At 42.0% G+C, this 144,179-nt stretch overlaps 3 protein-coding genes and 2 long non-coding RNA genes across 14 annotated transcripts; 4 read left to right on the top strand and 1 right to left on the bottom strand.

Moving 5' to 3' along the window:
• Positions 1-24,566: 24,566 nt before the first annotated feature.
• On the top strand, positions 24,567-75,689 carry LOC110496051 (protein PRRC2A). Of its 4 annotated transcripts, none has more exons than XM_021571698.3 (16): positions 24,567-24,709; positions 35,986-36,137; positions 48,748-48,925; positions 49,337-49,433; positions 49,528-49,621; positions 49,742-49,885; positions 50,274-50,527; positions 54,051-54,291; positions 57,744-57,867; positions 58,120-58,324; positions 58,477-58,575; positions 59,287-59,899; positions 64,866-65,125; positions 68,443-68,764; positions 69,044-69,260; positions 69,709-75,689. In XM_021571698.3, exons 2-16 carry the CDS (start codon positions 36,023-36,025, stop codon positions 72,773-72,775), a joined length of 6,030 nt encoding a protein of 2,009 aa, XP_021427373.3. In that variant the 5' UTR covers positions 24,567-24,709; positions 35,986-36,022; the 3' UTR covers positions 72,776-75,689. The 4 variants fall into 4 exon arrangements, with proteins under 4 accessions (XP_021427373.3, XP_090064563.1, XP_021427372.3 ...); XM_021571697.3 differs by having other exon boundaries at positions 24,582-24,935; XM_090208437.1 differs by lacking the exon at positions 58,477-58,575.
• Positions 75,690-76,903: 1,214 nt separating this feature from the next.
• Positions 76,904-82,615, top strand: LOC110496050 (casein kinase II subunit beta). 6 transcript variants are annotated; one of them, XM_036952530.2, is made up of 7 exons: positions 76,904-77,012; positions 77,622-77,702; positions 77,970-78,072; positions 78,443-78,558; positions 78,677-78,752; positions 79,133-79,322; positions 79,555-82,615. In XM_036952530.2, the coding sequence occupies exons 2-7, from the start codon at positions 77,631-77,633 to the stop codon at positions 79,643-79,645; spliced, it is 648 nt and encodes a 215-aa protein (XP_036808425.1). In that variant the 5' UTR covers positions 76,904-77,012; positions 77,622-77,630; the 3' UTR covers positions 79,646-82,615. The 6 variants fall into 6 exon arrangements, with proteins under 6 accessions (XP_036808425.1, XP_036808423.1, XP_021427371.1 ...); XM_036952528.2 differs by having other exon boundaries at positions 77,970-78,111; XM_021571696.3 differs by having other exon boundaries at positions 76,938-77,088.
• Positions 82,616-88,879: 6,264 nt separating this feature from the next.
• LOC149975508 (uncharacterized) lies at positions 88,880-141,135 on the bottom strand. Its single transcript, XR_016488478.1, has 3 exons — positions 140,716-141,135; positions 93,017-93,083; positions 88,880-92,212 (listed from the first exon to the last, which is right to left on the bottom strand). It is a non-coding gene; the product is annotated as an uncharacterized LOC149975508 (long non-coding RNA).
• LOC110496049 (sperm acrosome membrane-associated protein 4) lies at positions 101,510-118,312 on the top strand. The gene is made up of 3 exons (XM_036952526.2): positions 101,510-101,814; positions 116,302-116,409; positions 116,871-118,312. Exons 1-3 carry the CDS (start codon positions 101,763-101,765, stop codon positions 117,086-117,088), a joined length of 378 nt encoding a protein of 125 aa, XP_036808421.2. The 5' UTR covers positions 101,510-101,762; the 3' UTR covers positions 117,089-118,312.
• On the top strand, positions 123,239-134,657 carry LOC110496928 (uncharacterized). Of its 2 annotated transcripts, none has more exons than XR_002469622.3 (3): positions 123,239-123,591; positions 127,310-127,466; positions 127,620-134,657. It is a non-coding gene; the product is annotated as an uncharacterized LOC110496928 (long non-coding RNA). The 2 variants fall into 2 exon arrangements; XR_016488477.1 differs by having other exon boundaries at positions 123,249-123,591; positions 127,310-127,418.
• Positions 141,136-144,179: the final 3,044 nt, after the last annotated feature.

The raw sequence follows: 144,179 nt of genomic DNA, 5'->3' as shown, positions 1-144,179 counted from the left end.
CCTGAAATTTAGGCCAGGCTTAATTTTGGGCCACATTTTTTTGCACAGTTGCTACGGTCAGATCGAGCAAGCTACGATCAAGTAGGGCGTCTCTCGGCACGGCCTAGAGATTATGGTGATGCCATTGCAGGCTCTGTGTGTCTTTAAGCCCCACACTGTGTCACTCCATCCTAGCTGTGTGTGTGTGAGTTTTTTCTTGGACATCTGTTGGGAGAAATGGCTGATTTACAGTTCATAAGGGTTTCCTAATCACACATATGAAGTTTTAGAAAGATGTGACCTTTTTAATCCTTCGAAACAGCCCCTATGACCCCAATGTAAGGCACTTTCAGTTGGCACAGGAAGCTTAACGTGAACACATCCTCATTGGGTTAGTTTCTTACAGACTCCTGAGTTTTAAGTTTTTACGTTAAGAACTGACTGATTTACAGAGGGTTGAATGCAGTGTTTTTCACAAACTGCAGGTTGGGTACATCAAAACATTTTTAGGGTGAACTTAACCACTTCCGTTTGCTCCAGGAAGCTTAGCATCAACGCAGGTAGTCCTCATAGTGGCCTGATGGACTGTCATCGAAGACAGTTTGATATGACATTCATAACCCACATAGGCTTCAGGTTGAAGTTAGGGGAGCAGGCAATGTATTCCAATGGGGAGAGATGTCATTGTAAACTGTCAGAAGAAAACACCCTGTTTTCACTGTTAAGGGTTAATGCCACACGGTCAAAGTTAGGCTTGCACAGATCGGGAGGACCTTAGGAACGTTCCTGTGGTTAAATTGTCCATCTAACCCTAACGGTTCTGCCGCTGTCACCCAAAAGCACCTGAAATTTAGACCAGGCTTCATTTTGGCCTACTCTTTTGCACGGTCGCTGCGGTCAGGCAGAGCAAGTTTCGGTCAAGTGGGGCATCTCCTTGAACCCGGCACGGCCTAGAGACTATAGTGATGCCATTTTCCAACACTTTTAGTGTTGATTTCAGTCTGTCATTTTGGTAATGGTTCATCACTGTTTAAACAGCCAGCAAGTCAGAGTCCATCAGTAAATAACATATCATTCTGACACCAAACTGACACCAAACCCACTTTGTCCAACTCGTTTAGAAGCCAACTATCACATATTTCGGAGCAGGCCCAAAATTTTTACTGGATCTGTAACTTTTTTGAAAAAGAAAACCATCATCGTTTGTACATTGTACGATTTCTCGTAAATTACGATAGATAAATGGCTGTTTTTTTTTTCCTGACACCGTAGGTTCATATACTTGACTTGAAGCGGTCAAATTAGCACTCTATTTTAGTTTCTGACTTCTTACGGCTGAGATCCCGTTAACGGGATCGATATGACAACAGCCAGTGAAAGTGCAGGGCGCCAAATTCAAACAACAGAAATCTCATAATTAAAATTCCTCAAACATACAAGTATTTTACATCATTTTAAAGAAAAACTGTTGTTAATCCCACCACAGTGTCCGATTTCAAAAAGGCTTTACGACAAAAGCACACTATCTGATTATGTTAGGTCAGTACCTAGTCACAGAAAAAAACAGCCATTTTTCCAGCCAAAGAGAGGAGTCACAAAAAGCAGAAATATAGATCAAATTAATGACTAACCTTTGATGATCTTCATTAGATGACACTCATAGGACTTCATGTTACACAATACATGTATGTTTTGTTCGATAAAGTTCATATTTATATTAAAAAATCTGTTTACATTGTTGCGAATTACAAATTCATACTCATGTCATAATGTTTTGTCAGCCATCTTTGCTGAAGAAAGTCACCAGGGACAGGTGGCTCGTGTCAAATTCGTCATTGGAACCACTCGATATGATTGGTCATATAGAAACCTTGGGACCCAAATGCATAATGAGTGCTCTAACTCCCCCTTGCGTTGGTCTGGAGAAATCAAACTTGATGGACATCAGAAATAGAGGAAGGCCAGGACTAAAAATAAACAAAATATAACTATTGTAAAATAGATTGTCTGTAAAATGTGTATAGTATGTATAAGCTGGAAGTAGAAGCCTAAGTGTTGTTATTGTGGTGGTAGGGTTTGCGGTGAATAATAAAGGAAGGTATATTCTAAAAACAAGTGTGTATGTATATAGGTATGAATGTTTACACTACTGATCAAAAGTTTGGGTCATTTAGAAATGTCTTTGTTTTTGAAAGAAAAGCACTTTTTTTTGTCCATTTAAAATAACAAAATGTATCAGAAATACAGTGTAGACATTGTTAATGTTGTAAATGACTAGTAGCTGGAAACGGCTGATCTGTACTTCAAAGCACATATGGTGTGCATTATAAAGAAAGAGGAGGTGGGGAGAGAGATGTTGAAGACAGAAAAGGAAAGAGGTAAAACAGGAGCAGGGAAGACAGCATATGACTAATGAATTACAGTGCTACCCTAATATTATCTCAGTTCATCACAATTACATATGGTCTCTAGCGGTGCCTCTTAACCAGCCTTGGGCTCCCAGTCGGCCCAAAGGTTATCGTAAGAGCGGGTGAGGTGGCGATGACGGGACTGGCTTCCTTTCTCACGTCAAAACATACCTGCAGACGAGAGACAGATGGATAGAGAGAGAGCATGATTAAGCTTTTTTTTTTCTTTTTCTAACACGGTCAGTCATAATCATCAGGAGGTGAAATGCAAAACTGAACTTGGATCCTTAACTCTGGGACTACTACATCTATCTGTATTTCAATGTATAGCATCTCTTTAATATAACTTCCTGTATAATATAAGTATAATATCCCTTATAACAAATCATGATAACATTGGATGGATGGATAGATAGATAGATAGATAGATAGATAGATAGATACATGTGCAGCGTGTGACAATAACAGGATCATATCAAGGATAGCATCACAAATGAATACATACAGTGCCTTGCGAAAGTATTCGGCCCCCTTGAACTTTGCGACCTTTTGCCACATTTCAAGCTTCAAACATAAAGATATAAAACTGTATTTTTTTGTGAAGAATCAACAACAAGTGGGACACAATCATGAAGTGGAACCACATTTATTGGATATTTCAAACTTTTTTAACAAATCAAAAACTGAAAAATTGGGCATGCAAAATTATTCAGCCCCTTTACTTTCAGTGCAGCAAACTCTCTCCAGAAGTTCAGTGAGGATCTCTGAATGATCCAATGTTGACCTAAATGACTAATGATGATAAATACAATCCACCTGTGTGTAATCAAGTCTCTGTATAAATGCACCTGCACTGTGATGGTCTCAGAGGTCCGTTAAAAGCGCAGAGAGCATCATGAAGAACAAGGAACACACCAGGCAGGTCCGAGATACTGTTGTGAAGAAGTTTAAAGCCGGATTTGGATACAAAAAGATTTCCCAAGCTTTAAACATCCCAAGGAGCACTGTGCAAGCGATAATATTGAAATGGAAGGAGTATCAGACCACTGCAAATCTACCAAGACCTGGCCGTCCCTCTAAACTTTCAGCTCATACAAGGAGAAGACTGATCAGAGATGCAGCCAAGAGGCCCATGATCACTCTAGATGAACTGCAGAGATCTACAGCTGAGGTGGGAGACTCTGTCCATAGGACAACAATCAGTCGTATATTGCACAAATCTGGCCTTTATGGAAGAGTGGCAAGAAGAAAGCCATTTCTTAAAGATATCCATAAAAAGTGTCGTTTAAGGTTTGCCACAAGCCACCTGGGAGACACACCAAACATGTGGAAGAAGGTGCTCTGGTCAGATGAAACCAAAATTGAACTTTTTGGCCACAATGCAAAACGTTATGTTTGGCGTAAAAGCAATACAGCTCATCACCCTGAACACACCATCCCCACTGTCAAACATGGTGGTGGCAGCATCATGGTTTGGGCCTGCTTTTCTTCAGCAGGGACAGGGAAGATGGTTAAAATTGATGGGAAGATGGATGGAGCCAAATATAGGACCATTCTGGAAGAGAACCTGATGGAGTCTGCAAAATACCTGAGACTGGGACGGAGATTTGTCTTCCAACAAGACAATGATCCAAAACATAAAGCAAAATCTACAATGGAATGGTTCAAAAATAAACATATCCAGGTGTTAGAATGGCCAAGTCAAAGTCCAGACCTGAATCCAATCGAGAATCTGTGGAAAGAACTGAAAACTGCTGTTCACAAATGCTCTCCATCCAACCTCACTGAGCTCGAGCTGTTTTGCAAGGAGGAATGGGAAAAAATGTCAGTCTCTCGATGTGCAAAACTGATAGAGACATACCCCAAGCGACTTACAGCTGTAATCACAGCAAAAGGTGGCGCTACAAAGTATTAACTTAAGGGGGCTGAATAATTTTGCACGCACAATTTTTCAGTTTTTGATTTGTTAAAAAAGTTTGAAATATCCAATAAATGTCATTCCACTTCATGATTGTGTCCCACTTGTTGTTGATTCTTCACAAAAAAATACAGTTTTATATCTTTATGTTTGAAGCCTGAAATGTGGCAAAAGGTCACAAAGTTCAAGGAGACCGAATACTTTCGCAAGGCACTGTAAATACCACTTGAAGCTTGATGATGAGTTGAGCATTTGAATCAGCAGTGCAGTGCTAAGGCAAAAACTAAAATGTGCACCCCTTTGAGCCCCCAGAACCAGGACTGGGAACCGCTGCTTTTATTGGGACCTCTTAATCTGCAGACAGGCTTTAACAGCTCTCTACATCTGAGGACAGAAAACCTCACAAGAAATAGACTACTGCTCTATCCAGAATAGCCTACTCTCTCTTTGACAGCTGGGCCTGCTATCTTTTCACCTTCCTCCAAAAAAAATCAAAATTGTTGCCATTATCAAGAGTGGAACTGGGGCTAAAACAACATCCTACATAGTGTGGCAGGACTGCGCCTAAAAAGGCTGGAGATGCATAAATAATCGAAGAGCATGCATGTATATGTCTTCACCAAAGGATGAGGAGTCAGTGGTAGTGTTCACTTGATGTTGCAGCACAGTAAGATTCTCAGTGGACATGGGATGTCAGGAACAACGACCCCACTGTCAGAATGTACAGATTATCCTCCCGATAAAGCATGTCCTCCACCTGTTGTAGTACTGACATATCACAGCACTCCAAACATCTCTCCATAAGCTTTCCACTCTAACAGAGAGAAAGAAAAGGTTTTGTGGGGGGGGGGGGGGGCTCATCTCTGTGGTCCTGCTCTGAGGTGGGTCAGAGGTTAAAGAAATGCAAGTTGTATGTGCCTCTGTGAGTGGTTACTAACTGTATGTGACGCAGACACCTATTGGAGTGTACCTGAAACATTTAAATATAGAGGGCTATGTGTCTCACCACTTGGTTATTGCAAGGCTAACCTCCAAGGAAATCATGACTTGGCAGCAACAGGCTTGACAGTCCAGTGAAAATGGCTGAGTGTTTATGTGGTGTACATTTTTTAATTAGCAGCTGACATCTGAAGTTTTTTTTAATTGATGCATGTTTGACATGTTCCATGTACAACAAGACAGGCAGAGAGGAAGATAGACAGAGAACAGTTTAATTACCTCTGGTTATGGACACTTTTGCCAGCAATAAAGCATCCACGGCCTGGTCCTCAGACAGTGAACATCTGGCAAAATCTACATTTTCGACCCTTGATCAGCTCGCACTCTGAAAGTAAATAAAATAGCTTATTTTTTGTAGATATGAAAACAATAACTGAGATATGGCCGTTCAATCTAAAGCAGCAGATGTTATTTTCAGGATACGTCAGTAAAGCACAGAAAGCAATCTTACGAGGTTTGATGAGGAAGATGTCAAGGGTTTTTATACAGAAAGTAACTCCTCACAAAATGTTACAATATGCATAATACAAGTGTATATTTTTTTCATTCTACTGTAACAATATTTACCTTGAAATTCATTCATTTCTGCCGACTCCATCTATAAAGTACCCAAAAGCAGTTGCTGCTTTGTTATTGGTCGCAGTGTCCAGATAGGACATCTATACAAGAGGTAGCCTACGATTCACACCAGGCTGGTATTGTGCTTGTTCATTAGGTGATGGGAAATGGGAAATATGCAATATGCATACAAAATAATATACTTACCTTCCTTGAAAATCCATCTATACCGCCAAAGATGACAATGTTGTGTCTTTAAAAAAAGCATTGGAATTTAGAGTGAAATGTTAAACCTATTAATCTGCTTCATTATTTATGTATTACCAGTTGATGAAGAACAATATCAATTTCATACATAATTGAACATTTGTCTTTGAATAAGTAATAATAAAAACGTTTAAATAACTTCTTAGATTTGATGGAGACATTATACATCTTAGTACCTTATCAATTTATGATTTGTATCAATGTGGACTAGAGACAGCGGAGCAGGAACAGAGCATCTTTGCCTAGCAATGCAACGAAGCTGGATCACTATGGCAATGATACCCGTACCATCTACACCAGGGCTGCCCAACCCTCTTCCTGGAGAACTACCGTTCTGTGGATTTTCAGTCCAACCCTAATTTAACACCTGATTCTACTAATTAGCTGCTCAATAAGACCTTAACTAGCTGAATCAGAATTGCTAAATTAGGGTTGGACTGAAAACCTACAGGACCGTAGATCTCCAGGAAGAGGGTAGGGCAGCCCTGATCTACACGCTGCAAAGACTCCCTAACTCTTCGCCATTGTACACGATGGTCCATTGCTTGGAGACTTCCTTTGATCATTCTAAAGCCCGCATGGGGCATCCTTGCCTTAATGGCCCTGACTTTCAGCTGACATATCAGAATTGCATTCCCTGACAGACATATTGTGTTCTTTCATCTTTCTGTAAAAAAATATCTAACCTTTACACTGTCATGAAACAAATAGGACATGGCCTGCTTATGAGCTGCCATGAAAGAAAGTTTGATGAATTTAACTGAAACTGGCGAGAACAGGTGTTCATAGCTAAATGTTTTTTGGTTAGCTTGAGAATAATAATTGCATGATTTATCATTCTACGGTATGTATGTATGTAATATAGTAGAATGTTATGAACCGACACTGAGCTAACTACTAGCTAACTACTAGATATGTAAAAGTTGGACGGAAGAACGCAGAGTGCTGCTTACCTGAGATGCCATCATCACACAGTCCTTCGTAGGTGTCCGCTATGACTTCCTTTTTGTTGGAAAGAAAGACAGAACAGAATTTTAGTTGTAACCATACTGACACTCCAAAATTATTTTTCAAATACATTTTTTGATCTCTAAATATTTGGGGGGAATAAAATGCATAGTTTGCCCTCTATTACAAAATATTTGATATAAAAATATATGTTACTTTGAAGCCTCGTTTTTGCTTTCAGAATAGTTATTTTTGATTGAAAGGAAAAAGTTGCTTTCGCTAAATTATTTTTTATTTTATTTTTATTTTTATTATTTTTTTGAATTTTACCCCTTTTTCTCCCCAATTTCGTGGTATCCAATTGTTGTAGTAGCTACTATCTTGTCTCATCGCTACAACTCCCGTACGGGCTCGGGAGAGACGAAGGTTGAAAGTCATGCGTCCTCCGATGCACAACCCAACCAAGCCGCACTGCTTCTTCTGTGAGGACGGCGGTAGCAACAGCAGATGCAATGAGGGTTAGGAAGGAACAGACAGAGTAGCCCGTCTACCACACAACGACGTTACTACAACGTATCCAACTGACAACCAGAGACATTCTTTAAAGGACTCGGTTGGGCAACAAGGCCTTCCATCTACCACCAACCTACCGAAGTGCAGCTCAGAGTAAATATTTATTGCTTTTTCCTTTATCAAATGGGCAGTAATTTAGAATGCATAAGGTACTGTATTTACGATAGCACAGCTTCGCCTTTGTTCCTGTCTTCCTGCTCATTCACTCAAACCCAGCCCCTTTTCTTTTGTGTAACAAGCTGTCATATCTGTTCCGCCCGCTAGGGACGTTTTCCTCTATGACGTAATTTGTAATCAAGTTATGATTTAAATATGTGTATGTGTAATTCTGTGTGATTTAGTTAGGTATTTAGTAAATAAATAATTAAACACAATTTAGTATTGCTGATTCAAATTGTTAGCCAGGGTTCGTTGAGATAACCAAGAATTTACAACTTTCAGATGAGACTGAAGTAGATGACGATTGATATTGACTGCTATTGATGTAAAATATTACTAGGTCTTTAAGAGTTTATTCGGAAGATAACAGCTCTATAAATATTATTTTGTGGTGCCCGACTCTCTAGTTAATTACATTTACATGATTAGCTCAATCAGGTGATATTAATTACGGAGAAATTATTTTCTAGAATAGCATGTCATATCACTTAATCCGGCATAGCCAAAGACACGACACACCTTGTCAAAACATAATTGATTGGCTCAAACGCATTAATAAGAAGGAAATTATTTTTTTTACCAAGGCACACCTTAATTGAAATGCATTCCAGGTGACTACCACATGAAGCTGGTTGAGAGAATGCCAAGAGTGTCTAAAGCTGTCATCAAGGCAAAGGATGTTTATTTTGAAGAATCTCACATATAGAATATATTTAGATTTTTTTTAACACTTGTTTAGTTACTACATGATTTCATGTGTTATTTCATAGCTTTGATGTCTTCACTATTATTTTACAATGTAGAAAATAGTACAAAATAAAGAAAATGCTTTGAATGAGTAGATGTGTCCAAACTTTTGACAGGTACTGAAGTCTTATTAATCACTTACACATGTAATAATGATCTCTTGGCCTCCCGGGTGGCGCAGTGGTTAAGGGCGCTGTACTGCAGCGCCAGCTGTGCCATCAGAGCCCCTGGGTTCGTGCCCAGGCTCTGTCGTAACCGGCCGCGACCGGGAGGTCCGTGGGGCGACGCACAATTGGCCTAGCGTCGTCCGGGTTAGGGAGGGCTTGGTCGGTAGGGATGTCCTTGTCTCATCGCGCACCAGCGACTCCTGTGGCGGGCCGGGCACAGTGCGCGCTAACCAAGGGTGCACGGTGTAGCCTCCAACACATTGGTGCGGCTTCCGGGTTGGATGGCGCTGTGTTAAGAAGCAGTGCGGCTGGTTGGGTTGTGTATCGGAGGACGCATGACTTTCAACCTTCGTCTCTCCCGAGCCCGTACGGGAGTTGTAGCGATGAGACAAGATAGTATTGACTGGGATGCTACTTTTCGTTTTAACCTCCCCCAGAACTTTTTGGGGCATCTAAAGCTAATTTCCTGTATTTTTACACAATCCAATTTGCAGTCGCTATTTAGAAAAAAAGTATGCAAAAATGACCACAGTCATCAAACGATCATTATTATTATTATTTTTGTATTTATTTATTTTTTGAATATTTACCCCTTTTTCTCCCCAATTGTAGTACTACAACCACAACCGGAGAAAAAGGGGTAAAAAATTCAAAAAATAAATTAGATGCCCCAAAAAGTTCTGGGGGAGGACCCCAGGTTATGTCCCCCCCACTTCTAAAACTAAAAGTAGCATCCCTGGCTGGTTCTCTGCTACATAATTTAAAGTAAATATTTTACGGTTGAAAATCCCAAATTATATCCCTATTCAGTTCTCTACTACTTTTAGGTAGAAATTACCTCAAATGTTATTTTGTAACATGATAATGACAAAATGATTGAGAACTGTGTTTAAAATGTTTAACTTTAAAACACAAAACATTGTCTCCAGTCATTTAGAAATATATTTTAAAAGGTTGAAATTCTCATATTCAGCCTGCTATGGCCGTAAAGTATGGAATGAGAGTTGGATAGACTATTTAACACGGTTTATTAACCACAGGATGGTTGTGCTAACGTAGGCTAAATCACCAATCAGGATATTAACTTTATTAAAAACGTATTGATAAGGGGGCTGGTCACAATATACACACAAAAGTGAATAGAATGAGAGCCCACTGAGTGGAGTGATTATATAACCCAGAGGCTCACTCAGGATAGGTGCAACCTCAGAGATGACGTCCAATGGTTCCAAACACTAACCCCACAAAACCTGTGCCAGCAATTTTTCCAGTACAAATAACTTGTTGTTTTGTTCAGTACTAAGAACATAAAATGACATCTTTCGTTACTTAGTCTTTTGGGGACTGTAATGACTCTCGTGTTCAGATCTGAAGGATAAGGTTACAGTGGGTTCGCTCTACAGCACCCTCTCTCACCCGTAGAGAGTTGGCCATTTTGACGGTCATAAATTCCTTGCAGAAACTCATCACTGCCATGGAGAATTGAGGGGAAAGAGAACCTATTGAGAACAAACACATTCTTTCCACCAAAACTCCATCATCCAAAAGTGAGGAATGAAACAATATTTCTGTATATCCAAGCGGTTGGAGTGGTCTGTGGGTACTCAAAGAACAATTATGTCAGATCAGTTGTGTTTTGGGATCTCTTGAAGGACAGTAGAACAACATAAGTGTATCTCTGAATGTGTATAATTCTCAGTGATCAGATTCACATCCAAATGTTGGGGAACTGATATGATTAAATATTAAACTATTTGTGAGAAGATAAAATGTAATGTTAGCCTTCTACATGAGAAAGTTATTTTTCATATGAAGTCCTAACCATGTCAGTGGCCACGTCCACGTGAGCACAGACATTACGGCAAAAGGAGGGAATGCACCTTTTTCCCTGAGTGCTTAAATAGCACTCATGACAAAATTGTCATTTAGTCAAGAAAATGCAGGGATGGGAGTCCCCACGTTGAAATGGCTACTACTCTATAGAACAGAGAGCATGGAGCTGTAGCTACATGTTGAAATGGTTGGCAATTTAAATACAGACCAGAGGACGCAGTCCATACTTATGAAATGGTTAAGAAAACTACAAGACTATACATTCACAGTCTTCAGCTGTATATGTAAAATAGTCTAGTAAACTCGACCGAAGACAAGAGAACACTTCCCTATTGTTAGGAGAATTTTGTTATCAATGTTCATAAACTTCAATTCATCTACTCAGTCTGCAACCCAGAGTTTGTAAGATTCTGGTTGAATGAAACAGACGAGTCCCAGCTTACAAAAATCAGAGTGTTTATTCACGAGAACGTTCTAACATCAAAAATGCAAACCCAGTCTTAACACACACAAACAAGTTCAAATCTTAAACTACGCCTTGCTTAGACAGTCTGTGTTTTTCCACTACACAGATACATGTTTCATCTGCAACATGTTTCATCTGCAACATGTTTCATAATTTTCTGCAAACCTAACAGTTTCTCCCCTCCACGGGTGGAGACAGAATGTCCTGTAAGGAACACAGTAGTCCAGCTTGTCTGTCGATAGCTCCTCTTATCATTTGTCAGTGGCCACGTCCACGTGAGCACAGACATTACGGCAAAAGGAGGGAATGCACCTTTTTCCCTGAGTGCTTAAATAGCACTCATGACAAAATTGTCATTTAGTCAAGAAAATGCAGGGATGGGAGTCCCCACGTTGAAATGGCTACTACTCTATAGAACAGAGAGCATGGAGCTGTAGCTACATGTTGAAATGGTTGGCAATTTAAATACAGACCAGAGGACGCAGTCCATACTTATGAAATGGTTAAGAAAACTACAAGACTATACATTCACAGTCTTCAGCTGTATATGTAAAATAGTCTAGTAAACTCGACCGAAGACAAGAGAACACTTCCCTATTGTTAGGAGAATTTTGTTATCAATGTTCATAAACTTCAATTCATCTACTCAGTCTGCAACCCAGAGTTTGTAAGATTCTGGTTGAATGAAACAGACGAGTCCCAGCTTACAAAAATCAGAGTGTTTATTCACGAGAACGTTCTAACATCAAAAATGCAAACCCAGTCTTAACACACACAAACAAGTTCAAATCTTAAACTACGCCTTGCTTAGACAGTCTGTGTTTTTCCACTACACAGATACATGTTTCATCTGCAACATGTTTCATCTGCAACATGTTTCATAATTTTCTGCAAACCTAACAGTTTCTCCCCTCCACGGGTGGAGACAGAATGTCCTGTAAGGAACACAGTAGTCCAGCTTGTCTGTCGATAGCTCCTCTTATCATTTGTTTCACACTTGCACCCTGCTTACATACTAAAAAGGAACAAAAGGATCTTGTTATAATTCTGACTAAAACTACACATCATCAGATTATGGTTTTATGATTCCAATAAATTTCATACAATTATATGGTTTCAGAGTGGAATTATTTAATCATTATCTTTAGACATATAAATTATTTTATCAAACCACCCTTAAGGACTAAATAATACACACTGATATATCAAACACTACATGGAAACATAAATGTTATACAAGAATAAACCAAACCAAATCCTGTATTTACATTCGATACTCATCAATGACTGTCCTAGGCCTATATCCAATTATGACCCTTCTTATCAGGATTTTCATCATAATTTTCATGAAAGGAACAGTCTGTCTAAACATTGAAGATAGTCTCATCTAACATTGGCTCCTCGTGGTTAAAAGAAACGGAGCCATCTCCTAGGCCTGGAGGCCTGTATTCGTCATCCCACTGGTCGGAGCTCGGAATCGGTCCGTATCTCACCATCTGTAGCGTCATCGATCTCTCTAGAGTTCTTGTGATCAAACCTCTCACACATGGGACCAAACAGCATCCACACAAAAACCAAAACACACTCTTACAGGTGAAAGTTGTCCACAACACAGTGATTATGAAATTTTTCCATTTCCCAAACATACTGTCGAACTAATTTGTTAGAGAATTATCCACCACAGAGTTGTCTGCTAATTCGTGAGCGAATGTGGTTAAACCAGCCAGGGCCTTGGCCACTGATCCGTCTGGAGCTGTGCTATTAAAAAAATAAACGTACAGCAATGAATCTCACTCATTCTACATACCCCGCCCTTTTCTGCCAATAACATATCGAGAGTCAGTCTATTTTACCAGGTCATGAGGGAGGTGGCAGATAATTGGTCAGAGAACCCCTTTACTGCATCCCCGGTTTCATTCATGGATCTTTGTTAATTATAATAGTTGTAATTAATCTAATCCCCATTTTTATGTATTGTCAACCACCAAAATAAGGTAGTGGTAAAGCCTTCACCTATTTGATTCTTCTGGAACTTCCCTGAGGATTCCAATAGCATCCATCTAGACTCCCATCCTGGTCAAAACCTCCGCCTGTGCCTATTTTAGCCTCCTATACCTAGCCTGTGATGACTAACTCGAACTGGTTGGACCAATAGCCTCGGGGCGCAAGTTCCTAACCACCCTTTTTGGTAGTTTCTGTCATATGCGTCCTCTGCTGGTACGAGCCCACCCTACATCAGTTATAGGTACTGTGAGGTTAAGAATTGTCTCCTGTACTTCCAAACCTAAGTCAGTCACATTACCGATTACCTTTCAGCCATTAAAATCATCTAAGTTCTCGGTGCCATTCTTGTATCTATAACACTGGTACTCATCAGGAGTTAAAGTGAACCGAGGTGGGTTGGCCGAGTACCTCAATCTGGCCCACCCAATCCCTGTAAAGTTATTTGCCTTCCTAGGGAATTGTTTAATGTTTACCTTAAATCCTACGTCTTGATCTTGTTTGACGCCTTATTCTGTAAGACACTCATCAGTGTATTATGTAGTTTATCTATTACTTCTTACTTCTTAACAATGACAATGGCGTCATATAATTAGTACCAGAAGGTGGTGGATCTGGATGTATCAGAAAGGTTACCACGACTATCATGCAGCTCAGAGCCCCTACTCTTCCCAAAAACCGCCAACCCTCTCCTGCCCTTAGTCGGTCTGCTAGGTACCACCCCATACTCACACTTCTAAGATCACCCACAGTGATGAACGGTCGGGATAGGAAATCTTTGTTAATTAAGGAGGTAACCCCCGGACCCTGTTGGTACTCGGTTCTTTTCCTAACTCTGTGTGTGATCAGCCGTGCTCATATGCGTACATACCTTCTTGCAGTGGGTAACGTGGACCCAAGTGACTCTCAGCTATTCGAATGGCAAAGGTGGTTTAAAATGGCAAAGGGGCTGCTTCCAGTCTGTTCTCCTCAGGAACTGGATCCACACCCAGTCTCCTGGTTGGATTGAGTGAATCACCTTCTCATGTAATTCACCTGTTGGACACAAAATCTTGGATATACTGGTTTGGTTAACAAACCGTTTTCTCTCGTGTTCTGCTAGAATATCTTCAACTTCTATGTCTATCTGTTCTGGTCTTCCTAACTCTGGCATTCTATTTGTTCTACCTGATTAGCTCAAATGTCATCCATTATTTAAAGAAATAGATCCTAGTAAACCAACTCTAGGGATAATATCTTGACCTAATATTTTACCTACCATAATCGTGTCTGCCAAGTAAGTTGGGAATGCATCTACCCCTTTAATATACTTATATAGTATTGTTAAACACCCCTTATTTCCCTCACTTCTGAATAGTTCAATGAAGTCCATTTCCAAATGTTGGACTGGATATTCTACAAAAACATTTTTTACATTTTTTAAAAGTAATTATCCTCTAGGCCATTAAGTAGTTATCCTCTAGGCCACTACTCTTTCCTAACCTGCAGTGTTTCCTCACCTGCTCTACCATCCTTCCTCTAACCTGCAGTGTCTCCTAACCTGCTCTACCATCCTTCCTCCCTCTTGATTCCTGGCTCTGCCCATGTGTCAATATTGCTGCATATCTAAACAATGACTTAGGTAGTATGGGCAACTTACCCTTTTACCAAATCTCTTCTGAATCCCCCTATTCCTGTCTTAGGATGTGCGACTCCTTCTCTTGCCCTGGCTACATCCCTCTGTGTTCATGCCCTATAGACTTCTATCATGCCTGGTTATGTTCCGTCCCCAGCTCTGGGGTTGGGTAAGGTTATGAGTGGGAATTGGGGTATCTTCTCGTTGTCATCTAACTATTCTGTGTCACTTCTATCTTCTCTCAATCCCGGTATCCTGCTCCTCACTCCCTGTCTCTCCCTCTCATTCTCCTCAAATTCCTTCTTGCTCACTTCCTGCCCCCCCCCCCCCCTCCCCCCCCTCCCCTCCTAATACTCCCAAACCATCAATGTCACCTCAGGGCCCAGCAAAGGGCGGGGGAGCCCTTCTCCTTCTGCCTCTTCTACTATCTGTCTGTCACACTTTCTTATAACGGTCAGTATCAAATATGCGTTGTTTCCAAATATTGACTAAATGTCTCACTGTCTCCGTGTCTGCACTCATGGATTTTTTGAAAAATCAACATGTCTATGGTAGTAATCTCTAAGATTATTACCTGGTTGATAAGGTTTATCTTGATTACTCTCAATGATCCTGAATCACCACAGATGTCATATATCCCTGTCCTGTTGGCTTAGAATATGTTCTAAATACTTAAATACTTTTCTTGGCGCTAACTATCCCGTTAGCGGGATAATTGTCATCAACAACCGCTGAATTGCAGAGCGCCACATTCAAATAATATTTCTAAAAATATTTATATTCATGATATCACAAGTGCAATATAGCAAAACACAGTTTAGCATTTTGTTAATCCACCTGTCGAGTCAGATTTGGAAAATATGCTTTACAGCGAAAGCAATCCAAGCGTTTGTGTAAGTTTATCGATCACTGGACAAAACATTATGAACACCTAGCATCAAAGTAGCTTGGTCACGAAAATCAGAAAAGCAATAAAATGAATCGCTTACCTTTGATGATCTTCGGTATGTTTTCATTCACGAGACTCCCAGTTACCCAATAAATGTTCCTTTTGTTCCATAAAGATTATTTTTACATCCAAAATATCTCTGTTTGTTTGGCGCGTTATGTTCAGAAATCCACAGGCTCGAGCGGTCACGACAACGCAGACGAAAATTCCAAATAGTATCCGAAATGTCCACAGAAACATGTCAAACGTTTTTTATAATCAATCCTCAGGTTGTTTTTAAAATATATAATCGATAATATATCAACCGGCACTGTCTTTTTCAGTAGGAGAGGGAGAGACGATGGCTGCCCAAGCTCTGTTGCGCAAGCAAGACTAATGCGAACACCTGACGCGATGTTATCTTTCGCGCTCATTTTTCAAAATAAAAGCCTGAAACTATGTCTAAAGACTGTTGACACCTTGAGGAAGCGATAAGAAAAGGAATCTGGTTGATATCCCTTTAAATGGAGCGAAGGCTATGGAACATGGAGCTTTCAAAATGGAAGCCACTTCCTGGTTTGATTTTCCTCAGGTTTCGGCTGCAATATCAGTTCTGTTATACTCACAGACAATATTTTGACAGTTTTGGAAACTTTAGAGTGTTTTCTATCTTAATCTAATTATATATAATCAATTATATGCATATTCTAGCATATGGGCCTGAGAAATAGGCCGTTTACATTGGGAACGTTATTTTTCCAAACATAAAAATAGTGCCCCCTAGCTGAAAGAGTTTAAACTTATTCTTGCTAACTTTATAACCTTGTTCAACAACAAAATATAATCATACTATTATATCAATTTTTTCTTACACTGCATACAACAACAGCTGATTACCTAAGGGAAAATAAAACTTTGCTAGATTACTAACCCTGTCACGTTCTGACCTCTATTTCCTTTGTTTTTGTATTTATTTAGTATGGTCAGGGCGTGAGTTGGGTGGGCAGTCTGTTTGTTTTTCTATGTTTTGGTCTAGTTCTATGTTCGGCCTGATATGGTTCTCAATCAGAGGCAGGTGTTCGTCATTGTCTCTGATTGGGAACCATATTTAGGTAGCCTGGGTTTCACTGTGTGTTTGTGGGTGATTGTTCCTGTTTTTGTGTTTGCACCAGACAGGGCTGTTTTGAGTTCTCACGTTTCTTGTTTTTTCGTTAGTTTGTTCATGTATAGTTTCGGCAATAAAATACAATGAACAACCACCACGCTGCGCTTTGGTCCGCCTCCACTTCACAACAAGAGAACCGTTACAGAATCACCCACCACAACAGGACCAAGCGGTGTGGTAATGGGCAAAGGAGAAAGCAGCAGCAGGAGCAGCGCGAGGAGGTATGGACATGGGAGGACGAATTAGACGGTAAAGGACCTTGGGCTCAGCCAGGAGAATATCGCCGCCCCAAGGAAGAACGGGAGGCGGCGAAAGCGGAGAGGCGCTGGTACGAGGAGGCAGCGCGGCGTCGTGGATGGAAGCCCGGGAGTCAGCCCCAAAAATTTCTTGGGGGGGGGCTAACAGGGAGTATGGCTACGCCAGGTAGGAGACCTGAGCCAACTTCCTGTGGTTACCGGGGGGCTAGAGAGACCGGGCAGGCACCGTGTTATGCTGTGGAGCGCACAGTGTCCCCAGTGCGGGTGCACAGCCCGGTGCGGTACATTCCAGCTCCGCGTATCGGCCGGGCTAGAGTGGGCATCGAGCCAAGTGCCATGAAGCCGGCTCTACGCATCTGGTCTCCAGTGCGTCTCCTTGGGCCGGCTTACATGGCACCAGCCTTGCGCACGGTGTCCCCGGTTCGCCTGCATAGCCCAGTGCGGGCTATTCCACCTCGCCGCACTGGCAGGGCGACCGGGACCATTCAACCGGGTAAGGTTGGGCAGGCTCGGTGCTCAAGAGCTCCAGTGCGCCTGCACGGCCCGGTCTATCCGTCACCACCTCCACACCCCAGCCCTCCGGTGGCAGCTCCCCGTACCAGGCTGTCTCTCCGGCCCATCCGTCCAGAGCCTTCCTCCTCTCCAGCTCTGCCGGAGCCTCCCGCCTGTCCGGCGCCTCTGCCGGAGCCTCCCGCCTGTCCGGCGCCTCTGCCGGAGCCTCCCGCCTGTCCGGCGCCTCTGCCGGAGCCTCCCGCCTGTCCGGCGCCGCTGCCGGAGCCTCCCGCCTGTCCGGCGCCGCTGCCGGAGCCTCCCGCCTGTCCGGCGCCTCTGCCGGAGCCTCCCGCCTGTCCGGCGCCTCTGCCGGAGCCTCCCGCCTGTCCGGCGCCTCTGCCGGAGCCTCCCGCCTGTCCGGCGCCTCTGCCGGAGCCTCCCGCCTGTCCGGCGCCTCTGCCGGAGCTTCCCGTCGGCCCGGCGCCTCTGCCAGAGCTTCGCGTCTGCCCGGCGCCATCGGAGCTTCCCGTCTGCCCAGCGCCGCCAGCGCCGCCCGTCTGCCCAGCGCCGCCAGCGCCGCCCGTCTGCCCAGCGCCGCCAGTGCCGCCCGTCTGCCCAGCGCCGCCAGTGCCGCCCGTCTGCCCAGCGCCGCCAGTGCCGCCCGTCTGCCCAGCGCCGCCAGTGCCGCCCGTCTGCCAGGAGCCGCCAATGCCGCCCGTCAGCCAGGGGCCGCCAGTGCCGCCAGTCAGCCAGGGGCCGCCAGTGCCGCCAGTCAACCAGGGGCCACCAGTGCCGCTAGTCAGCCCAGCGCCAGCGCCGCCAGTCAACCAGGGGCCGCCAGTGCCGCCAGTCAGCCAGGGGCCGCCAGTCAGCCAGGGGCCGCCAGTGCCGCCAGTCAGCCAGGGGCCGCTAGAGCCCCTCCGCCCGGAGCAGCTGTCCCTCCGCCCGGAGCAGCTGTCCCTCTGTCCCGAGCAGCTGTCCCTCTGTCCCGAGCAGCTGTCCCTCTGTCCCGAGCAGCTGTCCCTCTGTCCCGAGCAGCTGTCCCTCTGTCCCGAGCAGCTGTCCCTCTGTCCCGAGAAGCTGCCCCTCTGTCCCAAGCAGCCCCTCTGTCCAGTGGGGTCATTGAGAGGGGTGGGCATGGTGAGTAAGCCACGGAGGCGGACAATAAGGCGGACTGAGACAATGGCGAAGTGGGGTCCGCGTCCCGCGCCAGAGCCGCCACCGCGGACAGACGCCCACCCAGACCCTCCCCTATAGGTCAAGGTTTTGCGGCCGGAGTCCGCACCTTTGGGGGGGGGGTACTGTCACGTTCTGACCTCTATTTCCATTGTTTTTGTATTTATTTAGTATGGTCAGGGCGTGAGTTGGGTGGGCAGTCTGTTTGTTTTTCTATGTTTTGGTCTAGTTCTATGTTCGGCCTGATATGGTTCTCAATCAGAGGCAGGTGTTCGTCATTGTCTCTGATTGGGAACCATATTTAGGTAGCCTGGGTTTCACTGTGTGTTTGTGGGTGATTGTTCCTGTTTTTGTGTTTGCACCAGACAGGGCTGTTTTGAGTTCTCACGTTTCTTGTTTTTTCGTTAGTTTGTTCATGTATAGTTTCGTCAATAAAATACAATGAACAACCACCACGCTGCGCTTTGGTCCGCCTCCACTTCACAACAAGAGAACCGTTACAAACCCTTACTTAAGCCAAAATAGTGGGGGTTTCAAAATAACCTTTTGACAGTTTTTTTATAAACCCACCTTCACCCCTTTTTTATCCCATAATTCTCCATGAGAGTATTGTAAAAAAAATACTACTACTGGTCAAAAGATAAAACAAAGTTTCAAATAACATAATCAGATCAAAATCACTACTCTGAAACCCTCCACAAAGAAAAATTAATGTACCCTTATGGCCATAGGAAGAGAGACTTAAGGAAGTCTACCCTTAGTCAAAGGTTATGCTCTTTCTTTGTTCGTAATGGTTCAAATTACAAATATATCAAAGAACTATAAACTCCATCATATTTATCAATTACACAAATTACCTTAAAATTAGTATCACAAATGACCTCAAATTCATTATCCAGATGGCTCTCCCATGAGGCTGATCAGACCACAAAGGAAAGCCATGATAGAGGTCAAAAGTCATACCACCCCTTCAAAGAAGTGTTTCTTATTCGAACCTCTGGCTGTGGTCTTCCCAGTTTCTCCTCTGGCCCCTCCTCATCGGTGGATCTCAGCCTCTTTTGTTGCCATGGTCACCTGGAAGGGTCCCATCCATCTTGGCTGGTTCCATTTTCTTTTATGGACTCGTAGTTTCATCCAGTCTCCAATGTTCATGGGAAGCTCGTCAGGGTCTTCACCTGGGGGAACCTTGTTTGCTTTCCTAGTCTAAGAGTGGAGAAAACTTAAAACAGAGGTTAGCTCTATCATGTACTCAAGATGGTCACACTGTGTCTCAGTTATTTCTATCTGTCGATCAGTAATAGGTCTCCCCCCTGGGGTGTTCATTGGTTGTCTTGTTACCATCTCATAAGGTGTACACCCAATATCTTTGTTAAGGCTGCTGCGCATTTTCATGAGGACAAGGGGCAAGCATTCCACCCAGCTAATTTTTGTGGAATGGCAGGCTTTTGCAAGCCCCCCTTTGATAATTTAATTAGCCCTCTCTGTAATCCCGTTACTCCACGGGTGATAGATGGACACAAACTTCTGGTCAACACCCATCATTTTGGCCACTTGGGCAATCACATCCCTTATGAGATGGATCCCACTGTCTGCAGACAAAACCTCAGGCACTCCGAACCTGGGTATAATTTCCCTGACTAGCAATTTTGCAACTGTTCACGCATCACAGTGGGTGGTGGGAAATGCTTCCACCCACCTGGTGAACCTGTCAATTATGACCAGGCAGTATCTTTTTCTTTCTTTTCGCTCTACCATGTCTATGAAATCCATAGCAAGGTGGACAAAAGGTCCTTTTGGAGTGGGGAACTTCCCTGGTTGCAGTGGAGTGGGGAACTTCCCTGGTTACAGTTGAGTGGGAAACTTCCCTGGTTGCAGTGGAGTTCACTTGTCTATGTTATATTATAAACATGTTGCGCAATGATAAATGAACTGTTTCACGTGCTGATTCAAATTTGGGCAAAACCATTGGGCTGAAATCTTCTCCACCATATCCCCCTTTGACGAATGGCTCACCCCATGAGCCAATCAGCAAATAGTAGAGATCATGGTTGATGCTAAACAGGGCATGCCAGACAAAAGATGTAGCCATAAGCCAGACCTATTAGTAAACCCTCTTGCTCTCCAAACCCCACTAGCATATGCTGAGTCTGAGTAGACAGTAAGGGCCTTCCATTACTTAATGTACACAATCTGTTTTCTTTCTAGATGATACTGAAAACAAAATGCACGGCGAATCGGGAGCTGTGAACTGGGTATGTAGTCTACTGTGTAATGCTGAAGGCTTGATGCATGGCAAGATATAATAGTTGTGATGACTTGTTGAGTAGTTATAGATATCACTGAAAACCCCCTTTAGGAATAGTGGCTTTTGTTTGCATGGTGGTATTGTGAAAGTGGGGTGTAATTTGTCTTGATCCCCCAATGAGGCACTACTCTCAGTATTTATTCTTCCTTTTTCTTCAAGGAAGCAGATGTTCTTCTAAGGGACACCCTAGAGGCAGCAAGGTGGTGCGAACGTCAAACATTTAAAGGCACTGTTTCCCTCCCTAGTGTAATTGGGATGGACAGGGAAGACCGCATTACAACCCTTATTTGTAATGCGGCCTTATTTAACCAGATAGGCCAGTTGAGAACATGTTCTCATTTACAACTGCGACTTGGCCAAGATAAAGCAAAGCAGTGCGACACAAACAACACAGAGTTACACATGGGATAAACAAACGTACAGTCAATAACACAATAGAGAAGTATATGTACAGTGTGTGCAAATGTAGTAAGATTAGGGAGGTAAGGCAATAAATAGGCCATACTGGTGAAATAATTACAATTTAGCAATTCAACAAGGGACTGATAGTTGTACAGAAGATGAATGTGCAAGTAGAGTTACTGGGGTGCAAAGGAGCAAAAAGGAGGAGTTGGCTTTGGGGATGACCAGTGAAATATACCTGCTGGAGCGCGTGCTACGGGCGGGTGCTGCTAATGGTGATCAGTGATCTGAGAAAAGGCGGGGCTTTACCTAGCAAAGACTTATATATGACCTGGAGCCAGTGGGTTTGGCGACGAATATGAAGCGAGGGCCAGCCAACGGGAGCATACAGGTCACCGTGGTGGGTAGTATATGGGGCTTTGGTGGCAAAACGGGTGGCACTGTGATAGACTACATCCAATTTGCTGTGTAGAGTGTTGGAGGCTATTTTGTAAATGACATCGCCGAAGTCAAGGATCGGTAGGATAGTCAGTTTTACGAGGGTATATTTGGCAGCATGAGTGAAGGATGCTTTGTTGCGAAATAGGAAGCCGATTCTAGATTTAATTTTGGATTGGTGATGCTTAAAGAACTACGGTTGTATGGTGTCCTGGATGAAGAGGAAAATATTCTCAAGGAACCCTTCATGTTCCAGCTACAGAGAGATTACCAGATGTTCTACATTGAGGCAGTTGACAACAAGAACATTACTGTCTGTCTCTTTTGAGTGAAGCCATTTTTGAAGAGGGGTCAAACCTTGTTTTTGTCTGCTGGGTTAAATGTTTCAATTGTTTAGTAAAGATGACATAGAAGTCACCCGAATCTCTGATCTCTGTACTGGAGCTGGTATAACTTAATGTAAAAGCACATTCAGCTTGTCACTGTGGTATAGTCTGTCTCCATTTTCATGAGGAAAGTAAATAGCAGTATAAATCAGGACAGGTAGCAACTGTGTGTGTGTATATATATGCTCAATTAAATAATATAATTACAAAGTTATAACATTTATCAACACAATTTTAAGAGTACATGACTTACACAACAAGTATGTTCACTGCAACAATATCAGTAGCTTGTCTCAAAATATAGCATGAAGCAAAAAGTGTTACAACACATCTGCCGTGTACTCCGTGTGTAACTGTCAAACCTCAGATGGACAAAAAAAAAGTGGGTGGGGTCAAACGTGGGACTCCACCCACATTGAGCCAGGCCCCGAATTGCACACTGCAGTCAGGGGTATTTTGGGTTCGGCAGCAGCTTGAAGTCCGGCAACGCCGAATGCCTGAGCTGGACAGGAGGGGGAGCCAAAGCGAATGTTGGTGTGACACTAATGATTAACTTTAGCTGTTTTAATGACCAAACTCAAGGTTGATTTGTTTTCTATCCAAACAAATTCTCTTTCAAGATCAATGTCTCGATTGACATTGATTACTGTGTGTTTATGTTACATAGAGCTAGTTAATGCAACAACAACAAAAACAACTTAATGGACAATTCATAAAATAAATACTTTAATTAAGCGTTGACACTGAAAAAAAAATACAAAAATTACCCCACTTGAAAGCTACTCTATCATCTGTATATGTTTTCGTAATCTTCATGAATAGGTCTACTGTCCATCTTGACATACTGAAACTGTTCATGCATGGGAAATAGAGAGAACTCACAGAACATTAAATTATTTTATTTTATGCTAATCAAAGTCAGAAGTGGAAAGAGTACTGAAATATCCTACTCAATTAGAAGTTCTGTTACTTTAATTACATTTTATTCAAGAAGAAGAAAAATGACGTTTAAAAAAAACTACTCAAGTAAGTCAAAAGTACCTCAATTAAAAAGTACTTAGAGTAAAAGTAATTGAGTTACTTAAAAAAAAAACATTGACCTTGATAATTAAGGTTACCTGAATGTTGCTACACATGATATTTTCCATGCATTAAATTAAAAAAGGAAGAGAGGAAATTGTTACTTGACATCTTAGACCTTCCATCAAAATACATGTTTCGCATTTTAAAAGCATTCTCGAAAAGCTTCACATCTATTTGGTATTTTATTAGGATCCCCATTAGCTGTTGCAAAAGCAGCAGCTACTCTTCCTGGGGTCCACACAAAATATGAAACAATACAGAATGACATAATACGGAATATCAATAGACAAGAACAGCTCAAGGACAAAACTACATACATAAAAAAAAGGCACATGTAGCCTGCATATCAATGCATACACACAAACTATCTAGGTCAAAATTCCAATATTGAGATGCTGTCTCAAAGCGTTGAAGAATGGGAATAGTTTCAGTATTTCATCCACAAGTTATAATCAACAATTAAAAATGTTTTGTTATGGATACAGCCCCTGTGCTGCATCAGGATAGTGCTGCCTGTCTATAGTCAACAATTAATTAATTAATGAAATTACTAATATATTCATGAATAATTGAATGAATGAATTACTAATAAATGAATGAATTACTAATATTATTGACAGTTTTTTTAAGGGGAAGTTCGCCCATTTCACGTGGCCTTATTTTCACTGTTTCTGTGCTTGTAGTTGATCCCCCAAACTGTATTTTGTTTATTTTTTGTTTGGTCAGAGAAAATTGGTTGTCACTTTTTGAGTCATCACTTGCCATTGACTACAATGCACTATGAAAATGTGTCTAAAGCATGTTTAGAAAAAGCTCCAAAAACACTCCAAAATCAGAATCACATTCTGAATGTCTCTGCATTCGCAAAAAAAAATTGTGCTCAAAATAAAAATAATAAAATATATTAAAATGTTAAAACAGTTTTGGGGGATCAACTACAAGCACAGAGAGAGTGAAATTAAGGCCACGTAAAAATGAGTGAACTTCCCCTTTAACGCTTTGGTCATGCATGAGATCTGATCAAGAGGTGTAAAACATAAACTATTGAATTGCATTATATTGTGAGTGAAAAACACACATTTGATTTTGTTTTGGTGTTGATAAATAGCAACCAGACAGTGAAACGAAATAAACTCAGTACACGGTTCGCTGATCAGAGCGCTGTAAAATACATTATTTGGCTACTCGACCTGACAATGTAGGATAGGGCGTGAAATCCATGCAAAATGTTGAAATAATCCGAAATGTTAGATCTGATAGGACAACATGCTGATTCAGAATTCATTATGTTAATCTGACCCCGCCCTCTTTGTGTGCTCTCCGCCCCCTCTGCACTACCGTCTCTAGTAGCCGTTGACGGCTCTTGTAGTGACGGATTAAGCTCTCCTGTAATATTTTTCTTTTTCATTGGTTTTGTGGAAAAAGAAAAAGGAGTACAAGTAAGCCGCTTTACACACATCAATCTCCAATATCCCCTCTCTTATTTTATAACGTTAATTAATTTGTAGTTTGAGCTAGCAGAGTGGTAATTTTGCTAGCAAGCTAGGGTAAACGTTACTTGCCAGCGACAGCGTGAGCAATAAACTAGCTAACGTTAGTTAGTAGAGGGCTAACGTGATTACATTATTCTGCGATACAACTCGAGACAAGTCGGGACAAGACCAGGTTAGTACTTACATCTTGTATTTCCTGATGTAAAATATTAGCTAGCTAGCTAACTATATTATAGTTGAAATGTAACGATGGCAACCGCTAGAGATGTGTGCTAATGAGGTAACATTAGTTAACTAACGTTAGCATCGGCTAACAGTCACTCGCTAGCGACAATAGTGTTGGTTAGCTAGCTATTAGCTGGCTGGTTTGGTTCATAGCAGGGCGAGATGTAGAGAGATCTATTACAGATGGCTAGGTTACTAATTTAGATATATTGGTTCTACTGTATAGTTAGTTATACAATCTTGTGGAACAACATCCATGCCCATGTGTATCACGGCGTGGGTCATAGCTACATGCAATGTTTGCATCGTATAGTTAGCTAGCTTAATTGCTAACCGGTTTGTTATAATGCAGATGGCCTACCCGCACCGCCATTTTGTTTTGTTCTCTTCATAAAATAATTTGCCAAATCGCATAGTTCCTAGAAATTGGGATTTATACAATCTATACTAAAGCATTAAAAACTGAGTTGATTGACGTATTCACTGTGATTCAACGAGGAATGTAAACGAAACTAATTTCACCACCGCAATTTATCTGGGTATGCATTACGAAACATCGCAGTCCCCCTCCCAACGTGAATATGGAGGCCGTATTATATTGCTGTTCAGAGTTAACTATGGCTACAGACAATGTGATGTTTATGCTAGCAACTATTTTTGGTGAAGTGGTATACTTGGACTGTGTTGTGCTGACCCTTGCCTTTGAGTGTGCTGTTATGATGGCATGCTGTGGCTGGCCCTGAACTCCTTTTTGCGTTACAAGGCCTTTTCCTGGTGTATTACATTGATGGCTTGCTTATCTGCCCTCTTAATCCCTGAACAACATGTTATTTGCCGGCCATCCCACGACCTAATTTTCTAATCTCATCGGGGTATTGAGGCACACAAGGTGTGCTGCTATTTGGCAGTGTTTGGGACAATAGCACGACTAAAAGTACATTTATCCCATTAAAGCAACTCATATCTTTACGTCATACAAATGTGCATTGAACACATCCTTTATTTATCATGTAGTGTATTTAATGGTGGGTGCCTGCTGGTCTCTAATAATATTGTTGCAGTCTTTTAAATGGGTCAAGTTATCTTGTCAGTTGCTCTTGTGGTTTGCAGTGCACTATTACAAGGCTTCTCAAACTTCTTGAGGTCGGGGAACCCTTATATGATGACAAAGTAATAAGGTACCCCTCATAATTGAGTGAGATACAAATAAAATACAAGGTGTTTTACCATGACTTGATGTCTCGGGCTCCGGGAAGGAACATTTTAATGGTCCGCCTCTTGGTATTGGAGAGAGAATATTACCGTTTCCAAGCTTTCTTGCAATTCTACACATTTTGTTATGGGGCAGCAAAAATTGTCACAGCTTTAAAGCTAATATCCTACAGGGCGCTGAGGGGATTTTTTTTAACAACTATTTGACCAACTGCAGTAAAATTATTTAAATTACGTTTAATTTGTTTTACTGTGATCTCAATACGCACCTTGCGCTGCAGTTTCTTGAGATAAATCCGATCATGTCGAACTGTGCGATGCAGTAAGGTGTTGTAGTTTCCAACAGGCCAATTTTCTACATAGTTTAGTGCAGAAAGCGTGATGATTAACTACGATGACCATATTCTATTGTGGCGGCTACTTGTCCGGTCTGTAATGTGAATAACTGATGGTTAATAAGTGATAATCTATCATGACACTTGTTTTATTCTGCGCTACAGCATTCAACCAACAATGCATAGTGCATTTAATGTTTAAAAAATATTATTGAAATCGAAAATCTTTCTATTGTTAATAATAATAATAACTGAAACCGAACCGACCTCAAAAGGCACTAATCGCTCAGCACCAATCCTGCAATTCTACACATTTTTCCATGAGGCAGAGTGAGAACTTTGCCATATTAAAGCTTATAGTACTCTCCAGTGTAATTCTATGAAATATAACCTAGAATTAATTACAATATGAGAGTTTTTCCCACAAAAAAATTGTGGTCATGCATGTTTAAAAGCAGCCTTTTCTGTGTTGGAATAGTGTGTGGACGTACCCCAACAACAGAATGGTGTGGGCGTTTACCGGTCAATATTCATGCGAGTAGACCGCTGATTGGTCAGCTCATCCTCGGGAGGATGACATAATCTTCAAGGAAACAAGCATTTTTTTAGTTTGAGTTGGGTTTTTTAACTTCTGGGATATGTGAGATGGTAGTGTACCACTTGGCCAAAAGCCAGAGAAAATGCACAACGCCAAATTCAAATAAATTCCTATAAAAATAAACTTCCATGAAATCACACATGTAAGATACCAAATTAAAGCTATACGTGTTGTGAATCCAGCCAACATGTCAGATTTCAAAAAGGATTTTCGGCGAAAGCAAACGGTGCTATTATCTGAGGATAGCACTTCCATAAACAAAAGAGAACATTTCAACCCTGCAGGCGCGACACAAAACGCAGAACTAAAAATATAAATCATGCCTTACCTTTGACGAGCTTCTTCTGTTGGCACTCCAATATGCCCCATAAACATCACAAATGGTCATTTTTTCCATTTAATTCCGTCCGTATATATCCAGAATGTCCATTTATTTGGCGCGTTTGATCCAGAAAAACGCCCATTCCAACTTGCGCAACGTGACTACAAAATATCTCAAAAGTTACCTGTAAACCTTGCCAAAACATTTCAAAATACTTTTGTAATACAACTTTAGGTATTTTTTAAAGGTAAATAATTTATAAAATTCAAGACGGGATGATCTGTGTTCAATACAGGAAGAAAACAAACTCAAGCATGCTTTCTGGTCATGCGCCTCTATCAAATAGTACACATGAAGTGAACCTGGTTCAAGATGGCAGTACTTCTTCATTACAGAAAGGAATAACCCCAACCAATTTCTAAATACTGGTGACATCCAGTGGAAGCGGTAGGAACTGCAAGCAAGTCCCTTAGAAATCTGTATTCCCAATGAAATCCCATTGAAAAGAGGGTGACCTCAAAAAAAAGAATCTGAATGGTTTGTCCTCGGGGTTTCGCCTGCTACATAAGTTATATTATACTCACAAACATGATTCAAACAGTTTTAGAAACTTCAGAGTGTTTTCAATTCCAAATCTACTAATAATATGCATATCTTATCTTCTGGGGATGAGTAGCAGGCAGTTGAATTTGGGCATGCTTTTCATCCAAAATTCCAAGTGCTGCCTAGAGAAGTTAAGCTTTTTTTAAAATCCAATTTATGCATTGGCCACAGCTACACAGCTATAAGATCAGTCAACAACTTTATTTGGTATGAGTTAAGAATATGAACATTTTAAAAGTGAGATTTTCAATGGACAGTTACTTTAAATTACAGAGCATTTATGTAAAGAAATATTGAGTTGAACAATTTATAATTGGCAGAGTACTGTGCATACCAATATCACTGTGAGCCCCGCAGACCCATTTTGTGCAGGGCAAAAAAATAAATACAATGTAATAGTATTCCTCTAAAATGTATTACACCCCCTAAATGTATTCCTTTGGCCAAAATTAATTGCATCTGTAAACATACAGTAATCAAACCCAAATCAAATGTTATTTGTCACATGTGCCGAATACAACCGGTGTAGACCTTACAGTGAAATGCTTACTTACAAGCCCTTAACCAACCATGCAGTTTTAAGAAAATACCTAAGAAATCAAAATTCAGAAAAAAGTAAGAGATAAGAAAAACTAATAATTAAAGAGCAGCAGTGAATAACAAAAGGGGGGCCATATACAGGGGGTACCAGTACAGAGTCATTGTGCGGGGACACCGGTGTCGAGGTAATTGAGATAATTGTGTACATGCAGGTAGGGGTGTTAAAGTGGCCATGCATAGATAATAACAGAGTTGTAGCTGGGGGGCAAATAGTCTGGGTAGCCATTTGATAAGCTGTTCAGTCTCATGGCTTCGGGGTAGAAGCTGTTTAAAAGCCTCTTGGACCTAGACTTGGCACTCCGGTACCGCTTGCCGTGCGATAGCATAGAGAACAGTTTATGACTAGGGTGTCTGGACCAGTCATAAGTCTGGGCACCTACTCTTTCCAGGGGTTTTCTTTATTTTTACTATTTTCTACATTGTTGGATAATAGTGAAGACATTAAAACTAGGAACTATCACATGGAATCATTTAGTAACCTAAGTAGAGGTCGACCGATTATGATTTTTCAACGCTGATACCGATTATTGGAGGACCAAAAAAGCTGATACCGATTAATCGGCCTATTTATTTATTTGTTAATAATGGCAATTACAACAATACTGAATGAACACTTATTTTAACTTAATATAATACACTGCTCAAAAAAATAAAGGGAACACTTAAACAACACAATGTAACTCCAAGTCAATCACACTTCTGTGAAATCAAACGGTCCACTTAGGAAGCAACACTGACAATAAATTTCACATGCTGTTGTGCAAATGGAATAGACAACAGGTGGAAATTATAGGCAATTAGCAAGACACCCCCAATAAAGGAGTGGTTCTGCAGGTGATAACCACAGACCACTTCTCAGTTCCTATGCTTCCTGATGATGTTTTGGTCACTTTTGAATGCTGGCGGTGCTTTCACTCTAGTGGTAGCTTGAGACGGAGTCTCCAACCCACACAAGTGGCTCAGGTAGTGCAGCTCATCCAGGATGGAACATCAATGCGAGCTGTGGCAAGAAGGTTTGCTGTGTCTGTCAGCGTAGTGTCCAGAGCATGGAGGCGCTACCAGGAGACAGGCCAGTACATCAGGAGACGTGGAGGAGGCCGTAGGAGGGCAACAACCCAGCAGCAGGACGGCTACCTCCGCCTTTGTGCAAGGAGGAGCAGTGCCAGAGCCCTGCAAAATGACCTCCAGCAGGCCAGAAATGTGCATGTGTCTGCTCAAACGGTCAGAAACAGACTCCATGAGGGTGGTATGAGGGCCCGACGTCCACATGTGGGGGTTGTGCTTACAGCCCAATATCGTGCAGGACTTTTTTCATTTGCCAGAGAACACCAAGATTGGCAAATTCGCCACTGGCACCCTGTGCTCTTCACAGATGAAAGCAGGTTCACACTGAGCACGTGACAGAGTCTGGAGACGCCGTGGAGAACGTTCTGCTGCCTGCACCATCCTCCAGCATGACCGGTTTGGCGGTGGGTCAGTCATGGTGTGGGGTGGCATTTCTTTGGGGGGCCGCACAGCCCTCCATGTGCTTGCCAGAGGTAGCCTGACTGCCATTAGGTACCGAGATTAGATCCTCACACCCCTTGTGAGACCATATGCTGGTGCTGTTGGCCCTGGGTTCCTCCTAATGCAAGACAATGCTAGACCTCATGTGGCTGGAGTGTGTCAGCAGTTCCTGCAAGAGGAAGGCATTGATGCAATGGACTGGCCCGCCCGTTCCCCAGACCTGAATCCAATTGAGCACATCTGGGACATCATGTCTTGCTCCATCCACCAACGCCACGTTGCACCACAGACTGTCCAGGAGTTGGCGGATGCTTTAGTCCAGGTCTGGGAGGAGATACCTCAGGAGACCATCCGCCACCTCATCAGGAGCATGCCCAGGCGTTGTAGGGAGGTCATACAGGCATGTGGAGGCCACACACACTACTGAGCCTCATTTTGACTTGATTTAAGGACATTCCATCAAAGTTGGATCAGCCTGTAGTGTGGTTTTCCACTTTAATTTTGAGTGTGATTCCAAATCCAGACCTCCATGGGTTGATAAATTTGATTTCCATTGATATTTTTTGTGTGGTTTTGTTGTCAGCACATTCAACTATGTAAAGAAAAAAGTATTTAAGAATATTTCATTCATTCAGATCTAGGATGTGTTATTTTAGTGTTCCCTTTATTTTTTTGAGCAGTGTATATTATATTTTTGAGTTTCTTCAAAGTAGCCACCCTTTCCATTGATGACAGCTTTGCACACTCTTGGCATTCTCTCAACCAGCTTCATGCGATATTCACCTGGAATGCATTTCAATTAACCTCTCTGGGATATGTGGGATTGTAGCGTCCCACCCCACCAACAGCCAGTGAAAGTGCAGGGCGCCAAATTCAAAACAACAATCTCATAATTAAAATTCCTCAATCATACAAGTATTTTACACCATTTTAAAGATAAAATGATCGTTAATCCAGCCACAGTGTCTGATTTCAAAAAGGCTTTACAGCGACAGCACCACAAACGATTGTTAGGTCACCACAAAGGCACAGAAAAACCCAGCCAAAGAGAGGAGTCACAAAAGGCACAAATAGAGATAAAATTAATCACTAACCTTTGATCTTCATCAGATGACACTCATAGGACTTCATGTTACACAATACATGTATGTTTTGTTCAATAAAGTGCATATTTATATCAACAAATCTCATTTTACATTGGCGCGTTACGTTCAGGAGTCCTAAATCATGCGGTGATCTTGCAGAGAGCCACATCAATTTACAGAAATACTCATCATAAATGTTGATAAATACAAGTGTTATTCATGGAATTAGAGATATACTTCTCGTTAATGCAACCGCGGTGTCATATTTCAAAAGAACTTTGCAGAAAAAGCAAACCATGCAATAATCTGAGTACAGCGTTCAGACAACAAAGCAGCCAAAAAGATATCCGCCATATTGGGTAGTCAACATTAGTCAGAAATAGCATTATAAATATTCACTTACTTTTGATGATCTTCATCAGAAAGCACTCCCAGGAATCGCAGTTCCACAATAAATGTTTGTTTTGTTCGATAATGTCCATCATTTATGTCCAAATAGCTTCTTTTGTTAGGGCGTTTGCTGAACAAATCCAAAAGTGCGTTCAGGTCCAGCCGAACATCGGACAAAAAGTTCAAGAAGTTCCGTTACAGCCCTTAGAAACTTGTCAAACTAAGTATAGAATCAATCTTTAGGATGTTTCTATCATAAATCTTCAATAATGTTCCAACCGGAGAATTCCTGTGTCTGGAGAAAAGCAATGGAACGAGAGTCAACTTTCTCGTGACTGTGCGATACGAGCCTGTGGCACTCTGCCAGACACCTGACTCATTCCTCTCTCGGTCCCACCTCACAGTAGAAGCCTTAAACAAAGTTATAAAGACTGTTGACATCTAGTGGAAGCCTTAAGAAGTGCAACATTACCAATATTCCACTGTACCTACAATAGGGGCTGAGTTAAAAAACTACAAGCCTCAGATTTCCCACTTCCTGTTTGGAGTTTTCGCCTGCCATATGAATTCTGTTATACTCACAGACCTCATTCAAACAGTTTTAGAAACTTCAGTGTTTTCTATCCAATACTACTAATAATATGCATATACAGTGCCTTGCGAAAGTATTCGGCCCCCTTGAACTTTGCGACCTTTTGCCACATTTCAGGCTTCAAACATAAAGATATAAAACTGTATTTTTTTGTGAAGAATCAACAACAAGTTGGACACAATCATGAAGTGGAACGACATTTATTGGATATTTCAAACTTTTTTAACAAATCAAAAACTGAAAAATTGGGTGTGCAAAATTATTAATCCCCTTTACTTTCAGTGCAGCAAACTCTCCAGAAGTTCAGTGAGGATCTCTGAATGATCCAATGTTGACCTAAATGACTAATGATGATAAATACAATCCACCTGTGTGCAATCAAGTCTCCGTATAAATGCACCTGCACTGTGATAGTCTCAGAGGTCCGTTAAAAGCGCAGAGAGCATCATGAAGAACAAGGAACACACCAGGCAGGTCCGAGATACTGTTGTGAAGAAGTTTAAAGCCGGATTTGGATACAAAAGATTTCCCAAGCTTTAAACATCCCAAGGAGCACTGTGCAAGCGATAATATTGAAATGGGAGGAGTATCAGACCACTGCAGATCTACCAAGACCTGGCCGTCCCTCTAAACTTTCAGCTCATACAAGGAGAAGACTGATCAGAGATGCAGCCAAGAGGCCCATGATCACTCTGGATGAACTGCAGAGATCTACAGCTGAGGTGGGAGACTCTGTCCATAGGACAACAATCAGTCATATATTGCACAAGTCTGGCCTTTATGGAAGAGTGGCAAGTAGACAGCCATTTCTTAAAGATATCAATAAAAAGTGTAGTTTAAAGTTTGCCACAAGCCACCTGGGAGACACCAAACATGTGGAAGAAGGTGCTCTGGTCAGATGAAACCAAAATTGAACTTTTTGGCAACAATGCAAAACGTTATGTTTGACATAAAAGCAACACAGCTCAACACACCATCCCCACTGTCAAACATGGTGGTGGCAGCATCATGGTTTGGGCCTGCTTTTCTTCAGCAGGGACAGGGAAGATGGTTAAAATTGATGGGAAGATGGATGGAGCCAAATACAGGACCATTCTGGAAGAAAACCTGATGGAGTCTGCAAAAGACCTCAGACTGGGTTGGAAGACAAATCTCAGTCAAGACAATGATCCAAAACATAAAGCAAAATCTACAATGGAATGGTTCAAAAATAAACATATCCAGGTGTGAGAATGGCCAAGTCAAAGTCCAGACCTGAATCCAATCGAGAATCTGTGGAAAGAACTGAAAACTGCTGTTCACAAATGCTCTCCATCCAACCTCATTGAGCTCGAGCTATTTTGCAAGGAGGAATGGGAAAAAATTTCAGTCTCTCGATGTGCAAAACTGATAGAGACATACCCCAAGCGACTTACAGCTGTAATCGCAGCAAAAGGTGGCGCTACAAAGTATTAACTTAAGGGGGCTGAATAATTTTGCACGCCCAATTTTTCAGTTTTTGATTTGTTAAAAAAGTTTGAAATATCCAATAAATGTCGTTCCACTTCATGATTGTGTCCCACTTGTTGTTGATTCTTCACAAAAAAATACAGTTTCATATCTTTATGTTTGAAGCCTGAAATGTGGCAAAAGGTCACAAAGTTCAAGGAGACCGAATACTTTCGCAAGGCACTGTATTAGCATCTGGGACAGAGTAGCAGGCAGTTTACTCTGGGCACCTTATTCATCCAAGCTACGCAATACTGCCCCCCTGTCACCAAGAAGTCAACAGGTGTACCTTCTTAATTTGTGAACTTGCTTGGGACACGAAACACGAGCAATGGACACTAGACCGGTGGAAGTCTGTCCTTTCTAGAGTCCAAATTGGAGATGTTTGCTTCCAACCGATGTGTCTTTGTGAGACGCAGAGTGGATGACCGGATGATCTCCGCATGTGTGGTTCCCACCGTGAAGCATGGAGGAGGAGGTGTGATGGTGACACTCTGATTCACTTAGAATTCAAGGCACTCTTACCCAGCATGGCTACCACAGCATTCTGCAGTGATATGCCATCCCATCTCGTTTTGCGCTTAGTGGGACTATCATTTGTTTTTCAACAGGACATTGACCCAACACACCTCCAGGCTGTGTAAGGGCTATTTGACCAAGACGTTGAGTGATGGAGTGCTGCATCAGATGGTTTGGCCTCCACAATCACCCGACCTCAACCCAATTGAGATGGTTTGGGATGAGTTGAACAACAGAGTGAAGGAAATGCAGCCAACAAGTGCTCAGCCTGTGTTGGAACTCCTTCAAGACTGTTGGAAAAGCATTCCAGGTGAAGCTGGTTGAGAGAATGCCAATAGTGTGCAAAGCTGTCATTAAGGCAAATGGTGGCTACTTTGAAGAATCTAAAATATATTTTTAATTTGTTTTACACTTTTTGGTTACTACATGACTCAAAATGTTTAATAGTTGTGATGTCTTCACTATTATTGTACAATGTAGAAAATAGTAAAAACAAAGAAAAACCCTTGAATGAGTAGGTGTGTCCAAACGTTTGACAGGTACTGTACATTCATTCTAATCTTGACAAATCCATCCTTATTGTTCTGAAATCAAATCATATATCAAGCATACTACTTTTTGCCACAAGGACTCACACGTACATGTGCAGTAGGGTGATGAAACCCCTACATCACAAACAAAAAAACTTCTCCCCAAATAGAAGCAGATTTTCTGTCACTATATTTTACATAAATATTTATACTATAATGTGTGGAGGGTCACCAGTCAAGTCAGTGCAGTTGTGGAGAGAGATGAGTCCTGTTGTCGTGAAACCAGCCCAGCAACATGTGACAGAGCTGACATTCTCACCGTGCAGTACCAGCACAAACAGGACTGTTGTTTTGGGTGACGCACACAGAGACAGTAGGTAGGTTGGTATGTCTTTTCTGGGTCATTCTAGATGAAAAACCCTTGGAATGACTTTTGTCTGGTACTGTATATATTTTGAGATCTGACCACGGACCCCCTGCATTTTGTTACGTATGGGTGGTCCCAGGAATCGAACAAACCATCTTGGCGTTGCAAGCTCCATGCTCTACCAACTGAGCTACAGAGGGCCCCAGTTGCCCGTTAATTCATTTGATAATCATCAACTCAATGTGCAGTTTGCAATTGACCTCCATCTTTGTAACATGACAAGGGGGCAACATTTTCCCCAAACAAGATTGCGCCGCCTACAAAGACGGATATTGTTTTTAGGTAATATATGATCCGTTTACAGACACAGAACAACTCTCTAGCTGTAGCCAAATCTTTATGAATTGGACCGATGTCAGCCCAGTGGATTTTATTGGTGAGCTGGAAAATGGGCTCAACCCTGGTGTTGTTGCCATGGAGGCAACCCCTCTCAAGGCAGTCCTAGAAAAAGACATAATTTATAATGCATCACCATGGAAACTATGCCATGGATCGCATTATTCTCTCGGTACAGTATTTCCTGTGTTGACTTGTTCATGGCAATGTACTGTTCACGTGCTAGCTCTGCTCACACATTGGTCTCTAATGTTATTGACCTGTTCTGAGCACTGTCCCCCCCCCTCTGTCTGTCCACACTACAAACTTTGTAATGCATACACTGTTAAGAAAAGACTGGATATCTGGACTCGTTTTGTTGTTTAGAACCTGCATCAACTCAACACCACGTTTACCTTCACGTTCAGTGACGCATACATGGTGTCAAATGTCTCCATCTCTTTCTCTCTTCCAGTCTCAGGGCTCACCTTACTCAATGAGCGGACAGCGCAATGTCAGAGCGCTCTGGGCAAACTGCAAAGGGGAAGGATGGCAAATCCAAGTATGCGTCTCTCAACCTGTTTGATACCTACAAAGGAAAGAGCCTTGAAGCACAAAAGCCTGTTGGTGAGTATTCTCGTTTCAATTGTCCAGGTAGTGTGTTAGTGTGTGGAACAAAACAGCAAATAAAAAACATTGACAGGTCAAGGAATCCGCCTCAAAATCCTTCATAAATTATTTAAAAACACCAATCGGGACAAGTTCTTCCAGTTTAAAAGTAATTTGTAAGGCGTTCCAATCCAATGGCGCAGAGTACATAAAGGCCCTTTTACCAAATTGGAAACGTTGGCAAAATAAATCCTGGGAACGAATAGAGTACCCACCACATTTCCGAAGAATTAAAATGATAGTAAACCCACAATGGCTTTTTAATTAAATGTATACCAGGGACAGAGATTCAAAGCAAGAAATTCCAACTGTTGTCAAATAGTTTCAGACTTTGCCACACTTACAAGGAATGTAGGCTTTTACACATATAGCCACACCCACACCTTTTTTAAATCAATCAGTGCGATACACACTGTAACCATTTTATACAAATATCCTTATCAAGAAGAGACTTGCGGAGCCAGGTTTCAGAAAACACAACTGCATCAGTTGATAAAGCCAAAATCCTAACCCCATCAATTTTAGACAACAGGCGCCCATTGTCAGATATACTCACCCAGCGGCAATGTTTATTTTCTCCAGGGTTCAGTAATGTCACTCCGCAAAGCAATACCACTGAAATGGTCATTTTCTCTGAGAGATTTAAGAAATAAAGGCCAAGGAAAGGTACGGGGAGAGAGGGACTGTGTGTGTATGTATGGGTCTGTGTGTGAGTAGATTGGGGGTGGATTGAGAGAACGGTTTGGGGATTGTTGAGCTGCCGCTGACCGCCAGGTGGAGAGCGAAGAGTAGCAGCTTGGACGAGACACTCAGCAGAGGGAAAGGGAGGGTTACTTAGGGAAACTTTTAGTAAAGAAGTGCAAATGCCGATTAAAAGATTATTAGAGTTGGGGGAGACCCGCTATCTTTACACCAGCAAAACTAAGTTGTTTGCACTACACAACAAGGAAAGTATAGATTTGCGCCACTATAAATGAATTGTTATTAGTAGGTTAAAAACTACTAATCACAGACAAACGACTTGACATGCTGCCATCTTGGATTGAGAGACATAGCCTACAAGCCACTGATGCAGACCTTTGAAACAACTATATTTAAAAAAGTAATATAGCCTACGTCATCACAATATGTCCATTATTTATTTTAGACTGCTCTAAAGAAACATGGTATATAGTCTATTGCAGAAGAACAGAATAGCGTACTCTGAATTGTTGTTATGTTAGGCCCTGATCTGGCTGTGGGCTACACTTGTTCATTTTGCAGACAAGATTTGCTTTGAATTCCGTGGCATTATTTTATAGTATAAAGAATACAACAGGGCTCTACAGTGCTACCATTTTGGGGGCATATGCTCCTAAATATTTTTGCTGTGCCTCCTGGAATTATAATTTGGGAGCACAGGTGCCTCTAAAAAAATGAAATAATAATCACCAAGATCAAAATCAAATGTTATTTGTCACATACACATGGTTAGCAGAAGTTAATGTGAGTGTAGCGAAATGCTTGTGCTTCTAGTTACGACAATGCAGTAATAACCAACGAGTAATCTAACCTAACAATTCCAAAAATACTACCTTATACACACAAGTGTAAAGGGATAAATAATATGTACATAAAGATATATGAATGAGTGATGGTACAGAACGGCATAGGCAAGATGCAGTAGATGGTATCGAGTACAGTATATACATATGAGATGAGTAATGTAGGGTATGTAAACAAAGTGGCATAGTTTAAAGTGGCTAGTGATACATGTATTACATAAAGATGCAGTAGATGATATAGCGTACAGTATATGCATATGAGATGAGTAATGTAGGGTATGTAAACATTATATTAAGTGGCATTGTTTAAAGTGGCTAGTGATAATTTTTTAAAACATTTTATATCAATTTCCATCCATTTCCATTATTAAAGTGGCTGGAGTTGAGTCAGTATCTTGGCAGCAGCCACTCAATGTTATTGGTGGCTGTTTAACAGTCTGATGGCCTTGAGATAGAAGCTGTTTTTCAGTCTCTCGGTCCCTGCTTTGATGCACCTGTACTGACCTCTCCTTCTGGATGATAGCGGGGTGAACAGGCAGTGGCTCGGGTGGTTGTTGTCCTCTGATCTTTATGGCCTTCCTGTGACATCGGGTGGTGTAGGTGTCCTGGAGGGCAGGTAGTTTGCCCCCGGTGATGCGTTGGGCAGACCTCACTACCCTCTAGAGAGCCTTACGGTTGTGGGCGGAGCAGTTGCCGTACCAGGCGGTGATACAGCCCGACAGGATGCTCTCGATTGTGCATCTGTAGAAGTTTGTGAGTGCTTTTGGTGACAAGCAGAATTTCTTCAGCCTCCTGAGGTTGAAGAGGCTGCTGCGCCTTCTTCACAACGCTGTCTGTGTGGGTGGACTAATTCAGTCCTCCAACAATCTCTGTCTCACTTTCCCGATCAATTTCTTCTAAAATTGTGTGTACATCTGTATAGCTAGACTTAGATTTAGCTTTCCCTGACTTAGTCACCATACTGATTGATATATATATAAACAGCTGAAGATGCGCTTTACCAAAAAAGTGCTGTGCGTAACATGCGCTCCTTCCAGTATGAATCTTCAATGGCGAATGACCCTCTTTACGCCGGAGTTTACTACATGGGTTGGTCTTCCAACACATAACCATTACATATTGCCGTTTACCTCAGCTCATTGGCTATCTACCCAGCTAGATTTCAAGACGATCAGTGGTCATTGGTTTAAAATAGTCAATCAACGAAACAGCGGTCATATCATTGGTGCACAATGATGTCTTTACAAACGTTACCTTATCCTAGTAAGATTTACACGGGTATCAAAACGCTGAGGCACGAAACACAGACCTTATTTGGTGCGGCAGGGTAGCCTAGTGGTTAGAGTTTGGATCCCCGAGCTGACAAGGTACAAATCGTTCTACCCCTTAAAACATGCACTGTTCCTAGGACGTCATTGAAAATAAGAATATGTTTATAACGTTGGGCTATATGTTTTGATTTTTAATACATTAAGGCTGCATGATGCGACTGAAGATTTGAAAAAAGTTGCATGAAAGGTATGAGCGCTGCTTTGTTTTTTGTGCAGGCTGTACACACTTCATCAGTCTCTCATTCACAATTTGACAAGCACTTGATAATGCATCGAATTTCCCTGCAGCATCCTCTTTGTGGCCGTAATGACCCCTAAAAAATCCATGCCCCTTGTGGCTGTTGTGCCCTTGGGCTGAATATAATAATTATAATTAGGGCCGATTTCAAGTTTTCATAACAATCGGTAATCTGCATTTTGGACGTCGATTATGGCTGATTGCATTCCATGGGGGAACTGTGTGGCAGTCTGACCACCTGTTACGCTAGTGCAGCAAGGAGCCAAGTTAAGTTGCTAGCTAGCATTAAACTTATCTTTATAAAAAACAATCAATCTAAACTTCTTGACGCTACTCATCCCGTTAGCGGAATAATTGTCATCAACAACCGCTGAATTGCAGAGCGCCAAATTCAAATAATATTACTAAAAATATTTATATTCATGAAATCACAAGTGCAATATAGCAAAACACAGCGTAGCTCTTTGTTAATCTACCTGTCGCGTCAGATTTTGAAAATATGCTTTACAGCTAAAGCAATCCAAGCGTTTGTGTAAGTTTATCGATCACTGGACAAAACATTATGAACACCTAGCATCAAAGTAGCTTGGTCACAAATCAGAAAAGCAATCAAATTAATCGTTTACCGTTGCTCTTCGGATGTTTTCACTCACGAGATTCCCAGTTACACAATACATGTTCCATAAAGAATATTTTTATATCCAAAATACCTTGTTTGGCGCGTTATGTTCAGAAATCCACAAGCTCGAGCGGTCACGACAACACAGACAAATTCCAAATAGTATCCATAATGTCCACAGAAACATGTCAAAAGTTTTTATAATCAATCCTCAGGTTGTTTTTAAAATATATAATCGATAATATATCAACTGCGACTGTCTTTTTTAGCAAGAGAGGGAGAGACGATGGCTGCCCAAGCTCTGTTGCGCAAGCAAGACTCATGCGAACACCTGACGCGATGTTATCTTTCTCGCTCATTTTTCAAAATGAAAGCCTGAAACTATGTCTAAAGACTGACACCTTGAGGAAGCGATAAGAAAAGGAATCTGGTTGATATCCCTTTAAATGGAGCGAAGGCAGGCTATGGAACATAGAGCTTTCAAAATAGAAGCCACTTCCTGGTTTGATTTTCATCAGGTTTTCGCCTGCAATATAAGTTCTGTTATACTCACAGACAATATTTTGACAGTTTTGGAAACTTTAGTGTTTTCTATCTTAATCTGTCAATTATATGCGTATTCTAGCATATGGGCCTGAGAAATAGGCTGTTTACTAGGATAACTAGCCTGTCCTGCGTTGCATATAATCAATGCGGTGCCTGTTAATTTGTCATCGAATCACAGCCTACGTCTCCAAACAGGTGACGTTTTAACAAAAGCTCATTTGTGAAAAAAGCACAATCGTTGCACGAATGTACCTAACCATGAACAACAATGCCTTTCTTAAAATCAATACACAGAAGTATATTTTTTTTAAATCTGCGTATTTAGTTAAAAGGAATTAATTTGAGCAGGCAATATTAACTAGGGAAATTGTCACTTCTCTTGCGTTAATTTCATGCAGAGTCAGGGTATATGCAACAGTTTGGGCCGCCTGGCTATTTGCGAACTAATCTGCCAGCATTTTACGTAATTATGACATTGAAGGTTGTGCAATGTAACAGCAATATTTAGACTTAGGGTTGCCACCCTTTAGATAAAAAATGGAACGGTTCCGTATTTCACTGAAAGAATAAACGTTTTGTTTTCTAAAAGATAGTTTGCGGAAATGACCATATTAATGACCAAAGGCTCGTATTTCTGTTTATTATAATTAAGTCTATAATTTGATATTTTTTATTTTATTTTTTATTTGATTTATTTCACCTTTATTTAACCAGGTAGGCAAGTTGAGAACAAGTTCTCATTTACAATTGCAACCTGATTGAGCGGTGGTAGGCAGCAGCAGGCTTGTAAGCATTAATTCAAACTTTACTGCGTTTGCCAGCAGCTCTTAGCAATGGTTGATTCACAGTGCTGTTTATGACTTAGTCTATCACATCCTGAAATTAGGCTTGGCAATAATAAAGTGCCTATTAGAATATCCAATAGTCAAAGGTAAATGAAATACAAATGGTATAGAGAGAAATAGTCGACGTGTCATAATTCCTATAATAACTACAACCTAAAACTTCTTAACTGGGAATATTGAACCACCAGCTTTCATATGTTCTGAGCAAGGAACTTAAACGTTAGATTTTTTTACATGGCACATATTGCACTTTTACTTTCTTCTCCAACACTGTTTTTGCATTATTTAACTGACTTGCCTGGTTAAATAAAGGTTAAATAAATAAAAAATTATCCCGACTGCGTGGTCTGAAGCACCTTTCACTCATATGGCTCTCTGTCAAGATGAGTAGACCAAAAAAACAGCAAAAGCATTCTCCTATGGCAATCTACTATCCACCATAGTATAAAAGTTGACCTTCTCTATCTTGAAATAAATATTCCCAAACATAGTCCGGGACAGTTGTGGGATGCGAAATATCCCAAATGAATGCAACCACTACCATCCCAAAAACATTTTTAAGCAATGAGAATGACACAACAGATGAGAACGTTTAGCTTCAAAATTAGATACACTATGAAGCTATTTCTTCACATAAGCGCAGCAATGTGCACACGGCAGTAGGCTATATGCGCGAATGTTCCTTTAGCAGGAAAACACCACTCTCAAGTGACTGCACATGTGATGCTTTTATTATAAACTTGAAACTCACGCGCTGTGTATGTATGCGAGTTAGGCTCTACACCTGTTGTAAAGCGGATTAGTGTGCTTAATTTTAAGAAGTTATTTGTCCGCTTTAGTTGTGATTACAAGCCTTAACAAAATGTATAGGCCTGTGGGCTAGGCTACCTGATGCATGTGACTATGATTTGAAAAAGTTGTAAAAGCTGGGCGTCATTCACAAGTGATAATATATTACATATTCTTGATTTAATCTTGTCTTTACTTATACTAAATAATGTGTGAAATTTGTTTTGGTTTAGAATGGACCGTTATCATGCACCGGTCTTGAAACAGACAGGAAGGGGAAAAACATGTAATCTATGCTCTTAAAATAGGATGCTTTTCCCGTGGTTCATTTTCATGTCACCCAGGTAGACTGTGCTTAATATTAGAAAGTTGAGAAATAAATATACTAGGTCTAGCCTATAGAAAGCTGATGGGATCCTCCTTAAAAGAATCCGTCATTTTGTTTTCTCACACAATCGTATAGCCTATAGAAATGTTATTTTTACACAATATGAGATCTCATGAAGCGTTTGGTTAAATTTTCTGAAACATTTGCATTGATGTCAGAGTGATTAGAGGAACAATATAGTGCTGAGTACCAGGTAGGTAGCAAGTTTGGTAGGCTACTATATGACCAGCAGCAGCATCAGAGCTTGGAGAAGCCTAATTACACTGACTAAACAGTCACGTGGAATTTGACTGAACTTGTGACCACCGGTGTGGAGGAAATACGGTCACCGTAACAGCCCTACTCAACCCAATAATCAATGACAGTGTAATACTAGAAAAAAATACTTGCGAAATAAGAAAACAATAACTAAGTAGGCATACTGTATACAGGGTCAGTTCCAATACCATATTTACAATGTGCAGGGATACTGGTGTGATGGAGGTAGATAGTGCCAAGTGAAAGTATGTGAACACTTTGGAATTACTGAGATTTCAGCTTAAATTTGATCAGATCTTCATCTAAGTCACAACAATACACACACACACAGTGTGCATAAACTAATAACATGCATTATTGTATTTTTCTTGTCTATATTGAATACATAATTTAAACATTCACAGTGTAGGTTGGAAAAGGTATGTGAACCCCTTAGAGGTGTGCGCTATACCGTATTTTACCATATACTGGTATTTATGCACGGACGGGTTTGGGTTTTTACTTTACCTTCTATAACGATATTTGAATGTTTGGTTTGTTAAATGTGATACGCCGTGTGTAACGTCCATTTGTATAGTCATCCCTCTCTGTTCTCTCTCTCTCATGCCGCTTTCCACACAGACTTAGTCCCACAACCGTCACTCATGGAGCGCGTTTGTTGCTTGACCACGAAACACTTTGTTCTGTCTGCATGGTCAATGCAGCATATACAACAATGTTGATGACAACGATGTTTTCACTTTGATCTTAATATAAGTGTTCTATAATTACAATATTAGTTTGTTACTTTCAGCTAGTTTGTACTTTCTTAGCAAGTTGAGCTAAATCGTGTTAGCCGCTAATGGTAATCGCTAGTTACCTGGCTAACTAGCTAATGAAAGTACTGAGTCAGAGCAAACGTAGCTAGCTAATACAGCCTGATACCAATACTGGTGGAGGCTTAAATCAGCATGTTTGTGCAACAGTATCTTCTAAATCAAAGAGGAATAGGCGAAGCATTGGCAGATTAAGCGGAGCAAATACAGATTTAATGTAGCCAAAGATTATAGGGTCCCCGAGGAAACACTGTACAACACTTTGGTTCTTACGCTGTCACAATTTGTCCATGGCATTTTCATTCGTTGTCATGTCAAACACTGTATTCAAAGTGCCCACTATTATTTATATTCTAACTATGGAATTACAATAAACATTCTATTTCCATGATTCCAAAAGATCACCCAAGTGTTATGATCTAAATCGCAATTTCAGCATTTGGTAAAAAAATGTGCCCATTTCATTGAAATGATCTCAAATGAGTGCAGAAATTGATGGAAATGCAGGAAATTGTTTTAAGTTGAATTGAACAGTATATAGCAATCAGAATGGAGAAAGGCCCATTGAAATCATTTAGAAAAATGTGTTGCCACCCTAGGGTCACCCACTACCCATGAAGCAAATGTACAACTTTTATTAATCAAAAACATTTAAATTCTGTCAAATTTGAAAAATACCATATATGATATTTTGGCCATATCGCCCAGCCCTAGAACCCCTAGGCTAATGACTTCTCCAAAAGCTAATTGGACTCAGGAGTCAGCTATTGTGGAGTCCAATCAATGAGACAAGATTGGAGATGTTGGTTAGAGCTGCTCTGCCCTGTAAAAAATACTCACAAAATGTGAGTTTGCTATTTACAAGAAGCATTGCCTGATGTGAACCATGCCTCGAACAAAAGAGATCTCAGAAGACCTAAGATTAAGAATTGATGACTTGTATAAAGCTGGAAAGGGTTACAAAAGTATCTCTAAAAGCCTTGATGTTCATCAATCCACGGTAAGACAAATTGTCTATAAATGGAGAAAGTTCAGCACTGTTGCTACTCTCCCTAGGAGTGGCCATCCTGCAAAGATGACTGCAAGAGCACAGTGCATAATCTAACTGTCTGTAGCTCAGCCCCAGAGGCAAGGATATGCATATTCTTGGTATCATTTGAATGGAAACATTTTGAAGTTTGTGGAAATGTTAATTGAATGTAGGAGAATATAACACAGTAGATCTGGTGGAAGAAAAGAGAAAGAAAGAGCATACGTTTTCTGTTTTTTATTGTTGTAGTATCATATTTCACATGTACTAGAATAGCCACACAGTCAGATAGGATGCTGGAGATAATTTTGATGGATAACACAAGAGGGCAACTGTAGGTGTGCAAAGTTTCAGACTGATAACTTCAGGAATGGGTGAGCTACATGACATTTAGCATGAAGTCACCCAGGTGTCCCACACAAGTTGCCCAAATGTACCCAAGTGGCCGAATTGGTGAAATGACCTATAACTATATACAGCAGTGCAAATAACCATATACAACATATCAAAAAGCAATTCTAACACACACAAATGTAAATATATATATATATTAGAAAATAAATATTAAAAAAAAACAGTACACCCCTTGGAAGTCCTCGTCACAATATTTTGCTGCCTGTGCCATGTCCCATAGCAGTCTTTCTGAAAACTGCAAACTGAACAAGTGGTGCCTTTCATGCGACACAGAACACAACGACGCCTCCATGCTGTGCCCTTTTGGCCCTGAGGCACAGTCATGCCTGCAGTAATGAACTGTAGCATATGAACACCACTGGGGGCAGAGGTAGAGCGGGCAGCTTGGCACCGGGGGCTCCCAGTCGGAGTCGCTATCACTGTGAAAGAAAACATACAAAAAATATTTGTATTGTATGAGCCTTTTATCGTCACATAAAATAAACAGATATGTATTGTATAGAGCAGAGGGAACAGTCACTAAGGTGAAGTGCTGTTCCATTCAACTCTGGCCATTGTTGTGGGCCTGCGCTCGCCACCAGCACCCAATGGCTATTTCATATGGAAATGAAGAGGAGTAGCAGGCGCAGTGGCCATGTGTGTGTTTGCTGTTCTATTCCATTTGAATAAAAAAATGGAAAATATAATCTGACTTGGGAAAATATATATATATACACACACCCCCACACCCAAACAAACCAACACACACACACAAACCACACATTTCATTGCAAAAGTGTTTATTTAAATTTTTTATATATAATATATAATTTTTTATATTTCATAAAACGGCATTAGCACTTACCCGTCCAGAAGTACGTCATGTCCTTGCAGAAACAGCTCCTCAGTTTGTTTGAATCATAACACTCCAAGATTCCTCAAACAAAAAATCTGTCTCACTTTTTCACTTTCACTTTAGACTTTGACTTCGCTTTACCTGATTTATTCGCCATGATATCTTCAATGAAATCGTTGAAGCTACAACTTTCCGAAATACAGCTGCGCGTAAAAAGCCTTACAGCAACTCCTCTGATCGTCAAGGCGAGAGTGGAGTTCCCTGCGCGTGCGATTACAAACAAGGAATTGTGGTCCAACCTAAAACCATTACATACTGGCGTTTACCTCAGCTCATTGGCTATCTACCCAGCTAGATTTCAAGAAGATCAGTGGTCATTGGGCAGAAATATAGTCAATCAATGAAGCTTAGCTGAAATTATTGCTGCGTAAGGTAGTCATTGCTCGTTGTTTTCAAATCAGTTCACTTCGGTCAATATTCCCCGCAAAAAAACCAATGACGTTTGGCTGTGTTGCAAACATCCAGAGGAATGCACTGAAACCAACCATGACTAGATAAACAATGTTTTACCGTGTGTAATTACGTCGAATGCTCCGTAAAAAATTGATAGAGATGGAATTCACGGCACAAACGAAAGAAAACGGCACTTCATTTGATCACTGGGACCCTCAGGAAGAGAAATAAGAGCAAGATATCAGAATGTAAGTCATAATTTTACCTTCAGATGTGAATGTGTAAAAGCTGTCATGGCGGAAAATGTTTCTGTTGTTGATTGCTTTTCTCAAACAAAAGCATGGGATTTGTTCTCTGTAATAGCTATTTTTAATTGGAAAACATAGTTTGATTACCAAGATTCTAATCTTTTGAAGGGTGTAAGACACTTGCATTTCCAAGAATGTTTAATGTTACGAAGTTGTATTTTTAGTTTTCACTCTGAAATTTCCCCTGATGTTGATCCCTGTACGGAGATCGCAGCCATAACAGGTTATTAAGAAGAATCCTAGAGTGTCAGCTAAAGATTTACAGAAATCTCTGGAACGTGCAAACATCTCTGTTGACGTGTCTACGATACGTAAAACACTAAACAAGAATGGTGTTCATGGGAGTCACCACTGAAGAAGCCACTGCTGTCCAAAAAAAAACATTGCTACATGTCTGAAGTTTGCAAAAGTGCACCTGGATGTTCCACAGCGCTACTGGCAAAATATTCTGTGGACAGATGAGTTGTTTGGAAGGAACACACAACACTGCGTGGAGAAAAAAAAGCCAACATCAAAACCTCATCCCAACTATAAAGTATGGTGAAGGGAGTGTCATGGTTTGGGGCTGCTTTGCTGCCTCAGGGCCTGGACAGCTTGCTGTCATCGGTGGAAAAATGAATTCCCAAGTTCATCAAGACATTTTACAGGAGAATGTAACTATCTGTTCGCCAATTGAAGCTCAACAGAAGTTGGGTGATGCAACAGGACAACGACCCAAAACACAGAAGTAAATCAACAATAGAATGGCTTCATCAGAAGAAAATACACCTTCTGGAGTGGCCCAGTCAGATTCCTGACCTCAACCCGATTGAGATGCTGTGGCATGACCTCGAGAGGTTCACACCAGACATCCCAAGAATATTGCCGAACTGAGACGGTTTTGTAAAGAGGATTGGTCCAAAGTTCCTCCTGGCCGTTGTGCAGGTCTGATCCGCAACTACAGAAAGTGTTTGGTTGAGGTTATTGCTGCCAAGGGTTCACATACTTTTCCCACCCTGCACTGTGAATGTTAACAGTGTGTTCAACAAACACATGGAAACATATAATTTTGTGTGTTATTAGGTTAAGCAGACTGTCTATTGTTGTGACTTAGATGATCGGGTCAAATGTTATGACCGATTTTTGCATAAATCCAGGTAATTCCAAAGGGTTCACACTACTTTCCACTATATGTACAGAGGTAAGGTGACTAGGCCACATAAAATTAGAAAGATTAATAGCAGCTTGTATGTGTGTAGAGTTAGTATTAATGTAGGTGCATATTATGTGTGAGTGAGCAGATGATGGAGTGAGAGTAGCTTACATCCTTCATGAGAACTGGAGTTACACATGTAAATCCTGTCTTGGATTTGGCTCCGTTTCATATAAAATGCCTATGTAGTTTGTTCCCTCCATTGATCACGTAAACTCTGTCATCGTAAATATGCTTTGCTTGGGCTTACTCAAGGGCTATTCAACTGGTGGCCCCCAGGCCAGATTCGGACCGTTTATTATTTTAGACTGGCCCTTTGATCAATTTTGAACAATACTGTCTTACTGTGTCAGTGAAAGGGAGAACTCCAATACATGATGAATACATGATGACAAGCCATATTAGCTAGTATCTAGGCCAGTGTCTATAATAATGTTGATTGGGGGAAAGATGAATGGAGCAAAGTACTGAGCGATCCTTGATGAAAACCTGCTCTTCCAACAGTACAACGTCCCTAAGCACACAGCCAAGACAACATAGGAGTGGCTTCTTGACAAATTCAATTATTAGTGGGTCTCATGGTTGTGGAAGGCTTATTTCTTTCTTTATTTAACCTTTACCTAACTAGGCAAGTTAAAGGTTTATATTTAGCTGGGTATAATTTCACAAGCCCTGCATTCATTCGATTTTCGACTACTATTTGAAATGCAGTAATAGTTGACCCTTTACATTCTACAGCATAAAAACAAAAATCAAGATATGCTTTTTAGGCCTTCTCACCCAGCCCTAGTTGTAACTCAATTCTCTGCAGTTCTTGTGGTCTTTATCAAACGCCTACATCGGCGATAACCACTGTTGTTTTCATGACCTCATCTCCCCTCCCATTTGGTTCTCAGTGGTCTCAAGTTACTGTGGTCTTTCTGCTAATGACCTCGTCTCCTCTCTCTCTTCCTCCCCCATCAGTTCCCCCCCGCCATGGCCTGCAGTCTCTTGGTAAAGTTGCCTCCGCGCGGCGCATGCCACCCCCTGCCAGCCTGCCCAGTCTGAAGGCGGAGAACAAAGGCAACGACCCCAACGTCTCGCTAGTTCCCAAAGACGGCACAGGATGGGCAAGCAAGCTGGAACCAGCAGACCCAAAGAGGTGAGGAGGGGGGGCCCCTTGCACATTCCCCATGAGGCGCTCTATCGATTTCACTATACTAAATTATTCTCAGTCAGCACTCTATTCACTGAGCTTTACTATTTAACGTGGCTGGGTATTATTGCCTCTTGTTAAAAATCTACATCTGCCTAGAACTCGAATTGAATCGATTTCTCATCTATATTGATGATTTATTTGAATTAGCAGGATTGTGTCCATCTTCAGAATAAATATATTCTAATGGTGATATGAATATAGAGATGCTATTTTATCTCAGGAAACGCCAGCAATACCGCCGTGGAACATCGGTAATAGGCCCCTACTAACTCGGTAACTGGCTCAATTGTCGGTCTGACTGACTGGCGTGTCTGACACTTACCCATCTGCCGTTTCTCTCTCTCCTTCTCTCAGTACCGATGTATTGTCAGAACCGCAGCTGGAGTTGCCGCAGCCTGTGGTTTCACAGACGCCTGTACCGACCCGCCCGAGAACCCCGCCAGCTCCAGAGGTACACACCAATTCCATATCAATGTGAACTGAAACACAAAATGGTTCCATACCGCCATGGTCCTTATTGTTGTGCTGTTGTGTGTCTGTCTCAGGCTCCACCTCCGGTTCCCGCCCCGGTTTCAGCCCAGGCCGCAGGGGCAAGGTCCTGGGCTCAGGCCAGTGTTACACATGGAGCACAAGGAGATGGTGAGTATCATACTTTACATCTGTCACGTCTCCGCCGACTTGACTGCATCATCAATGGCTTCCTAACTAACTCGCGTCTGGATATTTAACTGTGAGTAACCCCTCTCTCGCACCATACAGGTGGAAAGGGATCAAACCAACCGTCGCCATTCTCTCGCGAGGAATTTCCCACCCTGCAGGCGGCTGGCGACCAGGACAAAGCTGGCAGAGAACAGGGCACTGCAGATCAGTGGTATGGGCCCGGACCAAGCCTCCGCCCTCCGAGTGAGTAACGCTAATTTCTGTATAGGTTATTATAGACCACACAGTGAAGAGGGCTACCAACAGAACAAGAAGCAGTGGTCAGAGCAAGTGCATTTTTTTTCATTTCTTTGTAAAAAACAAAATAAATGTCCTAAAATTCCCACATTTTCCAGACATGCCAGTTGGAGAATTACCTCCCTGCTTATTCACTCCTGAGTCTAAGATTCCTCTCACTGAAAGAAAGAAAAAAATACATTTTTGGCAACAGTTCTGTAACTAGGACATCGGTTATGGCAAGATTTCATTGCATGTCCAGTGTTTCTTCCTGAATACAAATGCTGGTATAAGTGGCTTCTATTCCCTCCTGTTTTTTTTAACCTCTTTTCCTTGTTTTTCCCCCTCTCCCCAGACATGACGAGTTGGCGGGACGGTGGGGGCCGTGCCTTGGCACCCACCGGGGAGGGGGTCGCAGAGGGTGGCCCAGGCGGGACGCTGGTCATGGAGGGGGCTGCCGTTGGTGGCCAGGCAGGCCAACCTCTCCACCAGCAGCAGAACCCACAGTCCCATGGGCCGCCTAGGAACCCCCCTGCCAGCAGCCCCGTGCTGCCCCAGACCCCCGTGGGCCCTGGCTTCCCACAGTACAGAGGGATCATGCCTCCATTCGTAAGTCTACTCCTGGTGTGATCTCTGCATGTGTGCTCACAATAGATGTAGCTTTCAGAAAGTGGTCACGCCCCTTGACTTTTTCCACATTTTGTTATTACAGCTTGAATTTAAAATGGATTACATTTAGATTTTGTGTCACTGACCTACACACAGTACCCCATAATATCAACGTGGATTTTCATATCTTTTTTTATGTTAACAAATTAATAAAAAATGAAAAGGTGAAATGTCTTGAGTCAATAAGTATTCAACCCATTTAAGAAAAACTTCTAGTTCAGGAGTAAAATGTTGCTTAATAAGTCACATAATAAGAGCGCATGGGATTCACTCTGTTTGCAATAATAGTGTTTAACATGAGTTTGTAATGACTACCTCATCTCTGTACCCTACACATACAATTATCTGAAAGGTACCTCAGTCGATCAGTGACTTTTAAACACAGATTCAACCACAGACCAGGAGGTTTTCCAATGCCTCGCAAAGAAGGATACCTATTGGTAGATGGGCAAAAAAAATAAACAAGACATCGAATATCCCTTTGAGCATGATGAAGTTAATCATTACACTTTAGATGGTGTATCAATACACCCAGTCACTAGAAAAATACAGGCGTCCTGCCAAACTCAGTTGCCGGAGAGGAAGGAAACAGCGAGTTTCAGCGATGAGACAAGACTGTAACTACCAATTGGATACTAGAGGTCGACCGATTATGATTTTTTCAACACCGATACCGATTATTGGAGGACCAAAACAAGCCGAAACCGATTAATTCTGCCGATTTTTATTTATTTATTTGTAATAATGACAATTACAACAATACCGAATGAACACTTATTTTAACTTAATATAATACATCAATAAAAATAAATTTAGCCTCAAATAAATAATGAAACATGTTCAATTTGGTTTAAATAATTCAAAAACAAAGTGTTGGAGAAGTAAAAGTGCATTATGTGCCATGTAAGAAAGCTAACGTTTGAGTTCCTTGCTCAGAACATGAGAACATATGAAAGCTGCTGGTTCCTTTTAACATGAGTCTTCAATATTCCAAGGTAAGAGGTTTTAGGTTGTAGTTAATATAGTATTTATGACTTTCTCTATACCATTTGTATTTCATATACCTTTGACTATTGGATGTTCTTATAGGCACTATAGTATTGCCAGTGTAACAGTATAGCTTCCGTCCCCCTCCTTGCCCCTACCTGGGCTCGAACCAGGAACACATCGAAAATAGCCACTCCCGAAGCAGCGTTTACCCATCGCTCCACAAAAGCCTCAGCCCGTGCAGAGCAAGGGGAATAACTTCTCCAAGTCTCAGAGCGAGTGACGTTTGAAACGCTATTAGCGCACACCCCGCTAACTAGCTAGCCATTTCACATCGGTTACACCAGCCATTAGGCCGATAGGCTTGATGTCATAAACAGCGCTCAGCTTGCGAAGAGCTGCTGGCAAAACGCATGAAAGTGCTGTTTGAATGAATGCTTACGGGCCTGCTGCTGCCTACCATTGTTCAGTCAGACTGCTCTATCAAATCATAGACTTAATTATAACATAATAACACACAGAAATACGAGCCTTTGGTCATTAATATGGTTGAATCCGCAAACTATAATTTCGAAAACAAAACGTTTATTATTTCAGTGAAATACGGAACCGTTCGGTATTTTATCTAATGGGTGGCATCCCTAAGTCTAAATATTCTTGTTACATTGCACAACCTTCAATGTTATGTCATAATTATGTAAAATTCTGGCAAATTAGTTCGGAATGAGCCAGGCTGCCCAAACTGTTGCATATACCCTGACTCTGCGTGCAATGAAAGCAAGATAAGTGACAATTTCACCTGGTTAATATTGCCTGCTAACCTGGACTTCTTTTTGCTAAATATGCAGGTTTAAAAATATACTTCTGTGTATTGATTTTAAGAAAGGCATTAGTGTTTAGGTACAGTCGTCCAACGATTGTGCTTTTTCCCGCAAATGCGCTTTTGTTAAATCATCCCCCAGCGTTGCATCGATTATATGCAATGCAGGACAAGCTAGATAAACTAGTAATATCATCAACCATGTGTAGTTAACTAGTGATTATGATTGATTGTTTTTTATAAGATAAGTTTAATGCTAGCTAGCAACTTACCTTGGCTTCTACTGCATTCGCGTAACAGGCAGGCTCCTCCTGGAGTGCAATGAGAGGCAGGTGGTTAGAGCATTGGACTAGTTAACTGTAAGGTTGCAAGATTGGAACCTTACAATCCCCCAAGCTGACAAGGTGAAAGCCTGTTTGCAAAGGCACTAAAGTAAAACTGCAAAACGTGGCAAAGAAATTAACTTAATGTCTTGAATACAACATCGCTAAATAACACTCATCATATTTACAAGCATGGCGGTGGCTGCATCATGTTATAGGTATGCTTGTCATTGGCAAGGACTAGGGATTTTTTGGGAGGATAAAAAGAAACTGAATAGAGCTAAACACAGGCAAAATCCTAAAGGAAACCTGGTTCAGTCTGCTTTCCAACAGACACTGGGAGACAAATTCACAATTCATCTGGACAATAACCTAAAGCACAAGGCCAAATATGCACTGTTTCTTACCAAGATGACAGTAAATTTTCCAGAGGGCCTAGTTACAGTTTTGACTTAAATCAACATGCAATTTATTGCAAGACTTGAAAATAGCTGCCCAGCAATGATGAACAACCAACTTGACAGATCATGAATAATCTTTTTAGGAATAATGTGCAAATATTGTACAATCCAGGTGTGGCAAGCACGTAGAGACTTACCTAGAATACTCAAAGCTGTAAATGTTGCCAATGGTGACTCTTAACATGTTATGACTCGGGGGTAGGAATACTTATGTAAATTAGATAATTCTGTATTTATTTTCATTAAATTTGCAAAAATGTCATTTTTCCTCGCTATATAGGGTATTGTGTGTAGATGGTTGAGATAGGGGAAAAACACATTTTATATATATTTTTTTATTCAGGCTATAAGATAACAAAATGTGGAATAATTCAAGGGGTATGAATACTTTGAGGGCACTGTATTATCTCAGTAGCTAGTTTTTCATCCATTTGTAAAAGATCTTCAAGCGGCAACGCCTGTTCTTAATATTCACACAAAATATATGCACACTTTACCGGCAGCCATTTCCATCAAACTGGCTTGTTGCGAATATAAAGCGTGTGTGATTACTTTAAAAGCACTTTGTCGTATAACGTTTTATATACCAAATAAAAAACTGAACTTCAATGTGTTTCCATTGTTTTTTTTGCTCTGTTGGTTTTGGAACGAAGTCTTGACAATACTGTCATTTTAATTAGGTGTTTCTGTACATCAGTGGGTATCTCGTTAGCGACGTTTCCCATTTTATATTAAGGTGTTAGAACATCACACTGTTACAGGTACACACAGATGGGCTCACAGCCTGTTAGCCACCAGTGTAGCAGCAGTCTATTGTCAATCTCTGCTTTTTTGCACCAATGCTTTTGTGTATCTCTCTTTCTGTCTCTCAGATGTACCCTCCCTACCTGCCCTTCCCGCCTCCGTACGGCCCCCAGGGGCCCTATGGGTACCCTCCACCTGGTGAGGCACCTCCCAGGTTTCGCCAGCAGGGTCATGACGGTCGTGGGCGTCCCCAGGGCGGTCCCCGTGGTGGGGGAGGAGAGATGGTGAAGCGACCCTCCATCCTGAAGCAGGATGACCTGAAGGAGCTAGACGAACTGGACCACCAGGACGGAGACGAGGGCTGGGCAGGTGAGAGAGAGAAAGGGAGGGGAGATGTGAGGACTCATGAACACTTATATTTATTGATTATACTGCTCAGAGAGCAGTGGCAAGTTTAAAAATCATCACATGAATAATATGGGTACACTGTTCAATTGATATGAGAACATTCCTTAAACAAGATGGGAAAATTATGACTGGATAGCACTTTATGAAAGCATTATGATATAATATAATGTTTGAAAATTACACATTGTGACACAGATTTTTATTTCTCCACCATAATCGCAAAGAATACATTTTTTTCTTCTGTTTGGCAAAAGAAGCCAATTGAGCATGACCCCCACCCACCACAAGGAAGCCAGCCGCAAGGGTTACTATTCTGCTTTCATTCTTTTTCAACCCAAATTTATTCTAATATAGCGGGAGTTTGCTAATACATGGAGAAACAAAGTGGGCATCACATTTGACTGCATCTCATGGATCCAGTAGTGCTGTGAGTAGGGGAGGGGAGACCTACCAGGTTTATCCAAGTGAGGATACATCTGATACCCTCTGTGGGTGTCATTGTATGCTGACGATTCAAGTTTTAAATCCGCAATCTGGATCCCTGCTCAGCGTCATGGAGAATATAGATAATTATTCTATCCTCTGGATTACAACAGAACTATGATAAGTACCATATTACGTATTGGATCGCTAAAAAATACAACTTTTACATTACTGTGTAGTTTACCAATAAAATTATCAGATGGTGAGGTTGACATACTCTGTATTCATATCCCGAAAGCAAGTAATGATCTCACTACAATACTTTTTTATAGAAAGTTGGCAACATGGAAAGTACAGTACCTGTCTATTTGTGAAAAAAATCACCCTGATCAACTCTTAACTGGTCATATCCCAGTTTAAATATAAACGCAACATGCAACTATTACAAAATTCATATAAGTAAATCAGTCAATTGAAATTAATTCATTAGGCCCTAATCTATGGATTCCACATGACTGGGAATACAGATACACATCTGTTGGTCACAAATACCTTTAAAAAAGGTAGGGGTATGGATCAGAACCAGTCAGTATCTGGTGTGACCACCATTTGCCTCATGCAATGTGACATCTAATTGTGGCCTGTGGAATGTTGTCCCACTCCTCTTCAATGACTGTGCGAAGTTGCTGGATATTGGCACGAACTGGAACACACTGTTGTGCATGTCGATTAAGAGCATCCCAAACATGCTCAATGGGTGACATGTCTGGTGAGTATGCAGGTCATGGAAGAACTGGGACATTTTCAGCTTCCAGGAATTGTGTACAGATCCTTGTGACATGGGGCCATGCATTATCTTGCTGAACCATGAGCAGGTGATGGCGGATTATTGTCACGACAATGGCCTCAGGATCTTGTCACGGTATCTCTGTACATTCAAATTGCCATTGATAAATTTAATTTCTGTTCGTTGTCAGTAGCTTATGTCTACCCATACCATAACGGCACAAGGTGCACCTGTTTTAGTGATCATGCTGTTTAATCAGTTTTTTGATATGCCACACCTGTCAGGTAGATGGATTATTTTGGCAAGGGGAAATTATCACTGACAGGGATTTTTTTAAATGTGTGCACAACATTGAGATAAGCTTTTTGTGTGTGTGGAAAATTTCTGCCATATTTTATTTCAGTAAATGTTCAGTTTATATTTTTGTTCAGTGTACTTATGGCCCTGCCCACACATAACACACTGTTTTTTTAAATTATATGAGCAACAATATTCCACTTTATTTGGAATGGCAAGCCAGATAAAATTACACGTTCCTATTTATATAATGAATAAGAATTTGGAGGGCAGAAATGATTAAATTTTAAAGCGTTGGTGGACCTCACTAAAGCAGGGATCATCAACTAGTTTCAGACGGGACTATTTTTTTCTTGAGAGGATGGTTGGAGAGGCCGGAACCTAATTACAAATCATTTGTAGACTGCAAGTTGACCTCAAGAAGCCCAAACAGTTATGTTTGACTAAAAATAGATATCTGGTTGCAATTTCACTTTAATCCACCAGAAAAGACCGAACAAATGTTACGGTTAAACTCAAATATACTAATTGATTTTAAAAAACATAACGTTTTTTAAGATATCTTTGTAAATTATATAACTTCACCAGTCCTATGTCACACATGCAGTTAACAAAAATATATGGACATGTCTGTTCTATTCAATATTACAACCAACTGATTGCATCATTACCACAAAAATGGAGGCATGTGGAAGGGGGCGAAGGTAAGGAACTTTTCTGTCAGCCCTGCATTAATAAAATAAATTGTGATAAGGACCAACATTTTTACAGCTGTGCCATACAGGTTGCAAAGTAGTTGGGAAGAGATTTTCGATGTGCCGATTCCATGCCACATGGTTTATGAAGTGATACATAAAACGACACTGGTTTCAAAATGTAGTTTTTCAATTTAAATTAGTAGACAACATTCTATTGGTAGAATTTCATCTATATGGGGGACAAAACCATCCCTGCTCTGCTGAATTATCTGAAAAGAGATGGAATCATTAGATCACTTGTTTTGGTACTGCCTTTATGTAGCTTGTTTTTGGTCACAGGTTCAGGAATTGCTGAAGAATTGCAACATTTACCTGGATTTAACTTTGCAAATTGCCCTGCTGGGGGATTTGAAAAGTAATAGTCAATATAATTATTCTGTAGAAGCTATGAGAATAAAGGTTCAGAACTTTTGTGAAACAGCACAGTTTAAAAATATCTGGCAATTAGAAATCAAAACTAGATGGTTTTCAGAGATAGCTGGGTGGGGTTGAGGGTAGGGTGGGGCGATATGACAAATCTCATATCCCGAAATAGGTCATTTCATATAACGATACATCACTATTTAGCACATTTTATATTAATTAAATGAATAAATAGTTTATATAAAATGTATTTTGAATTATACTCAACAAATCAAGGTACTTACTCATATTTTATTTATCCTTTTACTGAGAACCTTTGTGCAAATTTTCAATTAAGCATGTAACAAAATATTAATGTATAACATCTGCAAAGGTAAATAGAAAACACTTCAACTATAGTTGCAATCAAAATAAATAGGCCTAAAATGTGAATATGGTCTAAAATATCCAAACCAAACATAATACCATTTTACATTTTTTTTTTATAATAACTTGTGTAAAATATACTGTGTACGTAAAATGTATATAGTATGTATAAGCAGGAAGTAAAAGCCTAAGTATTGTTGTCCGTTAGTTTACTTCAATTAGGGGAGGGGTGGTCGTATTAGGGGAAATTAATAAATATATATGGGGGATTGGAAATTATGCAGAAAATGACATTGATAGATTGTGGCTTCTATCTGCAATATTAAAGCTGATCTACCCCCTAAAAATGGTGGTGGATGTCAGCGGTACAAATGCGTTCCATTGTGCTTCTACTCTGAACCGTTTGGTCTGTCAAACAGGGGCACATGAGGAGATCGACTACTCAGCCAAGTTAAAGTTCAGCGACGATGAAGGAGAAGAAGATGAGGAGAGGAACGAGAGACCCGAGAGGAGGGAAAGAAGCGAGAGCAAGAACGGCCCACGGTATGTCCCACAGTAGCTACCCAACATAACAGAACGACATTGTGTGGGAAATACAATTTGACCTTTTCAAACTTTTTGTACTGTTCTCTGCTCGCAATCCTCCTTTGTGCCGTCTAGACCGAGACACCCGCATAAATGGTTTCTGAATTAATAAATGACGGAGACAGAAAATAACGAATTCATGAAATTAGTTGTTGCATGTGGGATTGCTTTTGACGTGACAAACGTGTCGTCTCTTATTTCCTTCCCCAGGGAGATACAGAGGTCTCAAGAAGGTCCCCTTCAGGTGGTCCAGCGCTCCCGAGCCTCTGACAGTGGAGGGGACAGGGACACCAGCTGCACCCCTCCCTCCAATGCCGACCACGACTGCTCCCCACCCCCCTCAAGCAAGCCAGGGTGGGCTGAGGAGGGGTGCAACAGCGGCTGGGGGGGCCAAATTGCCCCCGCCACCTTCCAGGTACGGCTAGTCTAGTAGACTAGTTCAGAGGCAGCTCAGAGATAATATGCAAGTGAACAGTGACTATTTCATAGTAAAAAGCACAATTGCTTTGAGGAGGTGGATATTAACGTAATGGCTAACTGTAACCTGTGACTGCCTGTACACTACAGGGGCGTAGGCCTGGACTGGGTGGCCCCCGGGAGCAGCCCTCCCCCCCACCTGGGCCTCTCCTCCACCAGGGACAGGGGCCTTACTCCTACTACCGACAGGTATCTGCCTACCTGGGGAGAGAGAGGGCCTCGTATATACACTGAGTATACAAAACATTAAGAACACCTGCTCTTTCCATGAGACCGACAAGTGAATCCAGGTGAAAGCTATGATCGTTTATTGATGTCTCTTGTTAAATCCACTTCAATCTGTGTAGATGAAAGGGAGGCGACGGGTTAAAAAAATATTTTTAAGCCTTGAGACAATTGAGATATGGATTGTGTATGTGTGCCATTCAGAGGGTGAATGGGAAAACATATTAAAGTGCCTTTGAGCTGAGTATGGTAGTAGGTGCCAGGTGCACTAGTTTGAGTGTGTCAAGAACGGCAACAGTGCTGGGTTTTTCATGCTCAACAGTTTCCCATGTTTATCAAGAATGGTCCACGTCCGAAAGGACATCTGGCCAACATGACACAAGCATCGGCGTCAACATGGGCCAGCATCCCTGTGGTAGGCTTTCAATACCTTAGAGTCCATGCACCTACAAAATTGAGTGTTCTGAGGGCCAAGGGGAGTGCAATTCAATATTAGGAAGGTGTTCCTAATGTTTTGTATACTCAGTATATATCCGCACAGCATTTTCACACACTTTTTTGCGGTTCAGTTATTAAGTTGAGTTATTCATACCATCATACCAGGGAAGTTTTATTTTCATAATGCAGCTAAGATTGTGGTTGTGTGTGTCCTCATTCCATTTTCTCCTCTCCCAGGACCGCAACTCTCCTAATCAGTCCGGCCCGGTGGTAGCCCCCGGAACTGTCTCTGCCTCCCTGGCCCCCGGGAAGCCCGCCCCCTCCCCACAGCTCCAACAGCAGCAGGCTACTTCCCCCGTCCCCGGAGGACCCACTCCTCCGCCTCAGACAGCTAGTCTGCTAGCTCCGCCCCCTGGTGAAGACGAGGACGAGACGTGGCGCCAGCGCAGGAAGCAGTCCTCCTCGGAGATCTCAGCCGCCGTTGAACGTGCCCGCCGGCGCCGCGAGGAGGAAGAGCGAAGGATGGAGGAAGAGCGGCGCGCGGCCTGCGCTGAGAAGCTGAAGAGGCTGGATGAGAAGGCCCAGCAGCAGGGTGGTGGTGGGAGCAGCGGAGGCTCCAAGCCCCCCAGTCTGGACGGCAACTCCGCCACGGCCGGAAGCCCCAGCCCTTCCCTATCGGCCTCGGCCTCCTCCCCTAACATCAGCCAGCCCCCTTCTCCCTGCGTGGACCATGACGAGCCCCCCCTTGCTGTCCTGGCTGCCCAGGTTTTGACCAGGGACCTAGTGCCAGGGCCCAGTCCCACCGACAGACAGAGGGCCAATAGCAACAGCAGCTATGACTCCATTACTGGTGAGTTTTGACTAGGGCTGTGGCGGTCATTACATTTTGTCAGCCGGTGATTGCCATTGCAAATAACTGCCGGCCTCACGGTAATTGACCGTTAATTAACTTAAACATGTTTAGCATCTCCTGGCTTCCATGCATAGCCTACGAGCCAATGATACGGAGCTTTTGGAACATCTACATTTTAAAGTCTAATAAATTAATTTAATGTACCCCACACCATCACAATAAATCCATTACTTATTTTAAGCAGGTCTAAAGAAACATGATAAGAAAAAAAATCTAGCCTCTTTCAGAAGAACATAATAGCATATTCTGAGTCGTTCTTATGTTAGGCCCTGATCTACGCTAGTTCATTTAGCAGACAAGATTTTCTTATAATTCCTGTGGCATTATTTTATAGTAAGAAAAATACAATTTGAACATAGCTGAATAAATAGAACACATATTTTCACAATGATTTCTGAAGAAGTGCGCACATGCGGTTATTCTGTGTTGTGGTTAACAAAGAAACAGGACCTCCTATATGCTTCATTTAGAGTTATTTATGTAACTTTAGTTGTGATTCAAACGTTACACTACATGTTTTTAGATTTGTTTATACGTACTAAGGCTACATGATGCGACTAATGACGATTTGAAAAAAGTCTCATGAAATACATGCGCTCTGCTCTGTTTCTTGCGCAGGCTGCATACACTTCATCAGTCTCTCATTCACAATCTGGTCTTCACGTAGATATCTTATTCGAAAATTACTCCGGTTAAAGTGAGTCACACAGTAAAATACCACTTGAGTAAAAGTCAAAGTATTTGGTTTTAAATATTTAAATGTTGAAAGTCAATGTAATTACAAAAATCTACTTAAGTATCAAAAGTAAAAGTATGAATAATTTTATCATTCCTGATATTAAGCAAACCAGACAACATCATTTTCTTGTTTTATTTATTTACCGATAGCCAGGAGCACACCCCAGTACTCAGACATCATTACAAATGAAGCATGTGTGTTTAATGAGTCCGCCAGATCAGAGGCAGTAGGGATGACCAGGGATGTTCTCTTGATAAGTGTGTGAATTGGACCATTTTCATGTCCTGCTAAGCATTCAAAATGTAACACGTACTTTTGGGTGTCAGGGAAAATGTATGGAATAAAGTACATTTTCTTTAAGAGCATAGTGAATTAAAAGTTGTCATACATTTTAAATGGTAAAGCATAGATACCCCAAAAAACGACTTAAGTAGTATTTATTTTTATTTCACCTTTATTTAACCAGGTAGGCAAGTTGAGAACAAGTTCTCATTTACAATTGTGACCTGGCCAAGATAAAGCAAAGCAGTTTGACACATACAACACAGAGTTACACATGGAGTAAAACAAACATACAGTCAATAATAAGAAAAAAAATAAGTCTATATACAATGTGAGCAAATGAGGTAAGATAAGGGGAGGTAAAGGCAAAAATAAAGGCCATGGTGGCGAAGTAAATACAATATAGATAGTAAAACACTGGAATGGTAGATTTGCAGTGGAAGAATGTGCAAAGTAGAAATATAAATAATGGGGTGCAAAGGAGCAAAATAAATAAATACAGTAGGGGGGAGAGGTAGTTGTTTGGGCTAAATTATAGATAGGCTATGTACAGGTGCAGTAATCTGTGAGTTGCTCTGACAGCTGGTGCTTAAAGCTAATGAGGGAGATAAGTGTTTCCAGTTTCAGAGATTTTTGTAGTTCGTTCCAGTCATTGGCAGCAGAGAACTGGAAGGAGAGGCGGCCAAAGGAGGAATTGTTTTTTTGGGGTGACCAGAGAGATATACCTGCTGGAGCGCGTGCTACAGGTGGGTGCTGCTGTGGTGACCAGCAAGCTAAGGGGGGACTTTACCAAGCAGGGTCTTGTAGATGACCTGGAGCCAGTGGGTTTGGCGACGAGTATGAAGCGAGGGCCAGCCAACGAGAGCGTACAGGTCGCAGTGGTGGGTAGTATATGGGGCTTTGGTGACAAAACGGATGGCACTGTGATAGACTGAATCCAATTTATTGAGTAGGGTATTGGAGGCTATTTTGTAAATGACATCGCCGAAGTCGAGGATCGGTAAGAGGGTCAGTTTTATGAGGGTATGTTTGGCAGCATGAGTGAAGGATGCTTTGTTGCAAAATAGGAAGCCAGTTCTAGATTTGGAGATTGGAGATGTTTGATGTGAGTATGGAAGGAGAGTTTACAGTCTAACCAGACACCTAGGTAGTTGTCCACATATTCTAAGTCCGAACCGTCCAGAGTTGTGATGCTGGACGGGCGGGCAGGTGCAGGCAGTGGTCGGTTGAAAAGCATGCATTTAGTTTTACTTGTATTTAAGAGCATTTGGAGGCCACGGAAGGAGAGTTGTATGGCATTGAAGCTCGTCTGGAGGGTTGTTAACACAGTGTCCAAAGATGGGCCTGAAGTATACAGAATGGTGTCATCTGCGTAGAGGTGGATCAGAGACTCACCAGCAGCAAGAGCGACATCATTGATGAATACAGAGAAGAGAGTCGGCCCAAGAATTGAACCTTGTGGCACCCCCATAGAGACAACCAGAGGCCCGGACAACAGGCCCTCCGATTTGACACACTGAACTCTATCAGAGAAGTAGTTGGTGAACCAGGCGAGACAATCATTTGAGTACTTCTACTTGAGCACCTTATACCACTGACAGAAATAAATAAAATCATTCAAAATTGGCTACTAATGATTTGGCCACAGAGGATCATTAGTTTCTTCCTCAAAAATAATTTGTGGATTGTTTTAAATCTCATTGCCTACAGTCAGAAGGAAAGGCAATGCGGCAAATGCCAAGTACATGATTGTTGAGTTGCGACTGCTATCGAAAGTAAAGGCCCAGCCAGTCATATCGCAATGTTTCAAAATACAATGGCGGAAAGTAAATGGTTATTGATGTAATCTGTCTTTTAGTTATCAAAATGATCAACTTAATTGAGAGAACAATAGTATTGCCTGTCTTATTGGCACCAGCCTATGGACAAAGTTGTTATTGATTTGTTTGTAAGTGTCAGCAAAGTAGGCTACCTTGCAATTTGTCATGTTAAAAAATATTATGCTAATGTACCATTCATATAAAGTGTAGTAGAATAGCATCAAATGTGTTAATAGAAGGCAAACATTTTTCAGTGCAAAGAGAGAAGAAATCTGATATAGCCTATTAACTTATTATGGTATAGGGGACGCTTTTGCGTCCCACTCTGCCAAAAGCCAGAGAAAATGCATCGGGGAAAATTCAAATAAAATATCTAAAAATCAAACTTTCATTAAATCACACATGTAAGATACTAAATTAAAGCTACACTCGTTGTGAATCCAGCCAACAGGTCAGGTTTTAATAAGGCTTTTCGGCGAAAGCATAAGAAGCTATTATCTGATGATAGCACAACAGTAAACAGAGGGTAGCATATTTCAACCCTGCAGGCGCTACACAAAACAAAGAAATAAAATATAAAACATGCCTTACCTTTGACAAGCTTATTTTGTTGGCACTCCAATATGTCCCATAAACATCACAATTGGTCCTTTTGTTCGATTAATTCCGTCCATATATATCCAAAATGTCAATTTATTTTGCGCGTTTGATCCAGAAAAAAACAGCTTCCAAATTGCGCAATGTCACTACAAAATATTTCAAAGGTTGCATGTGAACTTTGCCAAAACATTTCAAACTACTTTTGTAATACAACTTGAGGTATTTTTAAACATTAATAATCGATCAAATTGAAGACTGGTCTATCTGTGTTCAATACAGGAAGACAACAAACCAAGCTACTTTTCAAGTCTTGCGCAACTCTCAACAGTGTTATGCAGTTTGTAGATGGCCGTACTTCTTCATTGCACAAATGAATAACCTCAACCAAATTCCAAAGACTGGTGACATCCAGTGGAAGCGGTAGGAACTGAAAACAAGTACTCTGGGTTTTGCCTGCTACATAAGTTCTGTTATACTCACAGACATGATTCAAACAGTTTTAGAAACTTGTGTGAGTGTTTTCTATCAAAATCTACTAATATTATGCATATCTTATATTCTTGGCATGAGTAGCAGGAAGTTGAAATTGGGCATGCTATTTATCCAAAAGTGAAAATGCTGCCCCCTATACCGTAAGAAGTTAACCTAGGCCTACTCTACGCTACACGCGCTCAGCCATGCATTGAACGTCTTTTTTTGCGAACAGTGACCATGTTTTTTTTCTTGGTTTTTTTCATCTAAATTGTGACTATCCAATCTAGTCATCACATTACGAATAGTAGGCTGTCTTCAATTAATCTACAGATGCATGGAATGCTTTATTATAAAGGTGCATTTTTATGGTGAAAATTTGCTTCCCCTTAAATCTCACGCTGCCGGCTTCACCGGTTGTACAGCAGATTAATGTGCTTAATTTTAAGAGTTGAGCAATAAATATAGCAGCACCAGAAAGCTGGGATCTTCTTTTAAATAGTGGCCAGCCAGAACATTTGTTTTTTCCCACACGATTGCGCAATGCCTGGGCCTATAAGACCACATGTTTGACTAGGCTATGTGCTCTCCAATTGTGTTTCAGGGGGCCTAGGCCTATAAGCTATGTTTAGCGTTAGTTGGGCGTTATTATATAGTCGTGATACAAAACGTATAGGCCTATGGTCTAGGCTACCTGATGCATGTGACTACGATATGAACAAGTCATGCGCTGTTTCTTGTCTTAGGCTGCACATGATTGGCATCATTCACGTTCAAGACGTTCAATGTTTGGGCCATAGACAAAAGGCTAATATGGATTTCACCAAACAGTTGTGCATCTTTGAAGTTGTTGATTTATCACATCTAAAATTCACAATAGTACCTTCCTTCAAATTTGATAGCATGTTACTTGTACTCGTTCACATCTGCTTACCTCTTCCAACAAACAGTGGTATATCATTGCTGTATTCTCTCCCCTTCCTCCGTCCAGACACCCAGGTGTATCCCCAGCCCCCCACTCCCCAACTGCAGCAGCCCTCTCTGGAGGTCCTGCTGCCTGGGGAAGGGAAGGAGGAGATCCTAGGTAGTGCTCACGTCCGCAGCGGAGGAGGTGGTGGTGGAGGAGTGGTAGACCCAATGAAGGTAGAGGGCATGGGAGGAGGAGCAGGTCGCCAAGTCAGTGCACTCCCCGGACAGGGCTTCTCCAAGTACCAGAAGTCCCTGCCTCCCCGCTTTCAGAGGCAGCAACAGGTCAGTCTAATAACCTATTGAAGTCATTACCAAAGGTACATTTATGGTTAATGATCTTAATAAGGACTACATTTGGTTCGCTATGCTGCTCGACTGAAATATTTAATTGGTCACTGGAAAAGGGTCCATTTCCAAATGTATGTGTCCAATCCCGAAAGACAACGAACCCTTTACGCCTGCCACTAGTCGACCAATCAGTCTACTCCCTTCACTCAGTAAGATATTAGAGGGTATTGTGAGTAAAGAAATATGGGAGTACATGGGAACTAATTATTTGATCCCAGCCAATCCGCATGCTTATTGCAAAATATATTCTACTAACACTGCATTTGTTGACATGACTAATTAATGGCTCAGATGATGGCACGTTAGATTTCAGTGCATGACTAATTAATGGCTCAGATGATGGCACGTTAGATTTCAGTGCAGCAAAATTACTCTTATTTACTTTCGTAAATATGCTTTTTCTTTTTCTAAATTGTATTTTAAAGTTTAAGGACTCTTTGAAGATGAGTCCAAATGAGGACTATTTGGACTAAGAAATCCTAATAAAATAGAATCTAAACTTGATGTGACGTAGACAAGAGCTGAGACATACACGGGGGGATGAAGCCCAGTCAAATCGACGTATATGGGGTATATATTGTCCATTTCACATCCCAAATTGAAGTTCCATTCTACAAAGCAAGCAAACCATTCCATTCACTGTCCCAGAAAAGAACCCCCGATCAATACAAACCAAATCAATGTGGGTCCAGAGTAGTTGTTCTGTCTTTGACACTGCATTTCAGATTGGCGTAACCTTCCCAAAGTGCCAGTTTGAGGAATTTACCACTACCTTTTTGTGGCTCCATTTTATGACTGCAGTTTGACAACAAACGTTATAAATAATCTGTGCTGATATAACACCATTTTTATTTTTATTTTTTTCCAATTATAATGAATAACAATATACAGTGCATTTGGAAAGTATTCAGACCCTTTGACTTTTTCCACATTTTGACTTTTTCCTTATTCTAAAATGATTGCACTCGTTTCCCCCCCCCTCATCAATCTACACACACTACCCCATAATGACAAACCCCCCAAAAATGTTTGTGTGAATTTATAAAAAATATCAAACTAAAATATGACATTGACATAAGTATTCAGACTCAGTACTTTGTTGAAGTACCTTTGGCAGCGATTACAGCCTTGAGTCTTCTTTGGGTATGACGCTACAAGCTTGGCACACCTGCATTTGGGGAGTTTCTCCCATTCTCTGCAGATCCTCTCAAGCTCTGTCAGATTGGATGGGGAGCGTCGCTGCACAGCTATTTTCACGTCTCTCCAGAGATGTTCGATAAGGTTCAATTCTGTGCCCTGGCTGGGCCACTCAAGGACATTCAGAGACATTTCCTGAAGCCACTCCTGCTTTCTCTTGGCTGAGTACTTAGGGTCGTTGTCCTGTTGGAAGGTGAACCTTCACCCCAGTCTGAAGTCCTGAGTGCTCTGGAGCAGGTTTACATCAAGGATCTCTCTCTACTTTGGTCCATTCTTCTTTGTCTCGACTGGTCTCCCAGTCCCTGCTGCAGAAAAAAATCCTCACAGCATGATGCTGCCACCACCAAGCTTCACCATATGGATGGTATTGGCCAGGTGATGAGCAGTGCCTCGTTTCCTCCGGATGTGACACATGGCATTCAGGCCAAAGAGTTAAATCTTGGTTTCATCAGACCAGAGGTGCAAACTCCAAGCGGGCTGTCATGTTCTTCTTACTGAGGATGGGCTTCTGTCTGGCATCTCTACTGTGAAGGCCTGATTGGTGGAGTGCTGCAGAGATGGCTGTTCTTCTGGAAGGTTCTCTAGTCTCCACAGAGGAACTCTAGAGCTCTGGTCTCCTCCCTGACCAAGGCCCTTCTCCCCCGATTGCTCAGTTTGGCCGGGTGGCCAAATCTAGGAAGAGTCTTGGTGGTCCCAAACTTCTTCCATTAAAGAATGATGGAGTCCACTGTGTTCTTGGGGACCTTCAATGCTGCAGACATTGTTTTGTTCCCTTCCCCAGATCTGTGCCTTGACACAATCCTGTCTCAGAGCTCTACGGACAATTCCTTTGACCTCATGGCTTGGTTTTTGCTCTGACTTGCACTGCCAACTGTGGGACTTTATATAGACAGGTGTGTGCCTTTCCAAATTATGTCCAATCAATTGAATTTACCACAGGTGGACTCCAATCAAGTTGTAGAAACATCTCAAGGATGATCAATGGAAACAGGATGCACCTGAGCTCAATTTCGAGTCTCATAGCAAGGTCTGAATACTTATGTATATGTGATATTTCAGTTATTTTTTAGTATTATTAATATTTGTATAAAAAATGTTTTTTCTCCCCAATTTCATGATATTCAATTGGTAGTTAGTCTTGTCCTATCGCTGCAACTCCCGTACGGACTCGAAGCTTGAGAGCCATGCGTCCTCCTAAACACGACCCCACCAAGCCGGACTACTTCTTGACACAATGCTCGCTTAACCCGGACGCCAGCCACACCAATGTGTCAGCGGAAACATTGTACACCTGGCTACAGTGTCAGTGTGCATGCTCTCGGCCCACCACAGGTGTCGCTAGAGCGTAATGGGACAAGGACATCCCGGCCAGCCAAACGCTCCCCTAATCTGGATGACGCTTGGCCAATTGTGTGCCGCTTCATGGGTCTCCTGGTCGCGGCTGGCTGTTACACAGCCCGTTATCGAACCAAGATCTGTAGTGATGCCACTAGCACTGTGATGCAGTGCCTTAGACCGCTGCGCCACTCGGGAGGTCCTGCTCTTTGTAGGGTCTGCTCTTTGTCACTTTTTGGAGTTAAGACATAAGGTTACGTTTTCCTCTATTACAGTAAAATTTCTCCATGTGTTTCAGTGTATGACCGATTCTGTTGGACCAAACCGCAAATGCAAATAGTGAGTTGAAACTGCTTGTTGTCAGAGAGGAAAAAGGGATCTTCCATCTTTGTTGTTGCGAGTGGCAGGGGAGGGGCTTGGTGTTTGAGTGGGAAGGTGCACTCAGCACAAAAGAAGCGAAGGAGACCAGACCAAAACGACGAGATAAGATAAGAACGAGCGGACATAAACGCTCATAAAATCGAAAAACGAAATAATTTGATTCTCCCGATGCATGCATGTGGATTTTTTTGCGCTAAAACATACATTCTAATTGATCGAATTAACTTGATATATCTCCCAGCCCTACACGTGTGACTAAGCCGCTTTTCATAAAAGGTCTCCTAAATGGCTTATGTATTTATTATTATTATAATATCTCGCCCACTTGGTGTCTTCAGGAGCAGCTGATGAAGCAGCAGCAGCAGTGGCAGCAGCAGCACAGCCAAGCAGCCCAACAGAGTCAGCAGCAGCTCCCGCCTCAGCAGTCACCTCAGCAGCAGGGCCCAGGGGCCACCCCTCAGACCCAGGGTCCCAAGCAGCAGCAGTCTGGGCCCCTGCAGTACCCTCCGCAGGGCTCAATGGGCCGCGGCCCCCTGCCCATGAACTTTGACCCCCGCTGGATGATGATGCCCTACATGGACCCACGGATGATGCAGGGGAGCATGCAGGGTCGCCCTCCAGGGCCCATGGATTACTATCCGCCCAACATGCAACACGCAGGTGGGTACTCATAGTAGTGTGATTAAGGAGTAGGCATATTGTCATAGAGCTGAATCTGAATTTGCATGGAACTTAGTTTCGTGAAGAAACAAAACATTGTAAATCCTCTATTGAGGTCAATGGCAGATTTGTGCAAACCAGATTTAAATGTAGGATTTAGCCCATAGAGATTATGGTAATGCAATAAAGTTAAAATGCTCTAAGAAATAGCACCAGGTTGTCAGCCAAAATTTGAATAATTGTGTGTGACTTTTCTAACGTTACCCATCTCTGTTGCAGGGATGATGGGACGAGAGCGCTCCGATTCGGGGGGCTCTGGTTCCGATAACTTCGAAAGGCAACAGCACCCGGGACACCCCCACCGTGGTACGCCCCCTATGGACCCCAAACTGGCCTGGGGGCCCGAGGTGTTCCCCACGGTCAGCGAAGGCAGGGGACTGAGTTCCCCTCTGAGACAGAAGCAGGCTCTGGAAGAGGACAGTGGCAGTGGGACTAGGTAAGACGGGACGGGGGTCAAATGTCAATCACAATCATTTAAAGGGATACTACTAATCTACTTCCCGAGAGTCAGATTTACGTGTGGAAACCATTTCTCTGCCTACTTTTTAAAGGAAATTGCTAGCTAGCTCTAGCGCACTTGCGAACTAGAGCCTTAGACTTCAAGTCATTGTGCTTGCGAAACTACCTCTAAATTAATACTGGACACAGAGAAACAAAATGGTATCCACGAGTTCATCTGACTCTAGGGAAGTAGATAAAGGTCCCCGTTGCCCAAAGCCTGAAGTACCCCTTTTAATTGTCAGATCATACAATACTGATTGAATAGGAAAATATGTATGAGTTGAAATCACATTAGATTTTACATATTTGAATTGAGTCAGTGTTGTTAGTACGGGATGCAGTTTCCACAAGTGTCTTTTATAAATCTCTGGTCTTTATTTTAGGAGTGACACCCCTCCAGTCCGTGGTTTGCGAGAGGGGGGGCTAGGCCCCATCCAGCAGCCCAGCTCTGGCTCCGGCTCCTCCAACCAGACCCCACCACCTGTGGGCACTCAGGTGGGGGGCCAGGGAGGAGGCAGTCACCACCACCAGTCCTACATGGGAGGCCGGGGCAACTACAGCAACTTCCCCGACCAGGGCTCCCGCATGGCCCCCCACCAGCAGCAGCAACAGAGGGGGAGTGGTGGAGGCTTCAGCCACCAGGATGAGGGCCAGGGCCACAAGGGCGGCCAGCAACAGGGCCAGATCTGGGGGGCCCCCCGCCCCCACTACGACCGCAACGGGCGCACTGACCTCTCTCCCCTGGAGAATAACAACTCCCACCACCCTCAACACCATGGTCATCAACAACATCAAGCCCCCTCCCACTTCCCCCTCCATCTCCACAAGTCCGAGAATGGCCGCGGTGAGAGAGGAGGCGAAGCCCTGAAGAAGGGTGACCCCTCGCCCTTGCTCCAACAGCCGTCCCTTTCCTCCTGCTCATCCTCCTCTTCCTCATCCAGGGAGGACGGCAGTGGAAAGGCGGTCCTGCATCACCTTCCACCTCAGCGCGAGGCCGACACAGGAACCGGGCAGAGACATGAAACAGGAAGCAGCAGAGAAATGAAGCAGGATAAGATGGGCCCTGGCCACAGCCACTCTCAGTCCTCTGTGCCATCTCAGCAGTCCCATCCTCAGTCCCAGCAGCAGAGGCAGGGCCAGGAGCAGCACCACCACCGTGACCCCAAGCCCAACCAGAGGGAGCGAGGCGGGAGGGAACACAAGACTGAGACCCAGTGGGGGCCAAGGCCAGGCAGCAGCAACGCAGGGGTCCCCTCTTCACACAACAGGAGAGCAATGGGTGGAAATTCCCGCGGAGGGGAGGATTCTTCCAATCACCCAACAGCGTCTGACCACAACAAACCCGCCAGTGGCCAATCGGGAGGTGGAAACGCCAACAAGAGGGCGGGGCCTATCAAGAGGCCTGTGCTGAAGAGAGAGGGAGGAGGGGAGGGCGAGGGAGGAGAAAAGACCAGCGGAGGTTTCGGAAAAGACAAAGATGAAAGACAAGATGGAGGCCATTCATCAGTCAAGCAGGAAGGATCCTCCGGCCCACAGAGCTTTGCTGCAGTGTCTGGTAAAGAAGTGCCGGCTCAGACAGGTCCTAAACCCAGAAACGGAGGGAAGGATCGAACAGCAAACGAACGAGGAGGAGTGGGTAAGGGGCCCAAAAATGGGGTCAATCCCACCCCCTCATCAGGGTACTCCGGCCACCCCTCTAACAGGCGGGACAGAGAGCGTTCCTTTGAAAGGGGCGGTGGTGCGTCCTACCACAGCGTCTCGGCCCGTGGCAACAGAGTCGGGCGAGGTGGCGAGTTCTACGGGCGCGGCCGGGGTTACAGAGGCACCTACACGGGCATGGCCGGGGGTGGCAGCGTTAGCCGTGGCAGGGCAGTGGGCAGCAGGAGTAGCCGAGACTACCGATCCGGCGGAGGCTACGACGAGTCATCGGGGGGAAGGCGAGGCCGAGGGGGGTCGCAGGCCAACCCGGGGCGCGCCCGTAATCAGAGCGAGACCCGCAGTGAGGGTTCTGAATATGAGGAGGTCCCAAAGAGGAGGAGGCAGAGGGGGTCTGAGACGGGCAGCGAGAGTGCCGCCAGCGACCTAGCCCAGTCGGACAAAGAAGACCGCAAGTCCAGCACCAAGAATGGCAGCGGCACAGATAACGTTACCGGTAGCGGCTCCGCCCCACCCAGAGGCTCCCATACCCGGGTGTTCACCCCCAGGGGTGTGCCCTCCAGGAGGGGCAGGGGGGGAGGTGGCGGGGGAGGTGGCAGCGGGGGAGGAGGTTCTATCTATAAAAGTGGTGGTGGAGGAGGAGGAGGAATGGCTGGAGGTCACAGGTCAGGATCTAGGGCTGACCCTCACGGCTGGGCCTCCAAGTCTTCAGCCTCGGTCCGCAAGCATCAGGCCCCAATGCAGTCGGCCGCACCCAAAGACACGGGTCGTGGAACCAGTGGGGAGAAGAAGGAGAAGGCAACGGACGGAAGCCAAGCTCAGAATCAGGGAGGAGCAACCCCTCCACAGTCTATCCCTGCTACACCTACTCCAGCCCCACAGGGCTCCACAGAGAACGGAGGAGTTGGGATCCAGCAATCCATGGCTAACCCCACTACCAACTCCAGCGGGCCCCTTCCACTCCCTCTCTCTGGGCCGGATGGGCGTGGCTTCCCTCGTGTCCCGCGTGATGGCTTTGAGCGCCCCCCGAGACGCCGTCGCCACGGGCGCTCCCAGCATCAACAGGATAAGCCACCGCGCTTCCGGCGGCTGAAGGAGCGAGAGAATGCCGCTCGCATCAACGGAGGAGTCGGGGTCATCGGAGGAGGACGACCCTCCTCGCCCGGACAGAGTTATGTTCAGGATGTCACTGACGGCACTCCCAACGTGGCTCCCACAACATGCGATGCCCCCAATGCTAACCCCAATGCTACTACGGCTACCAACAACAACAGCAACAACAGTACCGGTGGCCATCTTGGAAGTGCAAACAGTCACCACCACCACCACTACAACCAGGGCATCTCCGGCCAGGCCCACTCTCAGCATCACCACAACCCAGCAGGGGGTGCCAAATCCCCTGACTTCTCCAACCAGAACTCCGATCAGGCCAATGAGGAGTGGGAGACCGCCTCCGAGAGCAGTGACTTCACCGAGTTCCGGGAGAGGGAGGGAGGAGGAGGGAAGTCCTATTCCTCCCATCACCATCATCACCCACCCGGAAGAGGTGGTGGTGGAGGCGGGGGAGGAGGAGTGGTCGGAGAGCGAGAGATGACGGCGAAAGAGCAGGCGGCAAACAAGAGAAGCTTCTCCAGCCAGCGTCCCGGGATGGAGCGACAAAACAGGAGGGTCAACGCTGGAGGAAGAGAAGGAAGAGGCCCACGGGGCCCGCCCAGTGGTGGTGGAGCCGGAAATGGTGGGGGCCAACGCGGCGAGCGCCGTGGAAACTGGCCCTCCCCCAAAAACAGGAAGTGAAGTGGAGGATCTGGAAACATTTCAAATGCATCCACCCCGCCCCACTGTTATTTATCCCTTTGTCTGTCGTTCCTTTAGCCTCTCTGTTCTCGTCCCTTAACATATTAGCACATTAATGTTCAATACATAGTTATGGAGACAGTGTACACACACGTTAGGCTTCTTTCGCTCTTCATCCATCTTCTATCTCCTGTCCGTTATTGTAAAGTGTCACTCTGCTCCCCCCTTTTCAGTTGTACCCCCCACCACCCTTCAGAATTCCACCCCGATTTAGGATCAGCAGACACGCTTGTTCGTTTTGAACACACACCTTTTGACGGAAAACATAAAAAAACAACACGTGTTTGCATTTACAAGCACAATATGACATATAACAGATATACACAATCACGCGTAGTAGTTTGTGTGTATGCAGTATGATATGTTAAACATGTCATGATAAACATGTTGGATAAATTGGCTAACCAGGAGAAGGCAGATTTTTATATTTATGTACCTGTGTATATTTCTACCACGCTTTGGAATGGGGTGGTATTCTGTAGGGCAGTTATCTACATTATATGTTCCCACGTGGGGTGGGGGGGGTGCAGGTTCTTATTTTAACGAGAACAATTGTACCATAGATTTATACAAAATAATTATTTGTTTTGTTTCCCCTCTTTGCCTCTTGTCAGTTTTGTTTCAGTCCCCCCTCCCCCTTAAAAAGTTAGGGGTGTGTATTTTTCTTCTGCAAAGCAGGTCTTTAAAATAACTTTTTATACAATTCCCCCCACCTCCCTCTGAGTTTTTGATCTCCCGACGAACAAGTACATCTCTTTAATTACTGTGACAGCCACAACAGGCCAGCTGAAGTACTACTGCTCACCCATCCACACTCTCCTCATATTGATTTTTGTCTCTAATATCAATGTCTTTGCTGCTTGTTCAGAACTAGACGGTGTGATTTTGTTATTGTTGACCTGCTCTTATTACTTTCTGTTGCTCTTTTGTTCCTGTTAGATAAAAGGTTCTCTCAACGTAGCATTCTCTTCTCACAAGCTGCAGACGTTCTATACCAGGGGTCTCAACCTTATTCCTGGAGAGCTACCCTCCTGTAGTTTTTCGCTCCAAGCCCAGTTGTAACTAACCTGGTTCAGTTTATCAACTAGCTAATTCTGAGAAACGTGTGTGCTAGATTAGGGTTGGTGTGAAATTCTAGTAGTGCTCAAGGAACAGGGTTGGAGAGCCCTCTTATATACACTGCAAAAAAGGACGTTTTGCTGAAGTAAGATTCTCTCCTGTTCATCAAGTTTGTTTACCCCAAGAACACTGAATTAATAGCTTGAATGCTTTATATAAAAAATAAAACAAATACATTTTCTGTGGAGGCAATTTTTTTTCTCAAGATACTTTCACATGAAACTTCTGGTCAGGGAAACATTTGTTCACTGAAAATGCAAGTCATGTTGCGAGAAAGAAATATGAAGTTATATGCTCTTATTTTATTTTACCGTTTGACTTTTTTCTTTTTTTTTCTTCAATTGATAATTGAGTCCACTCCTATAGTATAAAGAACTGGTTAGTGTATTTTTATTGAACAAGTTTGTTACATGATGCAGCAGGTGTCGTACTCTGGTTCCAGAGTGCTAAGTTTGGCCATCAGAGTATTGTACTACTATATTCATGCTGTCCTACTCCATGTAGGAAGGCACTCTACTCAAATACAACTGCACTGTGCTGTAGAAGAGACCCCTGTAACAAAAGTCGGGCTGGCAAGAGCTCCATGTTGAGGAAGTATTTTCAAAGTGTACATTATTTCAAGACAACCTTTCCAAAACCTCGGTGGCAACTATATGGCTCAATTGAACTGAATCTTGGACTATGGTGGAAAAGGGCCAGGGTGATGTGTTGTCACACCACTGATTTCCCAAATGTCCAAATACATTTGCAAGGTATAATACTATTCTCCAAGAGTGTTACAGGGAATACATGGGTTTAGAACTTGTGATGTAGACTGACTGATTCACAAAATGGCTTACAGCTGGTTTTGAAAATTTGATGGGGGCAGGGGGCAGCATCCAAGTTGAAATGGATAAAATTATAACATTTTATTTTATTTATTTGCATACATTTTTCACTGCTTGTAAGTTGGGGTTTGTTTGTTTACTGACAGCCACCATTTTAAGATTAGTTTTGGGATGTTTTGAGTAGGGCATTTGAGTGTGCGCATGCTTTTTCTGGTGTCTATATAATAACTTTTTTTTTTGGGGGGGGGGGTCATATGGATGGCAAACGCTTTTGCCTTGTTTGCCCAAACTTAGTTTTAAGAACTATATTAAGACAATTCTACAGTTCTTTCTTATACATTTATGTATATACATTCAAGTATATGTTTATCCAAATTAAGTACATAATCAGTTACTTGGGTATAATGCCATTTTTGCCATACACCAAGGCAGGCAAAAATGAAGTGGGTACATTTTTATTTTCCACTGACTTCTACTAAGCATTACCACATCCATGGGTGCAGCTTGCCTTGCCTGTGGAAAAAAAAACATTGGTAGCCAAACACTTAACACAGGCTTATGAGCCCTGCATCCTTCCTTAACTCTTACTATTGATGTGCTCATATTGTATGTATCCATGTTTTAAAGAAAACGATAGTGTATTCTTGAAAACCTCAAAGATTGTACTATATTTACAGCATTACCAAGGTACCTGGAGTGGTTAAAGCTGTTCTATAATTTATGGTTTATTAATGGAACCGTAACATACCAATATATACATGTGTATATATCAACGTTTTTGTCTACCCCAACTTACATTCCCACAAACAAATGTTGCCATTTTTTAAGTTCAAGGGAGCAATGTACAAGCAGAGAAGTGTCTTATTATAATAAAATTACAGAGAATAAACTTTTGTTTTAATGGAAAATCTGTTTTTGTCTGAGTTTATTTATGAATTGCCCCCATGTGAAATTAAATCTATATTAATTTCAGTGCCTGGGCAATGGTAGGTGGTTCTCTGCACTGATATGCATGCACAGTACCAGTCAAAAGTTTGGACACACCTACTCATTCAAGGGTTTTTATTTTTACTATTTTCAACATTGTAGAATAATAGTGAAGATGTCAAAACTATGAAATTGAGATGGTTTGGGATTAGTTGGACCACAGAGTGAAGAAAAAGCAGCCAACAAGTGCTCCGCACATGTGGGAACTCCTTTTAAGATTGTTGGAAAAGCATTCCAGGTGAAGCTGGTTGAGAGAATTCCAAGCGTGTGCAAAGCTGTCATCAAGGCAAAGGGTGGTTGCTTTGAAGACATGATTCCATATGTGTTATTTCATAGTTTTGATGTCTTCACTATTATTCTACAATATAGAAAATAGTTTTAAAAAATAAAGAAAAACCCTTGAATGGTTAGGTGTGGCCAAACTTGACTGGTACTGTACATCATGGTCTTGCAGATTGATGATCAGTGTATGGAGGATAGGACATTCCAATTTATTTGATTGGGAAATACTGCTCAGTTATGGATGGGTGTTTGCTGGATAGAGTGCTTAGCTGTTAACTAAGAGTTTGTAGGATTGAGGCCCCACCTAGAAAGGCTTTAGCCTAATTAAAGTGTCTGGGTTGCATTGAGATGATGTGGGATAGAAGTCTTAACAAGGGCTGGGAGATTTTCACTCCCGTTTAGAGCTTTGAAGGTTATTGGTCTTAGTGCTATCCTAAGCCCTTGACTGGGTACTGCAAGCCAAATAAAACCAAAGCCTCCCCTACAGGACTTGGCCGCCTTTGTTACAACATGATTCACGAAGGACCCAAAAATATGAGGACCGGCATTCTTCCAGTGTCCGTAGAAGGCTGTTTTTCCTATCAATTTTCTGCAGGTATTTTCTTAACTGCATTGTTGGTTAGGGACTTGTAAGTAAGCATTTCACTAAGGTCTACCTACACCTGTTGTATTCGGCGCATGTGACAAATTTGATATTCAAATAAAATCGTATCTATCCGCTCTGGAGTGCCCTCACTGATGGTTTACCAGAGAAGATTGAGAGTTTCTGGTCTATATAAGAAGCAATTATAACTTCTGTTCCTATCCTACATTTTATACTGGACAATATATTAAAAGCATTTCTGCCTTTCTCGTAATAGTGTTTTTGGAGGACTTCAAAACTACAGTACCCATAGTCTCTGAATTTGTACGTCATCAATTTGCCTACAACGAAAACGCCTACTGCAGCGGTTTACTGGGAGGTGGTGTCCATTTTATTTACAACACTAAATATTACGTTTCTTATATTTTACTGGCGTTAAACCCTTTAAAGAGGGGGTAAGTTACCAGAATTACTGCATATATTAATGTGAGATATGATATAGCTAAGAGGATTTGCGACTGAAAACTGATCAAATTTAATGCGGCCTAGTTTGGACGATGCGCCATATTGAATTTCCACCTGGCTTTAACGTTAGCTACTAGCTAAGGATGTAACTTAGCAATAATTTTCTGCTGGTCATCTAGCAAACTATTGGGTACGCTACAAATTATGATTGTTGATGTAACATAGGTATTTTCATGGGTAATATCCTTATTTCGTACACTTCCAATGTCAACTAACGTTACCAATGATTTAGCTAGTTAACGTTAACTACACATTGGCGCGGTAACGGTAACTAACTAGGTAAACCTACAGTTAACGTTTTCTAGTTACCTAGCTAATTGCTCTTATGGTTTTGATATAATTATGTTTGTCTTTTTTATTGTAGCTAGCTACCTATGATATTTTTGTGTTGCTGAACTATCAACCTTCCGTTTTCACATTCACACACTAAATGGCTCTGTTGTTGAATGTCTTTGCCCTTTAGTCTCCCGAGATGAGCAGTTCAGAGGAAGTGTCATGGATCTCCTGGTTCTGTGGACTGAGGGGAAACGAGTTTTTCTGTGAGGTCAGTATCTAACAGCACTCATTGACCAAAAAGTGAATGTAAGCTAAGACAGGGGTGGCCAATCCTTTATCCTGGATGTGCAGGTTTTTGCTTCAGCCCTACACACCTGATTCAGCTAACCAAATGTACTGATAGGCAGGTGGTGAGTTGAGTAGTGCTCGAGTAAAATCCTGTCATTCATAGACACCCCTCACTACACAAACTTACTTTCAAACATGAATAGGTCTGGCATTTGTCGCTAACTTCTGTCTTCTCCTCCATTGGCAGGTGGATGAGGACTACATCCAGGACAAGTTCAACCTGACTGGGCTCAATGAGCAGGTTCCCCACTACCGCCAGGCCCTGGACATGATCCTGGACCTAGAACCAGGTCAGCCCAACTCCAGAACCATCTCTACTGCACTCGGAAGTACAGAACATCCCACACAATTTAGATCAGAATACAAATATTATGGTTGCATCACCTCAGTGTTAAAGTTGTGTACGCACACTAAATTGCCTCAGTGGTCACTAACCCTGATCCTGAGTTATAGTGTGTGGCAGGCGTTTGTTCTAGCCCAGCACTAAAACACCCAATTCAATATTTTTGTCTTGCTGTATTAGATGCCGATATCTTTAGCATGTGTAAAGACGTTACAGTTATGTACACAATTATGCTTTTGTGAGTAATCTTTAAATCAGAACATGTGAGTGGCCTCTTCGCCTTTCATATAAGCTCTTCTCTCCTCTCTGTTCCACAGATGAGGAGCTGGAGGACAACCCCAACCAGAGTGACCTCATAGAGCAGGCAGCGGAGATGCTTTACGGGCTGATCCACGCACGATACATCCTCACCAACAGGGGCATTGCTCAGATGGTACAGCAACGACCCTTCTCTGTCTCCAAAGTTTGTTGAAAGGCTGCATATCACATGTATGCAGCATTTCTCCTGAAATGTTTTTCACATTCTCCATTGATCTCTCTCTTTTTCTCAGTTGGAGAAGTATCAACAGGGGGACTTTGGCTACTGCCCCCGCGTCTATTGTGAGAACCAGCCCATGCTGCCCATTGGTGAGTGTATGTCTGTCTTGTTTCAATCATTACCACCCACACCTAGTGTGGGGACAAGTGATTGACTATAAGACTTAAGGGTAATTTTGATTAACCTCAAAGAGCAACATTTGTATCTTGGCTTTGAATGTTCATGTGCCAAAGACAAACAATTCTGGGTATCCAGCCACATTGCTTTCCTAACCCAAACTATGCTACGCATATTCTCTGTATACTTTATCGTTGAATCCTCTGTGTAAGATTTGAATGTATTACGATCCATTTCAAATCTAATCTGGTTTCCAAGAGACACCTGGATGAATACAGTAGTGTGTCCTCGAGCATTTCATAATTATTTCAGACCAGTAATGTCTCTAAACTCTCCCCCTATCCCTCCCTAGGTCTGTCAGATATCCCAGGCGAGGCTATGGTGAAGCTGTATTGCCCTAAGTGTATGGACGTGTACACGCCCAAGTCCTCCCGGCACCACCACACAGACGGGGCCTACTTTGGCACTGGATTCCCCCACATGCTCTTCATGGTGCACCCCGAGTACAGGCCCAAGAGGCCCGCCAACCAGTTTGTGCCTAGGTCAGTACAACTGTGTAAAATAGGCTTGTTCCTTTTCATGTCATTCCCACGTAACTCACTGAAAGCAAGTCCTAGATCAATTTCTACTCATAGCAGATAATTTCCTAATACATTTCAGCTACATACCATAGGAAACGGTCGTGTAAAATAAGTGCTACCATAATGGAATCTCTTCATAGACTGCTGTCACACGTTCATCAAGATCTAATGAATTCTCATGTCCTCACAACAGGCTTTATGGATTCAAGATTCACCCCATGGCCTACCAGCTCCAGCTGCAAGCAGCCTCCAGCTTCAAGAGCCCTGTCAAAGCCATCCGCTAATGCCCAGAGAGAAAGAGAAGGGAGAGAAGATGATGATTGCGGGGACGGGTCAGCTGCACCAAGCTCCATACAGATGCCTCCTCCCCATACTGCAGATGTTATTATTTTGTTTAGGTTAGGACGTTTAAATGTGAGCGAGACAAACGCACAGGTTCTAATCCCAAACCCACACACACACACACACACTTAGAATTACATGCATCTGTTACCAAACTCACCAGTGCCAAAACAGAAAAGGTGGAGGGAAAGAAAGTCCATGGATGTTATTGGATTTGACGCTACTGTTTCCTTTTGTGATATTACCCCATTTTGCTCCGATGGTGAACTCTCGCCATGTTCTGTTTGTTTTCTGTTCTGTCTTTGGCACGGTTTGGTAAAGGGTCGTGGTAGACCGTCACCACTGGTTGAATAGCAATCCCTGCTCTACCCCCATACGCATGTACACTGGCTGGCTCTCACAGAGACTGCTTGGTCGATGATAAGGACAAAATCTGTCACTAAGGGTGTTGCCGTTTCACCTGCTCCTGTAAACCATTGTTTTACCAAGTCACACACTCAGGCTTGTGTCACTCTTTTATTGTGTGACACTCACTGAGGCCAGTGTGTCAAAGTGGTCATTCACAATAGTGTTCTGTTAAATTTGCCTTAAACAGAGACGCACGGGCGCTGTGATTTGTGGTTTACAGGAAGTGCGAGTCTAGGACACATTATAGCTTTGAATTTGTATATGTGCGACATAGGATAGACACAAATAAACCTGAAATGAATTAAATGTTCTAGAATGACCCAGAAAAGACATACCAACCTACCTACTGTCTCTGTGTGCGTCACCCAAAACAACAGTCTTGTTTGTGCTGGTACTGCACGGTGAGAATGTCAGCTCTGTCACATGTTGCTGGGCTGGTTTCACTACAACAGGACTCATCTCTCTCCACAACGGGCACTGACTTGACTGGTGACCCTCCACACATAATATAAATATTAATGTAAAATATAGCAACAGAAAATCTGCTTCTATTTGGGGAGAAGTTTTTTTGTTTGTGATGTAGGGGTTTCATCACCCTACTGCACATGTGCGTTTGAGTCCTTGTGGCAAAAAGTAGAATGCTTTATATATGATTTGATTTCAGAACAATAAGGATGGATTTGTCAAGATTAGAATGAATGTACAGTACCTGTCAAAAGTTTGGACATACCTACTCATTCAAGGGTTTTCTTTATTTTTACTATTTTCTACATTGTACAATAATAGTAAAGACATCAAAACTATGAAATAACACATGGAATCATGTAGTAACCAAGAAAGGGAAACAAATTAAAATAGATTTTTAGATTCTTCTAAGTAGCTGCCCTTTACCTTGATGACAGCTTTGCACATGGCATTCTCTAAACCAGCTTCATGAGGTAGTCACCTGGAATGCTATTCCAACAGTCTTGAAGGACTCCCGAGCGGCGCAGCGGTCTAAGGCACTGCATCTCCATGCTAGAGGCGTCACTACAGACCCTGGTTTGATTCCAGGCTATAGGGCAGCGCACAATTGGTCCAGTGTCGTCCGTCTTAGGGTTTGGCCGGGGTAGGCTGTTATTGTAAATAAGAATTTGTTCTTAACTAACTTGCCTTGTTAAATAAAGGTTAAATAAATAAAAAAGGACTTCCCACATATGCTGAGCACTTGTTGGCTGCTCTTCCTTCACTCTGCAGTCCAACTTTTCCCAAACCATCTCAATGGGGTTGGGTGATTGTGGAGGCCAGGTCATCTGATGCAGCACTCCATCACTCTCCTCCTTGGTCAAATAGCCCTTACACAGCCTGGAGGTCTGTTTGGGTTATTGTCCTGTTGAAAAACAAATGATAATCCCACTAAGTGCAAACTAGATGGGATGGCGTATCGCTGCAGAATGCTGTGGTAGCCATGCTGGTTAAATGTGCCTTGAATTCTTAAAAAAAAAATCACAGACAGTGTCACCAGCAAAACATCATCACACCTCCTTCATGCTTTACCTTGGGAACCACACATGCAGAGATTACCCGTTCACTTGGCATTCTCTCACAAAGACATGGTGGTTGGAACCATTAATCTTAAATTTGGACTCCTCAGATCAAGGGACAGATTTCCACCAGTCTAATGTCCATTGCTCGTGTTTCTTGGCCCAAGGAAGTCTATTCTTATTATTGGTGTCCTTTAATAGTGGTTTCTTTGCAGCAATTCGACCATGGCCTGATTCACGCAGTCTCTGTTTCTGTGAAGCATTTATTTGGGCTGCAAACTGATGTGCAGTTAATTGCCGATTTCTGAGACTGGTAGTAACTAATGAATTTATCCTCTGCAGGAGAGGTAACTGGTTCTTCCTTTCCTGTGGTCCTCATGAGAGTCAGTTTCATCATAGCGCTCGTGGTCTTTGCAACTGCACTTGGAGAAACTTTCAAACTTCTTGAAATGTATATATTGACTGACCTTCATGTCTTAAAGTAATGATGGACTGTTGTTTCTCTTTGCTTATTTGAGCTGTTCTTGCCATAATATGGACTTGGTCTTTTACCAAATAGAGCTATCTTCTCTATACCACCCCTACCTTGTCGCAACACAACTGATTGGCTCAAACGCTTTAAGAAAGAAAGAAATTCCACAAATTAACTATTAACAAGGCACACCTGTAAATTGAAATGCATTCCAGGTGACTACTTCATGATGCTGGTTGAGAGAATGCCAAGAGTGTGCAACGCTGTCATCAAGGCAAAGGGTGAATATTTTGAAGAATCTCAAATATATTTTCATTTGTTTAACACTTCTTTTTTTATGTTTTCACTATTATTGTACAATGTAGAAAATAGTAAAAATAAAGAAAACCCTTGAATGAGTGAGTAGGTGTGTCCAAACTTTTGACTGGTACTGTATGTCTGTGGTTTTTTGCAACCGTGGAAGAGTGACAAGGATTCAGAATTCTCAATAAACATTTTCTTTTTTTGTACAATTGTGTTTGGTTTATGTATAAATTAGGTAATTATTTCTCCATAGTCACCATGAAATTGTTGTAAAAAAAAAATCCCTCATAAATAAGTATGGAACTATCTCCCTCTGAATCTTTTACAGTTGCCCTTCAACAGCAGTTATCTGAGCATCTTGGGAATTGAGAAAATGTACCTTTTCTAATCTTCTCATTGATGTTGTGTCTGATACTGGAAAAATCGTACCAAACCACTGAGATACAGCTGTTATTTTGCCTCCTGGCCAGATGGTGTCAATGATTTGCTGGATAATACGTGTAGACCATTGTGGTATGTCTAGTTGTCTGATCTGTGATTGGATACTATACATTGTGAAGGCAGTAGTCACAAAGGGCCTATAGCTGATTGCCCAAGACTGTTTATTTGTGTGTGTGTGAGAGAGAGCGCATGCATGTGCATACCGGTGAGCAAGCACATGCTCTGAGGTGTGAATGTATGACTAACAGATATACGTCCAACTTCAATTCTATTCTAAGGGCTTACTTTGTGTGTGTCTTAATTCCTGGCAACGAGGAATGTTTGAGACATTTCATACAGGGCTTATACATTTACGGGAAGTTATACAATTTCCTTCGAGACAGATTGAACACATCTTTGTATCTGTACCATTAGACCCATGCTGTGACAGCATGGGCAGCGCCATTGAGGCAATCTCCATTTTGAAGTAGTACATTTTCCCCTTCACGATTGGCTGATTCCTCCTGATGACCCAGTTGGACAGGACCCCAAAAGGGTCATCAGGAGAGATCAGCCAATGAAGTTGGAAGTCCCAACCAGTTGACTACATTAAAATGGTGGAAGCCCTGGAAAACTAAAGGCATAGAAACTTTAAATGACTTGGTAACAGGAAATACATTTATTTCCATGACAGATTTAAAAAGCAATTTTGGACTGACCCTTATAGATATTTTCAAATACATGCAATTTAAGAGACAAAATTCATAAATTATACAGCACAACGGCAGAGTCATGTCTTAAGTGTAAAACTAATAATGACTCAATCATCGATGCTTGCTGGGAATGTTTGAATTCCAAACGTTATGGGCGGGGCTATAAAGTTAGCTGTCAGAAGTATTACAATGTAAACGTAGATTTAATCCGTCTGTCTGCATATTTCAAGACATGGCATATGGGGATGTAGTGAGATACCCAAAAGCCTGGACTTTTTATTCTCTTCTCATCACTCATCTTGGAAAAATGTCTACTAAAAACGTGGAAATCAATCAATCCCACAGTTAACACAATATAAAAATCTAATTATTTATTATTGAAATACACAGGCGACAGAGAAAAACTAATTGGTAGGTGAGTGCGAGGTAAGTTTTCACACGGGTAAGTTGTCAAAGTGTTCATACCTCCAACACTAGAGGGTCTATCTCAAAAATCAAATAGCTACTTTGTGTGACTACATGTTCTATGGTCAACTTCCTGTTCACATGTGGTCAAGGTCACTAATCTGAGGTGAGCACAAGTTTCTTATTTTTCCCCTTCAAAAGTAAAAAATTGGCACTACATTTTATTCAATAAAACTTTGTTAGGTTTGAACATTCAAAACGATAATTTTGCACTGAGTAGAGGAGACAATAACGTGTCTTTTGATACTTTAGCTGCAGTCCTATGTTGAGCTAACCTTGCGATTTAGCTAACATTAGCACACATGTCAGTTTGGGGCAAGTTGTCTCAATGACCTTGGGGCAAGTCTTCACATGTGACAAATTGCCCCAGTATACATAGACACATAGAACATGCTTAACAAACATTAATATATTGTGTAATCAGCTCTGATAATAGAATTAAATGTTACTGTAAACGTACTTATAAACTCAGCAAGAAGAGAAATGTCACCTTTTCAGGACCCTGTCTTTCAAAGATAATTGATAAAAATCCAAATAACTTCACAGATCTTCATTGTGAAGGGTTTAAATACTGTTTTCCTTTATTGTTCAATGAACCATAAACAATTAATGAACATGCACCTGTGGAACGTTTGTTAAGACACAAACAGCTTACAGACATTAGGCAATTAAGGTCACAGTTATGAACACTTAGGACACTAAAGAGGCCTTTCTACTGACTCTGAAAAATACCAAAAGAAAGATGCCCAGGGTCCCTGCTCATCTGTGTGAACATTATTTAGGCATGCTGAAAGGAGGCATGAGGACAGCAGATGTGGCCAGGGCAATAAATTGCAATGTTCGTAATGTGAGACGCCTAAGACAGCGCTACAGGGAGACAGGACAAACAGCTGATCGTCCTTGTAGTGGCAGACCACGTGTAACAACACCTGCACAGGATCGGTACATCCGAACATCACACCTGCGGGACAGGTACAGGATGGCAGCAACAACTGCCCGAGTTACACCAGGAGCGCACAATCCCTCCATCAGTGATCAGACTGTCCGCAATAGGCTGAGAGAAGCTGGACTGAGGGCTTGTAGGCCTGTTGTAATGCAGGTCCTCACCAGACATCACCGGCAACAACGTCGCCTATGGGGACAAACCCACCGTCACTGGACCAGACAGGACTAGCAAAAAGTGCTCTTTACTGACGAGTCGCGGTTTCATCTCACCAGGGATGATGGTCGGATTCGCGTTTAACGTCGAAGGAATGAGCGTTACACCGAGACCTGTACTCTGGAGCGGGATCGATTTGGAGGTAGAGGGTCCGTCATGGTCTGGGGCTGTGTGTCACAGCATCATAGGGCTGAGCTTGTTGTCATTGCAGGCAATCTCAACACTGTGCGTTGCAGGGAAGACATCCTCCTCCCTCTTGGATCAGAGGGTGAGGGCTAAGGCCGTTCCCCCCAGAAATGTCCAGGAACTTGCTGCTTTGGTGGAAGAGTGGGGTAACATCTCACAGCAAGAACTGGCAAATCTGGTGCAGTCCATGAGGAGGAGATGCACTGCAGTACTTAATGCAGCTGGTGACCACACCAGATACTGACTGTTACTTTTGATTTTGACCCCTTCTCTAATACAGGTAACAAGTGGAGGACAGAGGAGCCTCTTAAAAGAAGGTCTCACAGGTCTGTGAGAGCCAGAAATCTTGCTTGTTTGTAGGTGACCAAATACTTATTTTCCACCGTAATTTGCAAATAAATTAATTAAAAATCCTACAATGTGATTTTCTGGATTTTTTTTCTAATTTTGTCTGTCATAGTTGAAGTGTACCTATGATGAAAATTACAGGCCTCTCTCATCTTTTTAAGTGGGAGAACTTGCACAATTGGTGGCTGACTAAATACTTTTTTGCCCCACTGTATCTATTCCTAGTTCTAAATTTTTTGAGAGGGGAATGCTTATTTAAGATCGTGAGGAAGGCACTTTTAAAGAATAGCCAGGTATCATCTACTGACGGGATGAGGTCAATGTCATTCCAGGATACCCCGGCCAGGTCGATTAGAAAGGCCTGCTCGCAGAAGTGTTTTAGACAGTGATGAGTGGTGGTCGTTTGGTCGCAGACCCATTACGGATGCAGGCAATGAGGCAGTGATCGCTGAGATCTTGATAGAAAACAGCAGAGGTGTATTTGGAGGGCGAATTAGTTAGGATGACATCTATGAGGGTGCCCGTGTTTACTGATTTGGGGTTGTACCTGGTAGGTTCATTGATAATTTGTGTGAGATTGAAGGCATCAAGCTTAGTTTGTAGGATGGCCGGGGTGTTAAGCATGTCCCAGTTTAGGTCACCTAGTAGCACGAGCTCAGAAGATAGATGGGGGGCAATCAGTTCACATCGAGGGCACAGCTGGGGGCAGAGGGAGGTCTATAGCAAGTGGCAACAGTGAGAGACTTGTTTCTGGAAAGGTACATTTTGTGAAGTAGAAGCTCAAATTGTTTGGGTACAGACTTAGCCTGCAGAATTCTGTATTACTTTCTATCTTTGCAGTATATTGCAACACCGCCCCCTTTGGCAGTTCTATCTTGGCGGAAAACGTTATAGTTAGCAATGGAGATTTCAGGGTTTTTGGTGGTTTTCCTAAGCCAGGATTCAGACACGGCTAAGACATCTGGGTTGGCAGAGTGTGCTACAGCAGTGAGTAAAACAAACTTAGGGATTAGGCTTCTAATGTTAACATGCATGAAACCAAGGCTTTTACGTTTACAGAATTCAACAAATGAGAGCACTTGGGGGGTGGGAGTGGAGCTAGGCACTGCAGGACCTGGATTAACCTCCACATCACCAGAGGAACAGAGGAGAAGTAGGATAAGACTATACAAACTGGCCGTCTAGCACGTTCAGAACAGAGAGTAAAAGGAGCAGGTTTCTGGGCACGATAGCATAGATTCAAGGCATAGTGTACAGACAAAGGTAAGGTAGGATGTGAGTACATTGGAGGTCAACCTAGACATTGAGTAATGAAGAGAGAGATATAGTCTCTAGAGATGTTTAAACCAGGTGATGTCATCGCATATGTAGGAGGTGGAACAACATGGTTGGTTAAGGCATATTGAGCAGGGTTAGAGGCTCTACAGTGAAATAAGACAGTAATCACTAACCAGGACAGTAATGGACAAGGAATATTGATATTAGAGAGAGGCATGCGTAGCCAAGTGAACATATGGGTCCAGTGAGTGGTTGGGCTGGCTGGGGACACGGCGATTCAGACAGTTAGCAGGCTAACAAGCTAACAGTTAGTAGGCCGGAGCTAAACAAGCTAGCAGCTAGTAGACCAGGGCAAGCTAGCAGTTAGCAGACCGGGTTAGAAAGCAAGCTGTTACCAAGGGCTAGCAGTTAGCAGACCGGGCAGACAAGCTAGCAGTTAGCAGACCAGGGCCCGGCAGTTTAGCAGTTAGCAGACCGGGTTAGCAAGCAAGCAGATAGCAGGGGCTAGAAAGTTAGCCTTTGGGGGGGATGTTGCGATGGGGGTAAGTTTGTTTTTGCCTCTTCGTGCGGTGACGTCGATAGGCCATTCGTGGAATTAGTAGGGTTCCAAGTAGCTCTAGGTAGCTAGCAGGCCGATATTGTAGCCCTGGAGTATGCTTCGGTGGTAGCACAGGAGTCCTGGCCGGGCTAGCTTCAAGCTAAATTGGTGCTTGCTCTGGGATGGAAATGCTAGCCAGGAGTAGTCATCCGGGATTGCGGTTAGCTAGTTGTGAAGATCCAGATGAAAATGTTCAGTTTGCGGTAGGAATCCGGGGATAAAAATAACAGGTCCGTTATGCTCTGGTTAGAGTCACGTTGTTCAAACTGGCGAGAGCTTTCCGAGCTGAAGGTTAGCTGATGACCGCTGGCAATGGTTTGCTGACTGCTATCTGGTAGTTAGCTGGCTAGCTTCAGTTGAGGGATTCCAGATCCAAAGTAAATATAAATACTTTAGGGGAAAAAAGCAGATCCACGCCACATTGGGTGAGGCGGGTTGCAGTAGAGTATTTAGATGAGGTTTAGCAAAATATTTTAAAGGATATGCGACGAAAAATATGTAAAACAATAAATACAAGGGACACGACAGGACAAAGACGTCTGACTGCTACGCCATCTTGGATTACAAGAATTACACGCACCAGCTCACCCATGTCCAGCTATGCCATTGCTGACAGCAGACTACCATCTCCAGAGGACATCCGGCCATATCCAAAAGCTGGCCCCCGAAAACCAGCTTGCAAAGGAAGAAAGCAGGCACTAGAAATGGAAAGGAATAAGGCACAATCTAGCAAAAGACTGTTTCCGAAGAAAGGGAAGCCAAATCTGGATCTGCAAAGAACAAGAAAGCAGCTAAAAAAAAAAAAAAGATTGTTGAATAGTCATCAGATGAAGAGGACTGCTTCTGCCTCGTCTGTGTGGAGCCATTTTCAGCCTTCCAAAGGAGACTTGGGTGAAGTGTGAGAGATGCAACACATGGGCCCATGATGCTTGCACCTCAGGCCAGGCAATGTATGTGTGCCAGAACTGTGACTCTGAAGATGAGTCTGATTAGTCAGATACCGATGTTCGTCGTATAGGCTGTGCATTTGTGCATAAGTGTGTTTAAACACCATGCCTGTTTTGTTAAGACTTTAAACATTTAAGCTGCAGTTATCTGCAGCATTTACATTCCATTCCGATTCCAACAACTACGCCAGAGAATGTTCGATTTCAAAATTCAGCAAAGTGGTCGTGCCACTTAATGAATGTGCGCTCTGCCAGTATTATTGTTTTGATTGAAAGGCATGATTGCTTTTATTTTGAGTTATTTTGTAATGCGATGCTACTGGCGGCAGAGAAGTCAGGCGCAGGAGAGCGGAAACTGATTTACAACGGTTGTGTTTAATAACCATAAACCACCGTCAACAGAATACAAACAAAACCCGGTGCATACCGTGCATAAGCACTACAACAAACAATTACGGACAAGGACATGGGGGGAAACAGAGGGTTAAATACACAACATGTAATTGATGGAATTGGAACCAGGTGTGATGAAAGACAAGACAAGACAAAACCAATGAAAAGTGGATCGGCGATGGCTAGAAGGTCGGTGACGTCGACCGCCGTCCGCCGCCCGAACAAGGAGAGGGACCAACTTCGGCGGAAGTCGTGACATCTTTAATGAAGTTGAATTTGGTTTTGAAATTAAAATCAATATTCACAATTCATTAGTTGTGTTCTTATTTGTTGATAATCCAATGTGACAACTTACCAGACGTAGTGTGTCAATGTAACCGCTGATGGGGCAAATTGTCACAAATGCACACTCTCTATTTAACGGTCTTACAACTCAGTACTGAAATAGATATGAAGATGTAATGAATACAGAATATGTGCCCAAGACTTCCCTCTTTCATTTGGTATGACATTTATACCATTGTGATATATTGTGCCCAGTAAATGTTAGACAGCGTGAAAAATGTGACAACATACCTCTCTCTCCCCTACAATTTAATGTGGCAAACAATAATGCAGGCACTAAGGATGGGGGTGTGAGCATGCGGGTCTGGGCAGAGGAGATTTAGTTTTGTTTGTGTGTGTCTGTAAGTCGTTGTTCTTATGTGTATGTTGGTATTTGTTGTGATTTTTTTTATATAAAATAAAATGGGCAGCCCTGAATGGCGCTGCCCATGTTAATACTGCATTTTGACCACTAGAGGCCCCTAATCATTCTCTATTGAAATTTCCAAACTTGTTTTTCTCATTTCATTTATTTGCATTTCCTATTTTTCCCTCCTCCTAAGGTTTACGCTCATACCTTCCTTTGTTTCTTGCTGATATCCAACACTCCAAACTCACACCAACCCACATCTCTCCCTGTTTTTGAGTTATCAGCTTATTTGCCTCCACAAAGACAAGGAGATAAATAGTGCAGTCCAAACTATACCTCTCCTCTTGTCTTAATGCTACCCCCGTGACAGTGTTGAAATGGTGAATAGGCCTAACTAAAACATGACATTGAATCAGTCATAGTATGTGAGCAGAGCTGGTGCGGAACATGTCCAATTTGACTGGAGCCTGAGCAAGATTCCCAAATGCTGGAGCTCAGCCTTCTCACAACTCAATTCCTTCATGATGGTGAACAATAACTGCTCCTTGTCTTCCTCTTTTCTCAAATGGATTGGACAATGTCACATGTGAGCACAGTTGAATCCCGGCTCATGGAGTGGTTCTTGCGCACTGTGCTCACCATGTCCTTTCCAACCACTCTGCTAAAAACTACTCCGTGCTCATCACTGGGGAAAAAAACTCCTGCGATTTCGCTCCATTCATTAAAATCACAATTGAATCAACCAGGTGTATACCAGGTGTCAACATCCATCTATTTTTGTGACTACCTGGACCTACCAATTGGTTTTAAAGTATTGAAACCAAACCATATGGATTTGAATGAAAAGTATTTGAATATACATGAAAAGGTTCATGTAAGAAGCGAACATAATTTCAGACTACATGTCATATTAAACAGCATATAAACACTCTAAATAGGTCAGGAGCCAGACAGGGAATCTAACAAAGAACGAAAATGAATTGTTTAGGCTATATTATTTCAATTATTTCAAGGCTAGAGCCTACAAAGAAATACATTGAGAAGCATTTGCGAGCCAATGGGGATGCTAGACACCATTTTTGCCACTCTTGCAGGTTTTTTTTTCTATGGGTAGGCCTAAAGGTTTTTAGGCAAAATAACCCAATCAAAATGAATTGGGTTGCCTGCCACTCCTGGGAACACTGTACATATGTGAGGGCAGACTGGGGCATGTTCTGGGTAGCCTCAGAGAATAATATTGACATATACGCTGATTCGGTGAGTGAGTTTTTAAGGAAGTGCATATTGGAGATGTTGTACCCACTGTGAATTTTAAAACCTACCCTAACCAGACACCGTGGATAAATGGCGGCATTCGCGCATAACTGAAAGTGTGAACCACCGCATTTAACCATGGAAAGGTGACTGGGATTATGGCCGAATTCAAACAGTGTAGTCCCTCCGCAAGGCAATCAAACAAGCGAAATGTCAGTATAGAGACAAAGTGGAGTCGCAATTCAACGGCTCAGACACAAGACGTATGTGGCAGGGTCTACAGTCAATCACGGATTATAAAAGGAAAACCAGCCATGTCACGGACACCGACGTCTTGCTCCCAGACAAACTAAACACCTTCTTGGCCCGCTTTGGGGATAATGCAGTGCCACCGACACAACAACGTTACTACAACGTATTCCATTTACCAGCAGAGACAGTCTTCAAAGGACGAAGGACTCGGTTGGGCAACACGGCCTTCCATCTACCACCAACCTACCAAAGCGCAGCTCAGAGTAAATATTTACTGCATTTTCCTTTTCCAAATGGGCGGTAATTTAGAATGCATAAGATACTGTATTTACAATAGCACAGCTTCGCCCTTTGTTCCTCAGTCTTCCCGCTCTTTCACTCAAACCCAGACCCTTTTCTTTTGTGTAACAAGCTGTCATATCTGTTCCGCCCGCTAGGGACGTTTTCCTTTATGACGTAATTTGTAATCAAGTTATGATTTAATTATGTGTATGTGTAATTCTGTGTGATTTGTTAGGAATTTAGTAAATAAATAATTAAACCCTATTTTGTATTGCTGGTTCAACTTGTTAGCCAGGGTTCGTGCAGATAACCAAGAATTTACAACTTTCAGATGAGACTGAATTAAGATGACGATTAATATTGACTGCTATTGATGTAAAACATTACTAGGTCTTTAAGAGTTTATTCGGAAGATAATAGCTCTATAAATATCATTTTGTGGTGCCCGACTCTCTAGTTAATTACATTTACATGATTAGCTCAATCAGGTAATATTAATTACGGAGAAATTATTTTATAGAATAGCACGTCATATCACTTAATCCGGCATAGCCAAAGACACGACACCAGTATAGCAGGTGCAGGGGCAGACGACTGCAGCTGTGAGGGCTGTGGTTGAGATAATAGGGATGTCAGATCTAAAAGAAAGAGGAAACATTTTCTTAAGTGGAAATAATTATACAACAAAACAGATATGTGTGATAATTACCTGGACCACATTACACTGTTCAGGTCTACAAGCCTCTGGAAGTTCCAGCGTGCCACTCCAGGACTGGAACAGCTTGGTGAAAAGACTCACCTGTCACCCAGCAGGCTTGGTGGACAGATAAGCACAATATTATTTCAGTGACAAAGCCTTGACTACACTAACCTAAATGAAGTGTGTGTTTCTGGGCTTTAGTCGACACAAATTAAAACACAAATTAAATAAAGGATGCAGGAACTGAGCCCTAGGACGATGCCACAGGACTACCTGGCCTTGTGACTCCAGGCTAGCCCTGTCGTCAGTCCACCTGGTCATACTGCTGATCCAGTCTCTGCTGTTTCTGTCTGCGGCTATGGAAACCTCGACCTGCTCAGGACTCACCAAAAGTGCTACCTGGTCCCAGACTTGCTGTTTGATCCTGTCTTTCTCTACCGGACCTGCTGTCTCAACCTCTAATTACTCAGCTATGAAGAGCCAACTGGCATTTACTCCTGAGGTGCTGAACTATTTCACCCTGTATAACCACTGTGATTATTATTTGACCCTGCTGGTCATCTATGAACGTTTAAATGTCTTGAAGAATGATCTGGCCTAGATGGCTGCACTCCTTTATAATCTCCACCAGCACAGCCAGAAGAGGACTGGCCACCCCTTAGAGCCTGGTTCCTCTCTAGGTTTCTTCCTAGGTTCCTGCCTATCTATAGGTAGTTTTTCCGAGCCACTGTGCTTCTACGTCTGCATTGCTCGCTCTTTGGGGTTTTAGGCTGGGTATAATCACTTTCTGACAACTGCTGATGTAAAAGGGGCTATCTAAAATACATTTGATAGATTGCTTGTGTATGCTTCTATTCACATCAGTAACTCTAAATATTACATTGAGTTCTCTTACATTTCCTCAATAGGAAGTTGTACCTTAAGCCAAATCTTCTTCCTGGTCTTTTCTGCTGGGGACGGGGCTTCAGGTTTGGGAAGGGAGGGCCTAGAGAAGATTTAAGAAATTAATGAAATTCAATTTGGGTTAGCTGTGTATCTCATCTGATTGAGAATTGCTGATGATATACTGTATATGTCTATTTTCTTTTGAAAAATCTGAAAATCTGCCACTGGACCACACAATTATATCAGGTGAGAGTGCACACAACTGTTAGCTTATTTTACCAGGTCAAAAATAACATAATTTGGTCAAGGGAGACCTGGCAAAGAGGACAGAGCTCTCAAGTAAAAGGCTTATCCATAACAGCAGCTTTGGTATGGATAAAGACAACGTGACACCGCCACAGCTGCATGAATGTGTGATCTATCTATAATATTAGCTAATTTAACAATTTCTAGAGCGGGTAGTAGTGATGGGCATTCGGCTCGTTCGGCTCAGCTAACCAAAAAACTCTTTTGGCTCCCAAACGGCAATTAAAAAATATATATTTTGTATTTTTTCTAGTCAAACAGTCATTAAATGAAATCATACTCTACCTTAACCACAATGTATTTAGAAATGCATTGATTTGTTATGAAAAAGAATGCTATTAAACGTGTGCATTTAAAGTATAACTTTTTTAATGTATATAAACAAAATGCGTATAAATGTAACAATTCAAAACGAATACAATCTGAACAACATAATAATAGAATATTGCACCATATCAAAGAAAAATAAATAACAATGTGCAAAACTGCAGCATTCCACTTAAAACATTAAACTGGTCCCTCTTTTCTCTCTCTCTCCTTTATTGCCATGTTATAACCAGCAGCACACAGCAATGCTGACCATACTTTGCTTTTATGAGAGATTTGCATTCAGAAATGCAAGCTGCCTCAACTTTCGAGGGGCTGATGCAGTTTCTTCTCTCAGTAATTATTTTTCCCATTTTTGAGAAGACCCTCTCAGAGGGAACGGATGTGGCCACTATGCAGAGTCTCCCTGTCATGACTTTAGTAAGCTGTGGGTAGACAGAGGCCTTGTTCTTCCACCAGCTCAGAGGATCTGCAGATCTTTGGAGGAGGGGCTCCTCCAAATAGGATCGGACTTCCATTATGGCATCTGCTGAGGAATTCCTTCGTACTGCATCCCCAGTTACTCTCTCGTCAGACGTTTGTGGCACTACTGCTCGTGCTTCTGCTCAATCTGCTCCCTCTTCTTCCTGTTGCCCTGGTGCCTGAGCCAGCTGACTGCTGGGGCTGTCCCTCCCTGCTGCTGAGGTTATTCTTTGAAGAGCCTCATCACTCACTCTGGCATCACTGAACGCTAACTTCTTAAACCTGTGGTGAAGTGCAGCGGTTTCTGATAGCACGTGATTATATTCCATTCTGTCCATTGATGAACAAAGGGTGTCCATCAACTCTGTCACATGTCCTGTGATTACATTTGCTTCTCTCTGGCGGCTGGCTGTGATTCGCTGCAGACCCTTACACAGGAGCATAATTTCTGAGGCTGTCACATAGCTGAAAGGAGAGAACAGTAACTTATTAGTTCAGGTTCATGTTTTATCTACTGATACTACATTCTCATCTACTGCTCATATACATATATAATGATGTAGTAATAGCTGCTTACTGTACCTCTCTCCACTGATCTCCACAGGGACCTGCTCAAAGGGTTCCAGGACTCTGCACACCTCCACCACCTCCCATTCCTCTTGGGTCAGAGCATCAACAGGTGCATTGACAATGACCAGGCTAGAGATGATGGCATCAGGCATCCCCATCTGGCGTTGTGTAGACTTTAGTTTTCAGCACCTAATGTGCTCCTGTGGAAGTATTCCACAGCTGCTTTTACTTTGTCCACAGTGGGCTTCATCAGCTTCAGAGCATCTCTTACAATCAGGTTGATTGTGTGGGCAAGACATGGATGATGGGTCCATTTAAAAATGTTCATGGCTTTGGTTATGTTAGATGCATTGTCGCTAACACAACAGACCACTTTTCCATCTACTTACCATTCTCTGGCCACTCTCAACAGTTCCTCTGCCAAGTTCTGTGAGGTGTGTCTGTCGCTGAACTCAAAGCAGTCCAGAAGACAGCTGAAGACATCGAAAAATCTTCAATGAAGTGACATGTAACTGACATGTGAGAAGTGGTTACCCTTGATGTCCAGCAGTGAGTGGTAAGGCAAACTGCAGTAGCTTTTTGGACTCTTTCCCGTACTGAAGCCTGTGTGCTCTCATACAGTTGTAGAATAAGTGATTTTGAAAGGGGTTTCCTGCTTGGAATTGTGTACATTGGATTTAGACTATTGCTATAATTTCTAAAACCTCTGTCCTCCATGATCAAAAATGGCTGGAAATCGGTGGCAATCATTTTAGCCAATGCAATATCAATTTGGCCTTGTTTAGCTACAGACATAGACTTTGGCATAAACTGGTCCATAGAAGACTGCGCTGCTGTTGGACGCAGAGTAGGCCTACTTGACTGGGTGGATACATCTCCACGTGTGAAGGTGCTGGCTCCACCACTATCACTAGCAGGCCCGCTAGTTTCTCGAAACTCCGCTACAGCTAGCTTCACAGTTGGGTGCACAGTTCGCATATGCCGGTGTAGGTTGTGCGTAGAGCCGGCTTTATATGAGATTTTGTTTTGGCAAAATCTACACTATGCTCTAACACTGTCAACATTATTAAAATGCATCCAAATGCTACTGTGCTTCCTACTCATTTTCCAGGTGTTGTCTTCACAGCTGTCCTTCCTCTCTCTCCCCGGCTGCTAAATGTGTGACTGTGAGTGAATTGGCCCAGCCCAACCTCACGCATTTTGGTTCAGTGGTTGACACTGCGTGTCTGATTGACAGGAACGACACGTGAGGCTGTTAGTCTGATCAGACAGTCAGAACGAATGTGTGCTTGAGCATTTAGGCCTATATTATTTGATGTATTTTTTTCGTTCTTTGAATTAGTTCATTCTATTCATTTAAATATTTTGATTATTCATACGTTATTTTTTTTTACATTTTATAAATAGATTTAGCTCTTCTGATATGCGAGCCGGCTCCCAACGTTCACCTACAAGAGCCGGGTCTTAGAACCTACACACTTCATGAAACCTAAAATAAGTAAAGAAGTACATTTGTGTGGCAGTAAAACAGTTGTTATACGTCGGAGGCAGACGCATTGCAAATGCTCAGAACGACAAAATCGAGCCCTTCTCCCCTGGTCTATAGGAGTTTAAATGTTTAAATGGCCCGAATATTGATTTAGACGTTCACAAATTTTACAGATTTTGACTTTCACTAATGCCATGATATGTTTGGTAAAGTAATAAAAAATGTGAAATATTTTGGGTAGATGTTCCTAAAACAGAGTATAACCATAACCATATAACCATAATATAACAAGGGATACATTGCAAAAAGTGAAATCTAAGCAAGACTAAATATCTTATATTAGTGTTTTAGTTTTTTGTACCAAGCTAAATTATCTAAATGTCATTGGTAAATATTTATCTTATTTTAACAGAAAAAAAGGCATAATACAAGTAATTTATTTCACTATATAACTATACTATATAATATATATATATATATATAATATATATATATATATATATCATATATATATATATATATCATATATATATATCATATATATATCATATATATATATATATATCATATATATATATATATATATATCATATATATATATATATATATATGATATATATATATATATATATATATATCATATATATATATATATATATATATATATATATATATATATATATATATATATATATATATATATATATATATATATATATATATATATATATATATTTACCCCTTTTTTCTCCCCAATTGGTAGTAGTTACAGTACTCCTGTACTCGGGAGAGTTTCAGGGTGTGGCTTCAGAGACATTTCACATACTGTAACATTTGCCATTTATTATTTTCAAAATTCTTCAAGATTTGTCAAATTGGTTGTTGATCATTGCTAGACAACCATTTTCAGGTTTTGTCATAGATTTTCAAGCAGATTTAAGTCAAAACTGTAACTCGGCCACTCAGGAACATTCACTGTCTTTCTTGGTAAGCAACTCCAGTGTAGATTTGGCCTTGTGTTTTTCGGTAATTGTCATGCTGAAATATGAATTAATCTCCCAGAGTCTGGTGGAAAGCAGACTGAAACAGATTTTCCTCTAGGATTTTGCCTGTTCTTAGCTCCATTATTTTTTATTCTGACAGTTTGACTCCTGAACTTATTTAGGCTTTCCCTAACAAAGGAGTTGAACACTTATTGACTCAAGACATTTCAGCTTTCCATTTTTAATTAATTAAACATTTCTAAAAACATAATTCCACTTTGGAATGATGGGGTATTGTGTGTTGTAATAAAAATTTAAAAAACACAATTTGTGTACATTTTTACCTCGGGCTGTAACACAAAAGTCAAAGGGTGTGAATACTTTCTGAAAGTATATATTATTCTACTTTTTACCCAAGACAGTGCTGCTCCTCTTTAGTAAAATGAGCAGTACGCAACCATGTGACTGCCCTGACTGTCACATTTTCCAAGGGAGAGGAGAGTGGGAGAGGTCACCACATGGTTCAGGAGTTTTGACCACAGCATCAGAAGTAAGGACCTGTCCCTCCTTTGGTCTCTCCTCACACACCTTGGGCACACTGGGCAGAAGGCCAACAAGTTTCCTCTTCCTTTCCTACTGATATTACCATTATTTTTCTATTGTCATTTTGTTGTTAAGTGTATGCTTTCTGGGCAGTGCACTCAAGAGATTGCATTGGGCAACATACTGTAACTTCCAAAATATAACAGTGATTCAATTTGTATGAATGGTGCCAAAAGGATCCTCAAAAGATTGTTTAGTCTATGTGTGTTTGTATGTGCTGTATTGTATGGAAATGCGTGTATAGTCTGATGTTGGAACATTGATCATAGAAAGATTAGTGTAACAGCATGGCAGACTGTGATTGCAACATCTCCACTACAGTATGCCTGTTTCTCACAGAGATATGTGAAATGTTCCGTCAACCACGTCTGCTGGCTTTACCGCACCCTTTCATCCTCTATTTATTTGAAATATATATATGTAGTCCTAACATATACAGTGTGCTTTTTCTTACAATTGTTCATTTTTACATTTTAAGCCAGCTGCAGTTTCTGGAAAATCCTGTCCACAATTACATTACAATCAATCAATAGCTCTAACTCTCCAATATTTTCCATACTCCTATTTCTCTCTTGTGTTATATAACTCCTGGGTATTCTCCTGCTGCAGTGACTGATTAGAATAGAGATTAGCATTGCTGTTTATTAATCCCAAACGCCCTTTGCATCAATGACAACAGTTGAGAAACATGTCGGGAGACTCTGGGATTTGTGAGTAAAACAAAGACTACATTCTCCCGGGCCAAAACAAACTCCTTATTTTAGGATTTGAAGTAATGACTTTGAGGAAGGCATTTCATAACTGTTTTGCCTCTGAAGAGGAGACACAGAAACGCCCCTTAAAGCCACACAGTCATTCCTGCTCAAAGTCACCTACCACACAAATGCACATAGTAAAATGGGAATACAATGTCAGATATTTTCTTAATGTGATGTTGTTAATGTTTTGTTAATGTGATATCACTGTGCTTCATCTAATAGCGAAACAAATGACCTGGATTGCAGTTGAAATTACATTAAAAGTACAAGGTGCAAATGATCAATGCTGTTCCAGATTCTGTGCAGATTATTAGGCAACAGCATTTGTAAAGATCTCCACAGACCTGCGATGACCTATGCATGCTATTTTGAGTACATAATACTAACTGTATAGTTACAGTAACCTCAACATGTGGCCATGGATGTGTTACTCATTTTAAGATTGTTTGTAAGATAACTTCAGGCTATTTACTGTACTACAAAAGTAATATTGAATTGTGTTTGGTTGACAACGCAACCAAATGTCAACATTTAAAGGAGATCTACCTACTGCTTGGAAAGTTCTATCTGAGCCACTTTAATCCCATTTTTGTACTTTTTGGATGAGTTGGAGACATTATTTTTTATTTAATTTAATTTGGAAAGTCAGTTAAGAACAAATTCTTATTTTCAATGATGGTCTATGAACAATGATGGTCTATCCAAGCAGAAGATACAACTACTTCAAATGTTGATATTTGGTTGCATTGACAACCAAACACAATTGAATATCACTAAATATCATTACATTTGAAATCAACCAGAGCTTGAAACCCTAGGCCTATTTATTGTCTATTTTTAGTTAAATTATGGGTTGAATTGAAACAATAGCAAATTATATGTAGGCCTAAATAGCATCATTGATAAAGTATGGTCACATTTAATTTGCTCTGTTAAACCTACCCTTTGGAATGTCTTCCATAGCAACAGTGAATCTAATTCCTTTTTAAGTGGAGAGATCTCTCAACAATCATTCTCACAATATCACATTGGTAATAATATCATAGCTAAGCAGGGCTTGGGAGATCAGAGGGTAGCTGTAGATAGATCAATTCTCCAGTAGGAGGTGCTGCCCAGCCTATTGTTTTTTTTCTGATAGTGGAAATAATGTTGAAAATCTGACATGGTTTTAAAATGTACAAATTCAACATATTTTATACAAGGTTGGTCTGTTGAAATTTGGTTACCATAATGACATAATCCTGTGGTTGAAATTTCACCCTCAAAACAGTTGATTACTTTTTTCAAATCCAATGTATTTTCCACGTCACAATACATTGACAAATTACGTTGAAACAACATTGATTGAACCAGTTTGTGCCCAATGGGTTGCCCGAATAACAAGCAAACAATACACAATAGCAACCATACATTGCGGAATGCTCTCATTTCGTGCATGATGGCCAAGACAATGACTGAAAGAATTGTGTTTCTCTGATCACTCCAACATTCAGTGCTGGAGGACGATGGTCTCTTACCAGACTCCTTCAGACAGTGATCTGTCTAACATGTTGGCACAGGTTGAATTGGCATGCACATAGCTTATTATATTGCGTTGTGTGTGTGTGTGTGTGTACGTATGCACGCAAGCACGCATGCATATTTGAGACATTTCCACACATTGACATTGGAGGCAGGTAAGCCCCTGATCGTATGGCAGGCCTATGATGTACATACGGGGAGGGGAATAGATATACTTCGTATTAGCTGTATTTACCATAGACACAGCGGTTTAAAGAACAAAATGCCACACCTCCAAAGGATATAGACGTATAGGGAGGGAACTAGATGTACTTCGTATTAGCTGTATTTACCATAAACACTGTGGTTTAAAGAACAAACTGACACACCTCCAAAGGATATAGATGTACAGCTGATATTATTATTGGCAAATCATTCTGTCGCCTACTAGGTTGGCATTAAGCTCTGTTGGGCATAATAACATCAGTAAAAGGATGGGGAGATGAGAGTTGTGTCGCAAGAGAAAGCCAGGTATACCACTAGTGTGCTCTTCTAGTTACTCTGACAAAGTACAGGGGAGTTCGTTGTCTTTACACACGGATTAATTGTTTTTTGGAGGATATTGACATCAGTGGAGGCTGCTTTAGGGGAGGAAGGCTCATAACAATGGCTGGAATGGCATCAACGGAATCAACCACATGGAAACCAGTGTTTGATACCATTCCATTGACTCTATTCCAGCCATTATTACGAGCCTTCCTCTCCTCAGCGGCCTCCACCGATTGACATAACCTACGTGTGTATTTAATGTAGGCTAGTCTTGGAAAATATGATACAGAACTTTCAAATTGGCACAAAAATGCCAACATAATTGTTTTTGACAGAACTATGACCTAAAGTACTGGTGTCAAACTCATTCCACTGTGGGCCGAGTGTCTGCAGGTTTTAATTCCTCCCCTGATCAATTAAAGTAACTAATTAGTTAGGAACTCCCTTCACCTGGTTGTTTGTCTTAATTGGACACGAATTGAAAGGAAATAACGAAAAACATCAGACACTGGACCCTCCATGGAATGAGTTTGACACCCCCTAACTAAAGAACATTGCTTATTGTCTCTTGAACACCACCATCACCTGTGCACAGGTGGGAGGGCAAATTAGGGTGTGGTGAGAGCTGGGGCATGTTCAGCAGGAAGCAACGTGTTGGAACATTCAGAAAGAAATATGCTATGTAGAACAACATGCCTCTCCAACACAGCCCTTCCAATCCCGCAAGTCATCCTCAAGGATCAGCTATTTTCCCAATGTCAATCATGTGTTTAGGAGGCACTGAAAATAGCTTACTTACAATTTGTGATGATGTGTTGTTGCAGAAATAAATATGCCTATAATAAAAATGTAACATGTTTAATAATTGCCTATGGTGGCATTTGGTATGCTGTGAATTTCTGTGAAGTTGTGAATTATAAACGTTTTTTTAAGGGGGATGGGAGGGGGTTCATTTTGAGCACATGCTTCCCTCAAAGGTATGTCCAACGCCCTGCTCCGACATGTAGAATAATGTCGCCGGCTCTATTCGTGGAATTTCTATCTGCAACATTCAGGACGTTTTGCAACTGAACGTGGCCAAGATACCCCTACCTTGTATAACGGTGACGCGTCTGTGGTGATGGGAGGGAGGTTATAAATAGCGAGTTGGTGAAAAGCTGTTGTTTGAGCACATAGCTAACGGTCCATATAGGCAAGGATAGAAACACCTGCGAAACTTCTTTTTTTCAACGATGAACAGAATTATTCTCAGCATTTTCGCAGTTGGCCTGTGTTTTTCAGTTGGTAAGAAACAATTGCTTGTCTCATTTAGGTATCAATTTCATACCTAAAAACAATCTTCGATATGTGTGTAATGAATTGTTTAGACTAAACGATATTCGACAATCCTCTTCATCATTCGAAGCTAACCTGTATTTTCTTGTAATAAGATACACGATACTTTATCATATCAATAGGTTAACTTTACAGCCAATTAGAACACGTGGATGTCGTAAGAAGCCAAATTCTGATCTTTTGCCCAATTTATTGGCAAAATAATTGGTCGGATTGGTCAAAAGACCAATTACTAGTGAAAAAGATCTGAAAATCAGCTTAATTGTTCGCATTTGAAAGTTCGGATCCTCGTATCATAGAAAGAGCGGGGAAGGGGCAAAGAAATAATTGTACAAGTTTATCTGAAAAGTTCAATATTAGTATTATGAAATTATCTGCTGCTATTTGTCCATGTTATAATGCTAACTGAATATGATGTGTGTGTATTTTTTTTTTAGTCTTTGTATGGAAAAAATAATGTATAATAAGAGCTCGGATTCTTCCATAAACTGGTTACAATAAAATAATCAACAGCTTTTTGATCAGTTTTACTCATCCTACTTCATTGACGTGATGGTAATGAAGTGGCCTTTATTTGAGTCTTCAATTGCCATCAATGAAACATTTGAGATTAATATCTGAAACTGATTTAATCAATCATATCTGTCTTAGCTAAGTAGTGATTGTTGGCACGATGCGCTTCTAGAAATTGTAACATTGTAGCTACCGTAGCCCAAGCCCTTGTTCATTACTCAGTTCCATTACACGTAGGTCATTGGAGTAAGCAGTAATGTGGCAGTCAGTGCCGTTTATGATGGAGGACGATTTATTTTTCATGAGCATGACCTTATTTCTATTACAGCATGTTGGATGACTGTCATTCATATTCCTTTCACCCAGTTGTATTTAACGTCGATAGGTCTAGGCTACTACATTTTCCCTAAACCTATCATAAGGTTGCTACAACCTAGCCTATGATACGTTTACAAAGTAGGAGCACACAGGTGAGAGAAATTCTTGGACAGACAGTGACTCATGCCTGTAATCCTTAGTCCAACAGTTGAAAACGAGAGTATCGATTGGACAAATTCCGTTTTTTAACCCGCTTCGTTTGTTTCCGTTGAAACATTAACAGAATCGGCCAAATGAATACACCCCTAATCAGGCATAAACAGTTCACTTTAATTGTAGCCACGTATCCATTGTAGTCTCATTGTAGTCTCTACTCACCTTTCCCCTTCGTTTGTGGACTTCAATGAACACATCAGCTGTATGTGACCTAGCAAAAAACTTTTCCAAGCCAAACCATGTCAGAAATGCTACACACAGCCTACATCGTTGTCCCATTATTAGCTAAAGTAATGTCCTAGTTAACATGGCTAATAGAACTAACACATTAGTAAACCCATTACAATCATGCAGTAATGTTGCTTTGTAGTCAGTCAGCAGTTAGCAAATGTGATACCCAAATCTAACTGCCTGTAGCTCAGGGCCTGAAGCAAGAATATGCACATTCTTGATACCATTTGAAAGGAAACACTTTGAAGTTAGTGTAAATGTGACATTCATGTCGGAGAATGTAACACATTAGGATCTGGTAAAAGACAATTAAAAAGAAAAAAATGATGTGTTTTATCTTTGAAATGCAAGCGAAAGGTCAATGTATTATTCCAGGTTAGGTGCCATTTTAATATTTGCTACTAGATGGCAGCAGTGTATGTGCAAAGTTTTAGGCTGAACCATTGCACTTCTGTTCAATGTTGTATCAAGTCTGCCCAAACGTGCCTAATGAAATTGAAAATGTATCAGTAACTGTGCACACTCCTCAAACAATAGCATGGTATTCTTTCACTGTATTAGCTACTGTAAATTGGACAGTGCAGTTATTTTAAGATTTTAAGCTTTCTGCCCATATCAGATATGTCTGGGAAATGTTCTTGTTACTTACAACCTAGAAGAAAAAGAAACGCACACTTATTTAGGCGAGGTGCTGGCTAGCGGAGTAGAAAACTTCAAAATAAATAAAAGGGCCGCACACTCTCTGAGCTCAGATGTAAAAATTTCATTACCAACGTTTCGACAGCCAAGCTGTCTTCATCAGGGTATAATCACAAACCCTGCGGAATGACTCGTTTATATAGTGTCAGAAGACACAGGTGTCTGTAATCATGGCCATGAGTGGCCTAATATCATTGGTTTATTCTCAGATATTAAAATGGCATACAAAGAACAGCAAACAAACAACAAATGGATAGCATACGATCATAGATTCATTTTAGACTACACAAGCTGACAAACAATTACAATGGCAAAGTAACAATAATCACAAGAGTGGCTTCAGATCAAAGTCTACATTGAGACTGAAGGGAGCAAGGGTCTAAGTTAAAGATCCAGGCAGCCTCGTTTTAACAATAAATTATCAAGGACACCCCCTCTCCTAGGGAGGGTGACATGTTTGATGCCAGTATAACGCAGAGACGAAATTGAGTGACCTGCCTCCAAAAAGTGGGCCGCAACTGGATAAGTCAAGTTTTTGCACCTAATGGTGCTACGATGCTCTGAGATGCGTACTTTTAATTCCTTTTTACCACAAGGACAAGTTACAAGATAAATAACTACCTTAGTGGATCACGTAATAACACCTTTGATTGGGATCGATGTCCCTGTTTGTGGGTGTTTGAAGGATCTACATTTAGAAGTGCCATTGCATTGAGCACAGCCATTACACTTGTAATTTCCATCCAGTAGGGGCGCAAATAGACGTTGTTCAGGAATATCTCGGTGGTAAATCAGTTTACCAATTGGTCTCTGAGATTTCTGCCCCGTGAGAATACGACCAAGGGAAGGTCCAAAAACACATTACCGAGACATCATCGGATTTTAGAATGTGCCAATGGTTGTGAACGATTCCCTTAACTTGTTCAGAACGCTTTGAAGAGCAGGTAGTTAGAACACAAGAATGCATCTTTTTGCGAGACTGACCTTGAAAGGTCATGTCTCGTTTTGTTTTGAATTTTCTCAATGGCAATATTAATCTGATCATTTTTGTAGCCCCTCTCCTTGAACTTTCTTTGCGTCTCAGCCATATTTCTGTCAATCTGATTTTTTATTTTTTTTTGCCAATTCTTTTGATTCGACAGAATTGGCTGTAGGGCAAACTATATTTTTCAAGGGAAGTGGGTGACCCCTCAACAAACTGTTACGATCAGTAGGTTTACTGTAAAGATCAGTGTATAGAACATTATCTTCACACAAGATCAGAAGATCAAGAAAACTGATTTGACGTGTATCCGATTGCACAGTAAATCTCAGATGCTCAGAACAGGAGTTAAGAAAAGCATGGAACGCCTGAAGCTGTTTTGCATCACCCCTCCATAGAACATAAATATCATCAATATACCGTTTCCAAATAATCATGTTAGGTAAGAAAACATTTGTTACTTACAACCTCATGCTAATCACATTGGACTACGTTAGCGCAACTGTCCCGTGGGGGGACAACTAGCTAGCTGCATTTGCTAGCTAAGTGTAACTTTATTTTCATTTTTGAAGAAATTAATTTGTTGAAACTTGTCTTTGAGTCAACTACTCAACACATTTTATGCACTGCAGTGATAGCTAGCTATCTGTAGCTTATGCTTTCAGTACTAGATTAATTATCTGATCCTTTGATTGGGTGGACATGTCAGTTCATGCTGCAAGAGCTCTGATAAGTTGGGGTACGTCCCCCGGAAGTTGTCATAATTGCTGTGTAAGTCTATGGAAGAGGGTGAGAACCAAGAGCTTCCTAGGTTTTGTATTGAAGTCAATGTACCAAGAGGAGGACAGAAGCTAGCTGTCCTCTGGCAACACCATGTTACCCTACAGCATGCTGTTGAGGCTACTGTAGACCATTGCAAAAAATGTTTTAATCAATTATTTGGTGGTGTGAATATATTGTATAGTTTTGAGTAATCCTTTTTAGATATGGTTTACAATTATGAAATTTGAGGATGGTCCTCCCCTTCCTCCACTGTTCTCTACAGAATAACTTTGTTAAGAAGGGACTGCCTTTAATAAACAATGAATCCCTTTGAAAACAGCCTGTGGCATCTGAGTCAATTATGTTAGTGTCAAAATTGACTTAGTGTAAATGTAATAACTTTGACCAATCTTGTCTCAAACAGTTTGGAAAATCACACTGGGTAAAATTAAGGTTTGGTTTGGATTTGTTTATGTCCATTTGCCCACTAACGTGGGTGCGGTGATTTGCACTTCATCCAATAACAGTGTGACAGACTTGCCTAGCAGCTCTGTTTACATAAGACCACACTTCACACATTTTTTTTTAAACTTGAGAAATACTGCACCGAACACCTTAGTTAGATGTGGAATTGCGCCACTAAACATCCTCGGTCAACTACAATTAGATTGATCTTAAATTAATTATTGGGATTTTGAGGATATTATAGCTATCCTACAGTGCCTACAGGGGGGCAAACATCAATAACCAAACAAGATATTGTTCAGGAAGACTGAAATCCATTTTATTCGTTTTCTAATGAGCAACAGAACCCATGTGCCAATCAGCCTGTTCAGTGGCTCTTAAGAGCCCCAAAGCTTGGTCTGAACATTAATACACATCACTTGACTTGATTTTGGAAGCATAAGGACCATTTGAATTAGCAATCATTTTCAAAAACAAACGTTAAATTGATTTGCACCTTTTTTATAGGGTTAGTGTTCCTACACTGCCATAGCTCCATGTTAGTAGTGTGTGTTTACAGAAGACTGAGGGACCACCTGTACTAATGAGCTATCTAGCATGTTCCTGGACACCTGTGTGTAAAGGATGAAGGCTGCCAGAAAAATGTAACTTAAAAATACTGTTGGCTGCTACTGTTAGAACCGGTTAAAATTGTGTACACTAAGTGTATTCTGCATTTGTGAAATTATTTGGAGGTGATATGAAACTAAAGGGCTTTGTTTCTCGAACCTTATTACAATTGAGAATGGATTCGGTTTAAATTGAGTGTTTGGCTGCCAGAGCCAGTCTACCTCTGAAAATAACATGAGGTCCTTGGATCTTAAGGAGTTACAGGACCTTAAGGAGCCTGATGGTACCGTTACTCCTGAAGAGTACATCTTGGGCTAATGTAGCCCATTTTGTAAAGCTGGGATGACTTGAACCTTATTGACTATATAGGACCATATGGTCAGCAGATAACAATGATTTATAAAGGAATGTCATCAATTATTTATTTATTTATGGTTAAATGGATAGTTAACCCAAATTACAGAATAAAATTGGTTTCCTTACCCTGTAAGCAGTCTATGGACAAGGTATGACAGCGATCCAGGCTTTGGTTTTCTTGACCTGGCCACTTTCAAATGCTAACTTTTTTCAAAATTTTTTCAATTACATTTCCAAAACACCCTAAAGTATCTGTGCACCTCAATGAAGCTAGGCTACTCATAGATTTGGATATGAAGTGGAAACGCTAATAGCGGTACCACTGACTTGCATTGAATTTGTGCTAAAAAGTTTGAGACAGTGGCCAGATCGGTAGGCCTATACTACAAAGCAGGATCGATGAGTGAGTTAGTCAGCTAAACTTGATAAACAACTTTTATTTTCTGATTTTAATGAAGAAAGCTGAAAAAGTCAATTAGACCATTCCAATTTCAAGCCGGTCTTGAAAAAAAGTTAGCTGGCTTACTCATTGATCCTGCTATGTAGTAATTGGTATTTTATTAGGGATCCCGATTAGCTGCTCCCAAGGCAGCAGCTACTCTTCCTGGGATCCAAACACATTACACACAACAAAGGATAAAACAGTACATAACTGTCACACCATCACATCCACAACACAATGTATGATACCACTACACAACAATATTAGTGAACGTGTGCTATTGCCCGTATGCGTGTGTCTCTTCAGTCCCCACTGTTTCATAAAGTGTGGAGAAAAAATATATAATAATCTGCTTCTACTGTTTGAATCAGTTACCTGATGTGGAATAGAGTTCCATGTAGTGATGGCTCTATGTAGTACTGTGCGCCTCCCATAGTCTGTTCTGGACTTGTGGATTGTGAAGAGACCTCTGGCATGTCTTGAGGTATGCATGTGTGTCCGAGCTGTGTGCTTGTAGTTTAAACCAGCTCGGTACATTCAGCTTGTCAACACAAAACACAAAAACAAGCCGGGATGAAGTCAATCTCTCCTCCACTTTGAGCCATGAACTTGACATGCATGTTATTAATGCTAGCTCTCCATGTACATTTAAGGGCCAGCTGCACTTCCCTGTTCTGAACCAGTCCCTGACCACACGACAGTAGTCCAGATGTGACCAAACTAGGGCTTGTAGGACCTGCCTTGTTGACTGTGTTAAGGCAGAGCAGCGCTTTATGGACAGCCTCCTCCCCATCTTAGTGTAACCAATGTGAAATGGCTAGCTAGTTGGCGGTGGAGCGCGCTAATAGCGTTTCAATCGGTGACGTCACTCGCTCTGAGACCTTGAAGTAGTTGTTCCCCTTGCCCTGCAAGGCCTGCAGCTTTTGTGGCGCGATGGGTAACGATGCTTCGTGGGTGTCAGTTGTTGTGTGCAGAGGGTCCCTGGTTCGAGCCCAGGTAGGGGCGAGGAGAGGGACGGAAGCTATACATTTAGATTAGCTACTGTTGTATCATGTTTTGACCATGATAGTTTACAATCCAGGATTACTCCAAGCAGTTTAATCTCAATTTGCTCAATTGCCACATTATGAATTACAATATTTAGTTGAGGTTTAGTGCATGTCCCAAATACAATGCTGTAAGTTTATTAATATTTAGGACTAATATATTCCTTGCCACCCACTCTAAAATTAAATGTTGCAGTCTCTGTAGTAGCTGACATATACAGTGTTTATTTTTATTGAACCTTGAGTATCTGGAACATCAGCATTTGTGGATTTGATTACAGGCTCAATGTCCAGAAACAAAACTTTCTTCTGAAACTCCAGCTACAAGTCATTTACAACATTAACAATGTCTACACTGTATTTCTGATCAAGAGATGTTATTTAAATGGACAAAAAAATAGTTTTTTTTCAAACAAGAACATTTAAGTGACCCCAAACTTTTGTGTATAGGACAAAACACACCACAAGGCACAACACTACATAGAGACATAAGACAACATAGCAAGGCAGCAACACATGGTAGCAGCACAAAACATGGTACAAACATTGGGCACAGACAACAGCACAAACGGCAAGAAGGTTGAGTCATCTGAAAAGTAAGGGGCCTAAACAGCTGCCTTGGGGAATTCCTGATTCTACCTGGAGTATGTTGGAGAGGCTTCCATTAAAGAACACCATCTGTGTTATGTTAGACAGGTAAATCTATCCACAATCTAGCAGGGGGTGTAACGCTATAACAGGATTTTCAGGCAGCAGACTGATCGATAATGTCAAAAGCCACACAACAGCCCCGACAATCGTTTTATCATTTTCTCTCAGCCAATCAGTCATTTGTGTAAGTTCTATGCTTGTTGAATGTCCTTCCCTATAAGTGGAAGTTTTCTAAGGGTTGATAACGGGCTGATTGGTCGGCTATTTGAGCCAGTAAAGGGGGCTTTACTATTCTTGGGTAGCGGAAATTCTTTAACTTCTCTCCAGGCCTGAAGGCGCACACTTTCTAGTAGGCTTAGATTGAAGATATGGCAACTAGGAGTGGCAATATCGTCCGCTATTATCCTCAGTAATTTTCCATTCAAGTTAGTATATCCTAATCTTACTAGATTTGCACACACTGTACATAGATTTTCTATTGTGTTATTGAGTGGAACTGTTTTTGTCACTTTGCTTTATCTTGGCCAGGTCACAGTTGTAAATGAGAACTTGTTTTCAACTGGCCTACCTGGTTAAATAAAGGTGAAATAAAATGCATTTTAAAAATCCCTCCGGTAAAGAATAACATGTATTGCTAACAGGCTAAGGAAACTTCATAATTTGGGTGAGCTATATCTTTAATTTGCCATGAAACTCTTATTCCTAACTTGGTGGCTCTTGTACTATTTTATTTTCGGTGAATTCACTCCACCCTATTTGATGTTTTGGGGTTGGTATGTGTGGTTTGTCAAACCCTTAAGCACAGATCCAGGCATACTAGACTCGCCTAGATTGCGTGTCAGAACCTGTCCACATTATGCATGTGATTTTTAAAGGCTTGCTGTTTTTATGTGTGACCCAAAGTTTTAAATACCTTAGTTCCACGAAGCATGCCTTTGTCCCAGCTCAGGTTTCAAACCACACCCTTACTATAGGATTTTCTGCAATCATCTACCTTGACTGAGTTCTTCCTGAATTGTGACTATGTAAGAATCAAAATGACACATAATTTCTGGCCTCATTCCTCATGATTTTTACCAAATATTTTCAGAACATGATTTCATACATTTGCATAGGTTCCCCTGAAGTTTTTTTGTTGGTGAAACTAAGACCGTATGAGAATGTAATGTTGCTCGCTTACTCTTTTGGCTCAGTGTTGTTCAGTGTAATACTTCAGTGTATTCACTAGAAAACAAATGGGAGGGGCCTACCTGAATTTGTGCAATAGAAACTAGTTTTGCAAATGTTGATACCTTTATCTGAATCCCACAGTTCTTACCTTTTCTAGCAGTACTAAGGATGTGTTTGTAGGACTTGTGTAAAAACTTAAATGTACTTTGAGGGCAGTATACAATATGTATCGTTTAGAAAATGCCACCAGATGGCGTCAGAGTAAAAGGTGTAACCTTTCAGGGACACGGTGTAGAACTAGTGTGCATTGCTGACACCCTCAAGGTGAAACATTTTACTTGACAACTACATTGTCACGGGAATTATGGTACACTATGAACACAAAAGTATGTGGATACCCTTTGAAATTAGTGGATTTGGCTATTTTAGCCACACCATTGCAGACGGGTGTATAAAATCAATCACACAGCCACACAATCTCCATAGACAAACATTGGCAGTTGAATGGCCTTACTGAAGAGCTCAGTGACTTTCAACGTGGCACCGTCGTAGGATGCCATCTTAAACTGTAAAGTTTGGTGGCGGAGGAATAATGGTCTGGGGCTGTTTTTCATGGTTCGGACCCCTTAGTTCCAGTGAAGGGAAATCTAATGCTACAGCATACAATGAAATTCTTGATGATTCTGTGCTTCCAACTTTGGTAACAGTTAGGGGAAGGCCCTTTACTGTTTCAGCATGACAATTCCCCCGTACACAAAGCGAGGGCCATACAGAACTGTCGATCGGTGTGGAAGAACTTGACTGGCCTGCAGAGCCCTGACCCCAACCCCATCGAACACCTTTGGGATGAATTTGAACGCCAAATGTAAGCAGGCCTAATCACCCAACATCTGTGCTCGACCTCACTAATGCTCGTGGCTGAATGGAAGCAAGTCCCCGCAGCAATGTTCCAACATCTAGTTGAAAGCCTTTCCAGAAGAGTAGAGGCTGTTGTAGCAGCAACGGTTGACCAACCCCATATTAATGCCCCTTATTTTGGAATTATGTGTTTGAGCAGGTGTCAACTATGAAAATAAAGAGTTGCACACTCCATATATAAACTCCCAGTAATTGATTGGGTATTTAAATACTTTTGCTAATGTAGTGTAACCTTTTTTTTAGAAAACATTTAGGGGAAACAGAAATTGGGAAAGGCAAACAATACTAAATACTTTGGCTTTTGCTCGGCTTTACTGAACACCGGTTGGAATGAACATTGGAGTAGTTCCAGACTTTATTTGTAAAGGATTTTAGGCTTAAGCAAAATGTTTTGTGTACTATATGTCCAGGTTATTTAAATAAGATGAGACTTGCTCAGTTGAGACCACATTAGACCATTTTAAAATGAATAGAATCAACACATCCATGAAGCCACTGTCTTCCCCTTCTCAATTGTTTTGTTGCACTGTACTTCATGGTGGGCCTTAGAACTGGGAGATGCGTAACCAATTGTCCTGAATAACCTGATCGGTTATTTTACGGAATCCTGATCTACCTTTTTCGTTCACTATAATTCAATACACAATGTTTGTTGAAAGCCTTGATCTGCCTGGTCAAGGCTCTAGATTACGACACACCATGGGAGTCTCATCAGGCCACATTGTCATCAGGTGGACAACTTTGGTACTCATGTTAGAAATCTATCAAGTCTGTTTTGCTCATTTATAAGCCTGATGAGGATCTGCAAATGTAGTGTTTTTGTACAATGTGATAAGCGTATGTCCAACAGTAACACAGGGAGAATGTTTCCTTATGCTACCAGTTTACTTTAGGCATCTTTGTTAAGATGGCATTTTGTCTGTTTTCACAATGTTGCCTTGCATTCAGTGGTGTAAAAAGTACCCAGTTGTCATACTAATTTTACTCAGGTAATAGAAAATGACCCAGTAAAATACTACTTGAGTAAAAGTATTTGATTTTAAATCTACGTAAGTATCAAAAGTAAATGTTACTGTTAAAGTATTAATCATTTCAAGTTCCTTTTTTATATTAAGAAAACAAGACGGCAAGGGGCACACCAACACACAGATGTAATTTACAAATTTAAGAATGTGTGTTTAGTGAGTCCACCAGATCAGAGGCAGTAGGGGTGACCAGGAATGTTCCCTTAAGTGTGTGAATGGACCATTTCTGTCCTGCTAAGCATTCAATACGTAACATACTTTTGGGTGTCAGGGATCATGTATGAAATAAAAAGTACATTTTATTTAGGATTGTAGTAAAGTAAGTTTTCAAATATAAATGAAGTACAGATACCCAAAAAAATACAACTTAGTACTTTACACCGCTGCTTGCGTAAAACTCCTTACAGAACATAAAACACCCGACAATATACAAAAACATAAATAGGGCTGAGGACTGTACAGGGCACTATACAACTGCTTATCAGGTCTGTTTTTGTTGGCTTGGTAGTTCGAATGGAATCCATGCAATACTGCATAGGCCCACAAGGAGTTTTCTTTCGGATGGGGGAATTTAAGATGCTTGAATGTTGCTACAGGCCAATAAAATTCCCCATGACGACTATTTTGTGACATGGTAATCCTGTGTATTTATCAGTCTGCCTTACACTTTGTCCATGTAATAATAATAATTAGCCTTATACGGTATAACACAAACCATATTGTTTCTAATAATGTACGTCCTAAACATATAGTATGTCCAGTCTGCCTTAAAGTATAACCTTTTGACAGTCATAGGCTACATTTTTTTGTGCATTTTTTTTTAGGGTGAATTGTATGAGTAACTGTTTATTCATACTCAATGGTCACTGTCCTCTTAAAAGGCAACGATGGTGGAGACAATTATTAAGAGGTTGCTTGTGTGGTGAACATTCCCCATGATGACGAATATAGAATCAGACTACCATTATGGTGCCTCAGTCAGTTCCCATATGACTCGCTGTCTCCCCATGCTCTTGCGTGTCCGAACAAGGCTTGTGTGCTCATCCTTAACCCCCTCATTGCGTCGGTAAATTACCTGTTGTGGCAGGAATGCAGCCAACTGTAAGCCTAGGGGCAGTTCTGTTTGCGCAACCTGACTGTCCCCTGTTTTTGTGAGGTGGTGACCGATTTGGTGGGGCGATGGGAGAGACTGGGTAACGGGTTTGACTGGATTTGTGAAGGGTAATGTCAAGGTGCGGCCCCAAGACTGACAAACATTCATGTCATGACTCATGCACGTTACGTAGGCCCGTACGTTACTATGCACAGTATGGCAACCTTGTTTGGTGTGCTTCCAGGAGCTGAGCCTGTAGGTTGTTGTACGTACTGTAGTGGTAGGGGAATTAGCATTCTCATTGAGGACAATTGATTGTTTTCACTCATGGGGACGGTTTCCCAGACACATTTAAGTCTAGTCTTGAACTAAAAAGCATGGTCAAAATAGCTTTGTAGTCCAGGACTAAGCTTGATTTGTGTCTGGGGAAACCGTCACTTAGGCTGAGTTTACACAGGCAGTCCAACTCTGCTCTTTAGAACAATTATTATCAGAAGAGCTGCTCTGATTGGTCAGAAGACCAATAAGTGGAAAAAGATCAGCATTTGGCTCCTTTTAGGTCAAAGCATTAAGTGAGAAGGTTGACAAGTGGAAGTTCACTTGTGCGCTTACATCTGTCCCGTCTGCCTTCTCTGCGTATTCCCTCAAGGATGTCTTGTCGGAACGACACCTTATTTCATATTTGAACCTAAAGAATGGAATTCAAACAATGATTGAATGATCAGCTCAAATGGCAACAAGATGTTTTGATACACGGAGTGGCTTTAAAGTTGGATAAAAGCTGAATCAATGTCTGCAAGGTCACAATGATACTTTGTCATGTAGTGCATCAAAGACCGTGGACACCTGCTTGTCGAACATGTCATTCCAAAACCATGGGCATAAATATGGAGTTGGTCCCCCCGCCCGCCCCTTGCTGCTATAATTTGAGAAGGCTTTCCACTAGATGTTGGAACATTGCTGTGGGAACTTGCTTCCATTCAGCCAGGAGCATTACTGAGGTCAGGCACTGATGTTGGGCGACTAGGCCTGGCTCGCAGTCGGCGTCCCAATTCATCCCAAAGGTGTTCAATGGGGTTGAGGTCAGAGCTCTGTGCAGACCAGAAGTTCTTTCACACCGATCTCAACAAACCATTTGTGTATGGACCTCAATTTATGCACAGGGGCATTGTCATGCTGAAAAAGGAAAGGGGCTTCCCCGAACTGTTGCCACAAAGTTGGAAGCACACTCATCTAGAATGTCATTGTACACTGTAGCATTAAGAGTTCCTTTCATTGGAACTAAGGGGCCAAGCTCAAACAATAAAGCATCCCCAGATCATTATTCCTCCTTCCAAACTTTAGTTGGCACTATGCATTGGGGCAGATGGTTCTCCTGGCAGCCGCTAAACCCAGATTTGTCCATCGGCCTGCCAGGTGGTGAAGAGCATTCTCTGGAGTGATGGACTCGAGTGGAAACGTGATTCAATGGTGCCGAGCTTTACACCACACCAACTAACGCTTGGCGTTGCGCATGGTGATCTTCAGGTGTGTGCGGCTGCTAGGCCTTGAAAACCAATTTCATGAAGCTCCCGACGAACGTTTATTGTGCTGACGTTGCTTCGAGGCAATTTGGAACTTGGTAGTGAGTGTTGCAACAGACAGACTATTTTACGCGCTTCAGCACTTGGGGTTCCCATTCTGTGAGCTTATATGGCCTACCCCTTCGCGGCTGAGACGTTATTGCCCCTAGACATTTCCACTTCACAACAACTGCACTTGCAGCTCTAACAGGGCAGAAATGACGAACTGACTTGTTAAGGTGGCATCCTATGACAGTGCTACATTAAGTCACTGAGCTCTTCAGTAAGGCCATTCTACTGCCAATGTTTGTCTATGGAGATTGCATTGCAGTGTGCTCACTTTTATACACCTGTCAGCAATGGGTGTGGCTGAAATGGCCGATTCCACTAATTGGGTGTACACGTACTTTTGTGTGTGTGTGTATATATTGTGTGGAACATGACACCCAAGCAGTTGAGTCATTTGGTTGGATTGTGGAGATCCACTCACATTCAATGGCAGTTTAGTGTGTTTTTTTTTATGATCAGGAGTGGCACTTTGTAACCCGAGTCTGAACTCATCTGCGATGGGGTGTAACCGAAACCAGTGTTTGGGGGGGGGGGGGGGGAGCAAGCAGTCTTCTGAATGGTGCTTTTACAACCTTTCTAAGCAACCCAACGTTCCCTGGTTCAATCAAATTGCTTAAATGATTTTTGTCCACCAGACATTGATAATTGAAGGTCATACCATGTTTTCCTGCTTTCATGGAAAGGCATACATTTTTGGGGGGTTGACGTGCACACACTGGTATATACGTACACTGTTTTTTGTTTACATTGTCACACGACTTGATGGCCAGGTTTTGAACTCCTAAGGTACTGCGTGTGTTTCTGGGAGGGTTATTTGAATAAGTCAACTTGCTCAGGGACTTGCAACTAATTTGTTGAATTTATGGTTGTTGCGGTCATTCAGTTCATTCTGTAGTTTCCGGCAGACCATTCCTCCTCTGCCCCCTAAAACCACTTAACTACTTGTTTATAATTTTGCTCTGTTTTGGAGTAGCGCTTACTGGGAAGCAGCCATTTTGTCTGTCCCCATCAAAAGCTACAGAACTTTGTTTTGAGTAGTGAACAAATATTCAAACAACCATGCCCTTCTATGATTAACCATAATGGTACCTACGCAGGTTGCGCCCTTCATCCACTGAAGTGTACAAAACCGGATGGGAGTCGTCGACTAAACCGCTGTTTGGCCCATGTTAAGACTGTCTCAATGATGTAGGATTGCATCAACACGCATTAGGTCATCTACAAGAATGTTTCCTTGAACATGATGATTTGTAGACTGGCATGGTAATTTATTGCTTGGTTTTTATTTCTCCTGCTTTCTCATCCCAGGCCAGGCTCTGCAGTGCTTCAACTGTGAGCTCTGCATCTTCAACGTGTTCCAGACCAAAGTCTCCTGCGGCGCTGACGAGCAATGTTTCAAAGGTGTCGGAAAAGCAGGTAAGGACCAAAGGACTGGCTGACACAGGTCATTGGTGTCTTACATTGTAATCATTTAGCAGATGCTCTTATCCAGCGCGACTTAGTGCGTTCAACATCCATATAGCAGTCATTGCAAGTAAGGACTTTCCTCAAGAAGTAGCTTACAGTATCAGCAAAATTGGTAAAAGACAAGTGCAAGTTTGCTACAAAGACCAGTAAGTTTATTTTTTATTTTGTGTGTTTTTGCACCTTTTTAAGAGCCTCTGTCCTCTTCAGAAGCCAAAAAGGAAGGAAGACAACCTGCTACCATCCCTTTGCAGATGCTAAAATTTCACTTGTCAGCTTTCTGCCTTGGGGCAAAAAGCTTATGGAAAACCACTTACGATTCCTAGTTTGTTGGTTTATGCGCCGCTTGGCACGACGATGCCCAAGTAAATAAGTCAAGAGGCACCACATTATTTATGTCTTTTCATCCACAGCTCATGTTTTGGAAATCAAGACAAAAGGCTGCCTGAAAATGAACGACTGCAATAAGGTGTCTACAACCAAGTTCCCTTCCATTTCCAACGTCACAGTCTACAGCGTAAACAAGACCTGCTGTAGCTCGGACCTGTGTAACGCTGCCCCGGGCCAGCCCCGAATGAGAATCCTGCACCTGGCCCTCGCCACCACCTTCATGACCAAAGTCCTAGTGTAAGGGGGGGGGGGGGCCCCTCTGGCCTATACATATACAGAGGTTGATACGCATGTAGGTTGATGGTTCACACATGCCAACATTAGCAGCAATCTGTCCATGTATAGAAGTCCTGCATTATCTTATATAATTTAGGCCAAGGAGGAAACATTTAGTGTATCATACCATCTAAACTACAATTATTTCCACTAAAAAAATAGATTTGTCCTTGATGCCTCTGGCAATCTCTAAATTAGTTTTATTGCTCACTTGGAAATGCAGTCAGATTAGCTTTTCCCTGACCCTCATTCCGTTGCACTTACACACCACGAAAAACATTCAATTAAATGGAATGCTCACATACAATAGGCAACTTTTCATCAACATAATTGAGCAGATGCCTTCTGGCACTTTAGTAGGATGAAGCGCTTCAGTCATTATACTGTATAACCAATGAATGTGTATACTGACTGATTCATTCATCTTCATTAGGGAGCTCCGCTAACAAAGACAATATTTACCAACTTTGGTGTTGGTTATACCTGCTTGTACAGTAGGCGTCATGGGTGATGGACTGCATTCAGTGTTGTCCCAATTGCCACGCTCTATACAGTATCCCTGAGGCCAATGTATACATTAAAGGTTAAGTACATGCCATTTCAGTCAATGTTAATTTCAGATGAATGCTACTTTCAAACCACTATTTCAATTTGATGTTCAATGTTAATGAGCCGATTATCCAGCCACTTGGTGTTGGGGAGCTCCACTGATCACCCAAATTACAATTAATAATGCATTTGCTCTATGACCATGTTTCCCCCATTGATGACCTAGACCAAAGGAGGGCCAGTTGCTAAACTAGTCTCTGTCCCTTGAAAGGGCAAACAATGTGGTTAATCTTGTTTTGACCGGGAATTGTATCTTTGTCCACCCTGCATATTCCTTTTTGCCTAAAGTAATATTTGTATGGCAATATTAGAATGTAGGTGTAGATAATTAAATCAAGCTTTATAAATGCTATTTTTATTAATAGGATTTTCTAGGTTAATTAGAAATTTGTCAAACATACTTGTTTAGGAAGAACTGTGTACTAATTTGATGTTGTACTAACTAAATGGCTTGACTGGTTAGGTAAATATGAAACATTTTTAATTTTTGAAAACCTATTTTTAAACTAAATGTGTATACTGTACGGGATTGCTGGGTGACTGCAAAAATAAATGATTAAAGCTTCTACAAAATCCCTTACCACCTTAGTTCTTTGCTTTTGTCTATCGGTGTCATGACTTTTATCCACGCCCAAACACCCTTCACGCCAGTTGTGTGTAACAGCTGGCGGGAAGTGCACTAATCCTTTCATATTTCTATTTTAACACTCGTTACATTTGAAAGTATGAAAACGAACCATGCGTCGACATCACATGCGGCAACCACAGAATTTTGCATTACAATATTAAATCGGACAAATGGGAAATGGCTCACATATGAATCATTTTCTCTTTAGTGGGAAAATGTAGTAGTGGATGTTTTTTATCTTTTTCAATGACTATTCATGCTTAGCCCTGCCAATCAGATGAGCCCCAGCTGTCCTTGTCACGCATGCTCATGTCTTAATAGAATGTTTTTATTCTCTTCACAAAAGGCAAACTCATCATATCATCATGCCATGGCTTGACCCTATTGTAAAATGTAACATTTTTTTACCACTAACCTGTCGATTTAAAGCTTGTGAAGCTGGTGTTGTTTTGCAGGGGTCTTGTCCTCTGCATTAGGAACCTTCTTCGATGAGGTTTAACAGCGGTTGGCATCCAATATTAATAGTGCATTTCCAGCCCCCAATGAATTGTACTGGAGTATAAATGTGTTATACTTTGTTACAAAAAGGGGAAATAAAAAATGACACTGCCAACTAACCTTATACTCAAAAACCCACCACCACATTCCACTATTTTGATCCTACACCAGGTTGACGCCCTAGGAGGATGGGACACTACCATTTAACACACCCTGTAACTCTTCTGTAGTAAAATCTCAAACCCAAGTACTTCTCTGCAGCTGCCACAACTATTTTCTCTGATTTACATTCCATTTCTGCAGTACAGTTAACCATGCCAATGGACGCTAAAAAGCCAACTTTCCTGAAGCATATTTCATTTGGTCAAAAATGTACTACACACCGGGAGCCTCTTAGGATCCCTCACCCTTGACCCATCTTACTGCACTTCACTGTCTCCGCAAACACGTACAAATCTGACCCTGGCAACCTCCACCTGCTTCTCTTGCACTTCTGATCCCCAGCATGGGCACCCATACAGTTAACACACACGGCTTCTTTCACCAATACTTCATAATCCCTTGTCCCATACCCTCCTGCACACTTCTCACATCTAGGAATCTCCCTCCTACACACTGCTGAAACAACCATAAGCTTGGCACCTGAAACACTCGCTGGCAGGTGTCAAACACCGGGAATCTTCAACATTAGTTGATCCAGCTTCACCCTCACAGCAACCACAGTAATCATTCACTCCTTTCAATGGCACCCTGTTCATGAGAGCAAAGCGAGAACAGGTCTCATTCGCGTGGCGCCTGCTCCCTCTGGAAGGAAGAACAGGTCTCATTCGCGTGGCGCCTGCTCCCTCTGGAAGGAAGAAACAATCACAAGTCCACTTCAGGTTACCTTCACCAATGCATCCACACCCAACCTGAAACCACATATGGTCCAGCCAAAAGTGGTGCACTTTCTCCAAAAATCACTCCTACTGTACCAGATTCATCTTTACCATGACCATCGGTGCAAGGCTCACGCTCCGAGATCTTCACCACACCTGCCAACACAGGTAATTCATCTTCACTCTTCCAATTCACCCCCAGAGCGACTGGAGTACAGCTCATTCTGTTCGTACTTGACGCCAACCTTCCTCGACGCACCATCTCCCTTATGGTTGCTAGCGTCATCAGATTCACACTCGTAACCTACTTCCTTCCACCTCATCGACCCCAAGCCTGGAAAAATACATGAAGATTTCATAACACTATCCGTGTCGGATGCCTTGTTCCTATCGCCATCTTCGAGAGCATGCTCTCCCACTCAATGTTCTCCGCCGTTGTTTTATGCATTTCAGCATGTATATGACATTTGTGGTGCTACAGTTAATAAAGCTTTGGATTTTGTATGCTTTACATGTTCTTGGGTGGTTAAAAAACTTTAGTGTTGGTCATTTTGTCACAACATACACAGTGGCCACACTTGTAATTACCATTGGGCGGGCCTGGGAGCCAAGTGTCACCCGTCCATGGTAGCTGGATGCTGTACGTAATGGAAATCGGCTAGATTGCGCACACAGCGGGAAAAAAAATGCAGGGCAATGTTGTGAACTCTTGTAGATTTGGATCACTTGAGGGTGTTTCAATACGATGGATTTGATGAGACCGGCACATGGGTTGTAAGGCCATTCTACTGCCAATGTTTGTCTATGGAGATTGTATGGGGGTGTGCTCGATTTGTGAGCCTAACACTCATTTGAAGGGTTGTCCACATACTTTTCTATATATAGTATATTTTCCAAAGTGTGACATTGTGGAAATATGAGTTTTTCTGGACATCATAAATTAAGGTCTCCTCCCCCAGTGTCCCATAAATCAATGCCTATTAGTACAGAATAACTTATTTAAATGTAATTGGCAAATACATTTGAAAGTGTCTTTTAATGCAAAGGGGTCTATCCTATCAGAAGGGGATAAAGAGAGTCCTTTACTCAGGACTGACATTTGGGCATCAGTGAGAGACCCTGGTGATATGTTGATCACTGAATATTCTTGTTGCGGTTCTGACTGAACTTCCTCAGGTGGCCTGGAGGTGGATTGATGAGCCTGCTATTCGAAATAAAAACAGACTATGCTATTGTGTGCCACTGCTTTGAAGCCAACCATGGCTCACCTTCCTCCCTTCCTTCGCTTTGTAGCCATAGAACACAGCCAAATTACACCAAGAGGTGGTGACATGGTATGCTAACTAAAACAAAGAGACATTCTGGCAGTACTGCTTAGACACTGGATTCAAAAGGGGCTAAACAATTATTTTCACTGTCCTCGTTTCTATAATGTTGTTACCTTGATTTTTAGGGTCTATCTCCGGATTCACTGACAAATATAATCTATGTACACTGCTCAAAAAAATAAAGGGAACGCAAACAACACAATGTAACTCCAAGTCAATCACACTTCTGTGAAATCAAACTGTCCGCTTAGGAAGCAACACTGATTGACAATACATTTCACATGCTGTTGTGCAAATGGAATAGACAACAGGTGGAAATTATAGGCAATTAGCAAGACACCCCCAATAAAGGAGTGGTTCTGCAGGTGGGGACCACAGACCACTTCTCAGTTCCTATGCTTCCTGGCTGATGTTTTGGTCACTTTTGAATGCTGACGGTGCTTTCACTCTAGTGGTAGCATGAGACGGAGTCTACAACCCACACAAGTGGCTCAGGTAGTGCAGCTCATCCAGGATGGCACATCAATGTGAGCTGTTTGCTGTGTCTGTCAGCGTAGTGTCCAGAGAATGGAGGCGCTACCAGGAGACAGGCCAGTACATCAGGAGACGTGGAGGAGGCCGTAGGAGGGAAACAACCCAGCAGCAGGACCGCTACCTCCGCCTTTGTGCAAGGAGGAGCAGGAGGAGCACTGCCAGAGCCCTGCAAAATGACCTCCAGCAGGCCACAAATGTGCATGTGTCTGCTCAAACGGTCAGAAACAGACTCCATGAGGGTGGTACGAGGGCCCGACGTCCACAGGTGGGGGTTGTGCTTACAGCCCAACACCGTGCAGGACGTTTTTCATTTGCCAGAGAACACCAAGATTGGCAAATTCGCCACTGGCGCCCAGTGCTCTTCACAGATGAAAGCAGGTTCACACTGAGCACATGTGACAGTCTGGAGACGCCGTGGAGAACGTTCTGCTGCCTGCAACATCCTCCAGCATGACCGGTTTGGCGGTGGGTCAGTCATGTGTGGGGTGGCATTTTTGGGGGGGCCGCACCTCCATGTGCTTGCCAGAGGTAGCCTGACTGCCATTAGGTACCGAGATGAGATCCTCAGACCCCTTGTGAGACCATATGCTGGTGCGGTTGGCCCTGGGTTCCTCCTAATGCAAGACAATGCTAGACCTCATATGGCTGGAGTGTGTCAGCAGTTCCTGCAAGAGGAAGGCATTGATGCTATGGACTGGCCCGCCCGTTCCCCAGACCTGAATCCAATTGAGCACATCTGGGACATCATGTCTCGCTCCATCCACCAACGCCACGTTGCACCACAGACTGTCCAGGAGTTGGCGGATGCTTTAGTCCAGGTCTGGGAGGAGATCCCTCAGGAGACCATCTGCCACCTCATCAGGAGCATGCCCAGGCGTTGTAGGGAGGTCATACAGGCACGTGGAGGCCACACACACTACTGAGCCTAATTTTGACTTGTTTTAAGGACATTACATCAAAGTTGGATCAGCCTGTAGTGTGGTTTTCCACTTTAATTTTGAGTGTGACTCCAAATCCAGACCTCCATGGGTTGATACATTTGATTTCCATTGATCATATTTGTGTGATTTTGTTGTCAGCACATTCAACTATGTAAAGAAAAAAGTATTTAATAAGAATATTTCATTCATTCAGATCTAGGATGTGTTATTTTAGTGTTCCCTTTATTTTTTTGAGCAGTGTATATTTTGACATGTTTAATTGATTAACGAGACATACCATGCAGCTTATTGTTTTACCATAATTTGCCATTTACTTTGAAACGTTATCATTATACTTTATTTTTTACATTGTTGTGTCTCAATGGGCTATAAATAAGAGCTAAGCGCAATGGTCAGGTCACTGAGGAAGACCTCAGTTTGACGTCGAAACGTTAGTCACCTGTTTGCGTCCTGTACGATGGATGAAAGTGAGCATAAAGAAATCAATATCTGCCTTTGCCAGGTACGCTGCTACTTAATATTTGAATGGAGTTGTTTTTTGTAACTGTAGGATGAGAAAGTGCATGCATTGCAGCCTCAATAAGCCTAGCTAGCTAACGTTAGCTAGCTTAACTAGCTTCTCCCGGTTTGATGCAGTCAAGACAGGTTCTTCGTAATCATATATGCTGATAAATAACCTATGATAACCTATATTAGTCTACTATAGCGCGAGTCGGCTTGGTTGGTTGCTGTCTCTCCCTCCCTCCTCCTCCCCATGTCACTTGCTCAGAGTACAGACGCTCCCCGCCTGCTAGAGCGGCGCCTCTCCCTCGTGATTTATTAGCTCCGGTTAATAAAGTTGCTTTAACAAATAAAAATAAACTTTTCTGCTGCGTTCTACACTTGGATCGGATCTGGATCCAACCAGGTCTCTACGAAATGGGTCTAGTTGTCCTCGATTCCATTTGGAACGGGTCTCTATATTTAAAAATAAAAAAATAATAATTATGCGCATCGGGTCCGGGTGGGAAATCCCCAGGTACATGTCGGAACAGGTCCAACTTTTTGGAACCGTAAGTACCTCTATTTAAAATACTATCAGCTTTTATGACGTTGATAATGATACCACCTATCTGCGCATTCATTCTCTGAAGTTGCTGAAATAAATACATTAAATTTATCCACTCCTGTTCCGGAGTACACATTTACACGGTGTATTATTTTACTGGAAGAAATGCTTAATTCATATTAGACTATGTAGGAGGTTATAGACCTACAGTAATTTCAGTGAGGCTACCATTCCATTTAACCCATCTGAACAGTAGGCTACACTCGTTTGACGTGCCATATTTGATGCCCCAGTGTTTGAATAGAGGGGTTGGCTGTTTAGCAACAAATCGATGCCTTCGCAACTATGGGGTTGCAAAACAGACGGGGTTGGCTTAGATTGTTGACAACATGTAAACTATATTTCGTCTCCTATGTTTTCTCTCAATGAGCTCTTGTTTTCTCTCAAGTACACTGTTACAGCTGTTGGTCAGCTAGCTAGGGTGTTTTTTTTGCCATATTAGCATAGACATGACATCATCCCAACTGACCTAAAACAGGGAATTTGTACTAGGTTTAAATGTCAGGAATTGTGAAAAACTGAGTTTAAATGTATTTAGCTAAGGTGTATGTAAACTTCCGACTAACTGTATATCCACAGTCAAATGAGTCCTATATGGACATAACCTGAAAAGGCTGCTCAACAAGGAAGAAGCCACTGCTCCAAAACAGCCATAAAAAAGCCAGTCTACGGTTTGCAAACTGCACATGGGGACAAAGATCATACTTTTTGGAGAAATGTCCTCTGGTCTGATGAAACAAAAATAGAACTGTTTGGCTATAATGAACATTGTTATGTTTGGAGGAAAAAGGGGGCTGCTTGCAAGCTGAAGAACACCATCCCAACCATGAAGCACGGCCGTGGCAGCATCATGTTGTGGGGGTGCTTTGCTGCAGGAGGGACTGGTGCACTTCACAAAATAGATGGCAACATGAGGATAGAAAATGATGTGGATATATTAAAGCAACATCTCAAGACATCAGTCAGGAAGTTAAAGCGTGGTCACAAATGGGTCTTCCAAATGGACAATGACCTCAAGCATACTTCCAAAGTTGTGACAAAATGGCTTAAGGACAACAAAGAGAGAGCTGAAAATGAGTGTGTGAGCAAGGAGGCCTACAAACCTGACTCAGTTACACCAGCTCTGTCAGGAGGAATGGACCAGAATTCACCCAACTTAATGTGGGAAGCTTGTGGAAGGCTACGTTAACCAAGTTAACCAATTTAAAGGCAATGCTACCAAATACTAATTGAGTGTATGTAAACTTCTGACCCACTGGGAATGTGATTATCATGTAAGGCTATCAGTGACATACCATTAAAAAAAAATTGAGAAAATGCAACATAACTTAGCATGGAGCTGTTTTATCATTCAGCCTACAATAGCAGCCAATGAGTGAGTGGTGTTCAATGTAGGCCTACATTCCATGAGACTTACAGGGCTTGACGTTAACCCGTTTCTCTTCGTCATTCAAACAAGGAGGTGGCTGAAAATGTGTTTGATGCAAGAAAACACTTTACAAAATAAAATGCATCATTATTCCCATACCATTATTACTGAGAAGACAAAATTATGCTACCCTCTGCCTATTGGCTACTTAGCTTATTCAAGCCTGTCTCAAAATACAACACTGCCCCTTTAAGACAAAAATACATCTCGACCTGACTCTTTTTAAAGATGACTAGAAATGCACGTTTTGTGCTCTTGTATGAAGCAATCACTCCCCCATTTCTGACTACAGATGATCTAACACTGGGCTAATAACTCCCTAACTAGCAAAGGATATGAACAAAATGACAAATGTGCACACATTGCCTGGGAGGGCATAGGCCCAGCCACTGGAGAGCCAGGCCCAGCCAATCAGAATTAGTTTTTTCCCACAGAGCTTTAATAAAGACAGAAATACTCCTCAGTTTCATCATCTGTCCAGGTGGCTGGTCTCAGACGAACCCGCCGGTGAAGAAGCCAGATGTGGAGGTCCTGGGTTGGCGATGGTCTATTTGTGGTCTGCGTTGGTGAGGCCAGTTGGGCGTACTGCCCAATTCTCTAAAACAATGTTGGAGGCGTCTTATGGTAGAGACATTAACATAAAATTATCTGGCAACAACTCTGGTGGACATTACTGCAGTCAGTGTCAATTGCATGCTCCCTCAAAATTTGAGACGTCTGTGGCATTGTGTTGTGACAAAACTACACATTTTAGAGTGGCTTTTTATTGTCCCTGCACAAGGTGCACCTGTGTAATGATCATGCTGTTTAATCAGCTTCTTGATATGCCAAATCTGTCAGCTGGATGGATTATCTTGGGAAAGGAGAAATGCTCACTAATAGGGATGTAAACAAATTTGTGAACACAATTTGAGAGAAATAAGGTTTTTGGCATATGGAAAATGTATATGTTAACTTTTATTTCAGCTCATGAAATATGGGACCAACACATTACATGTTGCGTTCATATTTTTGTTCAGTATACATTGTCAGTCATAGGCTTCACTGGGAAATGTGTTGATGTTGTACTCACAATCTGGCCATACCCCAACCAAAAATCCTGGATGAACAGAGATATTTGTACCATGCTGAGAGCCCGAACTGCAGCATTCAATGTCAGCAGAACAAACTCTGATGACTCGGTGATGCGTGACAGGTACAAGGCAAGCAGGTACGAACTCCACAAATCCATTAGGGACGCAAAAAGACAATACAGACACAAACTTGAATTGACAGTCGACAACTCAAGACTTGCGATGCATGTGGCAAGGACTACAGACTATCACGGACTACAAAGGCAAATCCAGCTGTGTGGCCCACCAAAGTGTCCCTCCCAGATGATCTTAACATATTCTATGCTTGCTTCGAAGCAGACAATATTGAACCATCCAGGAAGACTCTCGCTGCTACGGACGACCAGGTGCTTTCGCTCTCCAAGGCTGACGTGAGGGAAAACTCTTAAAAGAGTGAATACTCACAAAGCTGCCAGCCCAGATGGCATCCCTGGCCGTGTCCTCAGTGTATGCTGACCAGCTGGTGGGCTTCTTTTTGGACTTCTTAAACATGTCACTGTCCCAGGCCATAGTCCCTACCTGCTTCAAGGAGACCACCATCGTCCCAGTGTCCAAGAAAAACAAGATGATGTGTCCAAATGACTATCGCCCCGTCGTACTCACCCCAGTTATCATGAAGTGTCTAAAGAGGCTGGTCATGGCCCACATCAAGGCCAGCATGCCAGGTACACTGGATTTGCTTACCGCTAACAGAAACTTACTGCACAATTGTAACATTTGCCCCCCAATCACCCCTTTCCCGAAACACTATAAATTGTGCCTTCCTGTATTATCTATTCTACTGAGCCACTTACCTTATGTTTGTACTTATCGTTTTATTTCTAAGTGTTGTTGCATTGTCGAGAAGGAACACGCAAGTAAGCATTGTTTTGGATGGTGTATACCATGTGTATCCCGTACATATGACTAGTAAACCTTTAAACTGAAACCTGCTCCCTCCTCTCTTCAAAACATTCACACCTATATTAACTCACACTCCAAATCTCAGAAGAGCAGTCAAACCCAACCCTTGACAGTTTAAAATCCCAAGTCGATGCAAGCATTACCATTTTTATTGTCACCATCAACAAGTTCAGTCACCGTCTTCTCTTTCTGCTCTGTCTCTCCATCCCATCTCACAGCAGTCTCTGTATCGCAACACATGTTCTATGGGGATCACCAGTCTTTGTCTGTTTGGTACAAATACAACATGTAGCACCTCAGAGCCCAACTGCTAGAGCGGACAAGCAGGTACTGACCCTGTGGTTTCATCCAAGTAGAAAGCTACAATAAAAATAGGTAATTCCTAGGTTTTTACTGTGTAATTACCATTTCATCAAATAGTTTCTCTGCTAATACCTAGTCTTTTCTGTAGCGGTAAAATATAGTGCTGACTACCCAAACAACAACTACCTGGACTTACAATTGCTCCTCCTCTATTCCTTCTTCCAGTGTTCAACATCAGTAGCATCAAGCACAAGGGCTGCCTGGCCACAAATTTCTGCAACACCACATCCACTTCTAGCATCCTGGGAGTCGGCTACAACATCTCACAGACCTGCTCCAGCACCAATCTGCAACGGGGTTGGCTCCGTACAACTACCTCTCACAGTGGCCCTTGGTGCAGCCCTGGTGGCCATCTGGAGCACCTTAGCCTAGACAAACCATTCACAATAAGGATACCTCCTCCATAGGTTTCCATGTGTTGTTATAGTTCTTAAATACATAAAATGTACTAAAACAAGTAATATTCTGAAAAAGACAGCAAGGTTTATGCAGGCTAGTTTCACTAAGCTTTAGTTCTGTGTATTCCGGGTTTCCAAGGTGGTTACGGGTGCACCTCAGCCACGCTCAAGGTACTAAACAATATAACCGCCATCGATAAAAGACAGTACTATGTCTTCATCGACCTGGCCAAGGCTGTCGACTCTGTCAATCACCGCATTTGTATCGGCAGACTCAACAGCCTTGGTTTCTCAAATGACTGCCAACTACTTCTCAGACAGAGTTTGGTGTGTCAAATCGGAGGGCCTGTTGTCTGGCAGTCTCTATGGGGGGTAACACAGGGTTCAATTCTCGGGCCGACTCTTTTCTGTGTATATATCAACGATGTCGCTCTTGCTGCGGGTGATTCTCTGATCCACCTCTACGCAGACGACACCATTTTGTATACATCTGGCCCCTCTCTGGACACTGTGCTAACAAACCTCCAAATGAGCTTCAAAGCCATACAACACTCCGTCCGTGGCCTGCAACTGCTTTTAAATGCTAGCAAAACTAAGTGCATGCTCTTAAACCGATTGCTGCCCGCACCCTCACGCCCGGCTAGCATCACTACTCTGGACGGTTCTGACCTAGAATATGTGGACAACTACAAATACCCAGGTGTCTGGTTAGACTGTAAACTCTCCTTCCAGACTCACATCAAGCATCGCCGATCCAAAATTAAATCTAGAATCGGCTTTCTATTTCGCAACAAATGGTTTGGGATGAGTTGGACCGCAGAGTGAAGGAAAAGCAGCCAACAAGTGCTCAGAATATGTGGGAACTCCTTCAAGACTGTTGGAAAAGCATTCCAGGTGAAGCTGGTTGAGAGAATGCCAAGCTGTCATCAAGGCAAAGGGTGGCTACATTGAGGAATCTAAAATATATTTTGATTTTTTAAAACACTTTTTTGGTTACTACATGATTCCATGTGTTATTTCATAGTCTTGATGTCTTCAATATTATTCTACAAAGAAAAACCCTGGAATGAGCAGGTGTGTCCAAGCTTTTGACTGGTACTGTAAGTATTCAGACCCTTTGCTATGAGACACGGAATTGAGCTTGGGTGCATCATGTTTCCATTGAACACCCTTGAGATGTTTCTACAGCTTGATTGGAGTCCACCTGTGGTAAATTCAATTGATTGGACATGATTTGGAAAGCCACACACCTGCCAACATAGGTCCCACAGGTGGACTTGTTTACATGCTGCTGTGCATTTTGTTGCTAGCGTTAATTTGCTACCTGCCAACTTTAAGGTTTTTACTTTTTAAATACCGTTTTCAATCTTTTTTCCATTAAACTTTTTCACCCCAGACGCTTTATCTGGATATGGTTCTACAGGACCTCCACCAGCCGAAGCTAAGTAGTAACATTAACATTATGCCTTCTAATTGCAGTCGCTGTACTCATAATATACAGGAGAACTATCGCCTAATGGCGAGGATAGCCATGCTGCAAGCCCAGCTTCAGATGCAATCGTTAGGCAAGGGTAATTTAAGTGTAGGAAAGGATGAAATAGCGTCTGTGCCACAAATAAGTACAGATAGTAGTAGAAATCCCCTCGCACAGTCCCTGCAGATGGATAATTCTCATGGCTTCTGGAAGGAAATGCTGTAGGAATGCTCAACCGGTGTCGCTCATTTAGCCTACAAACTTTCAACTGGTTCTCCCCATTAAGCAACGAGGCTGAGCCTTCTCTGGTCTCCCCTCCACTCGTTACGGGGTCTGAGACGCCGAAGCCTCCCACCATTAGCGCTGACAAATTGAAAACCCTAGTCATTGGCGACTCCATTACCCGCAGTATTAGACTTAAAACGAATCATTCAGCATTCATACACGGTTTACCAGGGGGCAGGGCTACCGACTTTAAGGCTAATCTGAAGATGGTGCAGGCTAAAGCTAAAACTGGCGAGTGTAGAAAGTATAGGGATATTGTTATCCATGTCGGCACCAATGATGTTAAGATGAAACAGTCAGAGGTCACCAAGCGCAACACAGCCTCAGCGTGTAAATCAGCTAGAAAGATGTTGGCATTGCGTAATTGTCTCTGGCCCCCTCCCAGTTAGCTCTAAGGCAGAGTCTCACAACTGTTTTCTGCCCCTCCAAAAAGATAGAGGGACAATTATCTACAAATTCTATCTGGGACTCACCAACAAACAGGACCAAGCCTGGCCTGCTGAGGAGTGACGGACTCCATCCTAGCTGGAAGGGTGCTCTCATCTTATCTATGAACATAGACAGGGCTCTTAACTCCTCTAGTTCCACTATGAGATAGGGTGCAGGCCAGGCAGTAAGGCTGTTAGCCAGCTTAGTGGAGTCTGCCACTAGCACAGTCAGTGTAGTCAGCTCAGCTATCCCCATTGAGACTGTGTATCGACCTAGGTTGGGCAAAACATGCCTGTGTTCGCCTTAGAAATCTCACTGGAATAAATACCTCCTCCATTCCTGTCATTGAAAAAGATTGATATCTCAAAATAGGGCTATTTGATGTTAGATCCCTCACTTCCAAGGCAGTTATAGTCAATGAGCTAATCACTGATCAGAATCTTGATGTGATTTGAACTGACTGAAACATGGCTCAAGTCTGATGACTTTACTGTGTTAAATGAGGCCTCTCCTCCTGGTTACACTAGTGACCATATCCTCCTGCGCAACCCACAAAGGCGGAGATATTGCTAACATTTACTATACCAAATTTCAATTGACAAAAAAAAAAGACTGTTTTTGTCTTGAGCTTCTAGTCATGAAATCTATGCAGCCTACTCAATATTTTTTTTTATAGCTATTGTTTACAGGCCTCCTGGGCCGTATACAGCGTTCCTCACTGAGTTCCCTGAATTCCTATTGGACCTTGTAGTCACGGCAGATAATATTCACATTTTTGGGGACTTTAATATTCACATCGAAAAGTCCACAGACCCACTCGAAAAGGCTTTCGGAGCCATCGTCGACTCAGTGGGTTTTGTCCAACATGTCTCCGGACCTACTCACTGCCAGTCATACTCTGGACCTAGTTTTGTCCCGTGGAATACATATTGTGGATCTTAATGTTTTTCCTCATAATCCTGACCACCATTTTATTAGGTTTGCAATCGCAACAAATAATCTGCTCAGACCCCAACCAAGGATCATAAAAGCCGTGCTATAAGTTCTCGGACAACCCAAAGATTCCTAGATGCCCTTCCAGACTGCCTCCACCTACCCAAGGACGTCAGAGTGCAACAATCTGTTAACCACCTAACTGAGGAACTTAATTTAATCTTGCGTAATACGTTAGATGCAGTCGCACCCTTAAAAACAAAAAAAAAAACATTTGTCATAAGAAACTAGCTCCCTGGTATACAGAAAATACCCGAGCCCTGAAGCACGCTTCCAGATTCCGATTAGCTTGGAAAGACCATACCGTGCAGTATGGAATAGCCCTCACTGCTGCTCGATCATCCTATTTGTCCAACTTAATTGAAGAGAATAAAAACAATCCAAAATGTATTTGACACTGTCGCAAAGCTAACTACTAAAAAACAGTATTTCCCAAGAGGATGGCTTTCACTTCAGCAGTGATAAATTCATGAACCGCTTTGACAAAGACCTTGATCATTAGAAAGCAAATTATGGACTCCTCTTTAAATCTGTATTTCTCCAAAGCTCAGTTGTCCTGAGTCTGCAAAACACTGCCAGGACCTAGGGTCATGGGAGACACTCAAGTTTTTTTAATACTATATCTCTTGACACATTGATGAACATAGTCATACCCTCTAAACCTTCACGCTGCATACTGAACCCTATGCCAACTAAACTACTGAAAGAGCTGCTTCCTGAACTTGGCCCTCCTGTTGAACATAATAAACGCCTCCCTATCCACCGGCTGTGTACCAAACTCACTAAAAGTGGCAAATCTTGACCCAGAAAATAAATATATTTTTTTAAAGGATCGGCCTATATCAAATCTTCCATTCTTCTCAATTTTTTGAAAAAGCTGTTGCGCAGCAATTCACTGCCTCCCTGAAGACTAACAATGTTTTCGAAACGCTTCAGTCTGGTTTTAGACCCCATCATAACATTGAGACTGCACTCGTGAAGGTGGTAAATTACCTTTTAATGGCGTCAGACTAAGGCTTTGCAGCTGTCCTCTTGCTCCTAGACCTTAGTGCTGCTTTTGATACCATCGATCACCACATTCTTTTGGAGAGATTGGAAACCAAATTGGTCTACATGGACAAGTTCTGGTCGGGTTTAGATCTTATCTGTCAGAAAGATATCAGTTTCTCTGTGGATGGTATGACCGCTGACAAATCAACTGTAAACTTCGGTGTTCCTCAAGGTTCCGTTTTAGGACCACTATTGTTTTCACTATGTATTTTACCTCTTGGTGATGTCATTCGGAAACATAATGTAAACTTTCACTGCTATGTGGACGATACACAGCTGTACATTTCGATGAAACATGGTGAAGCCCTGTCCCAATAAACAAAGAGATCATCTGTTGGATCTGACAAGTAATCTTGAGGATTGTACAGTCTCAAATAAAACTGTAAAGGACCTCTGCATTACTCTGGACCCTGATCTCTCTTTTAACAAACATATCAAGACTGTTTCAAGGACTGTTTCAAATAACATTGTGAAAATCTGAAACTTTCTGTCCAAAAATGCAGAAAAATTGCTGTCTCTGCCTGGCTGGTTCCCTGCTCTCCACTGGGATTCTCTGCCTCTAACCCTATTACAGGGGATGAGTCACTGGCTTACTGGTGCTCTTCAATGCAGTCCCTAGGAGGGGTGCTTCACTTGAGTGGGTCTCTGACTTGATCTTCCTGTCGGGTTCATGCCGTGGGGGAGATCTTCGTGGGCCATACTCGGCCTTGTCTCAGGCTAGTACGTTGGTGGTTGAAGATATCCCTCTAGTGGTGTGTGTGCTGTGGCTAAGTGGGTGGGGTTATATCCTGCCTGGTTTGCCCTGTCCGGGGGTATAGTCAGATGGGGCCACAGTGTCTCCCGACCTCTCCTGTCTCAGCCTCCAGTAATTATGCTGCAATAGTTTGTGTTGGGGGGGCTAGAGTCTGCTTTATCTGCAGTTTTTCTCCTGTCTTATCCGGTGTCCTGTGTGAAAATAAGTATTCTCGCTCCTGCTGTCTCTAACTCTGAATGATCGGCTATGAAAAGCCAACTGACATTTTCTCCTGAGGTGCTGACCTGTTACACCCTTTACAACCACTGATTATTATTATTGGACCATGCTGGTCACGTATGAACATTTGAACATCTTGGCCACGTACTGTGATAATCTCCACCCAGCACAGCCAGAAGAGGGCTGGCCACCCCTCATAGCCTGGTTCCTCTCTAGGTTCCTGCCTTTCTAGGGAGTTTGTCCTAGCCACTGTGCTTCTACATCTGCATTGCTTGCTGTTTGGGATTTTAGGCTGGGTTTCTGTATAGCACTTTGTGACATCGGCTTTATTAGTGAATTTGATTGACTGTGCATGTCAGAGCAAAAACCAAGCCATGAGGTCCAAGGACTTGTCCGTAAAGTACAGACAGGATTGTGTCACGGCACAGATCTGGGGAAAGGTACCAAAACATTTCTACAGCATTGAAGGTCCCAAGAACACAGTGACCTCCATCATTCTTAAATGGAAGAAGGTTGGAAGAACAAAGGCTGTTCCTAGAGCTGGTCGCCCACCCAAACTGAGGAATCGGGGGAGAAGGGTCTTGACCAAGAACCTGATGGTCACTGTGACAGAGCTCCAGAGTTCCTCTGTGGAGATGGGAGGACCTTCCAGAAGGACAATCATCTCTGCAGCACTTCACCAATCAGAACTTTATGGTAGAGTGGCCAGACGGAAGCCACTCCTCAGTAAACGGCACGACAGCCCACTTGGAGTTTTCCAAAATGCACCTAAAGACTCACAGACCTTGAGAAACAAGATTATCTGGTCTGATGAAACCAAGATTGAATTATTTTAGCCTGAATGCCAAGCGTCACGTCTGGACTAAACCTGGCACCATCCCTACGGTGAAGCATGTTGGTGGCAGAATCATGCTGTGGGGATCATTTTTTTGCGTCAGGGACTGGGAGACTAGTCAGGATCGAGGCAGATATGAATGGAGCAAAGTACAGAGATATTTTTGCTGAACCTAATCCAGAGCTCTCGGGACCTCCGACTGGAGCAGAGGTTCACCTTCCAACATGACAATGAGGCTAAGTACACAGCCAGGACAACACAGGAGTGGCATTGGGAGAAATCTCTGAATGTCCTTGAGTGCCAGAGCCAGTAGAGTCATACCCTACAGAGTTTGTAGCCTCATACCCAAGAAGCCTCGAGGCTGTAATCTCTGCCAAAGGTGCTACAACAAAGTACTGAGTAAAGAGTCTGAATACTTAAATGTAATATTTCCTTTTTTCATAAAATTAGCAAACATTTCTAAATCTGTTTTTGCTTTGTCATTATGGGATATTGTGTGTAGACTAATGAAGAGAAAACAATTTAACAAATTTTAGAATAAGGCTGTAACCTAACAAAATGTGGAAAAGGTCAAGGGGTCTGAATACTTTTTACAGACATAAAAATGATCTTGCTTCTGTTGCCTGTTGAGTGTTTGTTTAATAGTCTACTGAATCTTTGAAGACCAACACTTGTGCAACCGCAAATGTCTGTTAAAGCAATTTCACAGATTCAGCTGTTTTTAATCTTTGCTATGCTGTAATAAAAGCTTTAAAATTTGTTAGAACAGACTGGTATTATTTATTTAGTGTTTACACTGTTCCAAACAGGCAGAAATGATATTGTAATCTAACAGCACCTGTTTGTCACACATAATATGCACGCAACTCATGCTCCTATACCCCTTTTTCTTGATATCCTTATTTTTATAATAACTACTATTATGATCATCATTATAATAAGTAATGTTTAGTCTTAATACCGTAACTTAATTTATGCCTATATTCATGCCATCACACAGCATACGAGACATTCATGCTTTGAAATGCAATCAAGCATTTTTGTTTATTTAAATGTTAAAGACAGCTTTGAATAATTAGCCTAAACAATAAATAAACTGCAATTCAAATGCATACAACTGTTTTTAGTCTGCTGTAATAAAGGCTTTATATATTTTTTTAATTCTTCGATACTCTCTGATACACTTATTTTGTGGTGTTTACACAATTCCAAATGGTCAGAAAGTAATATTGTAATCTAACAGCCCACATTATACTCCCGCAACGCTTGGTCCTATACCCTCCTTTTTCTTGATCTCCAGAACTTGTAGCACCACAAGTCAAATGTCACCCACAGATTTGACTTCCCCTTTCCCTCCTAAGAAACCTGTAAACATTTGTCAGTTTTGAGTTTATTATCCGCAACCATTTTACTATCACGTGTTACTGTGTTGAGATTTTTATAACCAATTTATTGATGTGATTATGATCGACTATTGGTCACATGCATGCAACGCTTACATGTTTCATGTAAGGAGAGCAACCGTTGAGGGGATATTTTTCATAAAGAAATGAGGTATTCCGGTAACAGAACTTTTCTGTCAAACAAGTAAGAAACTAAAAAGGTTGAAATTGTTGCAGCTTCGGCTCAGACAGCAATAAACACTTGCTCTGGTGCCGTTTTGCTGCAGTAGGGAGGAGAGTGAGACAACGTGCTCCAGTAACACAGGCACTCGCTGTCATTTTATTACACAGTCTGACCATCGGGCTCTTTAGTCATTTGTCTGTCTTAATTATTTAATCAAATAGTGTGCGTAAAGCATCAGACAAGATCAGTGCATATGTCGTATTTTATTCAAACCCATAGGGTGTGTCTGACCAATTTATCAAAAGAACAGGATGATTCTCGGTCGACCAAGATGTATTTATTTTTGTCGGGGACAGCCCTAAAGAAAGATACTCTAGACCCAAACTGTTACAGACCAATATCCATCCTGCCCTGCCTTTCTAAAGTCTTTGAAAGCAAAGTTAACAAAACAGATCACCGACCATTTCGAATCCCACCGTACCTTCTCCACTATGCAATCTGGTTTCCAAGCTGGTCACGGGTGCACCTCAGCCACGCTCAAAGTCCTAAACGATATCATAGCCGCCATTGATTAAAGACAATACTGTGCAGCCGCATTCATCAACCTGGCCAAGGCTTTCAACTCTGTCAATCACAACATTCTTATCGGCACACTCAACAGCCTTGGTTTATCAAGTGACTGCCTCTGCTTCACCAGCTACTTCTCAGACATAGTTCAGTGTGTCAAATCGGAGGGCCTGTTGTCCGGACCTCTGGCAGTCTATGGGGGTGCCACTGGGTTCAATTCTCAGGCCGACTCTTTCCTCTGTATTCATCCATGATGTCGCTCTTGCTGCTGGTGATTCTCTGACCCACCTCTACGCAGATGACACCATTCTGCATACTTCTGGCCCTTTATTGGACACTGTGTTAACGAACCTCCAGACGAGCGTCAATGCCATACAACACTCCTTCCGTGGCCTCCAACGCCTCTTAAATGTAAGAAACTAAATGCATGCTCTTCAACCGATCGCTGCCCGCCCAACTAGCATCACTACTCTGGATGGTTCTGACTTAGAATATGTGGACAACTACAAACACCTAGGTGTCTGGTTAGACTGTAGACTCACATCAAGCATCTCCAATCCAAAATTAAATCTCGAGTCTGCCTCCTATTTCGCAACAAATCCTTAACTTATGCTGCCAAACATACCCTTGTAAAACTGACTATCCTACCGATCCTTGACTTCGGTGATGTCATTTACAAAATAGCCTCCAACACTCTTCTCAGCAAACTGGATGTAGTCTATCACAGTGCCACCCATTTTGTCACCAAAGCCCCATATACTACCCACCACTGCGACCTGTATGCTCTCGTTGGCTGGCCCTCGCTTCATATTCGTCGCCAAACCCACTGGCTCCAGGTCATCTAAGTCTTTGCGGGTAAAGCCGCGCCTTATCTCAGCTCACTGGTCACCATAGCAACACCCACCCGTAGCACGCGCTCCAGCATGTATATTTCACTGGTCATCCCCAAAGCCAACACTTCCTTTGGCCGCCTTTCCTTCCAGTTCGCTGCTGCCAATGACTGGATTGAATTGCAAAAATCACTGAAGCTGGAGATTCACACCTCCCTCACTTTAAGCATCAGCTGTCAGAGCAGCTTACAGATCATTGCACCTGTACACAACCCATCTGTAAATAGCCCACCCAGCTACCTCATACCCGTATTATTTATTTTTTGCTCCTTTGCACCCCAGTATCTCTACTTGCCCATCTATCACTCCAGTGTTAATTCTAAATTGTAATTATGTTGCCACTATGGCCTATTTATTCCCTTACATCCCTAATCTTACATTTGCACACACTGTATATAGATTTTTATATTGTGTTATTGACTGTTTGTTTATCCCATGTGTAACTCTGTCTCACTGTTTTGCCTTATCTTGGCCAGGGTGCAGTTATAAACGAGAACGTGTTAAATAAAGGTGAAATATATTTTTTAAAGAATGTCAGTGGAGTTTATTTTTGACAAAAAATAAAAAAATGCTAAAACAGAAATGTCCTGAGTCACTAAGTATTCAACCCCTTTGTTAAGGCAAGCGTATATACTTTAGGAGTAGAAATGTGCTTAAGTCACAAGTTGCATGGACTCTGTATGAAATAAGTGTTTAACATGATTTCTGAATGACTACCTCATCTCTGTACACATCACACACATAATTTTAAAGGTCCCTCAGTCTAGCAGTGAATTTCAAGCACAAAGGCCTGGGAGGTTTTCCAATACCTTGCAAAGAAGGGTGCCTATTGGTAGATGGATAAAAAAAATGCCTGCTATTGAATATCCCTTTGAGCATGGTGTAGTTATTACACTTTTGATGGTGTATCAATACATCACTACAAAGATACAGGCTGCCTTCCTAAGTCAGTTACCGGAGAGGAAGTAAACCGCTCTGAGATTTCACCATGAGGCTAATGGTGACTTAAACAGTTCAAAGTTTAACGAGATGAGGCCCTTTCTCTACTTCCCAGAGTCAGATTAACTTGTGGATTCAACTTTTATGTCTCTGTGTCCAGTATGTAGGAAGTAGTTTTGCGAGCCAGTGCTAACTGCCGTTAGCGCAATGACTGGACATCTAGTGGCAGATAGCGCAATGAAAAAGTCTATGGGTAACGCTCGTTCGTGAACTTCCTTCATACTGGTCACAGACAAAGCGTATCCACAAGTTCACCTGTACAGAATAAAAAATATGTATCCTGTTTGCAGTAAAACACTAAAGTAAAACTGCAAAGAATTGTGGCAAAGAAATGAACTTTGTCCTAAATACAAAGCAGCATATTTGGGGCAAATCCAACCACACATCACTGAGTACTACTCTTCATATTTTCAAGCATGGGGTGGTTGCATCATGTTATGGGTATGCTTGTCATCAAGGTCTGGGGAGTTTTTCAGATAAAAATAAGCAGAATAGAGCTAAACACAAATCAGGAAACCCTGCTTTCCAACAGACACTGGGAGACAAATTCACCTTTCAGCAGGACAACTGCAAATATGCACTTGAGTAGCTTACCAAGACGACATTGAATATTCCTAAGTGTCCTTGTTACAGTTGAATTAAATGTGCTTAAACTAATTGCAAGACTTAAAATGACTGTCTAGCAATGATCAACAACCAACTTGACAGAGCTTGAAGATGTAATTTCTTTTTAAACTTATTTTGTATTGTTCAATTCCAACATACAGGTACTGCACTGATTGTTATTGAAAAATAAGACACCTAACCTAAAGCAAGAACTATAACAAACAAACCTTAACAAAAGCAGTGACACTAGCAAGATTTAACACACACCCGAGTGGGTTGGGATGCGTACTGTACATACTTTGAAGGAATCAGTTAATACATACACATGTAGGCTACAGTCCATAAAAAGGAAGGGGTCATTGATCAGAATCAATCCCTAGTCCCAATGAATCTCCATGTTGTTCAGTTAGTAATGACCATCTGTCCACAAATTGATCTAGCATAATAGAAACCTTTAATTAAGATTATAGCATGTTCTTATAATTGACATCCGCTCCTCTGTTGGATGTTAGTTTAACCCTTTAGACCCCAATAGAATTCTACAATGCTGCTGTAGATTACTGAGAATTGAAGTGAAGCTCATTTTCTCATGCATTTCAACCAGACAGAGCTCAAAAACAAAGAACAAATGACAATTACAAGTTAAAGAGCACATCCTCTATATGACACCACATTTGTGTCAAGGAATAACACTCATTGCTTTCCAATGTGTAAATAAACTATCAAACAACAGTTAACACTCAAAAGAACAAAAACCATAGATTATTTAAATTGTAGTAAATTACTCACTCAAAATGTAACAATATACTTAATATAAATAAGAATATCAAAAACGTGACCAGAGGACAATATTCATAAAGTATTTCAAAACTCAATGCTATTTGATTGAGAACGATTCTTTATTCTGTAATAATGTAAAAATAAACGAGAGACCATGTCAAAATGTAGGTAACCTCAATAGGATTTAGTACAGACCAGGCCTGACAATGTAGAAATAGTAGCCTACTTTGACAACAATTCAGTGAACATAAGAAGTATTAGATACAAAACAACTGTTCAGAGACAATGTGTAGGACAAATTCATATTTCACACTCACTTTAGTCTTTGCGTTTGCCTAAAGGTCATGGAACTTCTGGAAGCACAACCCAATCCTGCAAATTGGCACAGAACACAGTGCACCCAAAGGAGGTTTCGACACATCTGCCACTCTTTGCCCTGCGTCCACTCCGGATGCACACCACACACCCCCTCATGCACCCTTCAAACTTCACCTGCTTTCAAATGAGTTTACAACTCAGTCCACACGCCCTGGTGCCACAGTCTTGGCTCCTCTCTTCCTGCCACTGTAGCCATATCACAAAGTGAATGGACAAACTGCATTTTGAATGCCTTCAGGGACCAGCGCCTGCGGTTTCTGGGAAGGGGCCCTTGCAGGGTCCCCCACACAATGTATCCATTTAAAATGACAATGTTGAGCATCCCCCGAAACACATACTTCCACTATTTTCTGCCTGTACGTTCAACATTGTAATAGCTCCTAAATTGGTCAAGATGGTCAACCCCACCTGTTTTCTTGTTGTAATCCATTACAAGCTCTGCAAAATATATACATTTCTACAACTTTAAACATATCCAAAACCCCAGCCACTTTCACTTTAGGCCAAGGATGTGTGGTACAAGGGTGAAAGGTGGGACTTGGGGCAGACACCTTCCATGGAAATGTAGGCTCCCCTTCTCGGGTGTGCGGAGAGTACACTCTTCCTCCTCTGCTTCATATTCTCTGCGAGGCAATGTATGTATAGGCTATGAATATCTGCACCTAGCACACCAAACCCAACCGATAAAAACGAATTACTCTAGCCTTGGCTTCATTTCGGTGGCCAGTTAACTGGATGTCTGTATGGCTAGCTGGAGGAAGTTCGTGAGCGAAGCCCACTTTTATTACCTGACTAACTAGCTAGCTATAGCAAGCAGCTTGGGTCGTTTCCATATGAATTACACCGGTAGAAACAAGACAACCAACTAGATACAGCTAAATACGAACTATTTCCATGAGACAGAGAGCAATCATTCGCGCTTCACCGCTGATGTGCTCGCCTTTACCAACCAAGTTATCATGACATGATTTGCTCATTTGTGAGCTATTCCCCAAGTTCCACAGCATCACACATCTCTGCTGTTTACTTTTCACTCACCTCGACATCATCGCTTTTCAAAGTGCGTGTCCGAATCATCAACCAACATTAGCCTCTTTCACTGTGAAAAGTCGTGTCTGCTTCGGCGCCGTCATTTTGAGTAATTGTATTGAACCAAATTCTTATTTACAATGACCGCAAAACCCCGGACGACGCTGGGCCAATTGTGCGCCGCCCTATGGGACTCCCAATCACGGCCGGATGTCATAGGCGCCACTCCGGAGCCCTGTAATGAATTGAAAATAAACGTTGTAAAGTCAAATGACAGCATACCCTGTTTCTGGTGTGATGGGATGAGAACTCGATCGTGTGGAATACGACGATACGAGCAAAGAATAATGAGGTTAACTTAAACATATTTGAAACAAGCGCTTATTTCAGAGAGCGCTATGAGCCACGCCCCAGTGGGCAGAGCTAGGCGTGTTGGACTGGGACACACTTTAATAAATTCAAACATCTTTTAGTGGATCCGCCATTGTTCTGTGTAGCCTAGTTAGGCTTTTTTTTATCCGTTATTTTACCAGGTAAATTGACTGAGAACACGTTCTCATTTGCAGCAACGACCTGGGGAATAGTTACCGGGGAGAGGAGGGGGATTAATGAGCCAATTGTAAACTGGGGATGATTAGGTGACCGTGATGGTTTGAGGGCCAGATTGGGAATTTAGCCAGGACACCCGGGGTTAACACCCCTACTCTTATGATAAGTGCCATGGGATCTTTATGACCTCAGAGAGTCAGGACACCCGTTTAACATCCCATCCGAAAGACGGCACCCTACACAGGGCATTGGGATATTTTTTTTAGACCAGGGGAAAGAGTGCCTCCTACTGGCCCTCCAACACCACTTCCAGCAGCATCTGGTCTCCCATCCAGGAACTGACCAGGACCAACCCTGCTTAGCTTCAGAAGCAAGCCAGCAGTGGTATGCTTTTATTTGAGACCAGTGTATTGCAGTTAATTTAGTATTTTACTTAAGTAAAATATCTTTGAGTAGAAAACATGGAAACATACCAGTGTCGATTACTACCTTTTATTTCACTCTAGTTGAGTAAAAGTAGTTTTGTTCTGGTCGCAAGAGAATCCATAAAATTGCAGTAAACAGCGCCACACTCAGGTAGAAAACTGAATGTTCTATTCTCAGCCAGGCCCATCTTTTAAAAGAAAACAATTTAATTATATCTTTATTTGAGCAAAATAAGTAGTTATGTTGTGATCACAAGAAAATCCTATTAATTCAGGTAAAGAGCCCCACAGTCAGGCAAACAAATCTGAATATTCTATGAAAGTGAGAACAATTACTTTCCCTGGCTGATATGGCTTCTACTTACAAATATTATCAGAGTAAATGAATAGCTGTCATTCACTGCTATCAACGTGTCTAATATAAACACATGATTTACACAGACTCACCACAGACCTTTATGGGAAAAGGCGTTCCATGGTCTGTTTGTCAACGAGCCCAATGTATTCCAAAACCTTGTGGTAAACCGATTATCCCTATAATTTAGGTAGCCTAATAAATAATTTATGTTCTATTGTGAACTGCCTGGGACTCGTTGTTTTAATGTTTTCTACTCAAATATATTTTACTTATTAACTGCAAATATATTAGCCTAACTAGGCTAAACAGAACCATAGCGGACTTTTAAAATAAGAGGCTATGTCATATTATCTGCCCACTGGGGGCGTGGATTACCGAGCGCTCTCTGAAAGAAACGCTTGTATTGTCCTATTCCGGCAGATCAAGTTCTCAAAACCTGTTTCTGGTTGACGACAATAGCCACGCGAATACGACAACAGGTTGTTAGGAAGTTCATTTTGCGATATTGACACATTGTTAGAAAAACAAGGCAGTTCCCGGCCGCTATAGTAAATTAGAGAAAGACCGAATATGTGTTCTAAAGGGTTTTAATATATATATTTTTTTATTGTTGCATTGGATCTCAATCCACCACATCTGCCCTTGTGGGCACTTCCGCATCTGTGGTGAAAGGTGACAAAGCTAGAGCGGTTTCGTCAGACCATGAGACGTCCTGAAAATCGGTCTTCTCACAAAATCGTCTGTAGCTTCCGAACGTCCATGCGTATGGGCTAATAGTGTTTCCCAACCCCTCGGGGTACGTGGGCAGTCTCCAGGGGGTACCTGGGAGATTATACATGTATATATATATATATATATATATACATATATCTTAATAGGAAGAAAAACATTTACTGAGGCCACTGGTGTGACATCTCTAGTTATTTTATATTTACAGTGCCTTCGGAAAGTATTCAGACCCCTTGACTTTCCACATTTTGTTATGTTACAACCTTATTCTAAAATGAATTAAATGATTTTTCCCCCTCATCAATCTAAACACCATAATGACAAAGCTTCTAAAAATGTTTTTAGAAATATCCCATTGACATAAGTATTCATACCCTTTACTCAGTACTTTGTTGAAGCACCTTTGGCAGCGATTACGGCATCAAGTCTTCTTGGGTATGAGTTTCCCATTCTCTGCAGATCCTCTCCAGCTCTGCCAGGTTGGACGGGGAGCGTTGCTGCACAGCTATTTTCAGGTCTCTCCGGAGAATTTCGATCAGGTTCAAGTCTGGGCTCTGGCTGGGCCACTCATGGACATTCAGAGACTTGTCCCAAAGCCACTCCTGTGTCGTCTTGGCTGTGTGCTTAGGGTCGTTGTCCTATTGAAAGGTGAACCATCTTTCACCCAGTCTATGGTCCTGAGCATTCTGGAGCAGGTTTCCATCAAGGACCTCTGTACTTTGCTCCGTTCATATTTGCCTCGATCCTGACTAGTCTCCCAGTCCCTGCCATTGAAAAACCTCCCCACAGCATGATGCTGCCACCACCATGCTTCACTGGGGGGATGATGCCAGGTTTCCTCCAGATGTGACACTTGGCATTCAGGCCCAAGAGTTTTAAGTCATGGTTTCATCAGACCAGATAATCTTGTTTCTCATGGTCTAAGAGTCTTTAGGTGCCTTTTGGCAAACTTCAATCGGCCTGAAATGGGCCTTTTACTGAAGAGTGGCTTCCGTCTGGCCACTCTACCATAAAGGCCTGATTGGTTGAGTGCTATAGAGATGGTTGTCCTTCTGGAAGGTTCTCCCAACTCCACAGAGGAACTCTAGAGCTCTGTTAGAGTAACCATCAGGTTCTTGGTCACCTCCCTGACCAAAGCCTTTCTCCCCCAATTGCTCAGTTTGGCCAAGCGGCCAGGTCTAGGACGAGTCTTGATGGTTCCAAACATCTTCCATTTAAGAATGATGGAGGCCACTGTGTTCTTGGACCTTCAATGCTGCAGACATTTTTTTGTACCCTTCCCCAGATCTGTGCCTTGACACAATCCTGTCTCGGAGCTCTATGGACAATTCCTTCAACCTCACTGCTGGTTTTTGTTCTGATGTGCACTGTCAACTGTGGGAGCTTATATAGACAGGTGTGTGCCTTTCCAA

Source organism: Oncorhynchus mykiss, chromosome 18, assembly GCF_057628025.1.
Source record: "Oncorhynchus mykiss isolate SJ-2025 chromosome 18, ASM5762802v1, whole genome shotgun sequence".
Taxonomy (NCBI): Eukaryota; Metazoa; Chordata; class Actinopteri; order Salmoniformes; family Salmonidae; genus Oncorhynchus; species Oncorhynchus mykiss.
This window is presented reverse-complemented; position numbering and strand designations above follow the sequence as displayed.

Coding starts and splice junctions, on each gene's coding strand:
- LOC110496051 (XM_021571698.3), top strand. CDS start 36,023: ATGTCAGAGCGCTCTGGGCAAACTGCAAAGGGGAAGGATGGCAAATCC. Junction 36,138..48,747: donor TGAAGCACAAAAGCCTGTTG/GTGAGTATTCTC, acceptor CTCCCCCATCAG/TTCCCCCCCGCCATGGCCTG. Junction 48,926..49,336: donor GAACCAGCAGACCCAAAGAG/GTGAGGAGGGGG, acceptor TCCTTCTCTCAG/TACCGATGTATTGTCAGAAC.
- LOC110496050 (XM_036952528.2), top strand. CDS start 77,631: ATGAGCAGTTCAGAGGAAGTGTCATGGATCTCCTGGTTCTGTGGACTG. Junction 78,112..78,442: donor CATCTCTACTGCACTCGGAA/GTACAGAACATC, acceptor TCTGTTCCACAG/ATGAGGAGCTGGAGGACAAC. Junction 78,559..78,676: donor ACAGGGGCATTGCTCAGATG/GTACAGCAACGA, acceptor TCTTTTTCTCAG/TTGGAGAAGTATCAACAGGG.
- LOC110496049 (XM_036952526.2), top strand. CDS start 101,763: ATGAACAGAATTATTCTCAGCATTTTCGCAGTTGGCCTGTGTTTTTCA. Junction 101,815..116,301: donor TGGCCTGTGTTTTTCAGTTG/GTAAGAAACAAT, acceptor TTCTCATCCCAG/GCCAGGCTCTGCAGTGCTTC. Junction 116,410..116,870: donor CAAAGGTGTCGGAAAAGCAG/GTAAGGACCAAA, acceptor TTTCATCCACAG/CTCATGTTTTGGAAATCAAG.